General features: G+C 43.0%; 3 protein-coding genes across 8 annotated transcripts; all 3 read left to right on the top strand.

Moving 5' to 3' along the window:
• The first annotated feature begins 16,334 nt into the window (after positions 1–16,334).
• Positions 16,335–24,009, top strand: LOC129192113 (tetratricopeptide repeat protein 9A). Of its 3 annotated transcripts, none has more exons than XM_054795697.1 (3): positions 16,335–16,517; positions 18,874–19,284; positions 20,255–22,701. In XM_054795697.1, the coding sequence occupies exon 3, from the start codon at positions 20,434–20,436 to the stop codon at positions 21,148–21,150; it is 717 nt and encodes a 238-aa protein (XP_054651672.1). In that variant the 5' UTR covers positions 16,335–16,517; positions 18,874–19,284; positions 20,255–20,433; the 3' UTR covers positions 21,151–22,701. The 3 variants fall into 3 exon arrangements, with proteins under 3 accessions (XP_054651672.1, XP_054651670.1, XP_054651669.1); XM_054795695.1 differs by lacking the exons at positions 16,335–16,517; positions 18,874–19,284 and adding exons at positions 22,709–22,891; positions 23,555–24,009 and having other exon boundaries at positions 20,255–20,908; XM_054795694.1 differs by lacking the exons at positions 16,335–16,517; positions 18,874–19,284 and adding an exon at positions 22,709–23,548 and having other exon boundaries at positions 20,255–20,908.
• An 11,266-nt stretch (positions 24,010–35,275) lies between these two features.
• On the top strand, positions 35,276–46,399 carry med6 (mediator complex subunit 6). Its single transcript, XM_054795698.1, has 8 exons — positions 35,276–35,369; positions 35,636–35,795; positions 38,457–38,548; positions 38,622–38,704; positions 44,061–44,169; positions 44,230–44,345; positions 44,423–44,450; positions 46,033–46,399. Exons 1-8 carry the CDS (start codon positions 35,348–35,350, stop codon positions 46,161–46,163), a joined length of 741 nt encoding a protein of 246 aa, XP_054651673.1. The 5' UTR covers positions 35,276–35,347; the 3' UTR covers positions 46,164–46,399.
• A 999-nt stretch (positions 46,400–47,398) lies between these two features.
• pcnx1 (pecanex 1) lies at positions 47,399–104,952 on the top strand. 4 transcript variants are annotated; one of them, XM_054795687.1, is made up of 36 exons: positions 47,399–48,224; positions 49,383–49,606; positions 50,443–50,548; positions 51,369–51,408; positions 54,227–54,289; positions 54,382–56,022; positions 65,566–65,695; positions 72,619–72,812; positions 74,887–74,980; positions 75,396–75,453; positions 75,638–75,870; positions 76,590–76,743; positions 76,814–76,846; positions 79,028–79,199; positions 79,549–79,659; positions 80,007–80,098; positions 80,177–80,286; positions 80,359–80,464; positions 80,537–80,629; positions 80,705–80,855; positions 85,740–85,881; positions 85,974–86,151; positions 87,053–87,161; positions 90,026–90,155; positions 90,231–90,289; positions 90,365–90,580; positions 91,114–91,367; positions 96,244–96,474; positions 96,552–96,652; positions 96,759–96,909; positions 98,265–98,495; positions 99,286–99,560; positions 100,777–100,949; positions 102,142–102,572; positions 102,648–102,788; positions 104,077–104,952. In XM_054795687.1, the coding sequence occupies exons 1-36, from the start codon at positions 48,072–48,074 to the stop codon at positions 104,215–104,217; spliced, it is 6,921 nt and encodes a 2,306-aa protein (XP_054651662.1). In that variant the 5' UTR covers positions 47,399–48,071; the 3' UTR covers positions 104,218–104,952. The 4 variants fall into 4 exon arrangements, with proteins under 4 accessions (XP_054651662.1, XP_054651664.1, XP_054651663.1 ...); XM_054795688.1 differs by having other exon boundaries at positions 47,403–48,224; positions 75,653–75,870; positions 104,077–104,951; XM_054795689.1 differs by lacking the exons at positions 65,566–65,695; positions 72,619–72,812 and having other exon boundaries at positions 47,400–48,224.
• Positions 104,953–106,303: the final 1,351 nt, after the last annotated feature.

Below are 106,303 nucleotides of genomic sequence, written 5' to 3'. Positions count from 1 at the left end.
AGCATAAGGGTCCGGTGCATTGCATTTTGGGTGGCGGTCGAGGGCGGGCACCTAGGCGACCTGGTCTTCGGCGGCCAAATCTGGTTCTTGGGACATGGAACGTCACTTCTCTGGCGGGGAAGGAGCCCGAACTTGTGAGAGAGGTTGAGACATTCCGACTAGATATAGTCGGACTCACCTCGACCCACAGTTTGGGTTCTGGATCCAAACTCCTCGAGAGGGGCTGGACCTTGTTCTACTCTGGAGTTGCTGCAGGGGAGAGGCGGCGAGCTGGTGTGGGCTTATTAATAGCCCCCCGGCTCGGTGCCTCTGTGTTGGAGTCATCCCCGGTAAACGAGAGGGTCATTTCCCTACGCCTTCGGGTTGGGGAAAGGGTCCTGACTGTTGTTTGTGCGTACGCGCCAAACGGCAGTTCAGAGTACCCAGCCTTCCTGGAGTCCATCAGAGGGGTGCTGGAGAGCACCCCAACTGGTGACTCTGTCGTTTTGCTGGGAGACTTCAACGCCCATGTGGGCAATGACAGTGTGACCTGGAGGGGCGTGATTGGGAGGAACGGCCTCCCCGATCTGAACCCGTGCGGTGTGATGTTGTTGGACTTCTGTGCGAACCACAGTTTGTCCATCACAAACACCATGTTCCAGCATAAGGATGTCCATAAGTGCACATGGCACCAGGACACCCTAGGCCGCAGGTCTATGATCGACTTTGTAGTCGTATCATCAGACCTGCGTCCGCATGTTTTGGACACACGGGTAAAGAGAGGGGCTGAGCTGTCAACTGATCACCACCTGGTGATGAGTTGGATTAGATGGCGGGGGAGGATGCCGGACAGACCCGGGAGACCCAAACGTGTAGTGAGGGTGTGCTGGGAACGTTTGGCAGAGTCTCCTGTTCGTCGAGTCTTCAGCTCTCACCTCCGGCAGAGCTTCTCCTGCATCCCGGGGGAGGACGAGGATATCGAGTCCGAATGGGCTCTATTCTGTGCCTCCATTGCTGAGGCAGCCGATCGGAGCTGCGGCCGCAAGGTGGTCGGTGCCAGTCGTGGCGGCAAGCCCCGAACCCGATGGTGGACACCAGAGGTCAGGGCTGCCGTCAAGCTGAAGAAGGAGTCCTATCGAGCATGGATGGCTTGTGGGACTCCTGAAGCAGCTGACGGGTACCGGCAGGCCAAGCGGCACGCGGCTTCGGTGGTGGTCGAGGCAAAAACTCGGGTGTGGGAGGAGTTCAGTGAGGCCATGGAACACGACTTTCGGTCGGCCTCGAAGAGATTCTGGCAAACCGTCCGGCGCCTCAGAAAGGGGAAGCAGTGTCCGGTCCACACTGTTTACAGTGGGGACGGGAGCCTGCTGACCTCGACTGAGGATATAGTTGGGCGGTGGAAGGAATACTTTGAGGCCCTTCTCAATCCCACTGACATACCTTCCCTAGAGGAAGCAGAGACTGAGGACCCGAACGCGGACAGTTCCATCACCGTGGCTGAGGTATCTGGGGTAGTCAAAATGCTCCCCAGTGGCAAAGCTCCGGGGGTGGACGAGTTTCGCCCTGAATTCCTCAAGGCTTTGGATGTTGCGGGACTGTCTTGGCTGACACGTCTCTTCAACATTGCGTGGAAGTCGGGAACAGTACCTCTGGATTGGCAGACTGGGGTGGTGGTCCCCCTTTTCAAGAAGGGTGACCGGAGGGTGTGTTCCAACTATAGGGGGATCACACTCCTCAGCCTCCCTGGGAAAGTCTATTCCAGGGTGCTGGAGAGAAGGGTACGACCGTTAATCGAACCTCGGCTACAGGAGGTGCAATGTGGTTTTCGTCCTGGTCGCGGAACACTGGACCAGCTCTACACCCTTGCAAGGGTCCTGGAGGGTACTTGGGAGTTTGCCCAACCGGTCTACATGTGCTTTGTGGACCTGGAAAAGGCATTCGACCGTGTCCCTCGCGGTGTCCTGTGGGGGGTGCTCCGGGAGTATGGGATTGGTGGCGCGCTACTACGTGCCATTCAGTCCTTGTACAACCGGAGCAGGAGCCTGGTTCGCATTGCCAGTAGTAAGTCAAGCCTGTTTCCGGTGAACGTTGGCCTCCGCCAAGGCTGCCCTTTGTCACCGATTCTGTTCATAATTTTCATGGACAGAATTTCTAGGCGCAGCCAAGGTGTCGAGGGAGTCCAGTTCGGGGGCACTAGGATCTCATCTCTGCTATTTGCAGACGATGTGGTCCTGATGGCCTCATCAAGCTGTGACCTGCAGCGTTTACTGGGACGGTTTGCATCTGAGTGTGAAGCTTCTGGGATGAGACTCAGCACCTCCAAATCCGAGGCCATGGTTCTCAGTCGGAAAAGGGTGGATTGCTCCCTCCGGGTTGGGAATGAGGTCCTGCCCCAGGTGGAGGAGTTCAAGTATCTCGGGGTCTTGTTCACGAGTGAGGGAAGGTTGGAGCGTGAGGTCGATAGGCGGATCGGCGCAGCATCTGCAGTAATGCGGTCGCTGTACCGGACCGTCGTGGTGAAGAGAGAGCTGAGCCGGAAGGCAAAGCTCTCAATTTACCGATCAATCTATGTTCCCACCCTCACCTATGGTCATGAGCTTTGGGTCATGACCGAAAGAACGAGATCGCGGATACAAGCGGCTGAAATGAGTTTTCTTCGTAGGGTAGCGGGACTCACCCTAAGAGACAGGGTGAGGAGCTCGGTTATCCGGGAGGAGCTCAGAGTAGAGCCGCTGCTCCTTCACATCGAGAGGAGCCAGCTGAGGTGGCTCGGGCATCTAGTCCGGATGCCTCCCGGACGCCTCCCTGGTGAGGTGTTTTGGGCATGCCCAGCCGGGAGAAGGCCCCGGGGAAGACCTAGGACACGCTGGAGGGATTATGTCTCACAGCTGGCCTGGGAACGCCTCGGTGTCCTCCCGGTGGAGCTGGAGGAGGTGGTCGGGGACCGGGAAGTCTGGGCTTCCCTACTGAGACTGCTGCCCCCGCGACCCGGACCCGGATAAGCGGAGGAAAATGGAATGGTAACACACTTGACCTTCGGCGGAAACATGATGTGAACATTGAGAGCTTTGCCTTCCGCTTCAGCTCTCTCTTCACCATGACGGTCCACCTGTTGACCTCACTCGTGAACAAGACCATGAGATACTCCACCCAATGGCACGTAGTAGCACCCCCCTCAGGACACGGTCCAATGCCTTTTCCAAGTCCACAAAGCACATGTAGTGTACTTTGTCTGTTTACATCAGGGCTGTCCAGCTGTTTTTCATCATGTGTTTCTTGTGCTTTTTCAGGTTACATTTTGCCCTTTTGCTTTATTTGTCCACTTTTGCCGAGCTTTTGTTTCTTTTATTTCTGCAATGAGCCACGTTCCACAGACGGCCCCTGTGCTACAATTTGGACACCCGTGCGTGTTTCACCAGGAAGGCGAGGTGCTGCCAGGCGAAGGAAGAAGCTCTGCCTGCCTGGCTCTCTCACGACAGGGGTTGAGGCTGCACGATGGAAGGGTTTATGCGGCTTTCAGACCTGCATTGCACGGCGGTACTTATGTGCAATCGGTGGTGCGCGCAGCAGATAATTCGAGCAAAAAGCACTTTCTGACTTTCACTTTGAACGCTCACGGCTGCTTGCTAAAATATAGTGACCATGTGACTAAACTGTCAACACGGATCTCTTCTACGTATGAGCTGTGTTATGATGAAGCGGACCCGGTCATCGATGGCGCTCAGCCAGATACAATGAGCATAAATAGAAGCGCTCAGTGATTAAGGGTGCAGTATGTGTTTGGATCTGACAAATCTTAAGTAACTCTGATCAACTGTAGAATGACTTCAGCTTCTGTTTGGATATTCACACATGGCACAGCTGTTCATCCACATCAAGGTAGGTTGGAATGCAGGGTTTAAAGTGTGTGGAAAGCACTTCATGGGGGCCTCCAATAATGCCCGGCACACTGCCACTACCATATCACTGTATTATCATTCGCAGTATCCTTGCCATAGTTCACAATCTGATTGGCGTCTGGCTGCCCTGTTCTCATCGTACAGCTTTTCTCCAAACCACAAATCTCCTCACGCTTTAATCGCCACGAGATCTCGCGACACCCCGACTAAGTACAGGTGTCAATAATACGAACAATTGTACATTTTTAGAACAATAGGTTGGGGAAAAAGTTATAATACTATGGAAATAAAGTCAAAATATTACCAGAAGAAAATTTACAAGAAGAAAGTTGAAAAACAACAAAAAATAGCAGAAATGAAAAAAATGTCATTTTGTGAGAATAAAGTCACATCACATTGTCACAAATAAAGAATAACACAAATCACAAAATAAATAATAAAAATATTGTTTCAAAAAGCAATACTTCAACTTTTAAATGCATATTTTTTCACGAAAAATATAAAAAAAATGTAAAAGTGACATTTCTTCTAATTTTTTGGAAAAAGAAAATATTTACAAAATAAAAATATTGTTATGCTCATGGTAATGGTTGAATTCATGTTGAACATGCACACAATGACAGTGGAGCTCATCACATCACACAACTCCCAATTGTGCATGTCCAAGAAGGAGTAGGAAGAAGCAAAGCTTATTTAATCCAACCCCTCATCAGTTTCACATCAGCTGCAATACATTGGTTCAATGTACAACCAACCTTATCATGGTAAGAAATTGATAATAGCTGATGAAATAGTTGACAGAGACTCAGTTTGACGGTGAGTGAGTACAGACAAGGAACCCACCGAAAATGAAGATTTTGTAGTCAGTGCAAGACTGGTTAGACATAGCATTGTACGTGCACAGTGGTTCACGTGTCTTCTTCCTTCTACTTGAGAAACATCAACTGCTTGTACTGTTTCTTGAAATCGCTCACTTTAGTGCATCGTTTGAGTTCCTTCCTTATTCCCTTCCACAACTTGATTCCACACACAGAAATGCTGAAGGTTTTTAGTGTCGTCCGTGCATAGAAGTGTTTTAGCTTTCTTTTGTCCCTAAGATCATATTTCTCCTCTTTTCTTGAGAAGAATTGTTTTACGTTTTTGGGTAAGATGTTATAGTTTGATAGTTTACCAGATCAGCCAATTTGAATCATTGTGATTTTCTTTATGCATAGTTAATGAGTGTAGTGTACTCTTATAGTTGTTCTCCACACAATAAGTTAGTTATGCTAATACCAGAGAGCAGTAGAGCGTATGGAGTGATTTTTGGTCTAGGAGTAATTTTGCTTTATTCAGTATTGAGGTATTTCTAGCCACTTTATTTTTCATGTGAGATTTCCAGTTCATATTATTATCTATTGTCACCCCGAGAAATGTATTTTCGTTCATTCTGTCAATGTCTGTGCCTTCCATTTGCATTTGGATCATTTTTGATGCTGTTCTTACCAAATAGCATCATTTTAGTTGTACTTAGGTTTTACAGATATTCTAGTATTATCTTTTTAGTATAGTTCATTCCTCTGTGATGTTTTCCATGAGTTCCTGAGTGTTACCTCCACAGCAGAATGCTTGTATCGTCTGCAAATAATACCAAGTTCAAGTCCTTCGCACCTTTACAGAGGTCGTTTAAAAATAGATTAAACCGTTTTTGTCCCAGTATTGACCCTTGAGGTACGCCGCACGATACCTTCAAGCTCGCAGATGTACTTCCTCCTGGCTTCTCCTGTCTGCTAAGTAACCCAGTTCAAAGCTAATCCTCTGATTCCAGATCTTTCTAGTTTTGTGATTAGGATGTTGGGGTGAATTGTATCAAAGGCTTTTGTCAAATCCATAAATACTGCAGCTGCAAGCTTTCTGTGGTGTACAGCATTGGTCATTCCCTCAGTGACTTCCATTAGTGCCATGGAAGTTGAAATGTTAGTTCCTCATGCGTATTGGCTGTCCGCTAGTAATTCATTCTTATTAATACATTTGTCCAACCTGTTGTTGAATAGCTTTTCAATGGTTTTTGAAAATTGGGGTCATAAGGAGACTGGTCGCTAGTTTGGAACTAGATTGGAACTACTTTAGCTGTTTTCATTGAGTTAGGGAATTGGCCAGTCTGGAATGCTAAATTACTAATGTACGTCAGCAGTTCTGCCATCTCATTAATAACTCTTGTTATCATTTCCATTCCGTTACAGTCTATTGATGTTATAAATAAATAAATAATAAGGAAATAATACAAAAAGTTTTTATTATTAAAAAAACAACAGCAAAAATGGTGAAAGAAGGTGCACAGAGTGAAGTTGATATTAGTAATATGCTTTTTCCACCTGTATGACAAAGCTGAGATGCAGTTTTGGTCTTGAAACATATATAACTTCTTGGCATACCTACATGTGTTGCTTTACAAATATCAAAGTGGCAAAGCTGGAGGTCTCCAGGTCTGGAGGAACCATTTGGAAGCCAAGTCATCATAAGCGTTTTCCGTAAAATAGGCCAAACTGCCATCATTATTCCCCACATAATTATTGTGTGATGAGACAACAATAGTAAGAACAACTGAAGGTACATTATGTTTACCTCTCTGCTCTGGCCGGCTTTGGTGATATGCTTCTGGTGAAACCCAGTCCTGGACGAGGATGCCGCGGCCCTGCTGGTACATCAAAGACGCCATGAAGAAGGGAGCCGTGTGCGACATTAAATCAGGACGGGTGAAGACCTGCAAGCGCCCACTTTGAGCATCAGCAGGTAGTTGTGGTGCCATTGTATCTTCTCAATGTTGGCCAGGGCGACGACACCCCCGGCTTTATATTACAGCAAGTCACCTGAAGAACGCAAAGACATGACTGGCGTCCGTTCACCCTCAAGACGAATGGACGGGGGCAACTGTGCCGCGTACTTCCCGGGTTGACGAGAGGGCCCGATGCCGCTTGGATGTTGCCAGACGCATCCAGTGGCCAACAGTTCTTGTACTCGTTCACTAGGCATAGACAAAAACACACAATGAACTACCAGAAGAGATGGCAGATATAAAAACATTTAGTCCACAATAAAGTAGGCTTCACATTCTGCAGCTTCACTTTATTACTCTTTTTCCAAAATATATGCATACATCATACATCATATACGGCATACATCATGTTTCCTGGTGGAATACGCCCTATTATTAGTCAAAAAGTCATGCGGGCGGAACAGCAGGCAGCTTTGAATGATCTCACAACAAGCACAACAATCACAATAAAACACTGGCTTATGTCTTATTTTCTCTCTGATAATGTTAAAAATCATATTTAGAAGGTGGGAAACAGGGTTTCTATGTCTTATTTTCTCTGATGGTGTCTACTACATTGTGTAATAAGAGTGCAAGGGTGACTATAGGGGTGTTATTTCATGTCTAGAGGAGTTAAAAAGTGTATTTAGAAGGTGGTAAACGGGCTTTCTATGTCTTATTTTCTTTTATTATGTCTAATATATTGGTTAACAGGAGCGTCACAGTGACTATAGGGGGGTTGTTTCCTGTGTATAGGGCTCTAGTAGTGTGAAAAGGTGTATTTAGAAGGTCGTAACCAGGCTTTCTTTGCTCCAACTACCAAAATATTAAATTTACTAATAATGAATCCTCCTTGGCGGAAATACCCTTTCACGTTCCTGTCTGGAAACGCGATAAACAAGGGAGGAATTGTACCACTGCCAACCAACATCTGCAAAAACGCTTCTTGCAAAATTCAAGCCATGACCATTTAAATGGACAAATGTCCAAAACAATGCAAGACCCAGAGACGAGCTAATGTCATTAATAATTCCATAAAAGCACAAGCTTTCATTTACCATAAACTTCACCTAGCTTGAAGCTAACGTTAGCCACCGTGAAGGGTGCAAGTATTACTCCTCTGGCACTAAAACTCACTGGACATGAAGACAAACCAGCACAAAAACAAGCCTTTTTTCGATGATGAATCTTGTCTTGAGTTTTCTCTTCATAAGTTCGTTTCATATGCAGTAATGTTCGTTGATCTTGATCTTGGCAAGATGGCCGCCGTGGAGCAGTCACATAGGTTGGCAGGTCCTGTGTGTTTGCCACAAAAGCGCTTGAAAAGCCCTAAAGGACGATGGCTTTTGCCATCATCTTATTTGTTATTTGTTTTTAAAGCTCTCTATTTGTTGCTGTGCCTAACATTTCCACGAAAAAAGGATGACCAAGTCATGTATCCAGTAAAGGTGAGCCAACATCTCCTCTTCACAAGAATACTGGATGAGGGCCATGCTAGGCCGCTCCCTGGTAAACATGAACTGTCTCAGTCTTCTAAACCACTTTCGGGAGTTGCACACCTTCTGGTCATCCTGCTTCTTGCTGGTGATGTTGAAACAAATCCAGGACCATTGCAGCAGAACATAAACCATCAGGATGCTAGGCTACATCCACTGTTAATGGAGCTATTCCAACTCCTTCCTGGACACCAATCACTGGAGCCTGGGTTACTTCCACTGCTACCCAGGCTGCTTTTGTTGCTACCTGGGCCTCACCATCTAACACTAACAGGGCCCCAAGCATGGGTAGCCGGGCTCCAGCCACAGCCAGCTGGGCTTCAACCATTGCTAGCCGGGCTTAAGCCACTGTCTGCTGTGCCTCAACCATCGCAAGCCAGGCTTCAGCCACAGCCAGCTGGGCCTCAACCCTTGCTAGCCGGGTTTCAACCACAGCCAGCTGGGCCTCAACCCTTGCTAGCCGGGTTTCAACCACAGCTAGCTGGGCCTCAACCCTTGCTAGCCGGGTTTCAACCACAGCTAGCTGGGCCTCAACCACCGCTAGACGGGCCTAAACCACAGCCAGCTGGGGCTCAACCATCGCTAGCCGGGCCTCAACCACAACCAGCTGGGGCTCAACCATCGCTAGCCGGGCTTCAACCACAGCCAGCTGGGGCTCAACCATCGCTAGCCGGGCCTCAACCACAACCAGCTGGGGCTCAACCATCGCTAGCCGGGCCTCAACCACAGCCAGCTGGGCCTCAACCCTTGCTAGCCGGGTTTCAACCACAGCTAGCTGGGCCTCAACCCTTGCTAGCCGGGTTTCAACCACAGCTAGCTGGGCCTCAACCACCGCTAGACGGGCCTAAACCACAGCCAGCTGGGGCTCAACCATCGCTAGCCGGGCCTCAACCACAACCAGCTGGGGCTCAACCATCGCTAGCCGGGCTCCAACCACAGCCAGCTGGGGCTCAACCATCGCTAGCCGGGCTTCAACCACAGCTAGCTGGGCCTCAACCCTTGCTAGCCGGGTTTCAACCACAGCTAGCTGGGCCTCAACCACCGCTAGACGGGCCTAAACCACAGCCAGCTGGGGCTCAACCATCGCTAGCCGGGCCTCAACCACAACCAGCTGGGGCTCAACCATCGCTAGCCGGGCTCCAACCACAGCCAGCTGGGGCTCAACCATCGCTAGCCGGGCTTCAACCACAGCCAGCTGGGGCTCAACCATCGCTAGCCGGGCCTCAACCACAACCAGCTGGGGCTCAACCATCGCTAGCCGGGCTTCAACCACAGCCAGCTGGAGCTCAACCATTGCTAGCCGGGCCTCAACCACAGCCAGCTGGGCCTCAACCATCGCTAGCTGGACCTCAACCACAGCTAATCGGGCTCCAACCACTGCTAGCCAGGCTTCAACCACCGACAGCTGGGCCACAACCGATCAACAACAACAGCAGCATACAGACCACCGATGAACAGTCGCTGCTGTCTTCTTGCAGTGGGGGTGCGCCGAGGCTCCGGAGTGGGCTAAGAACACCAGGGAGGCTAACAACAACAGTAGCATCCAGGCCACCGCTGAACAGGTTGAACAGTATGGACACACACTCACACAATAAAAATAAATGTGGGGTAATTAACAGGGCAATCCACATGAGTCGGACATGGAAAGTCTTTCAGACGGTTAACAACTCTAGATTAATCTGGGACTCAAAAGCAAAACCAAAGGGTATATTGGGTGGTGACCTTAATATATGCAGCTTAAGTCAAAAAGTGAGCAGATCAATCACCTTTTTACAGAGTCAACTCTAGATTTAATTTGTTTGTCAGAAACATGGCTTAAGAAAAATTCTCCCTCTGCTGCTGTTAAAATTCCAGGTTATGTGGGATTTAGGAGGGATAGAGCTGAGGTGAAAGGTGGTGGGGTTTTGGTCTATGTGAGAGACACCATTCAGTGCAGTGAGATTGAATGGCAGAGTCTGAATGATCTGGAATGTATCGGCCTTAACATGATTCTTGCACCTCAGATGTCTTTCACTCTCATAGTCGTGTATCGGCCACCGTCCTCTAACATTAACTTCTTCGATAAGTTTAAGGAAATATTACGCCAGTGTGATTTTAAAAAGGAGGTCATTATAATGGGTGATCTAAACTTAAACTGGGAAGATAAAAATTCAAGAAAAAAGCTGAAGCAGATAACTGATAGTTTTAACTTGGTCCAAGTAGTAAAGGGTCCTACACGGATTACAACCTCTACCAGTACTCAAATTGATCTGATTTTTACCAACAGGCCCGAAAGAATTACAAAATCATATAATATGATAACTGGGCTGTCGGATCATAATTTGGTACTTATATCTAGGAAATTAAGTAATAGGCAAAATGTTACACTTTCTGGCAGTAAAGACTTCATTGGTATCCCAAGAAATAAACAGGAAGCTTTCAAAACAGCCATAACAAACCTGAACTGGGACAATCTACTTTCAGACAATGATGTGGAAATAATTAGTCAGAATTTTATAAAGAACATACAAAGCAAAATCAAGGAATTCACAGTCAGAACTAAACGCAAAAGCCAGAAGCAGTCTCTCCCATGGCTGACTGACAATGTCATCAAACTCATGAAGGACAGAGATAACGCTTTAAAAGCAGCCATAAAAACTAAACTGAGCCATGACAGGCAGATATTTACTATACTGAGGAACAGAGTGATTAGACAAATGAGAAAAGCTAAAGCAGATTTCTTTATTTCTATTATTGAAAACTGCCACGGCAACTTGAAAAGCATCTGGACTCAAATAAATAAACTAACTGGTCAAAATCATACTTTTACGAAAGAAATTGAATTAAAAGTTAATGGTACCATCCTACAAAACCCAACCGATGTGGCTGAGACATTCAATCATTACTTTGTCGAGTCGGTTGCGGACATAGCTCGGAGTTTCCCAGTTCAATATAATGAGTGTACTACTACAAGTAGTACTGTCATAGCAAACAGAAATGAGCCACAGTTTGTTTTTAAACCTGTGTCAAGAACTGAAGTCACAAAAGTGATAACATCTCTCAAGACATCCAGAGCAAAGGATGTGTCTGGGATGGACACATTCATACTGAAAGAAGTTAGTGAGTCCATAGCTGGTCCATTAACACACATTATTAACGCTTCACCAAGTCAGGGGATATTTCCAGAAGCGTGGAAACTTGCTGCCGTTGTTCCAGTTTTTAAAGGAGGGGATCCTTTCCTCACTTCAAACTACCGGCCTATCAGCATATTACCCACTGTCTCAAAAGTTTTAGAAAAACTGGTTGCCAAACAAACCATTGACCACCTCAACAATAGCACTTTCACACTGCATCCAAAGCAATTTGGGTTCAGAGCGAACCACTCTACAGAAACTGCCACTTGCTACTTTGTTGAAAAAATCAAGTCATCCATGGACCGGGGAGGGGGGGCAGTGGGTGCTGCCTTCCTAGACCTGCGGAAAGCATTTGATACTGTTAATCACTCTATATTATTAAAGAAACTCCTGAATTTCATCTCTCTTAACTTGTTACTGTCATACCTCTCATCTCGCTTTCAGCTGGTTAAAAATCATAACCATAATTCCAATGTCTTAGGGTTATCAACTGGTGTCCCGCAAGGCTCAGTACTAGGCCCACTTCTATTCAGCATGTACGTTAATGATCTCCCTTTTGTGTGTGAATCATGTGACATCTTAATGTACGCTGATGACACAGTAATCCTAGGTCATGGGAAGACGGCAGGGGAGGTTGAGACTAAGCTAACTGATGCAATGGTGAGAATGACATCCTGGCTAAATCAATGTTGTTTGCAGTTAAATGTTACTAAAACTGTCTGTATGTCATTTCTGTCTCTGGTGAGAGGCTACAGGTTGTTACAGAATTTAATATCTAGGACTACACATTGACTCGAATCTCAGCTTCAAAAATCACATCAAGAAAGTCTGCAATAAGGTAAAGTTTAGAATGTCAAATTTTAGCTTTATCAGAAACTCTATCAATTGAAGCAGCCAAGATATACTTCTTCTCTATGATTATCTCTCACATCACATGCTGTCTGATAAGTTGGTCTAATGCACACTCCACTGTAATGAAACTACTCCAATTATGATATAAACAAGCACTTAAAACACTGGATAAAAAACCTTTCAGATACCACCATTGCCATATTTTGAAGAAGTATAAATTGCTGAGCTGGGAAAATCTCATCAAATACAAAAACATCTGCTTGGTATATAAGATCTTGCACGGTTTGGCTCCTCCTCCACTATCCGCTTTCATAACATTTCGGTCCTCCGCTACCAGGGCCACCAGAGGTGCCACTAAAAAAGATTGCACAATCCCAATCAGGAAAACTACATTTAGCCAGGCTGTATTCTCATTTAGAGCATCCCATCAATGGAATACAGTACCACAATCAGTCAGAGAATCTTCATCATATCACTCTTTTAAACTCAATGCTAAGAACTGGCTTGTTGAATGGCAAAGATGTGTGCACTAGCAGTATCACTGGTACTACCATTATTTTACCTGCGTCAGGTAGTGAACAAATTAAATGTAAATGGTAAGGTAGCCAATATGGCTGGCTTGGCAGTGTTTGTATTATAATTTTTCATTTTGGTTTTATTAATTTTATTATATAATTTGTACTGTGGGGAAATGTAATGCTGACTGTTTTTCTGTCTATGTCTGTTGTGTATGGTGTCTTTTTTGTTGTTTTGTTTTGTTGGGTCTATTACCATCTGGCAAAGGGACTGCCGATGAAAATTAGCCTTTCAGCTAACTCGGGTACATTTACTTTCTGATGAAATGTTGATTAATGTACACTGTCCCTTTTTAAAAATAAAGAATTTGAATTTGATTGTTTGGTGTTACAGTGAAATGATTCCTGTCGCAAACAATGACGCTTTATGCATCTTCCCGCCACTTCTTGTAATGTGAAGGCGGGGTCTGCTTTTTATTGGCTGTAAGCCTCCTAATGACATGTCAGTCATTGAGATCACACGTTGCATTCAGGACGAGACCGTCCACACGCACACGTTTATCATTAGAAATATCAATGTTCACGATGCATCACTTGGGACTAAATACGTGTCAAACATTACTCCCCCGTGAAATATCTTGTTTTCTTAACTTTATTCCATGAAAAGATGATTTACACCAATAAATTTGCTTTTCCAGGTGGGTAAAAATGTCAGTGGTGTGTACATCTTCGACTAATAAACTTTATAACGTTGTTGCGCTTTATTACATTAGCAGGCTTGATAATCACACGTTGTTTTCATCATTTCTTGACTTTTTACACTGACTGTATTTCTTTCATTAGATGAAAATGACATCCACAGTTTTGACTTACCGAGTCACTGAAAAAAACCTATAAAATAAAATTAATATGCTTCTTATTTTCATAGCCACAACAAAGTCGTGGGAGGGTGTCAAAGCGAGAGAAATGCCATTCCTTTTTCTATGGCGCCATCTATCGGTCTTTATTTTACTGCAACAAAAACAATGTCGTGCCCCCGCTTTGGTCTTACCATCCAGCCATCCATTTTCTATGCTGCTTCTCCTCATAATTGTCTCCATATTCACATCGCACAGTCAGTCCACAGCCTCCGCTCTCACAGAAAGTCCAAATGGACGCATCACTTCCTGCAGGTACTGCACAAAACTACACACACATACATACGGTGTATACAGTGTGGAAAATGTTTCAAAGCCATTTCTAAAGCTTTGGGACTCCAGCAAACCACAGTGAGAGCCATTATCCACATTATCCACCAATGGCTCCACAGTCAACTGCTGGACTGTCACCAGCGGAGATGATGATGGGTCGGCACGCTTGATCTTATAAAAAAAACAAAAGGATGAAAACAAGCAAGCCAGAAAGATCATCATGACACGTGCTCAGTCTAGACTAACACACTGATTTACTGTGTTAGATTTACTAAATGTATTGAAAAATAACTGCGAATGTCTGGCAACCAGTCCAGGGTGTACCCCGCCTCTCACCCGAAGTCAGCTGGGAGCATACCACCAGCATACCACCGCGACACTAGATAGGATAAGCGGCACAGAAAATGGATGGATTGATTGAAAAATAAGTCAGACAGAATAATTTTGCAATTATGAAGCTCCGGACTGTTTCTCTTCCCATGGACGCCTCCCGCCTTCTCTCCGAAGGAAGACAGACAGGTCCCGATTGGTGGTAACTGTTTTCCTCAGACCATTGGCTCCAGTCTCTCCAAAGATAAATTTCTCCCGGATTCTTTGACGAAGTTGTGTGATGCCGGCAGGTGATAGTCGGAACCTTTGGTGAGTTGCTGACACTTTTCTAGCCCAAAAATCACATACTTCCAGTCTGTCTCAAGGCTTACTGACTTGTTTATGTTGGCATATCTAGCTGCTGGTCTTGGCTGGCCTTCCCTATGTGTGAGCACTCACTATTTCTGTTTAACCTTTGACACACTTAAACTGTTGTCCATCTACTCAGCTAATTGTTTAATAAAGCCCTGTTTCTATCAACTACTTGTAATCAATCACTCAGTTAATCATAAAACAGATATATTTATACTGTACTTATATTAAGGCACTCAGTTAATAATTCAATGCACACAAACATCAATGCACAACAACAGTTATTATAAAATCTACTTGTATATATTTACTCACTTAGCTAACAAGTTAATAAAACAATATTATCCTAAATATTGTATTTATTTATGCATGTTATAAGTAACCGGATATGAGTTTACGCCTGCACTATGTGCATTTTTAGTAGCTCAGTCCTGGTGGATGTCATAAGACGATAGCATAGCTAACAAAGTATTTTAAAAAGAGTCACGTGTAAAATAACCTCCCCAATATATGACATATATGAAGCATGGTTACTGACCATTTATGCTCATCCATTTAAAAAAAAATAACTACCGCAGCACGTGCTGTAGCAGAAGCTCTGTAAAAATTTGCTAAAAGAAGAAGTGACATAGCGGTCGCGCATGCGCGGCACCGATTGCGTTCCGATTACGTATTGCGCAGTGACACCAATGTTCACTGTTGTGGGCGGGACATCCTCTGAACGCCTTTACAAGCCTTTGTATTGGTGCGTGTGGAATACTGGCTGGTAGTGACGGTGAGATGAAGCCTCATGAGGCATCGAACCACGTGAGCCAACTGGTTCGAGAAAGGGTTCATTTCTCGAAGCTTCATGTGCACACGAAACCACCTGCTGGCCAGGTGTATAATACAGGCAGCTGTATCTGAACCACATTGTGTAGGATTCATTGGATTGTTGTGTCCATGAATAACAAAAACCGTATGACCAAATCCTGTCTCTACATAAATGACACGTGTGTAGAATAAAATATGTTTTGAATGTATTGTGTTTGTGTACATTTTCCTCAAATGGTACTCTCATATGACATGGCGGGTTGTGTAATCATGTTTCTTTGCCACTGTAGAAAGATGGCATGGGCTTTTGCAGGCGAGGACGGTGGAAGTGCTTGTGGAACTATGAAGGCACTGAATATGTGTGTGTAACTACGACAATGATGTGCGGGACAGAGTACGTTTTATTCAGAAATAACACTTTCTCAACAGTTTTTGGTTTTAAACGATTTCTTTTTTTTTTAACTACTTCTCCAGTCTTTGAAAACACTCTTTCAAAGGGGACAGAAGACGCTGGCGTGCACAAAAATTTAATTGCCAGTTTATATAAATCAAAACAATCTCATGTCAACCCGCCCGCACCAGGGCTCGGACGCTGCACCTTCGTAACGGGAGGCGTGAGCGTTGACCACACGACTAAATATCCGCGCTGTCGCCCGCGTGTTCAGCGTAGCTGCTAAGGCAGAGGGACTGAGGTTTACCAACGTACAGTCTCACAGGCTGGCATCCCTTACACTCACACAGGGGAAATCCTCCTCTTCCTCACCGGCTCCATCCTCTCTCCAAACTATGCTATCCAAACTCTAGTATCCAAACTCTATAACTTTTATCCAAACGCTGAAATGACTACAACTCCTCATCAAAACCCCACATTTTGAATGGAGCCTGAGGGGTTTATATTGCTGTCAAACCTCGTGCCAAAACCTGAACCACTGCCCGAAGCAGTCACGTGGTACAGTCGGGCAGCGAGGCTTCAGACGTCATCATTTTCAGCTCCTCCCCTAAATGAACCAAGCCTCGATACGCGCTTCGCGGAAATGCCCCCTCCATTACTCAACACAAGCTTCGAAGCCTCCGCACATCTCGTAACATCACGACTGGCTGGGAACTTCCCCCTTGCCACAGCTGGCTGGCTCTGATTTTTCAACATGGAGGCGCCACACGAAGAAGAAAGGGCAACTTTCACATGTGAGTAAAGCTTTTTTACGCCTTAGGACAGGCAGGTATAGCTGAGTGTGACGTTTAAAACTTCAATACGTGTTGAAATACGAGACCTGGAGGCCGGACTAGCCTAATATTGATCACCGCTGTGCAGCTCCATTTATGCTTCATCACTAAGCTTTTTTTCAAATTGTTAGACCGGTGGTGAATTTGACTTACGTCTTATTAAGAGTATTACAATGGGTTGAAATGTGGATCTTTCCAATTGGCACGGACAGTTCCTGCTGCAGAAGTTGCAAATAAAATTGAAATGAGCTCTAACCATGGTGTATGTATGTGTATTAGTGATGGACTAGGGTGGAACAAACATACGTGGCCGTGGAGTAGTTTTATTGTTATTATTATTAAGAATAGAATAGAATGCCTTTTAATGGCATTATACACTGGGAATATCTAATATATAGAAAATATACACATATTTACAACGGAATAAATGAAGCCATAATTTAGGAAAGATCAAAATCATGAAGTGATATGTTGTTGAGTATGAGTAGTGATATGATATTGCACAGTATTTCAGTCACTACTGCAGTCGTATTAGATATTTTGTGGCTAGAGTGAAGTAGGAGAAAGGGTTCATGAGTGTGCTGGTCCTGGTTCTGATGGCCCTATAGTGCCTTCCTGAGGACCACTGCTCAATCAGCTGAAGCAGGGTGGGAGTATGGGAGTGTGGCTGTGGGAGGTGTACATGTCCATCGGGGAAAGGAAAGCAGCCTGTCATCTTCTGTGCTGCTTTGACCACTCTCTGTACATTTATCAACTATTTATCCATTGAAATGATGACATACATTATTACAGATGTAAACGGACCGAAGTTAGTTATTTTTTTCTTGGCAAATGTTAACTAGAAAGAATGTTTTGACATCACGGTTGTTAGTTAATGTGATCTTGTTTACTCACCAGACAATTGGCAAAAAGAATTGGATAGTGGCGTAATCCACTAGCGCTAGCCCGTCCTGTACCGTCCTGCGTAATCCAGCGACTTGCATACAGGCCCCGCCAACCTGTGTAAACCCACACGGTGGGTTTGGCATTGCTACCAGGGGTGCATAGCCCGCGCAATGCAGTCGATGCAAAGTAAAAACCAAAAGGTTTTAGACCAAAGCTTAACTACATATGCATAGCCTATGGACTTCACTCTCCTCTGGGGGAACTCTGGTGTGAGGTGCACCCGCGCGCTTGCCGTAAAACACTGAAGGTTTCATTCTGATCTGCATAAAAGTAAATAGCAGAAATTGCATTAAATATCCCAGCGTGGTATTTGTACAAAGACTACTGAAAATAACTTGGCAAAATACGAATATTTCCTAAAGAAAATCCGTCCCAAAAGCCTTTTTTATATAGCGCTGGTTAGCCGCTTATGGCCCTAATATGCTACAAACCAAGATATTGTAATACTGTAAGTTCAAAAATACTGGTCACACAAAGGTCACCTTATTATGTCGGCTGTACAAGCACGAGGGGTGCAACGGTACACAAAATTCACGGTTTGGTTTGTGTTACGGTTTGATACAAAAAATAAATTACCTTGCATTTTTAAATTAGAATTTTATTGAAATTGCCAACATTTTCAGCATGGTATGAATGTGGGAGGCGGAGCTCAGTGGCTCTGTGCTTGACAATGCAACCTAAGCCAGAGTAGTCGATCTTTCAGCACAGAGCGCCATCAGAAGTTGATAAAATGAATATGAAACTGCGTATTGTTCCATGCAGGGGTCACGGTTCGATACACAAGTGTATTGAACGGTTCGATACAGACACGCGTATTGTTACACCCCTAACAAGCACACAGTACGCAGGTGAGTATTTTTATCTTCGCACAACTTACCTGATATACAAAAGTAGGTCAACATTTCCAGCCTTGTATCGATCACTTCGTAAACAGCGCAATCCTCCTGGGTTGGCAGGAAATATTTCCGTCACTAATGGGTCCCACTAGAAACAAGTGCTTGCCGAAGGTTCCTAGGTCCGTATTGAAGATCTTCCAACCGGCATTGAGGGACTGCAGGGTTAACCCTTTAATGCTGAAAGCGGATGCAAGGGATATTTTTCTTGTCTTTAGTATTTTGAGTTTTTTTCCGTTCACCCGTTGAAGCCTGACTGCGGGTTAGGGAATGTATGCTCACTGTAGCATACCGGCAGGTTAACCCGTGCCGTAACGAGTACACGTTACATCACTCGAAAATGATAATAAAAGGTACTGTACTGTATGTAGTCTGGAGGATCATTAGTTGTTTTTTTGAAGAGTGTAAAATAATCATGTGCTGTCATTCATTTCCCTTCATTGCAAAGGTTCAGGAAGATAATCTGATGTTCTAATTAGCAGGAGGTAGAGCGGTCGTCCAATAACCGGAGGCTTCCCTTTTCGAATCTCGCTTCCTCCACTGCTGTTGTATCCTTGGGCAAGACACTTCACCCACAATGCCCCCAGGGTCGCCCACATGCTTCACCCACCAAGATGCTGAGCTATGACCCCGAGGCAGGCTAGCACGATGGCTCCCCACACTCAAGAGAATGACTTCAATCCTCCTTTCTTAACTCACAAGCATTCAGGACAGGATTAGAGAAGTCTGGACATTTCTAAAAGACATTCTATGTGTATACAGATTACATTAGACCTACATTTTGAAATAGTAGAGGAGGACTGAGTGGTGTTGCTGTATGGACTCGTGATGACGTCTTCATGGGACATCTAGTAAGTGTGTGAGGCGTGGTCCACCACATCATCCATCAAGTAAGTTTCAAAGCTGATTGACTGTCATGTCATGTCACCACTTTTACTTGGAGACAAGCATTAACTACTAAGAACAAAAGAAATAACTACTAAATAAGAATAATGACTTTGCTTGGCCAATACAGATATTCATGAAGCCTCCAGTTAGGGTATCAATGAGTCATACTCGTATACTGGGTGGGCCAAAAGTAGGGTTACAGTTACTAAGCGTTAACTGTTAAGTAAATTAACTGTTGGCCCACCCTTGTCATAATGATACATGTAAAAACATAATGCATAACATTGTGCAGATATCCAAACACCCTATTACAGGATTGCTCCAGTCTATATATAAAGCCAAATGGAAAAATAACCACCTTACACCAAAAATAATAAATCAAGTACTTAATATGGTTTAAAGTACAAGGTTGCATGGATACATCTAGAAAGCTTTCTGTGCAGGTTATCATGTGTAGCAACTCTATAGGAGTCCACAACTCAATGCAAAGGCCCAAAAATGAGTATGAGTCTTATTTTCTCTTATTATGTCTACTATATTGGGTAATAGGAGTGTAAAGGTGACTATAGGGGTGTTATTTCATGTCTAGAGGGCTCTAATGTTAAAAAGTGCATTTAGAAGGTGGTAAACAGGTTTTCTATGTCTTATTTTCTCTTATTATGTCTACTATATTGGGTAATAGGAGTGTAGAGGTGACTGTAGGGGTGGTATTTCATGTCTCGAGGGCTCTAATCATGTTTAAAAAAAGTGTATTTAGAAGGTGGCGTGTATGTGTATAAAACTGTATGACAAACCATGTTTAATAAATAAATGCATGAAAAGGCAAACATAGCATGGATGGATGGATGGATGGATGGATGGAATGAAAATAAATCTGCTTATTTTGTACACAATCCGTATAGAAGATGTTGTGCAAAGGTGTTTTATTTCCGTCCGCGTGTTCCGCTCATATCATGGAACCCCACCCCCCAGGGACGATGAGGACTCATTTATCTACCAATGGGCTCGCAGAACAGCCGCACAGTGCGCATCATCTTTGCGCCAAAAGAGGACGCAGCATCTGCGGTGCTTGTGCGTGAGGAACGTCTCCACCGTGGCCCAGACGATGCAGTGAGAAGGAAGGAGGAGTCCGGACGGGTTTGAGGTGATCCATGTCAAAGACGAGCGTGATCCAAGCCGCGCACGACGGCGGTCCTCGGGTGGAGGCAGGCAGCGGAGGCGCGCCCCCGAGGCTCCAGCAGGGCGCGCAGATCCCCAGCGGAGGCAGCGGTAACCGGGCCAGAGATGCCTGGTACCAGCAGGTCCAGCAGCAACGGCACCAGGGAGGCACCATGCTCAAGCAGCCGGCCCACCACGAGCCTGCCGACGTCGTGAGGCGGGCGCTCGACTTCAAGTGCCAGGGCACCCAGTGCTACAAGGACAAGAAGTACCGTGAGGCCATCGGCAAGTACCACCGCGCTCTGCTGGAGATCAAGGGGCTGTGCAGGGTGCTGGGGGACCCGGACGTAGGAGGATCCAAGTCGCCATCTCCTCTCCTCGCCGCCATCAGCAAATCGAGCCCGCTGACGGAGGAGCAGAAAGGAGCCATGGAGAACGCCGAGCTGGAATGTTACAACAGCTTAGCAGGTACGTCCTTCCATACACCACTACATCCATACACCGTACCACACTACGTCCATCCGTACCACATCCATCCATACCACAACACTACGTCCGTCCATCCATACCACACTACATCTGTCCGTACATCCATCCGTACACCACACTTTATCCAACCATACCACAACGCTACATACACCGTGCCCCATGATACTACACTGACACGTGGGGTACCCCCTGGACTGAGCATCTGTCAATCACAAAGATAGTTTCTTTGTCAACCAGAAATGTCAGTTGAAGCTAACATGCATGATTTAAACCATCAATGCTCCTTGTGAGTCTTTGGCCAACTAAACATTCTAACTTCCTGCACGTGTTCCATAAACTACCAATACTGTATGTACAGTAATCCCTCCGTTATGGAGCTTCATTGGTTCCTGACCCAACACTGGTAAGTCATGATATTGTCATTCTTTACAAATGGAATACTTGGCTTGTGAGAGTAGAGAAAACCTGTTTACCACCTTCTAAATAAGTTTTTTTTTTAACATGATTAGAGCCCTCTAGACATGAAATAACACCCCTATAGTCACCTTTACACTCCTATTACCCAATATAGTAGACATAATAAGAGAAAATAAGACATAGAAAACCTGTTTACCACCTTCTAAATGCACTTTTTAACATTAGAGCCCTCTAGACATGAAATAACACCCCTATAGTCACCTTTACACTCCTATTACACAATATAGTAGACATAATAAGAGAAAATAAGACATAGAAAACCTGTTTACCACCTTCTAAATACACTTTTTAACATGATTAGAGCCCTCTAGACATGAAATAACACGCCTATAGTCACCTTTACACTCCTATTACCCAATATAGTAGACATAATAAGAGAAAATAAGACATAGAAAACCTGTTTACCACCTTCTAAAAACAGTTTTTAACATTAGAGCCCTCTAGACATGAAATAACACCCCTATAGTCACCTTTACACTCCTATTACCCAATATAGTAGACATAATAAGAGAAAATAAGACATAGAAAACCTGTTTACCACCTTCTAAATACAGTTTTTAACATTAGAGCCCTCTAGACATGAAATAACACCCCTACAGTCACCTTTACACTCCTATTAGCCAATATAGTAGACATAATAAGAGAAAATAAGACATAGAAAACCTGTTTACCACCTTCTAAATACACTTTTTAGCATGATTAGAGCCCTCTAGACATGAAATAACACGCCCATAGTCACCTTTACACTCCTATTACCCAATATAGTAGACATAATAAGAGAAAATAAGACATAGAAACCTGTTTACCACCTTCTAAATACAGTTTTTAACATTAGAGCCCTCTAGACATGAAATAACACCCCTATAGTCACCTTTACACTCCTATTACCCAATATAGTAGACATAATAAGAGAAAATAAGACATAGAAAACCTGTTTACCACCTTCTAAATACACTTTTTAACATGATTAGAGCCCTCTAGACTTGCCACATTGGCACCGCAAGTCATGTTGCCAGGTACGGTTTCCAAGGTTTAAAAGAATTTGGAAATGGCAGGTGGCCTGGATAACCTTGACAGGCCCAATGTGGCCCACGTGCCACAGCTTGCCACCCCTGCTGTAGGTGCAGCGTGCCCCAATACTTGACATTGTGATTTGGCAGCACCACCACACTCAAACGTCATGCAGCAGTGTCCTCCCAACACTCCCCAATCCAACAAAAGCTCCTCCACAAGACCTTTCACTTCCTGTACCTGTACCTTCCCCCCCACCCCCCTCCCTCCCACACACACACACACACACAGCCTGCCTCCTCCAAATGGAGCTGGTCAACTACGAGCGCGTGAAGGAGTACTGCCTGAAGGTTCTGCACAAGGAGGGCAAGAACTTCAAGGCCTTGTACCGCTCGGGCGTGGCCTACTACCACCTGGGAGACTTCCAGAAGGCTCTCTTCTACCTGAAGGAGTCACACAAGCAGGAACCTTCAGGTATGCAGTGTCAATTCCTACTCCAGGTCCTCTCAAACCACATGCTTCTACCACCTCATCATGTCCCCGATATTATGATTATTATTATTATGATTATGATTCCACACATCCCTTGTAGTGTGCTTTTTGCAAGGAAAATAAAGAAGGCAATGAAATGCATCAATCTGTTCACACAGCAAACTATTCTCATGAAATATTCATCAGCGATACCGGTCCCATACCAATACTGTGCATGTTCGATCCACACATCACGAATAATCGTAGTAATCATAATTATTCCATAAGTGCGTGTAGGTGAGTTTTCGAACCTCGCCCCTTCTTGCCTAGTCTCTTGCGTGGGGGCGTGAACGCTCCTCCCTTTTCTCCTTTTCTGTATTAGAATACCGACTGTAATCTGTAATGTATCCATCTTTATTATCTGAGTTTTGCTTGTAATAAGTAGTAATAACAGTCATAGATAGAAATAGTCATCATATTTGTGCTCATGATAGGAAGCAGTTGCCCATGAGTTGTTACTTTTATGACGATTACTACCAAGCATAATTCTTATTATAGTACGTAACTTTTATGACAACTGTGGTATGTAGTAATAATAATAATAATAATAATAATTAATAATGATCCTGTGGGAGCAGGAAGTGATGGCTGATGTTGTGCTTGCAGACACCAACGTGGTTCGCTACATCCAGCTGACAGAGATGAAGATTCGGCGCAGCGCTCAAAGGGAAAAGAAAGACGCCACATAAGACCCCACTTCCTGTCCCGCCCCCCTCACTGTGTGCCGCCCACACGGCAATTTGATGTTTTGGTTTTTGTTTGTTTTTTTGTCTCGCACGGCCTCCTAGGCGGCCCATCGCGTGATTAACCGCATGTGCGTGAAAAACACAAAATGGTTGTCACAGAGAGGACGCACAACGCACGGCCGCACGCGCCTCTTTTCGCTGGGAATCAAAAGGCGCTTTCTCACGTGACGACGCTCCAAGCACAACGTTGCCATGACAGCGTGTACATACAGTATTTGTAGTGTTTTGTTGTGCTGCAGCACTTGATTGTTTAGGCTTGATGACATTTTTCCACCTGGTGTGACAGCACACGCGAATAAACAACCTCAACCTCAACCTCTGCTTTTATTCTTTCTACTCAATCATTCAACACGGACACAACATTAGGTACACCTGGGCAAAGGCTGGGTCATTCGACAGCTCGCTCTTGATGCCCCCAAAATAACACATCCCATCATAATGCTATCCATAATGACAGCACATAAGGCACGGGTGTCCAAGAATAAATAGAATAAACCCGTAATATTATCAGGAAAAATAACAATCATTTGAGCAGCGTAGACTTGAAATATTCAAGCAAAAAGATGCTATTTTTAAGAGAAACCAAACGACAAACTTTTGTCAAATTAGCTTGCAGAGAAAGTTAGAAATAAGTCATAATTATGAGAGAAAAATTGCAATAGTTGGGTAACATGACAAAAACTAAAAGTTGAACTACTAAAGAACAAAAATGTTCTTTGGGGGGAAATTGCAGTCCAGACCAAAAGCTTGGACGTACCTTCTCATTCAATGCGCTTTCATGACTATTCCCACTGAAGGCACCCACGCTGTGAAGGAACACGTGTGGAAATATGTACTCAACAAAAAAAGAACTCCAAATCTGTCTTATATTTTAGAATCCTCAAAGTAGCTTTTTTTTTTATACGTGACAGGTGTGCCTTGTCAGGGTTGCCCAGTGGAATTCCTTGCTTATGAATGGGCTCGGGACCATCAGTTGTGTGGTGTGTGTCCAAACGTTTGGCCTTACTGTAGTTGAATCTTACGAGGATAAAGTCAAACTATAAAGTCAGGCTGTTGGTTTTTTCAAGAATTACGAGAGCATTGACATTAGGAAACTTGAAAGAGTTGGAAAAAACAAACAAGAAAAGATGAATGAAATTTGAAAGAAAAAAACATTTTGGGGGGGGCAAAATTAGGTGGTGGAAAATGTGTTGCGAGAATATAGTCAAGTTGTACTTTAAACTCGCAGTATGAGGGGAACAAATGTACTTTTAGTAACAGAGTTAGAATATTAAAAAAAAAATACAATCTTTTTTAAAGCAGTTTCATCCCAGCAAGGCTTGGCCACAAAATTATGCAATTAACTTAACATTTTCTTACTTTTTTTCTACTATATATCTCCTCACTCACCAAAAGGAAACGACTAACCCGGGGCTTGGCAACCTTTAGCATCCAAAGAGCCATTCTGGCCCGTTTCCACAACATTAAAACCCATTTGGAGCCACAAAACCTATTTGACCACGACGTAGTTCAATCAACCGGATTGTCCTGCTCCTTTTCTGTCTTGTTAGCGGTGACGAGCCACCTGGCAGTTAGTCACATTTCTTATTGTTTGTTGTAGTTCCACCACCATTCTCCATGCCTCTTTAGTTGCCATTGATCATTAGCGACAAAGGAAGCTAACAAGCGAAATAATCGACCAGCGTCATGGTTTCCCACCGAGCTGACCCACAAGAAAACACTTTGGCGGACAACTTTAAAAGGCTCATGATGGCATCAGAAGAGATGGCGTAGTGACTACACAGTATAAACCAGCCGGAGCCACAGCAGAAGGTTAAAAGAGCCGCATGCGGCTCCGGAGCCACAGGTTGCAGACCCCTGGACGAACCAAACATGTTGGCAAAACAAATTTTCACAAAATATTCCCTTTTTCTAAAAAAGCTCTGACGAGGAAAAATTGTCAGTAATTAAGCTTCACTTTAAACCAAAGAGGACAAATGCTCACCAATTGAGTTAGCTTCCACACTCATTCCAAAAACACCAACAAGCGTGTCCACGTCACAGCCAATCCGGGGAGCTGGTGCCACATTCTCCACTGTGAATGTTGACCACGTCTTGACCAGCTGCCCCAAACACCAGCCACCAAATGGCAACCTGGGCGACGAGAGGCTGGAATGGCTCGCTGCAGCAGAGCTGAGCATCTGAAGACATGCGCAAGAAGGAGGAGAGATATAACAGCTGGCATCTTCTGTTGTCGTGTGGGGGTGCCAACAAGCCATCTTGAGATGCTTTGAAGCGAGGTGGTATCAGATAGTATCGTTTGTTAGCGCATTTCAGGTCATCCCAGGTTTTATAATGAGTGCTGTCCCATTCATCAAACTCCTCATCCACCATGGTTTTCGGAGGTATAATGACCACACACTCTTGATCGCCCCCGTTATTATTTGGTTCGAGAGGCTGCCAGGATGTGAGCGCTGTTAGTTTTCGTCCGTCCTGCCAGCGCAACTCTCCTTTAGTGCCGATGGAAGCAGAGGAAGATGCCTCGATTAGACTTGGTTCTTTTATCTTTATTTGTTGAAAAGCTTTATAAACGAGACGTGTGATGAACGTCTGCTCGGCTGTGTCATCGACTTCAGTGAGCTGGGCACCCTTGCGCATACAGTCCTTACTTGCGGCTGCCTGTTTTGCTCTCTTGTCAGACATGTAGTAGCAATATGAAGAGTGGGGTTCCCAGCCGTCGTCGCAGCAGCTGATCTCTTGGCGTGATTGTTCAGTAAGAGGATTTTTATCAGGAATGTGGCAGAGCAGGTTGTACTGTTTGTTGGGCTGTTAAGGTTTTGAGATCCTCTGTGAATCGATTCGTCTCCTGCCGCAGCGTGGGTAGTGGTTGTGACATACTACCGCAGGGTTCTTCTCTTTCAGTCTCTTCCCTACAGGAATTGATGCTGGCCATCAACTTCTGGACACCTGCCTCGATGCCCTTGCAGTGTTTCAACAGAGTCAAACGCTGGGCTTCAAGGTCGACCGCCGAGAGCGTGAGATTGTTCAAACTAGTGACGGTGAGATGAAGCCTCATGAGGCATCGAACCACGTGAGCCAACTGGTTCGAGAAAGGGTTCATTTCTCGAAGCTTCATGTGCACACGAAACCACCTGCTGGCCAGGTGTATAATACAGGCAGCTGTATCTGAACCACATTGTGTAGGATTCATTGGATTGTTGTGTCCATGAATAACAAAAACCGTATGACCAAATCCTGTCTCTACATAAATGACACGTGTGTAGAATAAAATATGTTTTGAATGTATTGTGTTTGTGTACATTTTCCTCAAATGGTACTCTCATATGACATGGCGGGTTGTGTAATCATGTTTCTTTGCCACTGTAGAAAGATGGCATGGGCTTTTGCAGGCGAGGACGGTGGAAGTGCTTGTGGAACTATGAAGGCACTGAATATGTGTGTGTAACTACGACAATGATGTGCGGGACAGAGTACGTTTTATTCAGAAATAACACTTTCTCAACAGTTTTTGGTTTTAAACGATTTCTTTTTTTTAAACAACTTCTCCAGTCTTTGAAAACACTCTTTCAAAGGGGACAGAAGACGCTGGCGTGCACAAAAATTGAATTGCCAGTTTATATAAATCAAAACAATCTCATGTAAACCCGCCCGCACCGGGGCTCGAACGCTGCACCTTCGTAACGGGAGGCGTGAGCGTTGACCACACGACTAAATATCCGAGCTGTCGACCGCGTGTTCAGCGTAGCTGCTAAGGCAGAGGGACTGAGGTTTACCAACGTACACTCTTACAGTCTCACAGGCTGGCATCCCTTACACTCACACAGGGGAAATCCTCCTCTTCCTCACCGGCTCCATCCTCTCTCCAAACTATGCTATCCAAACTCTAGTATCCAAACTCTATAACTTTTATCCAAACGCTGAAATGACTACAACTCCTCATCAAAAACCCACATTTTGAATGGAGCCTGAGGGGTTTATATTGCTGTCAAACCTCGTGCCAAAATCTGAACCACTGCCCGAAGCAGTCACGTGGTACAGTCGGGCAGCGAGGCTTCAGACGTCATCATTTTCAGCTCCTCCCCTAAATGAACCAAGCCTCGATACGCGCTTCGCGGAAATGCCCCCTCCATTACTCAACACAAGCTTCGAAGCCTCGGCACATCTCGTAACATCACTAGTTCAAACCCATCAGCATGGTGTTGAGAGTTGTGTTCAAACTTTGCTGCTCACGCCAGACTCATTTCACGTCGTCCCGTCTGCTATCTGGGGACGCCAGACGTTCATCAGCTGCCGATGCGCCTGCTGCAATTCGTCCCGCTTAATCAGCAGGGCGTTGATTTGCTGTTCCAGGTCTTTCTGTGTGCTGATCAGCTCATCCATGACCTCATCTAGCTTGGAGTTGATGACAAAGACGCCAGCCAGCAAACACAGGAGGAACATGAAGAACCCCATCAAGCACCAAACAACTTGACAATCGGCCGATATCCACGACATCAACTTGGATCTGGACCCAAGATGCTCTTCTTCCCCTGCACCATTCGCACCTATTAACCTGACAAAGACACACACCAGAACTTCTGTGAGGACCATTAAAGTGGGATTCCAGCCTGTGGTATCCTTCCAGTTCTCAAAGGACAAGGGTTGAGGGCTCTTTCCTTCCAAACAATTGCTTGGGGGGGAGGATTAGTAACTTTATTAGAGCCCTTCAGACATGATATAGCACCCCTATAGTCACCTTTACTGCGCTGCCTTGACTTTGGCATGCGCATGACGGCCAGTGCACGTGTATTCGTGTGGACAGAAATGGTTTTAAGTCTGTTTTTACAAATCTCCGTGTCGGTGTGGACATGGTCCGAGTGTAGTGCTGACAGTGCGTGTGAAAGTCGCACCTCACCTCCGTGCTGTCAGCAGTGCGAGTGTAGTGCTGCTCTGCTGCCAACTTATGGTCTCTTGTTGCAGCGCACCTGCCCACCCTGGGGAGGAGCTCAGACACACCTGTTTTCAGTCTTCGTTGGACTACTTTAGCTCTGCTTCCATGTTCAGTCATTGCTGGATTGTTTTCCCATGTTCACCTGTTCCATGCTCATGTCCTGCCTTGTATGCCTTCCCATGTTTCTGGCCTCGGCTAGTTCTTGTAAGTACTACTCGTGCAAGTTCCTGTCAGCCTTTTTGCTACAGTCTGTTTGTTGCTATTTCAAGTTCTCGCTCCTGCGCAGTTTTTCCATTGCAGTGAAGTTTTTGTTACCATTCTCTGCTAGTTTTTCAGCAGCTACCTTAGTTAGCATTTTTCTATTTTTCTGTTTCCCCTGCCGGTTAGTTGTGCAGTGCCTTTAGTTACAATAGTGTCATATTTTTGTATTGGAATAAACCTTCGTAAACCTACACCGGTGTCTTCTGTGCAACTTGGAATCCGGTTACCGGCTGTGTGCCTACCCGTGACAGTACAATGCGGCCATGGTGGATTCCGCAGAGTTAGACTACCCCATTCGGGGTCGGGAGACAGAAGAACTGTTCAGCCGCACCTCCCCCCGGCCGATAACACGGATAGTTCCCTCGCCCCACCGGGAGTGGCGCCTCGACCCCGCCATTGCTGAGACCACGGGCAGCTCCACGGAGGAACCCATGCAGCGGGGAACAGGTCGCCTGCCTACGGCAGAACTGGCTCAACGGCGTCGCCTACGCCTCTGCCTATACTGCGGCCACCTCGCCGCACTCAATCACCCCCAGACGACGTCAAAGGTACTCGCCCTCCAGCTGACGTAGGTCGAGAATCGTCTGGTGATCGACCACCAGTATCAGACTGTGAGTACCCCGTCAAGCAAGTACCCCGTCTAAGGTTCCCATGTTTTACCATGATTTGGCACGAGTATTTAGTAAAGATAGAGCCCAGAGTTTGCCACCCCATCGTCCGTACGACTGTGCAATTAAACTCATGCCCGACGCACCATTACCTAGTGATAGGCTTTACAACGTTTCCGCACCTGAACAGAAGGCCTTAAAGGATTATATCACGACCTCGTTGGCAGCAGGGCTCATCCGCCCCTCTTCGTCACCTCTGGGGGCTGGTTTCTTTTTCGTCGAGAAAAAAGATAAATCCCTACGCCCGTGCATCGATTATCGTGGGCTCAACGAAATTACTGTAAAGAATTGCCACTCACTTCCACTCATGGATTCAGCATTTTCGTCCCTTCACTCCGCTAAGATATTTACGAAATTGGACTTGCGTAACGCTTACCACCTGGTCCGCATTAGGGAGGGGGACGAGTGGAAGACAGTATTTAACACTCCACTGGGTCACTATGAATACCTGGTCATGCCCTTCGGGCTTACTAATGCACCTGCCGTGTTTCAAAACCTCATTGACGATGTTCTTAGGGATCTCTTAAATCAAGTCTGTTTTGTCTACCTGGATGATATATTAATTTTTTCCAACTCCTTACAGGATCACATTCTCCACGTACGCCAGGTCTTACAACGGCTTCTGGAGAACCGCTTGTTCCTGAAGGCAGAGAAGTGCGAATTTCATGTTACTACGGTCTCGTTTTTGGCATACATCGTGGAGAAGGGCCAACTGAGAGCCGATCCCGCCAAGATACAGGCGGTGGTTGATTGGCCTTCTCCCACATCAAGGAAGCATCTACAGAGGTTCCTTGGGTTCGCCAACTTTTATAGGCGTTTCATTTGCAATTACAGCAGCAAGGCGGAACCTCCGACGAGGCTTACATCCACCAAAGTACCCTTTGTTTGGTCTCCAGAAGCCGAAAAAGCTTTTGTTAAGTTAAAGTCATTATTCACATCTGCACCAGTACTTACTCACCCTAACCCCTCTTCACAATTTTTTGTTGAGGTCGACGCTTCGGATACAGGAGTGGGAGCCGTCCTGTCCCAATGTTCCCCAGTTGACCAGAGGCTCCACCCGTGTGCATTCTTCCCACGTTGCCTCACCAAGGCAGAGGGTAATTACGATGTGGGTAATAGGGAACTGCTTGCCATCGTTCTTGCGCTGCGGGAGTGGCAGCATTGGTTGGAGGGGGCAGCCATAACTTTTGTCGTCGTAACAGATCACAAGAATCTAGCTTATATTCGAACAGCCAAAAGACTGAACTCTCGTCAAGCTTGCTGGTCACTTTTTCTGAGAAGATTCAATTTCTCAATCACATACAGACCCGGCTCCAAGAATGTTAAACCCGATGCTCTTTCCAGAATATTCGACCCTTCCAAGGAGGATGGACCACCAGAGACCATTTTACCTGTAGCCCGGGCCTTAGGGTGCCTTCGCTGGGACATCGAAAGGAGAGTCATGGAAGCAGCCGCCGAGACAGATCGGCCCGAGGGGTGTCCAGAGGGAAAGCTGTTCGTGCCACCAGAACTCAGACCCGAAGTCCTTCAATGGGGCCACACATCTAAGTTTTCCTGTCATCCCGGGGTCCAACGTACCCACTTCATCTTGGCACAGAGGTTCTGGTGGTCATCTATGTTGGCTGACACCAAGGGATACGTCGCAGCCTGCTCTGTCTGCGCCAGGAGCAAACCGTCCCATCGCCCTCCTGCTGGATGCCTGCAACCACTACCCATCCCCTCCTGCCCCTGGTCTCACATTTCCTTGGACTTCATTACAGGACTACCCTCTTCACAGGGAAAGACTGTCGTACTTACTGTCGTAGACAGATTCTCCAAGATGGTACATTTTATTGCTCTCAATAAATTTCCGTCAGCTCTCGAGACCGCATGCCTCCTTGTAAGACACGTGTTTCGTATCCATGGAATTTCTAAGGACTTGGTATCAGATCGTGGACCTCAGTTTACCTCCAAGGTTTGGAAAACATTTTTAAAAGCGTTGGGAGCTTCGGTCAGTTTGTCTTCAGGTTATCACCCACAGTCAGTCCGGTCTGGCCAGACAGAGTGGACCAACCAAGATTTGGAGTCCGCACTTCGATGTGTATGCCATCGACACCCCTCTTCGTGGGCCACCTATCTTCCTTGGGTGGAGTACGCCCACAATTCGCTCCCCAGCTCGGCTACAGGTATGTCCCCGTTTAAGGCTGCATATGGCTACCAGCCTTCCTTGTTCCCATCCCAGGAAGCAAGCACCACAGTTCCGGCAGTTCACTTTCACCTACGGCGAGCCCGGCGCATATGGAGAGAGACAGAGGCAGCACGCAACCGCCAAGTTGCAGATTGCCATCGGATTCCTGCTCCCATTTACAAGCCAGGACATCAGGTATGGCTCTCGACTCGTGACCTACCTCTAGCAGGGACCAGCCGGAAGCTTGCTCCAAGATTCATCGGACCTTACACCGTCAAGTCAATTATCAATTCGTCGGTCAAGCTTCAACTTCCATCCTCGATGAAGATTCATCTCGTATTCCACGTCTCCCGCATCAAAGCAGTATCATCCAGTCCACTGTGCCCTCCGGCCGAAGCTCTGCCCCCGCCGCATATGATCGATGGCTCGCTCGCTTATACAGTGAAGGCTATTCAAGATTCAAGATTCAAGAGTGTTTTATTGTCATGTGCATGGTAAAACAGCAGTTATACCATGCAATGAAAATCTTATTCTGTTCATTCTCCCAAGAAAAGAAAGAAAACACAATAAAGAATAAGAACATAAGAAACATAAACACATAAACATATATACCAATAAATTAAGCAACAACAACAGAAGAGACATTAATACAAATAAATAATACAAATAAATAAATAAATAAAGTGCTATGAGTGTGTGCTTGTGTTGCGTGTGGCGTGTGTGAGTGCTTCGTTGAGAAGCCTGATGGCCTGTGGGTAAAAGCTGTTTGCCAGCCTTGTGATCCTGGATGTCAGAAGAAGGGGTAGAGGGTGGCAGTATCTGGTCGATTGGGAGGGATATGGTCCGGAGGAACGCTCCTGGGTTGCTCGCTCCTGTACCCTTGACCCCACCCTCATTAGTGTCTTCCACTCGCTCCACCCCGACAAGCCAGGTAAGCCGCCAGGGGTCGCCTTATAAGAGGGGAGAGTACTGTCATGAGTTATAAGAGTGCTGCTCTGCTGCCAACTTATGGTCTCTTGTTGCAGTGCACCTGCCCACCCTGGGGAGGAGCTCAGACACACCTGTTTTCAGTCTTCGTTGGACTACTTTAGCTCTGCTTCCATGTTCAGTCATTGCCGGTTTGTTTTCCCATGTTCACCTGTTCCATGCTCATGTCCTGCCTTGTATGCCTTCCCAAGTTTCTGGCCTCGGGTAGTTCTTGTAAGTACTACTCGTGCAAGTTCCTGTCAGCCTTTTTGCTACAGTCTGTTTGTTGCTATTTCAAGTTCTCGCTCCTGCGCAGTTTTTCCATTGCAGTGAAGTCTTTGTTACCATTCTCTGCTAGTTTTTCAGCAGCTACCTTAGTTAGCATTTTTCTATTTTTCTGTTTCCCCTGCCTGTTAGTTGTGCAGCACCTTTAGTTACAATAGTGTCATATTTTTGTATTGGAATAAACTTTCGTAAACCTACACCGGTGTCTTCTCTGCATCTTGGAATCCTGTGTGCCTACCCGTGACAGCGAGGCTGTTCTTCTTCATTCTTCACGTCACTCCTAAAAGTCACACCATAAAATAGCAACGTTACAAAACCCGTATTTTAGCGATGAAAAAAATCTGACACTGAGTGTGCGCGCTCTGTAAGGAGAGTCCGTGCAGACCTCCTTCAAAATGGAATTTTTTTCATATATCGGGCATATTTTCATTCGTATGCATGTTTGTTAGGCAGATTACTTCTTCCTCTTCATTTTTGTACCTGATTTATTTTGAGGTTAGTCACTAACCACAATGAAGAGAACCGTAGTTCCAAAGTACACAAAACAATAAACACGTCGACGAAAACTCTCACTAGACATCCATTATACTACACACAACTCTCAGGGAAAGAGCACATTTTACGTCTTACCTCGTCCATATCAGGAACATGTATGGATGAGAGCGCACACGCACCGTGATGTAATTACGTCACCACGCTCCAGCACACACCGACGCAACACTCGCACCACACAAAACCAGTACATGAACATATTTACACATACAACATAACAATAATGCTAAGTGTCTTGGTGAAATTAACAATGGTTTTAACTCGTTACACAAGCACCGTTGTGCTCGGCAAGGTCGTGGGCAGATCACAGTTTTTGTCTTGACTCAATGTTAAAGCAATGGGAACCAAAGGCACTACAAGTATTTCCCGGTATAAAATCTGCTGTAGCATCTTTAATATTTGGGGTTGAGAAGTGAAGGAGGTATGAAATGTAAGTTCAAGTCTAGCTTTATCAGATAGAATTATACATATTTAAACATTTTCTAACATTACTACATAAAAACGTGGATTTCAGTGACTGTTTGACACACGAAGCGTTGCAAATGTAGCACGTTTGCATTGCAATGCTATTTGTCAACAAGCAACGGCACGGTGTTACGTGACAAAGAACAGAAACATGCAGACACTAGCATATGAATGTAAATATAAATCCGTTCGTTTGTCTGATGAAAGGTAAAGTAGAGCTGTTGCTCAACAATCGCCTTCATTACCTCTCCTCCGACTCACTCATGGCGACCTCATCCATTTGGTCCGCATCCGTTACAAGTCATGCCAATCAATATGTAGCTCCAACTTAGCTTTACGTATTGTTCGCTTGACGTCTTTCATAAAAGGCTCTCAAGAGCGTCGGCAAATCAAGTGGACGACGTACATGACAGCTCATTGACTCACCCGAAAGGCGCTGAAATTAGTCACGTGCGGACTGAAATGTCCATACTTCCCATAGCACGTCTTTGCACATTGTTCCATCCAAATGTAACGAGTTTAAAACCATTGCTAATTTCACCTAAACACTTAGCATTATTGTTATGTTGTATGTGTAAATATGTTCATGTACTGGTTTTGTGTGGTGCGAGTGTTGCGTCGGTGTGTGCTGGAGCGTGGTGACGTAATTACCTCACGGTGCGTGTGCGCTCTCGTCCATACATGTTTCTGACGGACGAGAAATAAAAGACCCCAAAGACCAGAACACAACCAAGAGGAAAGTAAGGCGGGTTACACCAACATCCATCCCTGCGTACTACACTCACATCCTCCATACAACGCACGCCCCATTAGAGCCATCTAGGGGCGTTGTAACAACATGACAAATACGCTTCATAACAAGTGGCATCGCACCTCACTCAGCCCAAACGACGCGCACTCAATAGTATCGAATTAATACTAGCGTCGATCATGGCTTACTTCTTTTTTTGTTTTTATTTTTTAATTTTCACATAATTTACGTGATTCTGTTGTTTTTTCTCTTATTGTATATTAGCTTGGATATATTATAAATCACCCCGCTACCTCAATATACTGCAGACTTTAAAATAAATCAATAAATTACTCCAGTTAATTAAATTATTAGCACAACCAAGAGAGATCGGAGAGTGGGGTGCTCAAACTACAGTGACCCCTGCTGGCGCAGTTAAGCCACTGGATGCATCTGTATTCTGTATGCGTTCGTTCAATAAATTCGTTAGCAGCACCACCATTTCAAACTGACGACTATACTTCAAAACAAAAGTGTATGCGCCTTTATTTTGTCAAATGACCGCTGTTCTTCCGCTTTGACGCGGTGATTGACGTCATCAAACAGCGACGGGACTGTTTACTACTGTCATGGCGTCGGTGGATTTCAGAGGTAGCGAAAACAAAGTTGTTGTTTCATTTGTTGGTGTAGCGAGGCAATGGGGGATGAACGGAAGCATTAAGTCTTTTGCATCAAGACAAGGGCAAACATGACAGCCTTTGTTCGTGCTTGACCTATCAGCGTTAGCGCCTAGCATGATTAGCATTCGCTCGTAATGTATAAACAATGAAAAGTGACATCCATCTTGTTAGATTCGGACTCGTTCATGTAAGGGCTAATAAGGTGTTTTGTGTGATTGTGTGTGGTTGATTTTGCAGACAACCTGCTGGGGATATCGTGGGTGGACAGCGGTGTGGTCCCTATTCTAAACCCTGGAAATGTGCTGGACTATTTCTCTGAGAGAAGTAACCCCTTTTACGACAGAACCTGTAATAATGAGGTGGTGAAGATGCAGCGGCTCTCTCTGGATCACCTCAAGTAAGACCTTCTCCCACTGGCTCATTGCAAATCAGGAGCAGCTGTTTTTTTAAGTTACTATAATATATCATTTAACAAAAACAAAAAAAAAACAGCGAAGATGGAAAAAATCAGCAGTCGTTTTACAAGAGTAAAGTCAAAGTATTATGAGGAAAAAGTCACAATGTTATGACAATAACCTCGTAATATTGTGAGGAAAAATAAAGTTGACATATTAAAGAAAAAAGTCATAATATTTGAAAAACAAACAAAACAAAAGAAAGTTGTTTTTGCAAAATTAGGTTGTGGAAAAAGTTCTGGTATTATGGGAATAAAGTCATAATTACGAGAAGAACATTTGCAAGAATAAAGTTGAAATAGTTGGGTGGGGAAAAAAAGCAGCAATACTGGGGAAATTAGTCATTTTACAAGACGAAAGTCATATTATGAGGAAAAAAACAACAAAAAGTCACAATTATATGAGAATAACCTCGTAATATTGTGAGGAAATATAAAGTTGAACTATAAAAAAAAAATACAGTAGTACCTCGCATAACGTAAACCTCCTTTTACGTAAAGTCCACTGAACGTAAAGAATTTATGTAAAGTTTTTGCATCGTGTTATGGAAGAAATTCCATATAATGTAAAGCGTCAAGTCAGTGTGTCAAGTTTTTTTTTCTTCAATCGACTTTATAAATAAGTCGGTGCAAGTTCAGACTAACAGAGTACACTTGGTGACGCCTTCTGACGCTTCACGCTCTCATTGGCTGATTATCGGGACACCGCCTACGCTCTCATCTCATTGGCTGACTTATACAGCACGTGCGTTAGTTTGTGTGAGAGACGGGCTTCTCCGTTCACCCTCCCTTCTTCTTCGTAGTCGCCCTTAAACTAACTTAAACAATTAAGTTAAGTTACAAATTAAAATTTTGCACACAGCATTATCGTGTAGTGCGTGTGCGTTTGTCTGTGAGACCAGCTGACTCTTAGACTCTTTGAGTCACGTTTCGACTCAGGCTAGTGCTCCTCCTCCTCCTCCTCCTCCTCCTGCTCCTTCTTCCTGCCTCCACTTGTGCTCCTGATCAAGACATCTCGTGAACGGTAGGATTGTTTTTGTTTTTCAGTTTTTTCATTTACAGTAATCTGATTTATTACCTTATTTTATATTGGAATGTTACTCTACTATGTTTATGCTAACGTTTTCTTATATTTTCCCACCTTTGAATATTTTGAAGTGCCAAAGGTGTGAGTTTGGGAAGATCTTGGAACGGATTAGGCTATTTACATGTATTTTACGCTTCGTATAACATAAAATCCCTATAACATAAAGGTTCTCGGAAAGGATTATTTACGTTGTAGGGGCGTCTACTGTATATATATATTTTTTAGTCCTAATATTTGAGAAAAAGTTGAGAGGAATAAAGTCGTCATATTCCGAGAAAAAAAAGGAACTTCAACGTAAATATTTGGAAAATACCCCCCCCCCCCCCCCCCCAAAAAAAAAAAAAAAAAAAACAAAAACGCAGCAACAATGGCAAACCAAGCAAAAAAGGTGTGAGGTAAAGTGAAAAAGTTCATACTAGGCTGTTTTTTTTCTTCAAGTATACATCAAGTTTTAGACCAGGGGTGCGGGCCACCCCACATTCTAAAAATATCATTTCACAAAAACACAACTACCATACACCCAGAAAAAACAGAAGTCATTTTACAAGAATAAAGTCCAAATAGTAGGAAAAAAAAGTTGTCATCTAACAAGAAAAAGCTGTAATTTTACAAGAATGACATCATAATATTATTAGGAAAAATAGCCTTGTTTTAGGGTCATACATTTGAAATATTGTAGAAAAAAACAGTTTTTTTAAAAATTAAATGAAGTTGCAATTTTGTTGGGATAGTGGAATTGAAATATTTAAGAAGAATATGTTATTTTTTTTAAGTCATAATACGAGAAACAAACAAAACAAAGGTATGATATGGGAAGAAAGTTGGAAAATAAAAATATTAAAAGAGAAAGTCTTAATTCCAATGAGAAGAAAGGTTTTTTACGAGAGTAGATTTGTAATATTGTGTGGATAAATAATGTCATTTTAGTAACACACATTTGAAAGAAGTTGTAACATTATGAGAAACAATGAATAAACTTTTCATTTTGGGACCATTTAGCTTGTGGAAAGAGTTATAATTTTACAAGCATCAAGTCAAAATATTACAGGAATAAAGTTGCAATTTGACGAGAATAACTTTGTGATATTATGAGTAGGCTGGTCGATAATTGCTATTGTCAACACCACTTTTGAGACCATTTTTTTCGTGAATGATATGGCATACAATCGATGCCGTATTGAGCGGATGCATTTCTTTTGAAATGTAGCGAGCGACACCATCTGTGAGCGTGCACCATTTTGTTTAAACGTCTCAGTAAGCGTTGGCTGTCGGGACGAAGGCTCCGCTGAACCTCCAGTTTTTATTTTCTCTAACTTCTTAGCATATCTTCACATAGTCTGAAAGTTGCATGCTTTCATGTTGGGCTGCGTGTGTCTCGCTGGAGGGAAACCAACTCCCAGAGCTGTAATAATAGGCGGAGATTGATGCTGGTTTTATGTGTGAGAGAACGCTTTCCTAAAAGTTGCCTGCCTGCATCATGACACAACTTTTTTTAGTGATTCTTTTCTTCACTGCAGTCAGATGGTGGGAGTGGAGTACATTCTTCTCCATGCACAAGAGCCCATTCTTTACATCATCCGTAAACAACAGAGGCAGTCACCCACACAAGGTGAGCAGCCAGTCACGGATCGCATTCCGCTCTTGTCTTATTCAGCACTTCAACATCTTCTCAAACTGTGCAGTGATCCCCTTGGCGGACTACTACATCATCATAGGAGTGGTCTATCAGGCACCAGACCTCGGCACTGTCATCAGCTCCAGAGCGGTGAGAGTTTGACCTACAATCATCCCTCCTTTATGACGCTTCATTTTGGTTCCAGACACGACCGTGATAAGCAGGCCTGTCACGACAACAAATTTTGCTTGTCGATAGTTGTGCTAGAAATGATCGTCGATCATCGATATTATTAACCACATTTTCAGACCATTTTTTTTCATTAATTGCATTAACTCATTCGCTACCAAAGATGTATTTATACGCTTTTTTCAACACGAGCACCCGATCCCAAAGATGTATCCGTACGTCTTTGGTGGGGTTTTTTGCGTGAGAAGCAAAAAGAGGTGATGACGCAACTGCACAATAGGAGAGCTCTGTCAAAGTGAAAGTTATGCTTGAAATGTGTCTTTTTACAAAAAGCTGGTTTTCTCCCATTTTTAGTCGGGAACTGATATTTTCCTGAAACTTACCTATGTTCTACTGCTGATTACTAAAGAACGCAAAAAGTTAGAAACCCACAGTTTTTTCCTGATGTAAGATGAGAGTCTAATCTTTCTTTCTTCAATATTTTGTGTGCCTTGAAAAATCTGTCAAAATTGTCAAAAATTGCCGCTACTGAGAGGGATGTCTTTTGAAAAATGGCTGGGATTGAATGAGTTAATATTAAAACCCAAATTTTGCTGTTGCATTCACCTTAGAAACCATTGCTTCTGTGCCTTCGTTCGTGTTAGCGTATGCTTTCTCGCAAGGCTAATTTGCTGCCAGCATTCTGTATCCACTCATTAGTAGCCCCGCCTCCACAAAGAGGCTGAATGAGAGGAGGGTTCAGTCTGTCCATTCATTCCACTGTAGAAGCAATGCGCGCAGAGTGAACCCTCTTGTCATCCAGCCTGTCTGGCACAGAGAGACCAGCACATGAAACACACTCACATACACGCACGTGTCAATTTATCCAGGGCAGCGTAATTATCCACCTGTTTTTGTTTTCTTTGTTATTGTTCCATTTATTGATTATTGTGACATTATTGTGACGGCCTAGGGCCGCACGGTGGTCTAGTGGTTAGCATGTTGGCCAACACAGTAACAGTCAGGAGATGGAGAAGATCCGGGTTCGAATCTCCGTTGGGCATTTCTGTGTGGAGTTTGCATGTTCTCCCCATGTGTGTGTGGGTTTTCTCCGAGTACTCCGCTTTCCTCCCACATTCCAGAAACATGCATGTTAGCTTCATTGGAGACTCTAAGTTGTCCATAGGTGTGAATGGTTGTTTGTCTATATGTCGCCCGAAGTCAGCTGGGATAGGCTCCAGCATACCCTCGTGACCCTAATGAGGAGAAGCAGCAGAGAAGATGGATGGATGGATGTGACAGTCCTAGTGATAAGTACATTTCCGCAAAGTAGGATTCCATATTTATAAATGGAGTATTTTGCTAGTTTTGGTTGTTTACCACTTGGGTTGGGCATCAGGCATGGATGGGAACCGGGACTAACAGTCATTGGTGCTACAGTGGAATGTCGTCTCCTCCCCTCACAAGGAAACAGGGCTATAACAGTTACAACAGGGCAACGTAAATAAAAAAACAAAACAGTGCAAAGTGGTGCGCGCTCACAAACTGTGTCGCTCGCTACATTGACACAACTTCTGTGTCAAGCTAATGTGTTTCACACAGCTCCACCCTACTTGAGTACCATGTAGTGGTTCAAATGTGAATTACACCTCTCTTGGCAATAATTAACGAAAGAATGGTCTCAAAAAATGTTGTTAATATCATCTATAATTTGTAGCACACTTATCCATCCGTTTTCTATACCGCCTCTCCTCATTAGGGCACATATAGACAAACAAGCATTCACACTCACATTCATACCTATGGACGATTTAGAGTCGCCAATTAACCTCACCTGCATGTTTTTGGAATGTGGGAGGAAGCCGGAGTACCCGGAGAAAACCCACGCGCACACGGGGAGAACATGCAAACTCCACACCCAGGGAGAATCGAACTTCTCAACATGCTAACCACTCGACCACCGTGCGGCCCAGCACATTTATCAAAGAGTAAAATTAGTTATTTAGACACGCCTATGCTTTATACCGCCAATACGGTGGCCAACTCAAACATCCGGCTAACGTCAGGCTGTGTCCTTTTTCATGGACAAATGACCTGACTTTACTAGCCAGGAAGTTGACCAGACGTACGTCTTTGATACGGTGCACACAGGTTAGTAGGGAGTCAGTAACATGGTTAAATACAAATACAAATCATTTGTGAACGTGGACTCATACGTAAAGAGACTTGTAAACATTTGTGTTCAAGTTCAGTGCTTTGATATTTATATTCTGGTTGAAAATAGCCCTGTGAGAAATTAATAGTAAAGTCATTCATAAAAAGTTTACTTTATATAGTTTTTCAAAAATCACGGAGGTGTACAGACATTTCATCCAAGAACTTGTATGACCCTATCTCTGAAAAGAATTGGAATCATTGTGAACCAGAATCAAAACGAGGAATTGGAAACGGGATTGCTCAAATTTAAGTGATCACTAAACCTACTTACATGTCTTATTTTCTTTTATTATGTCTACTTTGTTGGGTAATAGGAGTGTAAAGGTGACTATAGGGGTGTTATTTCATGTCTAGAGGGCTCTATGAAAGTTAAAAAGTGTATTTAGAATGTATGTATGTATGTATTGTATGTATTGTACTTTATTAATCCATTCACTTGTTACAGCAGCAAGCAAGATACGCAAGTAAAGAATACATAGTGACTACAACATGGTTCAGGTGGTGCAGGTGTTGTAGAGCCTGACAGAGGTCGGTATGAAGGACCTGCGGAACCTCTCCTTCTTACACCGTGGGTGTAACAGTCTGCTGCTGAAGGAGCTGCTAAGGGAACCCACAGTGTCATGTAGCGGGTGAGAGGTGTTGTTCATGATGGATGTCAGCTTAGCCAACATCCTTCTCTCCCCCACTTCCTCCACGGAGTCCAGAGGACCGTCCAGGACAGACCTCGCTCTCCTGATCAGCCTATTGATCCTGCTCCTGTCCCTGTCCGTGCTGAAAGAGTCATAAAAGGTCCGTAAAAGAGTCCTGCACACACCAAAGGACCTCAGTCTCCTCAGCAGGTGGAGGCGACTCTGGCCCTTCTTGTAGAGGGCGTGGGTGTTGACGGACCAGTCCAGTTTGTTGGTAAGGTGAACACCCAGGAATTTGTAGCTGTCTACCAACTCTATGTCCGCTCCCTGGATGTTCACCGGTGTGAAGTGAGAAGTTTTCCTCTGGAAGTTAATGATCATCTCCTTTGTCTTGCTGGTGTTGAGCTGCAGCTGGTTAAGCTCACTCCAGCTGACAAAGTCCCTGATGACCGTCCTGTATTCCAGATCATTCCCCTCTGAAACACAATCAACGATGGCTGTGTCGTCGGAGAACTTCTGGATGTGACACTGTGTGGAGTTGTGTGTGAAGTCCGAGGTGTAGAGGGTGAAGAGGAAAGGGGAGAGCACCGTACCCTGAGGGGCACCTGTGCTGCAGAGTACCATGTCAGACACACAGTGACGAAGCCTCACATACTGTGGTCTGTTGGTGAGGTAGTCTATAACCCATGCAGTCAGGTGTTTGTCTACTCCCACACTCTCCATCTTCACTCTGAGTAGTGACGGCTGGATGGTGTTGAAGGCACTGGAGAAGTCAAAAAACATGACCCTCACAGCGCTGCCGCTGTCCTCCAGGTGTAGCAGTGATCTGTGCAGCAGGTAGATCACTGCGTCGTCCACTCCGATCCGAGGCCGGTAAGCAAACTGTAGGGGGTCCAGCTGAGTGCCCACCAGGGGTCACAGGTGCTGCAGGATAATCCTCTCCATGGTCTTCATCAGGTGAGAGGTCAAGGCAACAGGCCTGAAGTGGTTAGGCTCCTTGGGACGCGGTGTCTTTGGGATCGGGACCACACAGGAGGTCTTCCACAGGGCCGGGACTTTCTCCAGGCTCAGGCTGAGGTTGAACAAGTGCCTGAGAACTCCACAGAGCTGGTCAGCACAGTCCTTGAGGATTTTAGGGCTGATGCCGTCCGGTCCCGGGGCCTTCCTTGCCTTGATCTTCTTTAGTTGACTTCTCACCTGATCATCAGTTATGGAGAGGGGGGTAGAGGATGGCTGGGATGGGGATGAAGAGTGGATGGGGAGGGGGGGCTGTCCCGGGAAGGTGTGAAGAGGGGGCAGGGTGGGTAGGGGAGGGGGGGGGGGGGGGGTAGACTCCAATCTGTTGAAAAACAGATTGAGTTCATCTGCCCAGATCTTGTCCACACTGGCTTGGTCTCTCCCCACTCTTTTACCATGACCTGTGATGGTCTGCAGGCCTCTCCAAACTTCCCTGGCATTATTCTGCTCCAGCCACTTCTCCAGTTTCCTCCTGTAGCAGTCCTTCCCCTTCCTGATCTTATGCCAGAGTTCCCTCTGCACTCTGCGCAGAAGGTGGTAAACAGGTTTTCTATGTCTTATTTTCTGTTATGATGTCTACTATATTGGGTAATAGGAGTGTAAAGGTGACTATAGCGGTGTTATTTTAATGTCTGGAGGGCTCTAATCATGTTAAAAGAACATTTTCAGAAGGTCATAATCAGGTTTACTATACTCTCACTACAAAAATATTACATTTATTAATATTGTGTGGAAAATCTACTTTGTGGAAAATCATTTGACGATCACGTGTGGAAGAAATTAACTGTGACAGGGTCGATTGTATTTGTACTTTAGCTAATTTTTATGCTTGAAAATGCATCGCTTAGGCCAAAAAGTAGGTCAACTCTGCTTAAGTATGCATGTTTTGGACTGATAATAGGCTGTATTCTGCCATAAAGCAGCATGAGTTCTTAACTCATATATGTTTGAAAAACTGTGATGGGAGTGAAGGCGGGAAATTCAAAGCGGCATGTGGCGAGAGACGACGTGTGTCGTATTTAGGCTTAGTGAGCACATACCGGGTGCAAAGTGTCATGAGACACACTTGGTTGTTGAATAAAGTTGACTTGAATACACAGGTGTTACTTTATATGCATCTGAAAACAACATTTATTTTATGTTCTTATTTTAATTTTTGTAGTTTTTGTTGTGAATTTTTTTGTTGTCAATTTAAAATTATTAAAATAATAATAAAATTATTTATTATTGATTATAATATAATCGTTCATGATTATTATGGTCATGATTAGAACGATACAATAGATGTATAGTCATACGACCATGAGGTGATTATACATGAATATGGTTTCACAGCTGCAGGTGGCCCCCTGCGGAGAACCCCAACTGCCATGTGGCCCACGGTGAAAAGCAGCTTGACGCCCCCCTGCTTTCATAAGACAGTGCATGCGTGAGACTGTGATATGTTGGACCAAATTGGATGGTGTGTCTTTCAGCTATCTGCTGTCCACGGAATCCAGTCCGCGTTTGACGAAGCCATGTCCTACTGTCGCTACCACCCGTCCAAAGGGTACTGGTGGCACTTCAAGGACCAGGAGGAGAGAGGTGAGGTTGCATGTTGGAATACCCGCATCATGCGTCATAGCATCTGTTTGGTTTTCACAGAAAAGGCCAAGCCTAAGTCGAAAAAGAAAGAGGAACCAGGTTCACTCTTCCAAAGGCATTGCGTGGATACCCTCCTGTTGGACCTCAGGGCCAAATTCCCGCCAACCTTCTATCAGGTATGTTCACGCCATACTACACTACAGGTGTACTGTACTTCCTTACTTACGCGTGCTGATATTGTCTGCATTTTCAGCCAAAGCCAGGCGAGAAGCCCATTCCAGGTATGCTGTTGATTGCATTGATACGCTGTATCAGGTGGGCCTGTCACCATAATTGTCCTTCAAATTATTGCCGATATCGTCAACATTATATGAGAATATTTTTTCATTAAATTATGATATATGGCATATTAATGCCAGTGCACCATATCAAAAGCAAGCAACTTCCATTTAATAGACAAGCACTGTATCTTTTTTATCAATACTGATGTCTTTCTGCTTCAATATGGTACCAATAACTTTTTTAGATGTAATTTTTTAAATTTAGAATTAAGTGTAGGTACCCGGAGGTAAGAAGGACTGGAAGAAATTAGGATTTGACCGAGTGTACCTGTTGCTTTGTCCTAATGAAATATCATGATATTACTACTACTACATCACTACTAATCAGGAGAACCAGAGGATAGAGCAGAGGGAGACACCAGCAGATGAAACACACACGCATGAACTTATCCAGGGCAGCATAATTATCCACTTGTTTTTGTTTTATCGTTAGATTTATCGATTATCGCAACAGGCCTACTGATCAGTCTTGGAATCAAATGCCAATTCTGCAACAGGGTGAAATTGACAAATTAAAAGAAATATTGCATTACAGTAGTATTTTTTACATAACGTAATATATATAATAATAATATAACATCAGTGGTTTATTTGGTGTCACAAAGTGTAGGCAGTAATATCGTGTCAGTTTGTGGGATAGTAATCATTTCAAAACGCACCTGCATTGTTTTGTGAATCAGTTCAATTGAAAAGTACTTTTCATAGAATTAATGTGAAGGTCTCGTCTCGTGTACCCAATCTCGTGTATCGTCTCGTTTCGCGACACCCCTGATAGAGTTGGGGAATCACGGCAGCTGAAACCTAACTTCCACCGCGTTTATTATGACTTATTTCACTGTCTTTGTCACTAACCTTTCACATCACAAAGGGCTTAAATTGACATCAGATGTTGTTTTATACCCAAGGAAGTATTCCATACTGTTTATATTTACCTGTGAATACTCTCATTCGCTGGTAGCCCTTTCAGGACATTTGCTCATTCAATCCCAGCCGTTTTTCAAGAGACAACCCCTTCAGTGGCGGCCATTTTAGACCATTTAGACTGATGCACGTGTGTGCACGCGTGCGCATGTGTTAAAATGGCCCTACAATGCGTAACCTTCTGCACGCTACACTCCTCACTCTCACTTCCTCCTTTGTGTCACGTGTGATGTTTCCATCCACATGCTCCATCAAATGCGCTTCTGCCACCTTGTGGCCGTTTTTATGGCTTAAAATTGCTCTGAAGTGAAATACATCAGTGGAGAGTTGTATCATCACCTCTTTTTTTGTCTCTTGAGCAAAAAAAACTAAAAGGCGTATAAATATTTGTTGGGATCCAGCGTTGGGGTTTTTAAAACATTTAAATTCGTCTTTGTTATTGAATGAGCTAATTGAGTTATTGGTGATGGTGACAGGCCTGCATTGTGTCGTATCATTGGCTAGTCTCACATGGGTGAAATATCCAACTTGTTCCAGCTGAAAGACGTCATGCTATTGAATGACAATTGTTGAGCTGTGATTGCATACTGGTGTGTCGCAGTCGAGGTGAAGAAAGAGCCCGAGCCGCCCACGGAAACGGTCAAACAAGAGGAAAGGGAGCCAGCCGCCAAATCGGCAGCCCCTGCGCCTCCCAACAAACCCCCTCCTGAGAAACGGGCCAGGCTGCAATGACGGCGTCAGCAGTTCTTGCCATGCGTTTACCGCATGATGAAGTGTCGTTCGCGTCCGTCACCTGCATGACGTGCACACCGTACGACAAAATAAGAAAAGACTTTTCTTCTCCAGAATCGCCTTCATTCTCGCTCTGCTCTCAGGAACGTCTCATCCGGGAAGTCATGCTCCTCCCATCAGTACATGGAGTGTGTTTTCTTTTCTATTTACACCTTCAATAAATGGGAGTAAATGCTTGGGAATGCTTCTGCTCTGATTATTCGCAATCCTAAACGGGTTTTGTGTATCATGTTCAAAATAAAGCATTGTGAATTATGTAATGGGGCATTGCCAAATATGAAAATAAGCAGTTATAGGGAGATACATTTTTTTCTCATAAATTCATTAAATTTACGACTCTTTTGTTATAAATTTTACGACTTTATTCTCTGAAATTTGGGACTTTTTTGTTATACATTTTACGACTTTATTCTCAAATGTATAACTTTTTTCTCGTAAATTGACGACTTTATTCATGTAAATTTACAACCTTTTCTCGTTCATTTACAACTATTCGTTTTTGTTACAAAATGTATGAATTTTTTCTCATAAACACACAACTTTATTCTCATTAATTTACGACTTTATTCTCGGAAATTTACGACTTTTTATACAAAATGTACAAATTTATTCTAAGTTTTATAAATTTTCTCTTAATTTACAACCTTTTTCTCATAAATTTAGGGTTAACTTTTTTGTAACAAAATTTGACGTTTTTTTCCTTGTAAATTCACAACTTTATTTTCATAAATGTACACATTTTTTCTTGTAAATTTCCGACTTCATTCTCATAAATTTAATTATTTGTTACAAAATGGATGTTTTTTCCTCATAAATACACTACAGTAACAGTAACAGTGCATTCAACTTTAAAAAATGACATGGAGTCTATGAATGCAACCCCTCATAGCTTATAATAATGCTGTTGAAGTGTGATTCAAATGTTTTGCTAGTATTAATAGATGTGTGCTATCTTTTACATTTACAAAAATTTACATTTTCACTTCATTTGTAGCTGTTAATACACACAAATACATCATGTAATTTATCATTTTGTTCATGAAATAGTTTAAAAAAGGCATATTTCATGTATAGTTGCAAATGGTGATTAATCGTGATTAATTAATTTGAAAACTAATTGATTTGATTACAATTTCCCCCTAATAAATACACAAAAACATACCGGCACTGTATGGTGTTGTGTGTTCATGTGGAGTACCACTAAGTGTAGTAATTGGTTCTTGTAGTCCAGGCCCCAAAGAGCAAACGAAGAAGAAAAACCAAGCGTTTGTATTGATTTGATAAGAGTACTGTATTTGTATCCTCAGTTGTTACATAAATAACACTATCGCGTAAAAACGGTAAATTTGCTCTCAAGGTGTAAAATTTGAAAGACGTTTTCGGACGAAGAGCGTACCAGTAGGCTGACAATCCGGGTGTGTGATTGATACACGATACAACACACGAATAAGAGCGGCCCCAAACAAGAAGAAGACGCTTTTTGGGGTACTTTGTGTCCTAAATTGTTACCGACTTAAAATTGACGCGTAAACATCATACATTTGCCCTGAATGTGTGAAATGATAAAGGCATTAGCGGATAACAGTATGGGAGTTGTCATATTTCCGGGTGTTTGAACGCTGCACGCTGTAAACCACGAAGAAGAAGTGCTCGCAGGGCGTGGTGGGATACTTCTCTTGTCCGCTGGAGGACTCCGAGCGGCGCCCCGGCTGGCTGCCTGCTAGCAGCGGAGAGGAAGATGGCTGCGGCGGCAGGGGGGATTTTCAGGCCAGCGTCTGGAAGCAGGACGCCGTTCGTCATGTTCGACTAAAGCGACTCCGCCGCGGTTCCGTCGGTCCAGAAGCGGCCATGGGCTCCCAAACCCTCCAGATCCTCAGGCAGGGGATTTGGGCTTCAATCACCGGCGGATGGTACTACGATCCTGACCAGAATACGTTTGTCAACGCGCTCCATCTCTACATCTGGCTCTTCCTGCTATGTTTCCCCTTCACGCTTTACATGGTGAGTGTCTCCTTTAATCGCGCCATGTTTGTTTGTTTGTTTGTTTGTTTGTGTGTGTGTGTGTGTGTGTGTGTGTGTGTGTGTGTGTGTGTGTGTGTGTGTGTGTGTGTGTGTCCTCTCAAGTGGACAAGGTGGGACACTTTTAGCAACACTAGCCTGTTCGATGGAGCCGAGACAATGTCATGTTCCATTATACCACGGCTTTGATCAGTTTTATCAAGTGAAGGGCGTATAGCAGGACTACACTGACCCAGATGATGTCCCTCTAAAGTGTGCCACCTTCATACTGCACTGGACCGCAGTATCCTTTTGTGCAAAGCGAATTCGGATGAAGCCTAGCTAGCCTGTGCACTCAATTGGACTACAGCCCTTCCATCCATCCACCCACCCATTCATCCTCCTCCAGGGAATGCTTTGGGATGTTGACACTTTTCCTGGCTGTGACGTTTGAGTGCTCAGCTGACAGGGATGTTTAACAGTCATCTGGCACTTTTTGGACCTCCTGGCTTTGTTTACTTACATTCCACCCGGCCCTTGGTTCACTTCTCTTGCCCTTGTGTGACGCATTCAGACAGTAGAACACAGATTTTACAGCTATCCCGCAAGAAGTGAATTTTTGCCATTAAGTAACATGATTGGAGCCCTCTAGATGTGAAATAACACCCCTATGGTCACCTTTACACTGCTATTACCCAATATAGTAGACATAATGAGAGAAAATAAGACATAGAAAACCTGTTTACCACCTTCTATATACTATATCTAACATGATTAGAGCCCTCTAGACACGAAATAACACCTCTATAAAAAGTCAGAACTATACAAGTCATAATTCTGAGATAAAATGTCAGATTAATGTGATAAAAAGTCCTGAAATGATTTGATAAAAAGTGGAAATGATGAGGTAGAAAGTGATAAAATGATGAGGTAGAAAGTGATAAAATGATGAGGTAGAAAGTGTGTGTGTGTTGCCTTCTTCAGCGGAGCGTTGTCACATGGCAGTCGGCACATGCAGACTTTGAATGTCATCATTTCCAATTTTCATGTCCTGGTTCTGACTTGGCATTAGGGTGTTTTGTTCTCTCAGTGGCAGAAAGGGTCTTTCATGTGTTTTTGATGGTGTTGCAGAGAAAATAATCTCATCGTGTGTAATCCCAGGCCCTGCCATCCACCATGGTCATTGTGGGAATCTACTGCAGCGTGATCGCCGCCATGTTCCTGCTGCTCAAGACGCTCAACTACCGACTCCACCACGCCCTGGACGAGGGCGAGGTAGTGGAGCTCCAGGCCAAGAAGACACAGGGCGGCCGAGGGGGTGCCGAGGGGGCGAACGACAGCCGTGGAGGCGGCGGAACCCGTCGCCAAGACGGCAACGGCCCGGGGTAGGTGGAAGGGGTGGAGACTTGCAGGTGATGTCATGATCTTTTCAGCCGCAGATGTGGGGTTGAAGGTCAATCCGTACGCGCTTCCTTGTGGGTGTGGGTGATGTCACATTGCTGAACGCAACCCCATGTGGCTCACAATCACGCAGTTCAAGTGTGATGCAGACATGATCAATCTTGTCAGGGAATCTTCAACAAATACTATTGATGGACACTTTTTTTTAACCTCCTTCTTTCCTCTTCATAGTTTCATTTCCTGCTTGTAAAATGTTCTTCCCCAAGTATTTCACATTTTTTCTTGTCAATTTTTTGTCCTCAAAATTATGACTTTATTTCCATAATATTATGACTTTATTCCATCATATTATGACTTTATTCCCATATTATTATGACTTTATTCCCATATTATTATTACTTTATTCCATCATATTATGACTTTATTCCCATATTATTATGACTTTATTCCCATCATATTATTTATTCCCATCATATTATGACTTTATTTCCCAAAATGCCACCTTTATTCATTTAGTTGATCATAAAAATGTCATTTTTTGTTGAATATTTCAACTTTATGCGACTAAAATGACGTTATTCTCATAAAAGTATGACTTTTTCTTGTTTAGATTTAAATTACAACTTTTTTTGCTTCCTATTTTGTTGTAAAACAACTGCTGTTTGGGTATTTTTATTGTTTTTTTTTGTTTGTTTGTTTTCACGTTAAATTATATTTTTCAAAATGTGTCATGGGTCAATTAAAAACAGTTGTGGCCCGGAAATGGCCCCCGGCCGCACTTTGGCCACCCTTGCCTAAGTGTGTGTTTGCCCCCCAACAGGGACCCCGGAGGGGGGATGGAGATGGCAGACTTGATCAGGCAAGCAACGCCCCCAGTGGACTGCAGCTCAAGGAATTCTTCCATCGGCATGGAGCTCAGCCAGCAGGTAAGGATGGGCGTAACCTGGGGAGGACCCTCTTCTTTTGGCTGAATCAGGGGTGTCCAAACGTTTTCCTCCAGTGAGGGTCACGCTAGTGACATATTAACATATTTTTCCACTATTTCAACTTTCTTCTTGTAATTATGACTTCATTCCCGTAAATATGACTTTATTCTCATAACATCATGACTTTTTTTACGACCTCATTTTCTAAAATGTATTGTTTTATTTGTCACTTTGTGTGTTTATCATAATATTACATATTTTTTTCATATTTCAGCTTTATACTGCTAAAATAGCTATTTTTCCCCACAATATTATGATGTTATTCTTTTAAAATTTTAAAACAAAACATTTCTTTTATATTTATGACGTTCTGGTAATATGACTTTATTCTTTTACTTTTTTATCCCAGCTTTATTTGTCGTTTGTTTATCATAATATTACGACTTAAAATAACATCTTTTTTTTCTTTAAAACGGTATTTCAACTTTATGCTACTAATATTTAATTTTCCTTTTTCTCCTTAAATTCTTACCTTTGTCTTTGAAAATGAATGCTGGATTTTCCTTTTTTTTGTTTGTTTTCTTGTTAAATGATATTTTAGAATGTGGTGCGTGCCAATAAATAACCCCCCGCTGGGGGCTGGACTTTGGACACCCCTGTGCTATGCTAAAAGAAGGTACAGTAGATCCTTGAAAATCACACGCCTCAGCATGAACTTTTACAAGCCACAGAATGTCCAAGCCAGGAAGCCATGTGGTGACATTTTCTGCAAAACCAGACACGCTCTAACGACCACTCTCATCTTTAACTCACATTTCAGATGCTGTCCTCCACCCTGGGGAGAGCAACAGGAGCCAAAGGTAAACCATGCATTCTTCTCCACAATACTACTTTTTTAGTAGTTAGTTAGTCAAAAACAGTGTGCACATTTAATCGCATTGGATGCATTTTTTTGCCCAAACGAAGCATTTTCATGCAAAAAAATAGCCTAAGATCAGCATTCAGCGTGTGAATGTAGTATCCTACAATGGTCACTAGGGGTCAGTAAGTGTTTGGTAATGCAAACACCGGACTAAATCACTGGAACAACAAGCTTTACATGATCTAACACACACAATAATCACCATCACCTTTACACCCCTTTTACCCAATATAGTAGACATAATAAGAGAAAATAAGACATAGAAACCTGTTTACCACCTTCTAAATACACTTTTTAACATGATTAGAGCCCCCTAGACATGAAATAACACCCCTATAGTCACCTTTACACTCCTATTAGCCAATATAGTAGACATAATAAGAGAAAATAAGACATAGAAAACCTGTTTTCCACATTCTAAATACACATTTTAACACGATTAGAGCCCCCTAGACATGAAATAACACCCTAAGTCACCTTTACACTCCTATTACCCAATATAGTAGAGAAATAAGAGAAAATAAGACATAGAAAACCTGTTTACCACCTTCTAAATACACTTTTTAACATGATGAGAGCCCTCTAGACATGAAATAACACCCCTATAGTCACCTTTACACTTCTGTTACCCAATATAGTAGATATAATAAGAGAAAATAAGACATAGAAAACCTGTTTTCCACATTCTAAATACACATTTTAACACGATTAGAGCCCTCTAGACATGACATAACACCCCCATAGCGACCTTTACACTCCTATTACCCAATATAGTAGATAAATAAGAGAAAATAAGACATAGAAAACCTGTTTACCACCTTCTAAATACACTTTTTAACATGATTAGAGCCCTCTAGACATGAAATAACACCCCTATAGTCACCTTTACACTCCTATTAGCCAATATAGTCGATATAATAAGAGAAAATAAGACATAGAAAACCTGTTTTCCACATTCTAAATACACATTTTAACACGATTAGAGCCCTCTAGACATGATATAACACCCCCATAGCGACCTTTACACTCCTATTACCCAATATAGTAGACATAATAAGAGAAAATAGTTCCTTGTTGTTGTTTCTTCTTGGGGTGTCTAATGTAACATTACTGCCACCAAGTGACCAGTGTAGAATACTACATATCAGTGTGTCTTTCAATGCTTAGTCTTATATTTCTACTGTACTTCATTTAGGTGTTTCTTTTGGGTAAAAATACGTCAAATTAGCTAAAATATGCACCATATTTTGCAGCGTCTGTTTACTGCCACACGGTTGCCATCATTCCCTCTCCTTGCTACTTTGCTGGCATGCTAGCAAACACTGTTGTTGTGATCACATGGGCTCTGTTCGCTCCACTGTTGCCCACTCCTCAGTAAGAAAAGTAGGTATTGGCTGTCCTAGTGTCCAATTTAAAAATTACAAATAAAAAAAAAACCATGAATATATATTTCAACTCTATGCTAGTAAAATTATAAAACAAACTGCTAAACTTATTTTTCCTGCTTTTATGTTACAAATTTACTCCAAAATTCTCTCTTAATATTTTGATTTTACTCTCATAAAATTACAAGCTTTGTTCCTCAATGGAATATGACTTTTTTCTTGTAATATTTCAACTTTTTTCTCTTAATATTTTGACTTCATTTTTGCAAAATTGCAGCTGTTATTTTCCCCGAATTTCAACCATCTTGTTGTAAATTGCCTTGTAATTATGTCTTTTATTCCCATTGTTGTTTTGTTTGTTTTTCATTATATTACAACTTTCAAAAGAAATAATGTCTTTCTTTAACTCATTCAATCCTAGCCGTTATTCAAAAGACATCCCTCTCAGTACCGACTGATCTTTCAAGGCACACAGAATATTGTGTTGTATGGCCGTGTAAACACGGGACCTACCAAGAGAAAGATTAGACTCTCGTCTTTCATCAGAAAATAATAAGTTCTTTAGTAATCAGCAGTAGAACATAGGTAAGCTTCAGGAAAATATCAGTTCCCGACTAAAACAGGTAGGAAAACCATCTTTTTGTGAAAAGATGCATTTCAAGCATAACTTTCACTTTGACACAAATATTTGTTGCTTTTGTGACAGCTCAAATATCGAAACAACTATACCAGGGGTTGTTTTACATCAAAATAACAATTTATTTTCAAATATACGCCGTGAACTATTCACACTTTTCACATTTGAAACGGAACTGTGTGTGCACGTGGCCGTGTGTTAAAATGTCCCTACAATGCGTAACCTTCTGCACACTACATTCCTCCGCGCTCTCCCACTTCCTCCTTCCTGTCGAGTATGCATTTGCATGCAAATTCACATGCCGAGCTCTCATTAAATGCACTTCTGCCACCTTGTGCATGAAAAGTCACCTCTTTTATTGTGCACTTGCGTCATCACCCATTTTTGCCTCTCACGCAAAAAAACATAAAGGACGTATGAATAAATCCGTCTTTGGTATTGAGTAAGTTCATATTTCAACTTGATGCTCGTAAATTAAGGTTGTTTTCCCTCATATTATGATGTTATTCAATTTAGTGATAAAATTCTGACTTTTTGTTGTTAGATTACTTTGTCTTAATATTTTGACTTTATTCTTGCCAAATTGCTGCTGATTTTTACCTTTTTTTTTTCGTTGTTAGTCAGCTGCGGGTCGCAAACGGACCCCGGGCTGCACTTCGCCCTGCCCTGGGTTAACTGAAAGGTTGTTTAGTTGAGTTGAAGTCTCCTATTTGCTTCCTTTCCTTTGTGTGCAGACGTGGGGAAGACTTGCGATGACATCAGTTTGACTCTGGTGGAAAGCTGCAGTCATGACCACGGTGCACGCACACACACACACACACGTGCACAGCAGTGGTGAAGTATGGCACACGTATGGACGTTCTTGACAGTGGATGTTTTGCTGTTTTAGATTTGCTTTCAGACACAAAGATGTACTTCCTGGTTCCCAATGACTCCTTCGCCTCCCTGCAGCCCTCCACCTCCTTGTGTCCATCCGAGCTTTCCAGGGAAGCCGCCGACCTCTGCACCTCCGCTGCTTATCACTACAGCCTGTCCTCCTGCGACACAGAGAGCGCCCCTCACGCGTCCACGCAGTCGCAGTCCCTTATGAAAGAGAATCGTTCGCGGGGTCTGCCTCGGACTTCCAGCTCAGCGGGTTCTGCCTTCCCTGACCCTGGTCTGCCGGACTTTGCAGTCTACCCGCAGCCCAGGAGGGGCGGCCTTGACACCGTGTGCGAGCTGGAGGCCGCGAGGCCGAACCGAGCCGGGCTGTGCGGCAGGGAGGCGACCAAGTGTCTCCACCAGCAGAGCCAGGCGCCGGCTTCCACCTCGGGAATGGAATGTTGTAGACACAAAGACACACGCAGGGTGTGTCGCTCTGCTTCCAGGGATGCCGGAGAGGGCGGCTCGGGTCTGTACCAAGCGGACATGGTGGGTGGAAGCAGGAGATGCTCTTCTGCGGGAGGTAAATCCCGCCGAGGTGAGCGCAGCACAGAGAGCCTGCGCAGCCTGAGCACTCGCAGCAGCGGCTCCACCGAGAGCTACTGCAGCGGCACGGACCGAGACACCAACAGCACCGTCAGCAGCTTCCACAGCGAGCAGACCAGCTCCACGCATGTGGAGAGCCTGATTTCGCTCTCAGGGGACGAGCGTGCGCGGGATGGGGGCGATGCAGCGTGCGCTCATTCAGACGGCAGAACTTCAAGCACGGGCGTGAGTAACCAGGCCAACAAGAATCCTCACGCCAACGAGCTGACTGGTAAGTTGCCAGTGGGCACCGTGTCCTCTGCGGCTCCGGACTGCGGCCAGGAAGAGCCTGACACCGGGACTGGAACCGGTGTTGACGGCTCAGCTGGAGCGGAGCAGGGGGATGGAAAAGGCAGCATGGTGTCAAACCCGGTTCACAGGACTTGGTCTCTGTCGACGGGCCGCAGGGGGCGCCGGCGGACGGGCAAGAAAAGAGCGAGCAGCTTTGACGCCATCCGCCACCGGGACCACATGTCCGTGCGTGGGCTGGCCAAGCCGTGTAGCGCTGTATTTACAGGGGGTGGAGAGGAGGACTCCAGCGACCATAGCGAACTCAGCTGTGCCTCCAGTCTGCGCTCCACCCAACATCTGAGCACCGACAGCTCCTCCAGCGCCACCTCGCGGTCCTGCCACTCACCAGAGGGGTTCTACCGGGCCCTCAAAGCCAAGCACTCTGCAACCAGCGCCTCTGCAGCGTCGGAGGCGGGGGCACGACCTGGAGGTCGGCGGCGAGCCTCCCGCCGTGCCCTCAGCACGGACAGCGCCAGAACACACGCCCGAGTGTTGAGTTTGGACAGCGGTACCGCCGCCTGCCTTAACGACCCCACTCGCCTCGGAGCTCCCGCCGGGCCCCGGCCCCTTACGACCTCCAAGTCGGACCTGGAAGCCAAAGAAGGGGAGGTGCTGGATGCCGTGTCTCTGCTGGGTCGGGCCTCCCAGCTGGAGTCGGTGACCCGCTCCAGGAACAGTCTTCCCAGCCAGGCGGTGTTCTCCGAGCCTCTGGACGTTGCTGCTTGCCTGCGGGGTACGTAGTGAACACGCTACACACACACACACACACACTTGCACCAGTAACCTTCAATGCCGGACTGCTGGTACGCTCGTGCAGTGCCTGCCGTGTAGCAGTGCAGCTGGGCTGTGAAGGATACCACAGCGATACCACAGCGTGTGCAAACAGCTGCTCTCTTATTAGTGTCATACCTGCCCCCACCCTTCCTACATTCTCTGGCCCTGCACACCGGAGCCTCGCTTGGTGGCGATAACCGCAGGCAGGAATCACATTGTCCATTGAGTTGGAGTTGTTTACGCTGTTTTGTTTATTGACGCTCTTCAGTCAAGGGAGGAACCAATCAGAGGTTGGAGTAGACCCAGCCTTTTCAAAGTGCGGCACAGCGAGTGAACCCTTCATAGAAGTACCCCACCCTCCCACAATACCCCTTTGTCTGGAGCACTTTTTGTGCATTTGTTGTTTTACTGCGCCATCCAGACGCCATTTAATGTCTCAACAATTCATTTGACCTTTGACATTACTGACTTCAGCCTAATGATTTTTTACTACTATATATGTATATGTGTATATATATTGGGTATGTGTATGTATGTATGTATGTATGTGTATATATATATATATATATATATATATATATATATATATATATATATATATGCGTGTATACACATATACATGCACAGTCAAACCTGTCTTAACGGCCACCTGCCTATAGCAGCCACTGAAAAATCCCCCGCAGAAAATTTACGTGTTATAGACCCTGTGATAGCGGTCACCTCGCTAATGCGGCCAGCGGCCACCCATTTTGTCTCCCTTGGTCAATATCTGACTGCATATAGCGGCCAAAATGCAGACTCAAGCAGAAGCTTCATGCACGAAAAAGTTTCGTTTTTTAATCAATGCAGCCATCGTGTGTAGGCTTTAATTACTGAGTCCTAGCTCAGTCACAATCATTCACAAGATCCACACAAACTGTCAGTTACATAACAAAAGTGACAACGTTTATTTCCTGGTGTGCACTGGTCAATACTGTAATGCCGCTTGTTGTGGGGAAGGAGAGACTCATGTCGCCGATGCACTTTAATGGCTTTATTAACAGCGGAGAACACTGCAGGACTTTACATCCACGCCAACATAAACACACTTCCCAACTCCCTCGACACTCACAGTTAGCACTCAGCCTAGCTCTCCTGCTTGGGACGCCCATCGTCACTTCCTGAACTAAAGCTGTAATGACACTCTGCCGTACAGGTATATATAGCCCACGAGTGAGAGAGGGCGCTATTGAGCCATTATTCCATCCACTGTTAGAACAAGTGGAATCACATCAAGTAAACCTGTTACATACACACAAATGTTTACACTAGTTTGCAATTTAAATTTGTTTAAAAATAATAATAAACACATTTGAAACAAGAAACATGTACTGTAATAATGTTTTAAATGTAAAGATGTTATTAAAACTTTTTTATGAAAACTAAAATTTTCTTCAAAAAAGTTTAAGATCAGCCAACCAAATCCAAATTCAAAAACAAAATATTAAAAACAAACATAACAAAAGACAATACTAGCGCAGCTTTGTTGTGTGGGTGGTGAAGAATAACAAGCCTAGTAGGTCTTTACAACGTTTATCCGCAGTCCCACAGTGCCCTCTACTGGTCAACATTCAAAATGGCCGCCAACCTGTCTGTAGAGGCCACCTGTCTATAGTGGCCACTTTTGCAGTCGCCCTCTAGTGGCCGCTATAGACTAGTACCTCACATAACATAAACCTCCTTTTACATAAATTCCACTGAACATAAAGAATTTATGTAAAGTTTTTGCTTCGTATTACAGAAGAAATTCCATATAACAAAAAGCGTCAAGTCAGTGCAAGTCTTTTTTTTTTTTTTTTCCAATCAACTTTATTAATGCCTCAAGTCGGTACAAGTTCAGACTAACACTTGGTGACGCCTTCTGACGCATCACGCTCTCATTGGCTGATTTTCGAGGCACCGCCTCCGCTCTCATCTCATTGATTGATTATCGGGGCACCGCCTCTGCTCTCATCTCATTGGCGGAGTTATACAGCACGTACGTGAATTTGTGTGAGACAGGCTTGTCCCTTCAAACTCCTTCCTCTTGGTAGTCCCCCTGAAACTAACTTTTAAATTAACTAACAATTAAGTTAAGTTACAAATTAAAATTTTGCACACAGCATTATCGTGTAGTGCGTGTGTGTTTGTCTGTGAGACCAGCTGACTCTTAGACTCTTTGAGTCGCGTTTCGCCTCAGGCTAGTCCTCCTCCTCCTTCCTGCCTCCACTTGTGCTCCTGATCAAGACATCTCGTGAACGGTAGGATTGTTTTTGTTTTTCACTTTTATTCATTTACAGTAATCTTATTTATTACCTTATTTTAGATTGGAATGTTACTCTACTATGTTTATGCTAACGTTTTCTGATATTTACCCACCATATTTGGTGGACTTTGAATATTTTGAAGGGCCAAAGGGGTGAGTTTGGGAAGATCTTGGAACGGATTAGGCTATTTACATGTATTTTACACTTCCTATAACATAAAATCCCTATAACATAAAGGTTCTCGGAAAGGATTATTTATGTTGTAGGGGCGTCTACTGTATATACATATACACTGCTCAAAAAAATTAGAGGAACACTTGGAAAACACATCAGATCTAAACTGGGGGAAAAATGATCTTGAATATCTTTTTCCTGATAATAAGTGGGTGATGTATTAGTAACAAAATGATGCCACATCATTTGATAGAAATGAAAATGATCACCCTATAGAGGGGGGAAATCAAAGACACCCCAAAAATGAAAGTGAAAAAATGATGCAGCACACTGGTCCATTTAGCTAAAATGTCATTGTAGCAACTCAAAATGATTCTCAGTAGTTTGTGTGGCCCCCACGTGCTTGTACGCATGCCTGACAACGTGGGGGCATGCTCCTAATGAGACTACGGCTGGTGTCCTGGGGGATCTCCTCCCAGATCTGGACCAGGGCATCACTGCGGTACCTGGACGCATGGAGGAGATTCCAGGAGACAGGTAGTTACTCCAGGAGAGCTGGACAGGGCCGTAGAAGGTCCTTCAACCCTCAGCAGGATCGGTATCAGCTCCTTTGTGCAAGGAACAGGATGAGCATTGCCAGAGCCCTACAAAATGACCTTCAGCAGGCCACTGGTGTGAATATTTCTGACCAAACAATCAGAAACAGGCTCCATGAGGGTGGCCCGAGGGCCCGACGTCCTGTAGTGGGCCCTGTGCTCACTGCCCAGCACCGTAGAGCTGGATTGGCATTTGCCATAGACCACCAGAATTGGCAACTACACCCCTGGTGCCCTGTGCTCTTCCCTGATGAGAGCAAGTTCAACCTGAGCACATGCGACAGACGTGAAAGGGTCTGGAGATGCCGTGGAGAACGTTATGCTGCCTGCAACATCATTCAGCATAAAATCCTTGGACCCATTGTCAGAACCTACGCTGGTGCAGTGGGACCTCGGTTCCTCCTGGTCCACGACAATGCCCGACCTCATGTGGCTAGTGTATGCAGGTAGTTCCTGGAGGATGAAGGAATTGATACCATTGACTGGCCCCCACGTTCACTTGACCTAAACCCAATAGAACACCTCTGGGACATTATGTTTAGGTCCATCCGGCACCTCCAGGTTGCTCCTCAGACTATCCAGGAGCTCATTGATGCCCTGGTCCAGATCTGGGAGGAGATGCCCCAAGACACCATCCGTAGTCTCATTAGGAGCATGCCCCCACGTTGTCAGGCATGCGTACAAGCACGTGGGGGCCACACAAACTACTGAGAATCATTTTGAGTTGCTACAATGACATTTTAGCTAAATGGACCAGTGTGCTGCATCATTTTTTCACTTTCATTTTTGGGGTGTCTTTGATTTCCCCCCTCTATAGGGTGATCATTTTCATTTCTATCAAATGATGTGGCATCATTTTGTTACTAATACATCACCCACTTATCACCAATTTTTTTTAGCAGTATATATACGTACATACACACACACACAGAACAAAGCTGTGCTAGTAATGTCTTACGCTTGCTTTTAATATTTTATTTTTTATACGGCAGAGTGTCATTACAGCTTTAGTTCATCAGGAAGTGACGGGAAGTGACGGTGGGCGTCCCGAGCAGGAGAGCTAGGCTCAGTGCTAGCTGTGAGTTTGGAGAGAGTTGGGAAGTGTGTTTATGTTGGCGTGGATGTAAAGTCCTGCAGTGTTCTCCGCTGTTAATAAAGCCATTAAAGTGCATCGGCGACGTGAGTCTCTCCTTCCCCACAACAAGCGGCATTACAGTATTGACCAGTGCACACCAGGAAATAAACGTTGTCATTTCTTACAGGCATTGCCTGGACAGCTATGTAGTGGGGCTTGTTTAACCTTTGCCTTGTGGGCAAGCAGGAAGGAGAGACGATGCTGAGAGATGTGTGTGTGTTCTGAGCTGCTGTCTGGTGGCCGCGTTCAATAAATAAAGTTGGCAGAAGCAACAGGAGAAGTTTCCTTCTTTGCTTCGGAGCTGAATAACACTGACAAGTTAACAGACTAGTAGCGAACGGAAAAGAAGACGGCTTTGTTTGTGTGGAATACAGAAGATGAGGACTTTGATGGATTTGTGGATGAGGATTGATGAAAAATAACGTGAGTACATTCTAAAATACTTCAATTAAGTACAACCCAACTCAGTTTTGCTCCCGCTGCCGCATGCACGCTAGCGTATGGTTTTTTTTTGTTTTTTTTTTTTTATTTTTTTTTTTTTTTTATTGTAGCATCGCTGGGAGCACGTCCTGTTCCCAGCCTACTTTGCGGTAATGTTTTGGTGCAAATGCTCTTAAAGTTACATGTTTGACCAGGAAATAGCAAGCTCAAAAGAAGACGGCTTTTTTATGTGGAACAACTGACAGTTTGTGTGGATCTTGTGAATGATTGTGACTGAGCTAGGACTCAGTAATTAAAGTCTACACACGACGGCTTCATTGATTGAAAAACAAAACTTTTTCGTGCATTAAGCTTCTACTTGAGTTGGTAATTTGGCCGCTATATGCGGTCAGATATTGACCAAGGGAGACAAAATGGGTGGCCGCTGGCCGCGTTGGACAGGTGACTGCTATACACAGGGTCTATAACATGTAAATTTGCTGCGGGGGATTTTTCACTGGCTGCTATAGGCAGGTGGCCGTTCTATACAGGTGGCCGCTAAGACAGGTTTGACTGTGTGTGTGTGTGTGTGTGTGTGTGTACACACACACACACACACACACACACACACACACACACACACACACACACACACACACTCCTGATTCAAATCTTTGGACCAGTTCAAACATTTCTAGAATGATCATTTTGCACATTTGGATCTTAATGAGGTTTTAAGTAGAATTACAATATGCAAAAACAAGAAGGGGGAGTGAGACAACAAGCACTTGGAGCTTGTAATTTAAACAAAAAAAAAAAATCACTTGATCAAAAGTTTAAGACCGTTGCTCAAAAAATAACAAAAAACTCTCCAAAGCAGAACCAAAAATGTTGTCAGTAGGACTCAGTAATGAGGAGCTCCACCGTTCTTGTTCATCACTTCCAAAATGGCTTTGGGCATGCTTGATGCCAGTGTTTCCAGGAGGCTAGTGGGAACATTGCTCCAAGTGGTGAAGATGGCTTCACCAAGGCCATCAACTGTCTGGAACTGATGGCCATTTTTAGAAACTTCCCTTGCCATCCATCCCAAATGTTCTCTATGGGATTGAAATCAGGATGGTCCAAAAGAGTGATGTTATTCTCCCTGAAGAAGTCCTTGGTCAAGCCAGCATTGTGAACTGCAGCGTTGTCCTGTTGAAGAACCCAGCTGGTACCACACACACGAGGGCCCTCAGTCATGAGGGATGCCCGCCCCAACATCTGCATCCGTTTGACGACCCCGCACCACCTGAAGCTCCGGTGTTCCACTGAATGAAAAAGCACCCCAGACCATGATGGACCCCCCTCCACTGTGCCAGGTAGTAAACATCTCAGGTGGGATCTCCTTGTCATGCCAGTAACGTTGGAAGCCATCTGGACCGTCAAGGTTACATTTTTTCTCATCAGAGAATAAAACTTTGTTCCACCTTTCAATGTCCCATGTTTGATGCTCCCTGGCAAAGTCCAAACGGGCACTTTTGTGGCGTTGAATGAGACGAGGTCTTTTTAAATCCTTTTCCTGCAGATGGCGTCTGATGGTTATTGCGCTGCAGTCGGCACCAATAAGGACCTTCATGTGGGTGGAAGACCGCCCTGTGTCTTGATGACAGCCAATCGGATCCTCCGGCTCAGCGCAGGTGTGATGTTTTTGGGTCTACCACTTGACTTTTTTGTTCCATAATGCTCAGGATCTTTCCAAAAATGTAGAATGACTGATTTCCTGCTCCCAACCTCAGCAGCCATGGCACGCTGCGAGAGGCCTTGCTTATGCAGCTCCACAATCCCACCACGTTGGAAAAGAGAAAGCTTCTTAGCTTCACCATCAGGAGGGCATGACAGGGGGAATGATGACACTACATCAACATTTGGAGCACATTTGGGCTTTTATAGCCTGTGGTCTTAAACTTTTGATCAGCTGATAAACAACCTATTTCAGTTTTTATTTTTTGGTTTAAATTACAAGTTGAAAGTGCTTGTTGTCTCACCCACTTTCTTGTTTTGCATATTGTAGCTCTACTTAAAACCTCATTAAGATCCAAATGACACGTGTATGGCTGGTCTAAATAAACAGAAATGCAATAAAAATCAAGAAGTGGATATTCTTATCACTCGCTTCGTAACTCTTCACGAGGAAGTACCATTTGCCGCATTAAAGCGTGCTCGGAAATCCCAGAAAATTCACTGAAAACATGTGAATTCAACTTAAATGATGTGGTGTCTTTGAACGCAACTCCGCACTGCTCATAAAAACACGGTTAAAGTGTCATTCAAATGTTGTGCTGTTAAAGAAAGCAGTGTTAGGTAAATAGATTTCCAGACGCGTGCCATCTCTTAACTTGATTTACATTTGAGTTCATTTGGTGCTGCTAATACGTACAAATATATACAGTATAATCCTGCCCTGTCATTTGTCCCTCTTTCAATAACATCCAGTGAAAGTGGGCATATTTCAGACATAGTAATGGTAATGGTTTCATTTATTTTGAACATGCATACAAGTTACATTGGAATACATCACATAGTACAGTTCACACGTCCACAAAAAGGAGTAGGAAGAAGCAAATGTTATTTAATCCTACCCCCCCAACACACACACACACACACACACACACCATCCGTTTCACATCAATTGCAATACATTTGTTCACTTCCTGTATTCCAAATGTACTCTTTGCTAGTTTAAAATGCATTAGAAATTGATAGAGGTAATATATGGTAACATAGTGTGACATGGTGAATAATCATGATTAAGTCATTTGAAAACTATGATTAATCTGATTAAAACTTTTAATGATTTCACAGCCCTAATAAGAGATGTACTTTTTTTCCAAACTGATACCGATAACTTTCTGCTTATCAAGAAAAGTATTGTGCCGATATGATTTTAAAATTTACATGTAAGTGTAGTTTGTGCACACCTGGAGGTAAGAAGGACTGGAACAAATTAGGATTTGTTGATTTGTCCAAATCAAATATCATTACTACTACCACATCACTGCTATCAGGAGAACCAGAGTATAGAGGGGGAGGAGCCACCTGCTGTGGCCCAGCAAGATGAACTGTATTCGGGCACACACTCCGAGCAGCCGGTGTGACGCCACAGAGGTCTCCAGCAAACCTTTTGCACTTTTCAAACGCCGTGGCGCTGGCGTTTCATGTGGCTGATGAGGTTTTTTGTGTGCTTTGTTTTTTTGTTTTTTGTTGTTTGTTTTTGGTACAACTAGCACGCGGAATGTCTTCCTCAGTTTGCTTATGAGCGAGCTCAGGGGAAGTTACAACAGGCCGTTAACATCACAGGCAGGAGAATTGCTGCCACGCATGGTACAGGTAAATGTGCCTAATTGGAGCATTTTTTTAAATGATCAGTTAACAGATGTGTGCACCTGTAGTTTTTTCGTTTTTGTTTGAATGAAGCATTTTCAAGCATCAAAAAGTCAAATACAAATATAAAGCATTGAGAAGATGCATTGAAAGACATGTCGTACTCTACACTGGTCACTAGGTGTCAGTGATGTTACTTTAATGAGACAATAACCAGCGCAGGAAACACTGTCCAGAACAGTGCGTGAGTGTACAGGGAGTGCAGAATTATTAGGCAAGTTGTATTTTTGAGGATTAATTTTATTATAGAACAGGAACCATATTCTTAATGAACCCAAAAGACTCATTAATATCAAAGCTGAATATTTTTGGAAGATAGAGTGGGGCTTTTTTAGTTTTAGCTATTTTAGAAAGATATCTGTGTGTGCAGGCGACTATTACTGTGCATAATTATTAGGCAACTTTCTTTCCATTGGCAAAATGGGTTAGAAGAGGGACTTGACAGGCTCAGAAAAGTCAAAAATAGTGAGATATCTTGCAGAGGGATGCAGCACTCTTAAAATTGCCAAGCTTCTGAAGCGTGATCGTCAAACAATCAAGCGTTTCATTCAAAATAGTCAACAGGGTCGCAAGAAGCATGTGGAAAAACCAAGGTGCAAAATAACTGCCCATGAACTGAGAAAAGTCGAGCGTGTAGCTGCCAAGATGCCACTTGCCACCCGTTTTGCCATATTTTAAAGCTGCAACATCACTGGAGTGCCCAAAAGCACAAGGTGTGCAATACTCAGAGACATGGCCAAGGTAAGAAAGGCTGGAAAAACGACCACCACTGAGCAACACACACAAGCTGAAACGTCAAGACTGAGCCAAGAAATATCTCAAGACTGATTTTTCTAAAGTTTTATGGACTGATGAAATGAGAGTGAGTCTTGATGGGCCAGATGGATGGGCCCATGGCTGGATCGGTAAAGGGCAGAGAGCTCCAGTCTGACTCAGACGCCAGCAAGGTGGAGGTGGGGTACTGGTATGGGCTGGTATCATCAAAGATGAGCTTGTGTACTTTCTCTCATCATGTGGAGTCTATTGGGTAATGGGAGCTAGCTAATGCCAGCGGGTGTGGCTGTGCAATAAGCCCGTTAGTAAAGCTTGCAACGGGTTTGAGCGGTTCCACTGGTCTGCCATTGGTGGACGGCCAGAGTGTAGGGCTGGACGGCGTTAGCATGTCAAGCTAGTGAGTCAAATGGTGGTTTTCCAGCGAGCTGTGTGAATTTAAGAACCAAAATTCTGAACGGGTTTACGTCCAGTTTGCGTGGATGATGAAATTGCGGCGTTCTCCTCACCGTGGTGACAATGTTGAAATGAACCTCTGTGGAGGAAGAAGCGAATGGTTTGGAACGGCAGCGAAGATGGTGTTTGTTTCGTCCTTTTTTGAGGGTGTTTGATCGACTCTCTAAATTTGGTGAAAATGCCCGAGTCAGCACTTGTTAGACGTCTACCCTGACTGGCCAAAATCATGTCTCTCGCCATCACAGCCCCCGGCGGCGAGGAGACGGTAGTATTTCGGCGCGAGCGTAGCACGTTTCGCCGGCAGGCGGTGCGGCGGCGGCACAACGCAGGGAGCAACCCCACGCCGCCCTCCTCCCTCATTGGATCTCCTCTCAGGTACGACTTGGAGCATGGAGGAGCTTTCTTGTGGCCTGGCATGAGCATGTTGCCAGCTCTCACGCTTCTTCCATATTTTTATCCTGGAGGGAACTCATCTTCTGCCATGCATGCGACATCACAGCATCAGCATCATCATCAGTGTTTTTCCTGCTTTGCATGTGTTCCCTTTCATCCTGGCTTGCTTCCCCTCCTCCCCTAAGCCTCTTCTTCATGTTGTTCTGCTGCCATGTCACTTTTTAATGGACACTTTTTGCTTGCAAACCAAATAATGGAGTCTTTTCAAAGTTGCCAGGCCTGACTAATCGAACCTTCTCCCCAGAAGAGCACGATTGGCATCATAATTCATTCAAGATGTATCCTTTTGATTTGCTTGCTTGTCCTCTTCTTTTTTTTTTGGAGATGATATTGAATTTAGAAACCTTTCAGTGTTTGTTTTTCAAGTGCAGCATGGTTCACATAATTATTTACCACTGTCCCGTAAAGCCCAGTGTTTGCGTTTGTTGGCCAAGACCTTCTATGAAGGTCGGATGATTGATGTCTCCATCTCTTTGGCTCATTTGCCGACTGAGGAACATGTCACTTCCGAGGCTAAAAGTCTGCCTGCATCTATCTTTATAACATCCATCCATCCATCTTCGAACGCTTATCCCAGGTCAGCCTAAGCAGGGAAGCCCAGACTTCCCTCTCCCCTGCTACTTCATCCAGCTCCACCCGGCAGATCCTGATCCTGATGCACTTGGGCGACATAGTCTCTCCGTGTCCTGGGTCTTCCTGCTCGGCCGCTTGTACCCGCCATCTTGTCCTTTGGGTCACTACCCAAAGCTCATGGCCATAGGTGAGGGTCGGAACGTAGATGGGGGGGTAAATTGAGAGCTTTGACTTTCGGCTCAGCTCCGTCTTCACCACAATGGACTGATGGAGAGTCTGCATTACTGCAGACGCCGCACCAATCCGCCTGTCCATCTCACGTTCCATCACTCGTGAACTTGAAGACCTCAAGGTACTTGGGGCAGGATCTCATCCCTGACCCGGAGATGGCACGCCACCCTTTTCCGATCAAGAACCATGGACTCAGACTTGGAGGTGCTGATTCTCATCCCGGCCGCTTCACACTCTGCTGCGAACGGATCCAGTGAGAGTTGAAGGTCACGGCTCGATGAAGCCAGCGGTGACCACATCATCTCCAAAAAGCAGAGACCCAATCCTGCAGCCACCAAACCGCAACCCCTCAATAGCCTGGCTGTGCCTAGAAATTCTGTCCATAAAAGTAACAGAATCCGTGACAAAAGGGCAACCCTGGCGGAGTCCAACCCTCACTAGAAACGCGTCTGACTTATTGCCGGCAATGCCAAACTCTGACACTGGTCACACAGGGAACAAAATGTCTGAATTAGGTGGTCCGGTACCCCATATTCCCAGAATATCCCCACAGAATTACTGCAGGAACATGGTGGAATGCCTTCTGCAAGTCCACTAAACACATGTAGACTGGTTGGGCAAACTCCCATGCACCCTCAAGGACCCTGCTGAGAGTGTAGAGCTGGTCCACAGTTCCACGACCAGGACCAAAACCACACTGCTCCTCCTGGATCTGAGATTCAACTATCTGGTGGATCGTCCTCTCCAGAACCCCTGAATAGACCTTACCAGGAAGGCTGAGGAGTGTGATCCCACCATAGTTGGAACACACTCTCTGGTCCCTCTTCTTGAAAAGGGGGACCACCACCTCATCAACCTCCACCACAAAGATGGAAGAGCCCTCTGGAGAGTCCCCAGGTGCTGCTTCCTCACTGGAAGATGTGTTGGTGGTATTGAGGAGGTCTTTGAAATGTTCCTTCCACCGATCCACATCTCAAATTGGGGTCAGCAGCACACCATCCCACCTTACAGTGTTGACTGTGCACTGCTTCTCCCAACTGAGAAAGCGGATGGTGGTCCAGAATATCTTCAAAGACATATAGAAGTCATTCTCCATGGCCTCCCCAAACTGCTCCCAATTCCAGGTTTTTGCCTCAGCAGTCGCCAAAGCTAAACCCTAAATCCTCTCCCACCATCAGAGCCAACTCTTTTTACCCAAGTGTCCAAAACATGCGGCGACAGTCGTGATGACATGACCACAAAGTCCATCATGGAACGATCAGGGAGGCCATTCCTCCTAATCACACTCCTCCAGGTCTCACTGAGCCTGGAAGTACCCCAGCAGGACAAGGGAAAGAGCACGCTCTAGTACTGCCCTCGAGAGAATACCAATTTGTTTTATACTGTTTACATTTTGTCATAATATTACTCCTTAAGAAAAATAAGATATCTATTCTTGAATATTTTAACTCCATGCTACTCAAATGACATTATTTTCCGTATAATATAACCAATTTATTCTCGTAAATTGAATAATAAATTTAAATAATACAAATTGTAATTTAAATAGTACAAATAAATGTAATAATAAAAAATAGTCTCGTAATTACAGCTGGATTTTGCCTTTTCTGTTGTTATTTTTTGTTTGTTTTTTTTGTAATTTTACAACTATTTCCACTTCCTTCTTGTAAATGTTCTTCTCGTAATTATGACTATGTTCCCATAATACCTGGACTTAATTCTCATATTACAACTTTTTCCCTGACCTAATTTCCCAAAAATTACAAGTTTATTTTTATTTTGTTTAGATTATGAATTCAAAACAATTTTTTTTCTTCTTGAATAGTTCACTCCATGCTGTTAAAATGACACCATTTTCCTTATAATATTCCAATTACATTCACGTAAAGTTACAGCTGTTTCTTGTTTGTTTTCTTTATTTTCCGACCATTTCAACATTCTTGTACATTTTATTCTTGTAATTATGGCTTTATTCCCATAATATTTGGAGTGCATTCTCATAATATCAAATTTTTTTTTTTCCCCTGACCTAATTTCCCATCCATGCTATTAAAATTACATTATTTTCCTTCTAATCTTGCAACTTTTTTTCTTGTTAGAATTTGATTTTTTTTGTCTTTTTTTATTTTATTCTCATAAAATTACATCTTTTCCATTTCTGCTGGGGTTTTTTTATATTACAAATGTTTGAACTTTCCTTTCCTAATTATGACTTGATTCCCATAATATTCCGCCATTTTCCCTGACCTAATTTCCCCAAAATTGCAACTTTATTTTACGTCGTTGACATTTTCCCAAAATATTATTCCTTTTAATATATATATATATTTTTTTTTTTCTTTAATATTTCAACTTTATGCTACTAAAATGCCATTGTTTTATTCTCTTGTATAACTGCAACGTTTTTTCTCGTTAGAATATGACTTTCTTTTGTCTTTAACTTTATTCTAGTAAAATGACAGCTGTTTTTTCATATCTGCTGTTGTTTTGTTTTATTTTCCAGCTGTTTGAACTTTCTTCTCGTAATTACATAACATTTACAGATATCAGTCAAAAAACTATTTTTGTAGGCGGAGATTTCAATATTGATCAGAATAGACGACTGTACGTCAGTAATTTAGCATTCCAGACTGGCCAATTCCCTAACTCAATGAAAACAGCTAAAGTAGTTCCAATCTAGTTCCAAACTAGCGACCAGTCTCCTTATGACCCCAATTTTCAAAAACCATTGAAAAGCTATTCAACAACAGGTTGGACAAATGTATTAATAAGAATGAATTACTAGCGGACAGCCAATACGCATGAGGAACTAACATTTCAACTTCCATGGCACTAATGGAAGTCACTGAGGGAATGACCAATGCTGTACACCACAGAAAGCTTGCAGCTGCAGTATTTATGGATTTGACAAAAGCCTTTGATACAATTCACCCCAACATCCTAATCACAAAACTAGAAAGATCTGGAATCAGAGGATTAGCTTTGAACTGGGTTACTTAGCAGACAGGAGAAGCCAGGAGAAAGTACATCTGCGAGCTTGAAGGTATCGTGCGGCGTACCTCAAGGGTCAATACTGGGACAAAAACGGTTTAATCTATTTTTAAACGACCTCTGTAAAGGTGCGAAGGACTTGAACTTGGTATTATTTGCAGACGATACAAGCATTCTGCTGTGGAGGTAACACTCAGGAACTCATGGAAAACATCACAGAGGAATGAACTATACTAAAAAGATAATACTAGAATATCTGTAAAACCTAAGTACAACTAAAATGATGCTATTTGGTAAGAACAGCATCAAAAATGATCCAAATGCAAATGGAAGGCACAGACATTGACAGAATGAACGAAAATACATTTCTCGGGGTGACAATAGATAATAATATGAACTGGAAATCTCACATGAAAAATAAAGTGGCTAGAAATACCTCAATACTGAATAAAGCAAAATTACTCCTAGACCAAAAATCACTCCATACGCTCTACTGTTCTCTGGTATTAGCATAACTAACTTATTGTGTGGAGAACAACTATAAGAGTACACTACACTCATTAACTATGCATAAAGAAAATCACAATGATTCAAATTGGCTGATCTGGTAAACTATCAAACTATAACATCTTACCCAAAAACGTAAAACAATTCTTCTCAAGAAAAGAGGAGAAATATGATCTTAGGGACAAAAGAAAGCTAAAACACTTCTATGCACGGACGACACTAAAAACCTTCAGCATTTCTGTGTGTGGAATCAAGTTGTGGAAGGGAATAAGGAAGGAACTCAAACGATGCACTAAAGTGAGCGATTTCAAGAAACAGTACAAGCAGTTGATGTTTCTCAAGTAGAAGGAAGAAGACACGTGAACCACTGTGCACGTACAATGCTATGTCTAACCAGTCTTGCACTGACTACAAACTCTTCATTTTCGGTGGGTTCCTTGTCTGTACTCACTCACCGTCAAACTGAGTCTCTGTCAACTATTTCATCAGCTATTATCAATTTCTTACCATGATAAGGTTGGTTGTACATTGAACCAATGTATTGCAGCTGATGTGAAACTGATGAGGGGTTGGATTAAATAAGCTTTGCTTCTTCCTACTCCTTCTTGGACATGCACAATTGGGAGTTGTGTGATGTGATGAGCTCCACTGTCATTGTGTGCATGTTCAACATGAATTCACCTATTACCATTAGCATAAGGACTTTATTCCCTTAATATTGCAACTTTTTCCCCGACCTAATATCCAAAAAATGTAAAAGAATTTGTTGGAAAATTAAAAAAAACAAAAAACAAAAGAAAAGAAAAAAAAAGCTGTAATTTTACGAGAATAAACTAGTAATATTATAAGGAAAGTAATGTCATGTTTGTAGCACAGAGTTTAAATATTTAAGACAAAATGTTATATTTGTAATAATATTAGTAATGTTATGAGAAAATCTAAACAATATAAAATGAAATTATAATTTTGGAGAAATCAGGTTGTGGGAAAAGTTGGAGCATTATGTAATTACAAGAACAACATTTACAATAATGTTGGAATAGTTGGAAAATTAATAAAAATAAAATACATGAACAGAAATGGAAAAGAACAGCTGTAAGAAAAAAGCATCTCAGCTTTGTCATCTATAGGTAAAAAAAAAAATCCATCATTCCTTGCTCTTTTTTTAGCCATTTTTGCAGTTTTTTTTTTATTTTTTTGACTTTATTCCCATAATTTGATCACTTTTCCCCTAACTTAATTGTCTGAAAATGTTTTTTTATTTGATTTTTTTTTAACATTTTGTCATAATAGTAAAAAAAAAAAAATCTTGAGTATTTCACAAAATGACCTTATTTTTCCCTCGTACAACGACGGAACGCTCTTCTGCACTCTGTGTGTGTACACTAGCGGCACCGCCTCCACCCACCGACACAGCGAGACTGACAAGAGGTCTCACTCTGTTTACAAACAGCAGTGCACAGAGAGTGAATCCTCTTCCTGCTACGCGTGCACATGGCAGTCTTGTACAAGCCGTGAAATTCATTTGTCTGTCGTCGTCTGAGGCTCGGTGCCCACGCCGTCACATTTAAATGTGGTGGGAGCTTGTGACACCGCTCGTGTTTCAGATAAGCTCAGGTAAGATATGTTTTTATTGGTCCCCCAAGGGGAAATTCTAGGTTTGCAGCAGCAAAAGATAGACATAGAGTTGGTAGACAGCTACAAATTCCTGGGTGTTCACTTTACCAACAAACTGGACTGGTCCGTCAACACCCACGCCCTCTATAAGAAGGGCCAGAGTCGCCTCCACCTGCTGAGGAGACTGAGGTCCTTTGGTGTGTGCAGGACTCTTTTACGGACCTTCTATGACTCTGTGGTGGCCTCAGCCATCTTCTATGCTGTGGGCTGCTGGAGAGGGGGCAGCACGGACAGGGACAGGAGCAGGATCAATAGGCTGATCAGGAGAGCGAGCTCTGTCCTGGACGGTCCTTTGGACTCCGTGGAGGAAGTGGGGGAGAGAAGGATGTTGGCTAAGCTGACATCCATCATGGACAACACCTCTCATCAGCAGCAGACTGTTACACCCACGGTGTAAGAAGGAGAGGTTCCGCAGGTCCTTCATACCGACCTCTGTCAGGCTCTACAACACCTGCACCACCTGAACCATGTTGTAGTCACTATGTATTCTTTACTTGCGTATCTTGCTTGCTGCTGTAACAAGTGAATTTCCCTGCTGTGGGATTAATAAAGTACAATACAATACAAAAAGCACACAAGAGCATAGAAAGTGCAAATTCAAGGTCATGCAAATCAAGAAGTTCTATACACTGTTTACATCTGTGTACATGTTGAGCAAGCCACAGTTTTATTGCACGGTTATTGCACCGGATTTTTGGAGCAGTTTATATTCTGGTGTGCAGGAAGGAAAGACCTGCGAGATATCTCCTTCACACACTTACTAATGTGTTACCCCCGACATGGCAGCCGGAGTAGCCACCCTGACCACCTAGCCTCCATTGCTTCACATGTCACCCCCCCCACCCCACCCCTCCTTCTCCCCACAGTCTTCAGGAGGCCCTGAGCCAGGCCTCCCAGCCTTGCGCTTACCAGGTGAAAAAGCAGCCTTCTCAAACGGCGTCCCAGGTGACAGTGCTGAGCACGAGCGCCTCCCTGCTGGCCAGGAACGGAAGCGCGCACCTGGACGGCTCTCAGGACAAGGCCTCCACCGTCGGTGCCACCAGCTTGCAGGATGACCTGGGTAGGGAGCCTGGGAGCGGGAGAGGTGGTGTTGAGGTGGGGTGGCGGTTGCCGGGGGGGATTGGTTGATGTGGTAGTGATGCAGGGTGAAGCAGCGCCATGTTTGGCGAATATGAGCTGGCTTGCTTGCATTAATCAGAATGCCGTCCTGCACGTTTAGCTACGCACCGTTTAGCGGCGTCTACGTGCTCTGAAGCCGTGACTTGGATTAGCATGCTAGCCCTTGCTGCTGTCAGTGAGGGTCTTTGTCATCACGATGATCTCCACCTTCAGGCACCTTCCAGACTCAAACATTTCGCTTCTTTCTTTCTTTTCTTTGTCAATGCATCTTTCAAGGCTAACTATCACACCTTGCTTTTTGCATTCTTTTCAAATGACATCATCCCCTCTTTGGAAACCAGGAGGTCCAAACATTTCTCCTCCAGCGAGCGCCACATAGAAAAAAGAAAAAAGTGCATCACAGCGTTGTCATATAGCTGAAAAAACATAATATTCATATCAACTTCACTCTTTGTTTTTTTATTCCCATTTTTATTGTTGTTTTTTTGCACTTTACAACTACGTCATCCCTCATTTATGGCAGTTAATTGCTTCCAGACCCAACTATGAGAAGTCAATTTACATGAAGTAGGATTCAGTTTTAATAAATGGAGTATTATTGTAGTTAGAGCTTAGATAACCTGTTTACCACCTTCTAAATACCCTTTTAACATGATTAGAGCCCTCTAGACATGAAATAACACCCCTATAGTCACCTTTACACTTCTATTACCCTATATAGTAGACATAATAAGAGAAAATAAAACATAGAAAACCTGTGTACCACCTTCTAAATACACGTTTTTAACATGATTAGTAGTATAAGTACAATAATATGTCAAACACCCCCTTGTATGCGAAGGTGCACTGAGCACAAAGCCGAGAACAGGACTTGACAAAGTAAGTTGATAACCACTGTTGCAGTACCGTTTAACTTTGTTTGGGGAACTTGGGTTTTGTTGAGCTGCAGCTTAAGCACAAAGCCCGGCTTTGTTGAGCCACTTCTGCAGTTCTGCTTTGACGTGGATGTTTATGTCTGCTTTATCATGAATGTTTATGTCTGCTCTAACATGAATGTTTATGTCTGCTTTGATGTGGATGTTTATGTCTGCTCTAACATGAATGTTTATGTCTGCTTTGACGTGGATGTTTATGTCTGCTCTAACATGAATGTTTATGTCTGCTCTAACATGAATGTTTATGTCTGCTTTGACGTGGATGTTTATGTCTGCTTTAACATGAATGTTTGTCTGCTTTATCATGAATGTTTATGTCTGACTTGACGTGGATGTTTATGTCTGCTTTGACGTGGATGTTTGTCTGCTTTGACGTGGATGTTTATGTCTGCTTTATTATGAATGTTTATGTCTGACTTGACGTGGATGTTTATGTCTGCTTTGACGTGAATGTTTATGTCTGCTTTATTATGAATGTTTATGTCTGCTTTGACGTGGATGTTTGTCTGCTTTGACGTGGATGTTTATGTCTGCTTTATTATGAATGTTTATGTCTGACTTGACGTGGATGTTTATGTCTGCTTTGATGTGGATGTTTATGTCTGCTTTATCATGAATGTTTACGTCTGACTTGACGTGGATGTTTATGTCTGCTTTGACGTGGATGTTTATGTCTGCTTTGACGTAGATGTTTGTCTGCTTTGATGTGGATGTTTATGTCTGCTTTGACGTGGATGTTTATGTCTGCTTTATTATGAATGTTTATGTCTGACTTGACGTGGATGTTTATGTCTGCTTTACATGAATGTTTATGTCTGCTTTGATGTGGATGTTTATGTCTGCTCTAACGTGGATGTTTATGTCTGCTTTGACGTGGATGTTTATGTCTGCTCTAACGTGGATGTTTATGTCTGCTCTGACGTGAATGTTTATGTCTGCTTTGACGTGGATGTTTATGTCTGCTCTAACATGGATGTTTATGTCTGCTCTAACGTGGATTTTTATGTCTGCTCTAACATGGATGTTTATGTCTGCTTTGACGTGGATGTTTATGTCTGCTTTGATGTGTGTGTTTTGAAGGAAAACTCACGCCCTCCTTGTACGAGGCTGCCGGCTGTGATGTGTCCCTGGTCAACTTTGAGCCCGCAACCAGACGAGCCTCCAACAACATTTGGTAAGTGCCCACGGAGCATCTAGCCACATCATTGGGTACGGCCGCGTCCAGTAGCAGAGCTGCATGGATGCTTTGTTTTGCCCCAGGTACGGATTGCCTTCCACACACATGGTCATTTACTGCCTGCCACCAATACTTTGAACTGCCACTAATAAGATTTGGCACAGAATTTTTTGGTAGCTAGACAGAGAAAACCTGTTTACCACCTTTTCAAATACACATTTCAACATGATTAGAGCCCTCTAGACATGAAATAACACCCCTATAGTCACCTTTACACTCCTATATAGTAGGTGTGGAAGTAATGACGTGTGATAAAGGAGGGATTATTGTGGTGTATTTTAGGTGGCCATGGGTGGGGAGGCTAAGTGAATAGAGTGAGTAGGTCAGGAATGTGTTGCTTGTGTTCCTGCAGGGACACGGACTCCCACCTCTCCAGTTCTACCTCAGTTCGCTTTTACCCTCATGACCTGGTGAGTATTATTTGTGCAGGTTTTGGGAGTGTGTGGATGGCATAGGAGGCGGTGGAGCTGTATGATGATGATGATGTTGTGTATGAAATGAAGAGCATGTGGCGGTGCTGTTGTGCAGTGACAGTCCAGATGGCGAGGAGGAGTGGGTATGGATGTGTTTGTATTTACTCTGACCGCGAGGCAGCTCTCCCTCCCTCAGATCCGCCTGAACCGCCTCCTGACCATGGACCCGGAGCTTCTGGAGCAGCAGGACGCCGATCTGAGCCCGGATCGCCAGGACGTGACACCGGGCCATGACGACCCGGCGGCGCCCACGGCTGCCGGCAAGGCCAAGCAGTACTACCGCCTGTGGCTCATGCCTTACCTGTGGGTCGGCCTGCACTTCGACCGACTCACGCTGCTGGCCCTCTTTGACCGGTGAGTCGTACATTTCCCACCATCACGTAACACCTTTCCATGACCTGAAACACAGTGCAACTACTCTACATTTCATATTTCTATGTACATATGTCAACAACTTATATATACAGTAGTTCATCTCTGCTTTTTCATAGACATGACAAAACATGAATATCAACTTCACTCTTTACTCTTGTTTTTTTTTTTCAATGTTTGTTATTTATTTATTATTTTATTTTTATTCAAGTTTCTTTGAGAAATTTATTTTCTGAATATTATGACTATATTCCCATTTTCTATGTCTTATTTTCGCTTATGTCTACTATAGGGGTGTTATGTCATGTCTGGAGGTCTCTAATTATGTTAAAGTGTATTTAGAAGGTGGTAAACAGGTTTTCTATGTCTTATTTTCTCTTATTATGTCTACTATATTGGGTAATAGGACTGTAAAGGTAACTATATGCGTGTTATTTCATGTCTAATCATGTTAAAAAGTGTATTTAGAAGGTGGTAAACGATTGTTCTGTGGTCTAAATAGCAAAATATTGCAATTGTAAATAAGGAATGGTACTTATCAGGGTGGGGTGAGGAGGGAATGACGGGGTGTAAAGGAGGAGTTGCGTTTAGGGAATAGTGTGCAGGTATTGTCTATGCCCTGTCGTGTTTATGTAACTAAGCTTACTGCCTATAATGACGTTATTGATGGTATTAGTAATGTGTGTCCATTGTGTTTCCAGGAACCGTGAGGTTGTGGAGAACGTGCTGGCTGTGGTGCTGGCGGTGCTGGTGGCTTTCCTGGGCTCGGTGCTGCTGGTTCACGACTTCTTTGCAGACATCTGGGTCTTCCAGTTCTGCCTGGTCATTGCAAGCTGCCAGTATTCTTTACTGAAGGTGGACTCTACCCACACTTTATTCCCATCAAGAACGTTTGATTGACTTTTTCTTCCTTTTGGATTGGCAGAGCGTCCAACCAGACTCTTCCTCCCCTCGACATGTAAGTATACTTTTAGTGGGGGCACCTGCAGCCCTCCCTTCCTTCTATACGTAGCACGTATGCATGAACACGCTACTGGAGGCGTAACTATTTATGAAAGGTAAACAAACAAAAGACATAGCACACATGTTGTCTTGAATATTTCATACCTTTTTTGATGTGGTGTGTTAAAGCTGCGTGCGTCAGCGGCGCCGTCTTTTATTAATTACGCTCTCGCTCAGCTGCGGACGCTGTGGCTTTAAATAGCTGCTGGGGTTTACAACGCACAACGGCGCCCATAGCCGCTCATTGTATGCAAAACCTGTGGAAAAGTAGCATGCACATGTCACTTTCATTATTTTATGGACACTGTGGGAGGAAAAAAAAGTGAAGAGTGGGAGTTCCGCCAAGTAGGATTCCTTCTTTATAAATGGAATATTTGGAGCACAGAAAACCTGTTTACAGACCTTCTAAATACATTTTCTAACATGATTAAAGGGCTCTAGACATGAAATAACACCGCAGTAGTCACCTTTTCACTCCTATTACCCAATATACTGTAGTAGACATAATAAGAGAAAATGAGACATGTATGACATAGAAAACCTGTTTACCACCTCTTAAATATGCTTTTTTTTTAACATGATTAGAGCCCTCTAGACATGAAATAACACCCCTATAGTCACCTTTACACTCCTATTACCCAATATAGGAGACATAATAAGAGAACATAAGACATATAAGGAATAAAGAAAACTGCTGCTTATGTGTGTCGCAATAAATAGTTGGCGGACAGGAAGTGATGTATGGGTTTCAGAGTTAGGTTTTAGCTTGTCCTGGGTAATGGCTGCCACAGTTATTCTTATGATGATTATTATCATTATTATTATGAAGTTATTATTATTGTGACTGTTGTGGTAAATTCACAGTTTGAATCCTGTGCGTCAGTGGTCTCAAACTCGCGGCTCGCGGGACATTCATGGCCCGTCGGGTCATATTTTGCGGCCCGCGACTAGACATGGAGGAGTGGTTTAAATGCTATAAAAAATATTTCCTTTTGTTATGATTCTACTTGATAGCATTGCTCTACTTGAGAGACGTGAGATGTTGTGTTTTCTGAATGAGTTTAAAATAGCTTGACTGCTTTCAGACACCGAAACTAAAATCCTGTTTCCACTTATGTTGCTAAAACATCCTCATTCTTTCTGTACCTTTGCTGCTTATAGTCTGGTTAAAATATGCTGCAAAAGTTCCACCCCTTTTGTACCGCTTGTCTTTATTAGGGTCACGAGTAAGCTGGAGCCTATCCCAGCTGAATGCAGCAAAATACAAACTATGAAATGTATTTATTTTTTGGTTTCACCCTATCACTGTATCGAGATATTATCATTATCGGGAGCCGTGCATCGCGTATCATACCGTATTGTGGGGTACCCTGAGATTCCCAGCACCATTCCCAATACTTCATGCGGCCCAGCCACAGCCAGACCCTATCTCCAGCGGCCCCCAGTGACATTGAGTTTGAGACCCCTGCTGTACGTCTTCTGAATGCCTTATATTTATATTTTTGTTCATTTTGTCATTTTTATGCTTGAAAATGCCTAATTTAGGCCAAAAATACGTAGACTGTTCTGAAATATGCATGTTTTTAAACAACCACATAACAGCATGATTTATTCATGAATACTGTTTATGTTTAAATAACCTCGACAACATTTGAACTACAACGTGGCGAGACACAACTCTACATGGAAACAGGAAGTCAGCTCTGCTGCCCAAGACAACTCTGTAGTACAGAGGTGTTTCGACGTGTGGCAACTGGGCTCCGGGCAACACTTTGGACACCCCTGTAGTAAGAGAACGAAAGGCCACATGAGCATGAAGGCTTACTTTTACCTTTGTTGTTGCCAAAGATAAACACACACGCTGCCGTGGTGTTATGCTAAGAGTTATTTCTTCGTCTTTTCTCACCTTCTTTGTCAAAATGCTGCCACTTGCATCTTTCGATGGCTACATGTTGGATTGTTTTGCAGCCTTTGACCTTATTTTGAAGGCAAAAGTGAGCATATCCCTTTCATTCATCATTGGTATGCATGTGGAATGGTTTTGTGTGTGTACAGGTATAATAGTACAACTGAATTCGTCCTTTGCTTCTTTTGTCTGTCTTTTCAACGTCTGCTGTTTATCTGTCCGCCTGTGCAGGGCCACAACCGCATCATCGCGTACAGCCGCCCCGTCTACTTCTGCCTGTGCTGCGCTCTCATCTGGCTCTTCCACTACAGCAGCCTCAGGACCGCCTCCTGCCGCTTCACGCTCTACGGCGTGGCGCTCACCGGCTCACTCGTCCTCGCCTGCGCCAGGGACCTCGTCATAGGTGAGGTGAAAATATGACAATCTACTCCTATCATTTCTCTTCTGCACTCCCTGTGTGTATGCTAGCCGCCCCGCCTCCACCCACCCACACAAAATCAGTCTGGCAGACTTTATTCCCTTAATATTTAGACTTTATTTCGATAATGTTATGACTTTATTCCCATAATATTATGAGTTTATTCACGTAATATTATGACTTTATTCCCATAATATTATGAGTTTATTCACGTAATATTATGACTTTAGTCCCATAATATTATTACTTTATTTCCATAATGTTTGGACTTTATTCCCATAATATTTATAATGACTGATTTATCATGATTGTGCTTGCTTGTGTGTATGTGCAGTCTTCACGCTGTGTTTCCCCATCATCTTCTTCGTGGGCCTGCTGCCACAGGTCAACACCTTCGTCATGTATCTCTTCGAGCAACTGGATATCCACGTCTTTGGGGGCAACGGTGAGCCACATACGTACTTAACATTGTATTATCTTTGTGTCAGACACGTCTCTTCATCCTGTCTGCTTCTCTACTAACTTAATGTTATGGCCTGGCAATGACGTTATACAATAATTCCTTCTTTATGGCGCTTCATTGCTTCCACACCACGATAACTTAAGTAAATCAATGTTATGACATACAAAACTTGTTGAGCACCTTCTAAATACACTTTTTAACATGATTAGAGCCCTCTAGACATGAAATAACACCCCTACAGTCACCTTTACACTGAAAGGTGAATGGTGTACATGCGGGCATCCAGTGTAGTAATGTTGCAGTACTGACGTGAACATCCTGTTGGGCAGCCTCCACCAGCCTCCTGTCAGCGCTGTATGGCTTCCTTCGCAGCGTGGTCACTGTGGCTCTGCTGTACGCTTTCTGCTACGGCGCCCTGAAGGTGAGCTCATACGCACAACAGGACACGGCATCATAGCGAGTGCCGATCATGACTGGCGCTACGTTTGTCACGTGTCAGGAGACCTGGGGGCCTCATCACATCCCCGTGCTCTTCTCCGTCTTCTGCGGCCTCCTGGTGGCCGTGTCCTACCACCTTAGCCGGCAGAGCAGTGACCCGTCTGTCCTCATGTAAGCACTCACGTAACCCAGCAAAAGTACTGGGACGCCCTCTCTAGCGCTGTTTTTCCTTTTTCCATGTAGATCGCTTATCCAGTCAAAGATTTTGCCCAACTTGAGAGACAGCAACCCCGAGGACCCTCTGTCAGAGGTGCAGGACCCCCTTCCCGAGAAGCTGAGGGCCTCAGTGGTGAGTGAAGATGCACGTGCACGCTTACGGCTCAAATGAAAGCGCTCAGTGCACCCGCCGTGTCCATCTCAGAACGAGCGTCTGCAGTCGGACGTGATCGTCTGCGTGCTCATCGCCGTGCTTTACTTCGCCATCCATGTCAGCACCGTCTTCATCGCTCTGCAGGTACGCACACGCCGGGCGGTAGCTATCACGCCAAATGCACAAACACCGACCGCCTCGTCTCTGTGTCCCTCACAGCCCTTCCTGAGCTACGTGCTGTATGCCTTGCTGGGCGCGGTGGGCCTGCTCACCCACTACCTGCTGCCCCAGGTCCGCAAGCAGCTGCCCTGGTACTGCTTCTCACACCCGCTGCTCAAAACCAAGGAGTACTACCAGTTTGAGGTCAGGGGTGAGTACGCTAGCTGCCACACACTGTTCTTCTTCATCAGCATCATCATCCACAACCCACCGCACTTTATTTATTGGCCTGCAGCACATTCTAAAAATATGATTTAACCAAACAACAGAAAATAATTTAAAAACACAGCTGTCATTTAACCACAATAAAGTCCAAATATGAAGGAAAAAAGGTGTCATCTAACAAGAAAAAGACATCATTTTACAAGAATAATGTAGTATTATGACGATTAAATAATGTCATTTTAGTAGCATAAATATGAAAGGGAGACCAAGTATTATGAGAAAGAAACAAAACCACAAATAAAGTTGTCGTTTTTTGGGAAATTAGCTTGCAGAAGAAGTTACAATATTACGAGAGTAAAATGAAAGTATTATGGGAATAAAGTCATAACTATATTGACAAAATTTACTACGAGAAAGATGAAATACAGTCAAACTTGTCTATAGCGGCCACTAAAGGGAAACTGCAAAAGTGGCCGCTATAGGCAGGCGGCCATTTTGAATTTGTGCAGCACATATTAACATGTATGTGATTAGAAGCTTGTTGTGTTTGCAGATTCAAATAATTATACTGTTACATGTTGACCAGTAGAGGGCACTGTGGGACTGTGGATAAAAGTTATAAAGAACAACTAGGCTTGTTATTCTACACCACCCACAGAACAAAGCTGTGCTACTATATACCTGTATACGGCAGAGTGTCATTACAGCTTTAGTTCATCAGGAAGTGACGGTGGGCGTCCCGAGCAGGAGAGCTAGGCTCAGTGCTAGCTGTGAGTTTGGAGAGAGTTGGGAAGTGTGTTTATGTTGGCGTGGATGTAAAGTCCTGCAGTGTTCTCCGCTGTTAATAAAGCCATTAAAGTGCATCGGCGACGTGAGTCTCTCCTTCCCCACAACAAGCGGCATTACAGTATTGACCAGTGCACACCAGGAAATAAACGCTGTCATTTCTTACAGGCATTGCCTGGACAGCTATGTAGTGGGGCTTGTTTAACCTTTGCCTTGTGGGCAAGCAGGAAGGAGAGACGATGCTGAGAGATGTGTGTGTGTTCTGAGCTGCTGTCTGGTGGCCGCGTTCAATAAATAAAGTTGGCAGAAGCAACAGGAGAAGTTTCCTTCTTTGCTTCGGAGCTGAATAACACTGACAAGTTAACAGACTAGTAGCGAACGGAAAAGAAGACGGCTTTGTTTGTGTGGAATACAGAAGATGAGGACTTTGATGGATTTGTGGATGAGGATTGATGAAAAATAACGTGAGTACATTCTAAAATACTTCAATTAAGTACAACCCAACTCAGTTTTGCTCCCGCTGCCGCATGCATGCTAGCATATGTTTTTTTTTAATTGTAGCGTCGCTGGGAGCACGTCCTGTTCCCAGCCTACTTTGCGGTAATGTTTTGGTGCAAATGCTCTTAAAGTTACATGTTTGACCAGGAAATAGCAAGCTCAAAAGAAGACGGCTTTTTTATGTGGAACAACTGACAGTTTGTGTGGATCTTGTGAATGATTGTGACTGAGCTAGGACTCAGTAATTAAAGTCTACACACGACGGCTTCATTGATTGAAAAAACAAACTTTTTCGTGCATGAAGCTTCTACTTGAGTTGGTAATTTGGCCGCTATATGCGGTCAGATATTGACCAAGGGAGACAAAATGGGTGGCCGCTGGCTGCGTTGGACAGGTGACTGCTATACACAGGGTCTATAACATGTAAATTTGCTGCGGGGGATTTTTCAGTGGCCGCTAAGACAGGTTTGACTGTAGTTGGAAAATAAAAACAACAGAAAAAAAACAGCAGTAATTTGAGAAGAATAAAGTCAAAATATTAAGTAGAAAAAACTAGAAAAAGTCATCAGTTTACAGGAATAATGTTATGTATATTATGAGGATTAAATAATGTCATTTTGGTAGCATAAAGTAGAAATATTCAATGTTTCAAAGGTGCAATATTATGAGAAACAAAGAAAAAAAGGTGTCATTTTGGGGGAAATTAGGTTGGGGCGAAGTTATGTTATGAGAATAAAGTGAAAATATTATGGGAATAAAGTCATAATTTTCAGAGGAAAATTTTCTAGAAGGAACATTTCATGAAATAAGTAATACTTAATTAAATCAAACAACAGCAGAAAACTGAAAGCAGAAAGCTGCTGTAGTTTTAGGAGAATAAAGTCAAAAAATGAAGAGAAAAAAGTTGCAATAAGATGAGGAAAAATAAGGTCATATTGGTAGCATAGAGCTAAAATATTCAAGAAAAAAAGACATTCTTTTAAAAAACAGTTGCATTATTATGAGGAACAAACAAAACGCCGACTAAAGTTGTCATTTTTGGAATATGGCTTTGTGGAAGAAGTGATAATATTACAGGAATGAAGTGAAGAAAATGTTCAAGAAGAAATTTGAGCAAACAGAAAATGAAAGCGACAGCAGAAGTGGAAACATCAGCAGCAATTTGATGAGAATAAAGTGAAAATAAAGACAAATGCCGTATTGTCTGTTCAATATGAATCTGTAGAGTTGAGCTACTCAATTAAATCAGCTTAGAAGAACTTTCCAATTGACTGAGAAGTGTAAAATATGACACATACAGTAAATGTAGAAACAACAATCGCATTTCATTAAAAACAAACAAACTGCTAAACGTGCTGAATAAAAAGACAAAACACTCTGATTGGTGACAATATATGAACACATAAATCACAGGAACAATATCACAGTAACAATATATGAACACATAAATCACAGGAACAATATCACAGTAACAATATATGAACACATAAATCACAGGAACAATATCACAGTAACAATATATGAACACATAAATCACAGGAACAATATCACAGTAACAATATATGAACACATAAATCACAGGAACAATATCACAGTAACAATATATGAACACATAAATCACAGTATCAATATCACAGTAACAATATATGAACACATAAATCACAGTAACAATATATGAACACATAAATCACAGTATCAATATCACAGTAACAATATATGAACACATAAATCACAGTATCAATATCACAGTAACAATATATGAACACATAAATCACAGTAACAATATCACAGTAACAATATATGAACACATAAATCACAGTAACAATATATGAACACATAAATCACAGTATCAATATCACAGTAACAATATATGAACACATAAATCACAGTAACAATATCACAGTAACAATATATGAACACATAAATCACAGTAACAATATCACAGTAACAATATATGAACACATAAATCACAGTAACAATATATGAACACATAAATCACAGTATCAATATCACAGTAACAATATATGAACACATAAATCACAGTAACAATATCACAGTAACAATATATGAACACATAAATCACAGTAACAATATTCGAACACATAAATCACAGTAACAATATCACAGTAACAATATATGAACACATAAATCACAGTAACAATATATGAACACATAAATCACAGTATCAATATCACAGTAACAATATATGAACACATAAATCACAGTAACAATATCACAGTAACAATATATGAACACATAAATCACAGTAACAATATCACAGTAACAATATATGAACACATAAATCACAGTATCAATATCACAGTAACAATATATGAACACATAAATCACAGTAACAATATCACAGTAACAATATATGAACACATAAATCACAGGAACAATATCACAGTAACAATATATGAACACATAAATCACAGTATCAATATCACAGTAACAATATATGAACACATAAATCACAGTAACAATATATGAACACATAAATCACAGTAACAATATCACAGTAACAATATATGAACACATAAATCACAGTATCAATATCACAGTAACAATATATGAACACATAAATCACAGTAACAATATCACAGTAACAATATATGAACACATAAATCACAGTAACAATATATGAACACATAAATCACAGTATCAATATCACAGTAACAATATATGAACACATAAATCACAGTAACAATATCACAGTAACAATATATGAACACATAAATCACAGTAACAATATCACAGTAACAATATATGAACACATAAATCACAGTATCAATATCACAGTAACAATATATGAACACATAAATCACAGTAACAATATCACAGTAACAATATATGAACACATAAATCACAGGAACAATATCACAGTAACAATATATGAACACATAAATCACAGTATCAATATCACAGTAACAATATATGAACACATAAATCACAGTAACAATATATGAACACATAAATCACAGTATCAATATCACAGTAACAATATATGAACACATAAATCACAGTATCAATATCACAGTAACAATATATGAACACATAAATCACAGTATCAATATCACAGTAACAATATATGAACACATAAATCACAGTATCAATATCACAGTAACAATATATGAACACATAAATCACAGGAACAATATCACAGTAACAATATATGAACACATAAATCACAGGAACAATATCACAGTAACAATATATGAACACATAAATCACAGTAACAATATCACAGTAACAATATATGAACACATAAATCACAGTAACAATATATGAACACATAAATCACAGTAACAATATCACAGTAACAATATATGAACACATAAATCACAGTAACAATATATGAACACATAAATCACAGTAACAATATCACAGTAACAATATATGAACACATAAATCACAGTAACAATATATGAACACATAAATCACAGTAAGGCCCAATAAGGTTTCAAGAAAAGTAAATCAAGAAGATGCAATCAATCCAGACGAGCGTGAGTGATCTGATTTATTTGGATTTGATATCAGAAAGAGGTGTGGCTAGCGTTGCATCTGATCACACATGGTGTCCTTGCAGGTGCGGCGCACGTGATGTGGTTTGAGAAGCTTCACGTGTGGCTGCTCTTCATGGAGAGGAACGTCCTCTACCCGCTCGTCATCCTCAACGAGCTGAGCGGCAGCGCCAGAGAGCTGGCCGACCCCAAGAGGCTGGACACTGAGTGAGAGCGGCCGGCCCCGCGCGCTTTCTGTCACGCCGTAACGCGCCTTTGTCTCACATCTGTTTTTGTCCCCCCCAACCCGTTCGTCTCAGGGTGGGCGCTCTGATGATCACGGTGGCAGGCCTGAAGCTGCTGCGCTCGTGCTACAGCAGCCCCACCTATCAGTACGTCACCATCCTCTTCACTGTGCTCTTCTTCACCTTCGACTACCGCCATCTGTCAGAGACGCTGCTGCTCGACCTCTTCCTCATGTCCATCGTCTTCAGCAAGGCCAGTAGAAACGCCCCACTCAACAACAACAACAAGCGTATGGACGTCACCGTCCCTTATTGCAGTGATGCCCAAACCACATACTGAAAAATGAACCAATGCAACTTTATTGTGTCTTCTAAGTACACTTTTTAACATGATTAGAGCCCTCTAGACATGAAATAACACCCCTATAGTCACCTTTACACTCCTATTACCCAATATAGTAGACATAATAAGAGAAAATAAGACATTTAAGACATAGAAAGTCTGTTTACCACCTTCTAAATGCACTTTTTAACATGATTAGAGCCCTCTAGATATGAAATAACACCCCTATAGTCACCTTTACACTCCTATTACCCAATAACACCCCTATACTCACCTTTACCTTCCTATTACCCAATATAGTTGACGTAATAAAGGAAAATAAAACATATTAGACATAAATAAGCTCACATGTTAGCAGTTCCTTGTTGGGGGGGGGGGTTTCAGGACAGCGTACTTACTTGCGGCTTTAAATGGTTTCTACTGGTATTAGCCACTATAGTAGACAGAATAAGAGTAAATAAGCCATGTGAGATGTAAGTAAAAGTCATGCTGCTGCTTGCACAGTAAATGTGTTCCCTAGGGAGCCTCCTTGAGGAGTTCAGTGCCTGTCTCACTGAACACCGACACTTCGTGGCCAATGTGGAATACTACGTTCACAATTACAATTCTTCTTCTGCCTTTTGTGTTTGTTTGACGTCATTAGGAAGATCATGTGGTCATTTTTATGCTGAAGAATAAGTAGAAATTGCTGAACTATGCATGTTTATCGTAATAATAGGCCGTGTTGAATATGTGACCTAGAAAATGCTTCTTTATGGGTTTTTATGGCAAGGTTTAATGGTTCTGTTGTTGTGCTTTGTGTTGTTGACAGCTGTGGGAGCTGTTCTACAAGCTGCACTTTGTCTACACCTACATCGCGCCCTGGCAGATCACCTGGGGCTCCGCCTTCCACGCCTTCGCTCAGCCCTTCGCTGTGCCTCGTAACCTTTTCCGTGCCGTCTTTATATGGCGGCTTACGCTCCTCCTCCTTGTCCTCGTCCGGTCAGCAGCTTTCATAAAAGTGCACATGATGTGCAGCACTCTGCTGTAAATGTTTGCTTTGCTCACTTGTTGGCTTTTATGGGGTGGGGACGTAGTTCGTAATGTGGAAAAATGCTGCTGTAATCTTTTGGCGTGACATCGGAATGTGCTCAAAGTTTGATCATCGTTAGGGACAAGATGTTTTGCTTGGTGGCGGCCATGTTCTTCAAGCAGTCTCATGCAAATGTGTATTGTATTTGTACTTTATTAATCCCACAGCAGGGAAATTCACTTGTTACAGCAGCAAGACAAGTAAAGAGAACAGTGTAAAGAAAGCATAGTGTCTACAACATGGTTCAGGTGGTGCAGGTGTTGTAGAGCCTGACAGCGGTCGGTATGAAGGACCTGCGGAACCTCTCCTTACACCGTGGGTGTAACAGTCTGCTGCTGAAGGAGCTGCTAAGGGAACCCACAGTGTCATGTAGCGGGTGAGAGGTGTTGTCCATGATGGATGTCAGCTTAGCCAACATCCTTCTCTCCCCCACTTCCTCCACGGAGTCCAGAGGACCGTCCAGGACAGAGCTCGCTCTCCTGATCAGCCTATTGATCCTACTCCTGTCCCTGTCCGTGCTGCCCCCTCTCCAGCAGCCCACAGCGTAGAAGATGGCTGAGGCCACCACAGAGTCATAGAAGGTCCGTAAAAGAGTCCTGCACACACCAAAGGACCTCAGTCTCCTCAGCAGGTGGAGGCGACTCTGGCCCTTCTTGTAGAGGGCGTGGGTGTTGACGGACCAGTCCAGTTTGTTGTTAAGGTGAACACCCAGGAATTTGTAGCTGTCTACCAACTCTATGTCCGCTCCCTGGATGTTCACCGGTGTGAAGTCAGAAGTTTTCCTCGAGAAGTTAATGATCATCTCCTTTGTCTTGCTGGTGTTGAGTTGCAGCTGGTTAAGCTCACTCCAGCTGACAAAGTCCCTGATGACCGTCCTGTATTCCAGATCGTTCCCCTCTGAAACACAACCAACGATGGCTGTGTCGTCAGAGAACGTCTGGATGTGACACTGTGTGGAGTTGTGTGTGAAGTCCGAGGTGTGGAGGGTGAAGAGGAAAGGGGAGAGCACCGTACCCTGAGGGGCACCTGTGCTGCAGAGTACCATGTCAGACACACAGTGACGGAGCCTCACATATGTGGTCTGTTGGTGAGGTAGTCTATAACCCATGCAGTGGCACGCATGTGCTTGTCGCTCACCTCAAGGCGTGTACCACTTGCGGTGGTGATTGCACTGAACGCCTAAAGTCATAGCCACAGCCATTGTTGAGCCATCGGAGAAATTGTTGGCTTTAAAGGAAAAGTTCTCTTTTATCCACAATCCTTTTGTGAGACATGAGCACATGTCTTTCTCTTTTCTCTGCGTTCTAAAGATGTAAAAAGAGATTTTAAAAAAAGAGGCAGCTACGTAATGGGATGCGCCTGTTCCACCTAGAAAGCCTTCTGAAAAAGCTGCATCTGAAGCACTACTGTTGCTGTTGTTACCAGTTTTTAACCTTGTTACGCCCAGGAACTACTTTACTGGCGTAGTGACACCTCGCCACACCATAGCAGCTAGCTACTAGCTTCACCGCACACTCGCTCACAATGCCTCAAGCCGCTACGCTACAGGATGTCTGCGGGCTAAAAGAACCAAAAGAAGGAAAGAAAATTATCAAACTTCCAGCTCGCACATCTGTGCTTGGCAGAGCTCCAGGATTTACTTTAAGATGTGCAGTGAAGCCTGCTCTTTTATATCCCGTCCATGAGGAAGGAGGTTCTTCTTTCCTGACGTAATGAAAACGCTTGAAATGCAAGCGTTTCCTAAACAATCCCTGTACGTCTCCTAAGAGCAGGGGTGACCAAAGTGCACCGCGGGGGCCATCGGCGGTCCACGGTACATTCATTCACATAATTTAAAACAGAAATGGAAAAATCTGCAGTAATTTTACAAGAATAAAGTCAAAATATTAACAAAAAATGTACAAATAAATACAAATAAAATGTTTTTTCTTAAGTCGTAATATTAGAAGAAACAACAAATAAAGGCGTCATTTTTGGGAAGTTAGCTTGTGGATAAGCTTATCGTGTTACGAGAATAAAGTCAAAATATAAAGACAAAAATAAAGTCATGACTACAAGAAGAAAGTTGAAATAGTTGGTAAAAAAAAACAACAGCAGAAATGGAAAAACCACCTGTAATTTTACAAGAGTAAAATCAGAACATGGAGCGAAAGAAGTTGTATTCTAAGGGGAACAAAAGTGTGACTTTTCTGAATGAGCCGGTAATATTATGTAGCAAAATAAAGTCAGTCTATGTTGCTATGTGAAATCAATGCACCCAGGAAGGAAGTTCCCAAAATACTACAAGTATGACGTGTTATTATGAACGTACCTGGTACTACATGCTCACAGCATGGATAGAATAGGAAACCAGAAAATAACAACCTTGTTGGAGCTTTTTGGAGGTGTTTTTATAGGCGGAATAGGTGTGTCCCATTACGTGCATTCATTAGCTGCCTCTCTTTATCTGTTTTTATATCTTTAGAAGGCACCGAAAAGAGAAAGACTTGTGTTCATGTATCACATAAGGAGCAATGTTTCCTTTAATGGCAGCGCCACCATGTGGAGTGTAAGTCAGACGAAAATAGCACAGAGGACCCGTGGGGGGTGGAGGAGATGTTCTGGCACATTTTCATCCTCTTGCATGCGGCACGTGAGGAGTAGAATCGTTCCAACCAATGTGAGATGTAGTCAGAGTTGGGCGAGTTTGACCCTTGACCTCCCCGCTGGCAGACTCGGCCATGCTCTTTGTCCAAGCTCTGGTGTCCGCCATCTTGTCCACCCCCCTCAACCCCTTCTTGGGCAGCGCCATCTTCGTCACGTCCTACGTGCGACCCGTCAAGTTCTGGGAGCGAGACTACAAGTAGGAAGGATTACTGCTGAATGTTGAGGTGCTCCCATCGCCATACTTACACATCCACATTACCCCCCCTAACAGAACCAAAAGGGTGGATCACTCCAACACCCGGCTGGCCTCGCAGCTGGACAGGAATCCAGGTGATCAGTCCTCACTCCTGCTGAAAATACCAACCGCTTTCCTTTTCCTTGTCTCATCTGCTGCTTCTCCTGCAGGCTCTGATGACAACAACCTCAACTCCATCTTCTACGAGCACCTGACGCGCTCGCTGCAGCACAGCTTGTGCGGCGACCTGCTCCTGGGACGCTGGGGCAACTTCAGCACGGGCGACTGCTTCATCCTGGCCTCCGATTACCTCAACGCCCTGGTGCACCTGGTGGAGATCGGCAACGGCCTGGTGACCTTCCAGCTCCGAGGGTTGGAGTTCAGAGGTGAGGTCCAAAGTCTCATTGCTGTCCAGTCTGGCTGGAGCTTAGTGTTTCCGCTCTCGTAGACACCCTGCCTCAAATATGTTTACCACCTTCTAAATACACTTTTAACATGATGAGAGCCCTCTAGACATGAAATAACACCCCTATAGTCACCTTTACACTCCTATTACCCAATATAGTAGACATAATAAGAGAAAATAAAACCTATAAGACATAGAAAGCCTGTTTGCTACCTTCTAAATACACTCTTTAACATGATTAGAGCCCTATAGACGTGAAATAACACCCCTATAGTCACCCATACACTCCCGTTACCCAATATAGTAGACATTATAAGAGAAAATAAGACATAATATAGACTTACACATGTTGTTTACCAACAATAATTCCATGTAGACAGGGTTAGCACTAGAAAGTTGTTACTTTGGCTTTCATAGCGTTGGGTGCAGCTGTACCTAATGTTTTGGCCAGTGAGTGCAGGGTGGTGGTGTTGCGAGTGAGTGATGACGTTGTCCACCCAACCAACCAAACAGGCACCTACTGCCAGCAGCGTGAGGTGGAGGCCATCACTGAGGGCGTGGAGGAGGACGAGGGCTGCTGCTGCTGCGAGCCGGGTCACCTTCCGCACCTCCTGTCCTTCAATGCCGCCTTCGGCCAACGCTGGCTGGCGTGGGAGGTGCTGGTCACCAAGTACGTGCTGGAGGGCTACAGCATCACTGACAACAGCGCCGCCTCCATGCTGCAGGTGTTCGACCTGCGTCGCATCCTCACCACCTACTATGTCAAGGTCAGTGGGACGCCGCCAACCCTTTTCCCTCCAGCGAGGGCCACAAGGTCATGTTCTATGTCAAGATGCTAACAAGTGATATACATATTTCATGAAAGAAGTGCATCTCAGCTTGGTGGTTTTATTCATATCAGCTTCACTGTTGAAGCTGATATGAACCACCTTTGCTCACTTTTCACTTCATCCTCATAATACTCGACTCTACTATACTACTATACAGTATACTGTATATATAAAACCACATTTATCTCTACGTTTTAGCAGTTTGTTTCTGATTTTTATGTTGTTGGGGGTTTTTTTGCTTTTTCATACTATTTCAGCTTTCTTCTTGTAAATGTATTGTCATAATTTGATTATTATTTTATATGTTTTATTTATTTTATTATTTAATAGATATTATTGATAAAAAAATATGAATTATTATTCTGATGCATTTATATTATATATTAGCTCAGTGTGTGTGTGTGTGTGTGTGTGTGTGTGTGTGTATATATATATACACACTCCTGATCAAAATCAAGATCAAAGACTAGTTGAAAGATGGCTAGAATTAGCATTTTGCATATTTGGATCTTAATTTTTAAGATCACAATTTTTTTAGTAGAGCTATAATATGCAAAAACAAGAAGGGGGGGTGAGACAAGCACTTTGAAAAAGTTATTTATTGAAAACAACAATTCAACTGAAATAGGTTGTTCATCAGCTGATCAAAAGTTTAAGACTACAGGCTATAAAAGCCCAAATGTGCTCCAAATGTTGATGTAGTGTCATCATTCCCCCTGTCATGCCCTCCTGATGGTGAAGCTAAGAAGCTTTCTCTTTTCCAACGTGGTGGGATTGTGGAGCTGCATAAGCAAGGCCTCTCGCAGCGTGCCATGGCTGCTGAGGTTGGGAGCAGGAAATCAGTCATTCTACATTTTTGGAAAGATCCTGAGCATTATGGAACAAAAAAGTCAAGTGGTAGACCCAAAAACATCACACCTGCGCTGAGCCGGAAGAAGGGTTTAAAAAAACAAATTCAAAGACCTCGTCTCCTTCAACGCCACAAAAGTGCCCGTTTGGACTTTGCCAGGGAGCATCAAACATGGGACAAAGTTTTATTCTCTGATGAGAAAAAATGTAACCTTGACGGTCCAGATGGCTTCCAACATTACTGGCATGACAAGGAGATCCCACCTGAGATGTTTTCTACCCGGCACAGTGGAGGGGGGTCCTCATTACTGAGTCCTACTGACAACATTTTTGGTTCTGCTTTGGAGAGTTTTTTGTTATTTTTTGAGCGATGGTCCTAAACTTTTGATCGGGTGATTATTTTTTTTTGTTTAAATTACAAGCTCCAAGTGTTTTTGGTCTCACTCCCCCTTCTTGTTTTGCATATTGTAATTCTACTTAAAACCTCATTAAGATCCAAATGTAAAAAATGATCATTCTAGAAATTTTTGAACTGGTCCTAAGATTTCGATCAGGAGTGTATACATCACGGCTTAAGACCAGGGGTGTCTAAAGTGCCGCCTGCCCCATATTCTAAAACACCAAACAAAAACACAATAACGTTAAACCAGCAGTCATTTTACAAGAACAAAAGGAAAACAAGAGGAAAAAAACAAGAAAAAGTCACTATTTGCAAGAATAACCTCTGAATATGATGGGGAAAACTAATATTACAGTAACATAAAGCTGATAAGAAAAAAAGACCCTTTAAAAAAAATTAAAGTCATAGTATTTGAGAAGCTAAACAGAATGAAATTGTATGTTACGATATTATGGGAGGAAAGTCAGCATCAGGAGAAGAAAAGGTTAATAGTTTGGGGGGTGGGGGGCTGCAAAAATGGACATTTTTTCATTTTACAAGCACAAGGTCCAAACATGAAGAGGAAAAAAGGAGGAAAAAGTCACAATTTTACTAGAATAATTAAAATATGAATTATTACGTAAAATGATGAGTCAAAATAATGTCATTACAGCAGCATAAAGCTGAAATATTCAAGGGAAAAAATGTGATTTTTTTCAAAGTTGTATTATGAGAAACAAACAAAACCAAAAAATGTTTTTTTGTTTTTATGCTTAGGGAAAAAGTTTATGGTAATAAATTCATGTGACCAGAAGAAAATGTTCAAACATTATTGAAGAAGAAAGTTGAAAGTGGAAAAAATGGGAAAAAAGTGCAGCCAAAATGTAAAAACCAGCAGTCATTTTACAAAGTCCACATATGAAGAGGAAAAAAGTTGTCATGTAACAAAAAAAGTTGTCAATTCAAGGGAATAAAGTCAGAACATGACGAGGAAAAAATAATGTCATGACTTTAGCATAAGGTTGAAATATTCAAGAAAAAATATCATCATGTTTCAGAAACAAAATGAAGTTGGAAAATTAGGTTGTGAAAAATGTATGATATTATGGGAATAAAGTCATAATTACGAGAAGAAAATGGAGGGAAAAAAGCTCAAAAAATGGAAAAATCTGCAGTAATTTTATAAGCATAAAGTCCAGGTATGAAGAGAAAAAATTATGGCAAAGTCACAATTTTAATAACTATAATATTCATCCATCCATCCATCCATCTTCTACCGCTTATCCGAGATGGGGTCGCGGGGGCAGCAGCCTAAGCTGGGAGGCCCAGACTTCCCTCTCCCCGGCCACTTCGTCCAGCTCCTACTGGCGATCCTGAGGCATTCCCAGGCTCTCCAACGTGTCCTGGGTCTTCTCCGAGGCCTTCTACCGGTCGGACGTGCCCTGAACACCTCCCCGGGGAGGCGTCCGGGAGGCATCCTGACCAGATGCCCAAGCCACCTCATCTGGCTCCTCTCAATGCGGAAGAGCGGTGCTTCTACTCCGAGTTTCTCCTGGATGACAGTGCTTCTCACCTCATCTCTAAGGGAGAGCCTAGCCACCCTGCGGAGGACACTAATTTCAGCCACTTGTACCTGCCATCTTGTCCTTTGGGTCACTCCCCAAAGCTCATGATCGTAGGTGAGGGTAGGAACGTAGATCCACCGCTAAATTGAGAGCTTTGCCTTTGGGCTCAGCTCCCTCTTCACCATAACGGACCGTTGCAGAGTCCGCATCACTGCAGACGCCACACCAGTTCGCCTGTCAATATCACGTTCCATCCTTTCCTCGCTCGTGAGCAAGACCCTGAGGTACATAAACTCCTCCACTTGGAGCAGGATCTCATCCCCGACCCGGAGATGGCACTCCACCCTTTACTGGGCGATAACCAGGGACTCAGACTTGGAGGTGCTGATTCCCATCCTGCCCACTTCACACTCGACTGCAAACCGATCCAGTGAAAGTTGAAGTTCACGGCTCGATGAAGCCAGTAGGACCACATCATCTGCAAAAAGGAGAGACTCAATCTTGCAGCCACCAAACCGGAACCCCTCAGCGCCCTGGCGTCGTCTAGAAATTCTGTCCATCAAAATAATGAACAGAATGGGTGACAAAAGGGCAGCCCTCACTGGAAATGAGTCCGACTTATTGCTGGCAATGCCAACCAAACTCTGACACCGGTCACACAGAAAATGAACCGCCTGAATTAGGTGGTCTGGTACCCCATACTACATACCACATACATACATACCGCAGTACTCCCCACAGAATTCCTGGAAGAACATGGTGGAATGTCTTCGCCAAGGAAATAAACCGCTTGAATTAGGTGGACCGGTACACCATACTCCCGGAGTATCCCCACAGAATTCCTGCAGGAACATGGTGGAATGCCTTCTGCAAGTCCACTAAACACATGTAGACTGGTTGGGCAAACTCACAACGACCCTGCTGAGAGTGTAGAGCTGGTCCACAGTTCCACGACCAGGACCAAAACCACACTTCTACTCCTGAATTAGAGACTCTACTATCTAGTGGATCCTCCTCTCCAGAACCCCTGAATAGCCTTTCCCAGGGAGGCTGAGTAGTGTGATCCCACAATGTTGGAACACACCCTCCAGGCTGCCAATCCAGAGGTACTGCCATGTCCCAAGAGCTTCGAGGATCGGGTCGCCAAGGTCCCCGCCTTCGGCTGCTACCCAGCTCACTCTGCACTCAACCCCCTTGCCCCCTCCCATGAGCTCACCACTCATGTGAGGGGGGACTCATGTTGTCTCTTCGGGCTGTGCCCAGCCGGACCCCGTGGGTGTAGGCAATGCCACCAGACGCTCGCCATCATGCCCCTGCTCCAGACCAGTTGACCCGCGTCCAGGCAAAGGAAAACGTGGTCCAGTGGTTTGTTTCGTCATAGGGGTCTATGGAGCCACTTTTTTCAGGTCCCTCAACTAGGACCTGGGTGACCCTAGCAGGGGCATAAAAACCCCTGACAACTTAGCTCCTCGGATCATCGGGACACGCAAACTCCGCCACGAAAAGGTGGTTGCTTTTTTACAATTTTACAAGCACAAAGTCCAACTATGGAGAGGAAAAAAACAAGAAAAACTCACCTTTTTTCAAGACTAACCTTGTAATATTGTGGGGAAAAATAAAGGAAAAAAATACCTTTTTTTAATAATAAATATTATATTAATATTTTTTATATATATTTTATATATATATATTTTATATTATATTTTCATAAATAAATATAATAAATATTATTTGCAAAACAAACAAAAAAATAAAGTTGTACTTTTTTGGATAATTATCTTGTGGGAAAAGTTGTGATATTATGGGAATAAAGTCAGAATTAGGAGAAGAAATGTTGAGAAAAAGCATGAAAAATAGAAAACTCAGCCGTCATTTTACAAGCATGAAGTCCAAATATGAAGAGGAAAAGTTATGTCATCATTGTAGTAGAATTATGTCGTATGATGAGTACAAATCTTGTTATTTTAGTAGGACAGAGTTGAAATGTGACAGGAAAAAAGCGTGTTTTCCTGGTGGTCAGGGCATCATCTACTATGTGATGGCCTCGCCCAAGCTGGAGGAGTGGCTGTCCAATGATGCCATGAAGGAGGGCCTGCGAGCGTGCGGCGAAAGGAACTACGTGGACCTGGATGCCACCTTTAACCCCAACATCGACGAGGACTACGACCATCGACTGGCCGGCATCTCCAGGGACAGCTTCTGCGGCGTCTACCTAGGCTGGATCCAGTACTGCAACTCTCGCAGGGCCGAGGTTCTGGCACAGTGTGTATTGGGGGGAGCGCCAGCAGCACCAGGATGAGCGTGACCGCGTGTGTTGTGTCTTTGTAGCCGCTGGACAGCGAGAGGGATTCGCCTGCGGTGCTGCTCTGCTTCGGCCTGTGTGTGCTGGGCAGGAGAGCTCTGGGAACGGCAGCTCATCACATGTCCAGGTTCTTCAACCCACCTTACTGACACACAACGTTTACTTGTGTGTGTGTGTGTGTGTGTGTGTACGAGTGTGTACGCGTGGTGCTGACCCGCCCTTGTCTTCATCAGCAACCTGGAGTCCTTCCTCTACGGGCTTCACGCTTTGTTTAAAGGAGATTTCCGCATCTCTTCGTCACGAGATGAGTGGATCTTTGCAGACATGGAGCTGCTGAGGAAGGTTGTGGTGCCTGGCATCCGAATGTCCCTCAAACTCCATCAGGTGAGACGCTTTGGACACCAAGCATCTCTACTTCCTTCCTGAGTGTGCATGAACTTTTGCCCAAATCCATGACAGGTGATCCTCACTTTACCGTGACAGTCCAAACGTTTTTCCTCCATGGAGGACCACATAATGAAACATGAAAAGATGCAGCTTTCATACTTAAAAGAAACACATGTCGTGTACATATGCTAAAACGTTATATACAGCATTTTAGAGCCCTCCAGACATGAAATAACACCCCTATAGTCACCTTTACACTCCTATTACATAATATAGTAGACATAATAAGAGAAAATAAGACATAGAAAACCTGTTTACTACCTTCTAAATACACTTTTTAACATCATTAGAGCCCTCTACACATTAAATAACACCACTATAGTCACCTTTACACTCCTATTACCCAATATAGTAGACATCATAAGAGAAAATAAGACATAGAAAACCTGTTTACTACCTTCTAAATACACTTTTTAACATCATTAGAGCCCTCTACACATTAAATAACACCACTATAGTCACCTTTACACTCCTATTACCCAATATAGTAGACATAATAAGAGAAAATAAGACATAGAAAACCTGTTTACCACCTTCTAAATGCACTTTTTAACATGAATAGAGCCCTCTAGACATGAAATACCACCCCTATAGTCACCTTTACACTCCTATTACCCAATATAGTAGACATAATAAGAGAAAATAAGACATAGAAAACCTGTTTACCACCTTCTAAATGCACTTTTTAACATGAATAAAGCCCTCTAGACATGAAATAACACCCCTATAGTCACCTTTACACTCCTATTACCCAATATAGTAGACATAATAAGAGAAAATAAGACATAGAAAACCTGTTTACCACCTTCTAAATGCACTTTTTAACATTATTTGAGACCTCTCGACATGAAATAACACCCCTATAGTCACCTATACACTCCCATTACCCAATACAGGAGTAATTAAAGTAGTAATTAGACATAATAAACCTGTTTATGAGCACTGACACATCGGTGTCAAACAACTGCGCCTTACACCTAGTAGAAAGTACACCAAAATAAGAGCACAGAACATGAAGTAATAATCCCTGCCCTGTGGACCGTGACAATAACATCATTTTACTTTAATATTTCAACTCTGTACTACTAAAATGACATTATCTTTCTTCATAATATTACATGTTTTAAAAAGTAATCTTAAAAAAAATAATACAAGAAAAGAAAAAAAAATGTTTCTACTCTGTGTACTGCATTTGAAGGTACTTCAAAGGTGCACCCCAAAGTGGAAGTACACAGGTACACGCTTGCCTCGTATCGCCTTCACCACTTCCTCCTACTCCTCTTCTTCACCAGGACCACTTCACCTCCCCTGACGAGTACGATGAGCCGGCGGTCCTGTTTGAGGCCATCTCCTCACACCAGCAGAACCTGGTCATCGCTCACGAGGGCGACCCGGCCTGGAGGAGCGCCGTGCTCTCCAACGCCCACTCGCTCCTCGCCCTGCGCCACGTCCTGGACGAGGGCACCAACGAGTACAAGATCATCATGCTCAACCGCCGTTACCTCAGCTTCAGAGTCATCAAGGTGGAGGAACACACACACACACACACACACACACACACACACACCCCGGCCTGCAGCACATTGGAAGAATATCAATTAACAAGAAAACGAAACAAAACTGCACAAACGGTCCACCATAGTTTTACAAGAATAAAGTCCAAATGTGATTAGAAAAAAACAGAATTGTATTAGAAAGAAAAATTAGGGTGGGGGCAAAAGGTATATAATAATGTTGTCTTATTATGGGAATAAAGTCATGAAAAAGTACCAAAAAAAGATATCATTTCAGGAGAAGAAAGTAGAAGTATTACGAGGAAAAACAGCATTTTCATTGCAAAACAATGAAATCTTCAAGTCAAAACAGCTTGTATTTTCATGTTGTATTATTATGACAAACAAAAAATAAAAATGTAATTTTTGGAAAATAGGGTGTGGGGGGGTGGAAGGTATATCATAGTAATAGTAATATTAATGGTGTAACATGTGGGAATGAAATCATCATATTATGGGAATAAAATCATATGACAAGAAAAAATTGTGTGAGAAGAAAGAAGACAGCATAAATTTGTAAAAAGAGGAGTGGTTTTGGTAGCACACAGTAAGATACTGTATACTGCAGAAAATAATGGTGGGGAGAAATGTATATAATATCTAAAAAGAAAGGTTTGTGCTGAATGACGTGAATGTTGCTGCAAATGGTGCGTAAAACACGTATGTGTGTGTGTGTGCGTGTACGTGGACATGGAGCAGAGATGATCTGACGGAGGTGTTAGTGAAAGGGGGGGTGTCGTGTCGTGTGGTGTGGTGTCAGGTGAACAAGGAATGCGTGCGAGGTTTGTGGGCGGGCCAGCAGCAGGAGCTGGTCTTCCTCAGGAACCGCAACCCGGAGCGCGGCAGCATCCAGAACGCCAAGCAGGCGCTGCGCAACATGATCAACTCTTCGTGCGACCAGCCCATCGGCTACCCCATCTACGTGTCGCCCCTCACCACCTCCTACTGTGACTCACACCCCCAGCTGGGACACATCCTGGGCGGGCCCATCAGCATCGCCAACATCCGAAACTTTGTTGTCAGCACCTGGCACAGGTGGGTGGAAGTGTGTGTGTGTGCGTGCGTGTGTGTGTGTGCGTGTCTCTCTCGCTCTTTTTATTCATTATTCACAAAGTTCGTCTCAAGTCAATTGATTTTATTTTCATTCGACATCGTTTCAAACCAAGTACACGACATACAGCAGCACGTCGACACACGTCATGTGATTGTCACAGTCCTGAATACGTCACAAAATGTCATTTCATTGGAATTCATTTCATTTGAATTCATTTCAAACAAAGTACACGACATAATAAAATCTTATTTTATTTGAGTTCATTCTAAATGAAGTATAATACATTATAAAATGGAATGCAGTTTCATTTTAACTCACTAGGTATATTACATAATAAAATAGAATTTAATTGTAATTAATTTAAAATTAAGTAGAGTACACAATAAAAAAATAATAAAATGTTACTTCATTTAATTGTAAATCATTTCAAATGAAATATAATATATGATAAAATTTAATTTAATTTTTAAAATTCATTTTAAATTAAATATAATACATAATAAAATGCCATTTACATTTAATCAATATAATTTTAATTCATTTTAAATTAAGTGCAATAAATAGTAATTTTTCTTTAGTTTAAGTCATTTAATTTTGCAGTATAATACATCATAAAATGTAATTTAATTTAATTTTAAGTAATTTAATTCTAATACATTTTAAATTAAGTATAATACATCATAAAATGTAATTTAATTAATTTTAAGTTAAATATAATACATAATACTGTAATGTAATCAAATTGTAATTAATTTTATATAATATTTTTATATAATAGTATAATTCATAATAAAAATGTATTTCTAAGTCATTTAATTTTTAATTAAGGATATACATAATAAATCAATAAATATAATTGAATTTAAATGTAATTGATTGATTTGAAATTATTTTTATTTAAGTATAATACGTAATAAAGTGAATGACATTTTATGTAATTAATTTTTAATACATTTTAAGTTAAGTATAGTAGCTAATAATAATGTCATTAAAATGAATGTAATTGTAATTCATTTTAAAGTACTGCAAGTACAGTACATAACACAACGCAATGTTTCATACTTTACAAAAAGGTACCGCAAGGCATGCTGGGAGCCGGGAGTGCTTCCGGCTTCCCAGCATGCTTTGTGGCACGTGTGTTTGTAAAAAGAAGCTGAAGTGGTTGATGTGCGTGGTGTGCGTTTTCTCCCTCCCCAGATTACGAAAAGGCTGCGGCGCCGGCTGCAACAGCGGGGGGAACATCGAGGACTCCGACGCCGGGGGCCTCTCCTGCGGCAACGGTAACGGTGCCGACTCGCAGCAGAGCTCCATGTCTCAGGGCGGGACTTCTGGCCCGGCGCCCCCGCACTCGTACCGCCATCATGGCCTGGGTGAGGAAAATCAACAGCGCTTCGTCCCTTTGCTGCACGTAGTGAACCGTGACCGGACGCATGCTAACAAGTCGTATACAGAAAACATACTATTACATCCATTTTGCTCCCTTTTCCCCACATTTTTGCTGTCCTCCCCCCACAAAAGATTTCTTCTCTCAGCTTTTTTTTTCTTGAATCTTTACAGTAGATGCTACTAAATGAGGTTATTTTTCCTCATAACATTAGGATGTTATTCCCGTAAAATGACCACTTTTTTCCCTCCTGGAAATAGTCCAGAAAAATAATACCTTGAACGCAACGTTACCAGAAACAAGCAAAACAACAAATAAACTTCTCATCTTTGGAAAACGAGGAAGTGGACAAAGGTGTCATAGTACAAGAATGAAGTCTTCTTATGAGACGAAAATTCACAAGAAGAAATAGTTGGAAAATGAAAAAGGAACAGAAGAAGCAGCAACAAAAATGTAAGAATAAAAAAAAAAGTTATTTCTTTTCATTTTACCAGAATAAAGTCAAAATACTAAGAGGTAAAGTCGCAATTTTAAGAGAATAATGTCCTGATCTGAGGAAAAATAATGTCATTTTAGCAGCAAAAAGCTGAAATATTCAAGAATAAAGTTTTGGAAAATGAAAGCAGATAAATGTATGAAATGATGGGAATCAAAGTCCTAATGTTAGGAAAAGAACGATAACCAGAAGAAAGTTGAAATAGTTGCAAAATGAAAAAGAAACAGGAGAAGCAGCAGCAAAAAGGTGAAAAATCTAAAGATGTTATTTTCTGAGAGTCAAGGAGGAAAAGTCTCCATTTTACGAGAACAATATCCTCATACATTATGAGGCTAAAAAACACCACGTTAGTAGCTAGCATAACGTGGAAATATTCAAGAAAATAACCTTCTTTTGATTTGAAATGAGCAGAAACAAAACCACAAGTAAAGTTGCAAAACGAGGTGTAACATTGCAAGAATCAAGCCCACATATGAAGGGAATAAAGTCATCGTTATGACAAGGAAATTGCTATCATTTGCCAGGAAAAGATGTCCTTTTTCCTGATAATGTGAGGTTGTTGCGGTAAAATGTTTTTCCCGTTTCTGCTGCTGTTTATTACTTTACTGAGCGCGAGCGGCTCGCTGGCGTTGGCTCACGAGCTGAAGGGGGCATCGCCTTGACGTTCCCGCGTGTCTCCTAGGCTCCAGCCAGAGTTCCCAGTCGGTCCGGTCCGGCTTGGTCCGCCACTCCCCCACCCGAGCCTCCACGGCCGGCCGGTCATCGTCGTGCCGCGGCCGCCACTCGTCGCTGCGCGCGTCGGCCACGGGCCTGGAGCCCTGCCGCCGCTCGTCCGGCAGCCAGCTGTCCTTGCGCACGCTCCCCACCTCCCTGCAGCTGCGTCTGGGCTCCGCGTCCGACCCGGCCGGCCCCGCCGCCTCCCTCTCCAGCCACAGCATCCCGCCGTGCAAGCGCCACACGCTGGCGGGCCTCCTGGGCAGCGACGGCCCGTGCGGCGCCGTGACGGATCCCCTCAGCCACCACCACCACCATCATCATCATCATCATCACCCGCAGCAGCACAACCCTGTGGTCTCCACCGTCAGGAGGGACGACATCTCCTACAGAGTGCAGGTGTGTAGCTCGTACGACGTCACCCCCCCCTCATCCTGGGCGGCCATCTTGAGTTTTTGTCGCGCTGCTGTGCAGATTACGGACCCCAGTCAGGTGCTGGACAACATCAACGTGTCCAAACGCAAAGAACTCCAGTGGCCTGACGAGGCGCTGAGGATGAGGGCGGGGCGCACCTGCTGGAGGGACTGGAGCCCCCTGGAGGGCATGGAAGGACATGTGAGTACGGGGTCGGGGGAGGGCCACTTCCTTTCTAACATACTGTATGATAACTATAAATATTTCATGTGGATCATAGCAACTTCACTCTTTATTATTCTTTTATTTTTTTTTTTTACCCATTTTTACAGTTGTTTTTATTTTCCAAAGATTTATTTTACATACTGTATATTTTCTTTTTGTAATAATTGGACTTTATTCTCATAATTTAACTTTTCTCTGAATGCAATTTTTTCAAAAGTTATGACTTTATTTGTCGTAATTTTTTAAAAATATTGTAACTTCAAAAAAACTTTTCAAAAAAATGTATCACTGATGACGTGTCCAAGTTTCACCGTGAGGTGTATTTAAATCTATCTTCTAGAATATTTCAAGTTGATGCTCCTAAAATGACATTATTTTTGACGTTCAGTGGCATTATTCGTGTCAAATTAAAACTATTTCTATTAATATTTCAGCCTTTTTTGGTTTGTAAAATTGTGAAGTCTTTGATTATTCTGCTTAATATTTTTCTAACGTTCTTCTTGTCAAAGTTGTTCTGCTAATGTTCTGACTTTATTCCCACCAGATTTGGACTTTTTGTCCCCCAGCCTGATTATTTAATCCCGAAAATGATGTTCTTTTTCCTCCAGATATTCCAGCCTTTTTCTCATCTCTCCACAACTGTTTCTCATTAACTTTTTTCTCATCAGCCCCCCCCAACTATTTCAGCTTTCTTCTGTTCACATTGTGACTTTATTGCCGTCACATTATACATGTTTTCCCAACCTACGTATCCAAAAATGACAACTTTATTGAGTGTTTCTCATAACATCATGATGGGGGGTTTTCTTCATCCCCTCAGCTTTCTGCTCCTCAAACAATGTTATTTTTTGGCAAAGTGTGACAGCGTTATTCTCCCGAAATTACAACTTGTTCTCTTGATATTTTATTTTTGGAAAATGGCAGCTGTTTTTTTTTTCATTTCTGCTTTTTCGCTGTAGTATTCTGACTTTATTCCCATAACGTGTTTTTTTTTGCCTTTCTCATAATATCACGACTTTAAAAAAAAACAACCAAAAACTCAACTTTTCTGCAGTGGAAATGGCCGCTGATGTTTAATTAGCGTATTTGTACAAGTGCCAGCGTGTCGCGGGTGGATGAAAGAACTTTGGGCCAGACGGCGCTGACGCTCGTCACCGGTGACCTGCTGTAAAGGGAAAAAGTCCCTCACTGACCCGCTTCCTCCTCATGCAGTCACGCCTTGCTACGTTTTACGGGCTCGCTTTGACGCCGTTCATCTCTGCAGGTGATTCACCGGTGGGTGCCTTGCTGCCGAGACCCGGCCGGCCGCTCCCACGTGGACAAGACCATCCTGCTGGTTCAGGTGGAAGACAAGCTGGTGCCCGTCATGGAGACCGGCGTCATTGAGCTGGGTGCGGAGGTTTGACGTAAAAAACAACAAAACGCAAGCACACCGCAACGACCCCGAGCGAGCGAGCGCCACGGCCGACCGTCCCCGTCCCGCACCGCCTGCCTTGCTTTGCCGAAATGCTGCATGACGCTTCAACGTGGCTCCTTTTCTATGCATTTCATTCAGCACGTCTTTGTTGGGAATCGGACGCAAGGCTTCACGACACACCTTGCAGCTGGCGAGGCGACATTTCCAGTTGGATGTTTGATTTTGTTGCGTGGAAAATGAGACGAAAAAGAAGTTGCACTATTTTCTGTTCCCCTCTTTTTGTTTTCCAGTCATGCACTACAATCAATCTTATTTATGAATAGGACTAGGACTAGGACTATCACTAGGACCAGGACCAGGACAGACTCTCTTACTGATGCCTTGGAAAGGAACGTTTCCAAAATGCAATCACTTTTGTTTTTGTTTTGTTCTTTGGCTCTTGCTGAACTTGAAAAGAACTTTTTACTGTACTTGTATATGACTAATATCCATATATATATATATATATATATATATATATATATATATATATATATATATATATATATATATTTACACATATATATATATAAAATGTCAGTGTATAAAAGAAATTGTTTGGGATATTTATTACTGTAAACATGGTATTTACGGATTGTCACCATCTTTTTTCTCCCTTTTGCTTTTGAGACAAACTTTAATGTATTGAGACGTGTTTTGGGGGGGGGGGGCTTGTTGAACTATTGAACCGAATTCCTTTTCTATATTCACAGAAATAAAAGTTTGATTTATGGCAGACATGTTGGCCTCCTGCTCGTTCTTCTGCACACGCGCGCCACGTTTTGGACCTTTTTAGGGGAGGAGCTCAACCAAAGGAAATGAAATGAAAAAAATCATGCAACTTCATTTCGTTATTTCTCTTCATTATGTTGCATTATTCTCGGAAAATGACCACTTTCTCATCGTGATTTTTTTCTCGTAATGTTTTGACTTTATTTTTTGTCCAATGACAGCTGTTTGCCGGGTTTTTTCCAGCTACTTCAAGTGTTCTTCTGGTCATATTCTGACTTTATTGCCATCATTTTATAACTTCTTCCCTACATAATTATCCAAAAGTGACAACTTTATTCTGTTTCTCATAATGTCGTGACTTTTTCTTTTCTTTTAATGATATTATTCTCGTAAAATGACAACTTTTTCTCCTTAAATTACAATTTTTTTTCTTGTAATATTTTGACTTTACTCCCATCATATTATAACTTTTTTTGAAATTACAACTTTATTTTGTGTTTTTCATAATATTATGACTTAACAATTCTTGAATATTTCAACTTTATGCTACTAAGATGTTATTCTTTTTGTCTCATAATATTACAACGTTATTCTTGCAAAATGGCCTTTTTTTACAAGTTTTTTCTTGTAATATTTTGACTTTCTTGCAAAATGACAACTGTTTTTACATTTCCGCTGCTGTTTTTTTGTTGTTTTTTTCCCATGTTTTCCAGCTACTTCAAGTGTTCTTCTGGTCATATTCTGATTTTATTGCCATCATATTATAACTTTTTCCCCAACTAATTATCCAAACGTGACAATTTAGTTTTGTGTTTCTCATAATATCAGGACTTTTCAAAAAAAAAAAAAAAATTGACTATTTGTACTACTACTTGTATATATTTGTTATTACTGTTTTTTTCTTAATCATTATTTTCCAGCTATTTCAACTTTCTTCTTCTAAATGTTGTTCTGGTGATGTTCTGACTTTATTGCCATAATATTATAAGTTTTTGCCCAACTTTATTTTGTGTTTCTCTTAATATCATGACTTAAAAAAAAATATTTATTTTTATTTTTTCTTGAATATTTCAACTCTATGCTACTAAAGGGATGTTATATTTTGTCAAAATATTACAATTATTCCACTAAAATTCTAGTAAAATCATGACTGTAAAGTACAGCTTTTCTTACTTGTCATATTTTGACTTTGCTTAGTTTTGCTGCTTTTTTTTATTATTATTATTTTCCAACTATTTCAACTTTCTTCTTGTAAATGTTGTAATATTATGGTAATATTGGTAATATTATAACTTTATTCCCA

This window comes from Dunckerocampus dactyliophorus, chromosome 13 (assembly GCF_027744805.1).
Source record: "Dunckerocampus dactyliophorus isolate RoL2022-P2 chromosome 13, RoL_Ddac_1.1, whole genome shotgun sequence".
In the NCBI taxonomy this organism is placed as follows: Eukaryota; Metazoa; Chordata; class Actinopteri; order Syngnathiformes; family Syngnathidae; genus Dunckerocampus; species Dunckerocampus dactyliophorus.
Note: the sequence above shows the minus strand (reverse complement) of the source record. Positions and strands in the feature narration are given on the sequence as shown.

Bases quoted from the DNA above. Each gene is read 5' to 3' on its own strand.
- LOC129192113 (XM_054795694.1), top strand. From the start codon at position 20,434: ATGTCAAAGACGAGCGTGATCCAAGCCGCGCACGACGGCGGTCCTCGG. The intron at 20,909-22,708 runs GTACGTCCTTCC...ACACACACACAG, and splicing joins ATGTTACAACAGCTTAGCAG to CCTGCCTCCTCCAAATGGAG.
- med6 (XM_054795698.1), top strand. From the start codon at position 35,348: ATGGCGTCGGTGGATTTCAGAG. The intron at 35,370-35,635 runs GTAGCGAAAACA...TTGATTTTGCAG, and splicing joins GGCGTCGGTGGATTTCAGAG to ACAACCTGCTGGGGATATCG. The intron at 44,451-46,032 runs GTATGCTGTTGA...GGTGTGTCGCAG, and splicing joins AGGCGAGAAGCCCATTCCAG to TCGAGGTGAAGAAAGAGCCC.
- pcnx1 (XM_054795687.1), top strand. From the start codon at position 48,072: ATGGGCTCCCAAACCCTCCAGATCCTCAGGCAGGGGATTTGGGCTTCA. The intron at 75,871-76,589 runs GTGAGTCGTACA...TTGTGTTTCCAG, and splicing joins CTGCTGGCCCTCTTTGACCG to GAACCGTGAGGTTGTGGAGA. The intron at 90,581-91,113 runs GTGAGGTCCAAA...CCAACCAAACAG, and splicing joins CCGAGGGTTGGAGTTCAGAG to GCACCTACTGCCAGCAGCGT.